The sequence below is a fragment of the Platalea leucorodia genome, assembly GCF_965183815.1.
Source record: "Platalea leucorodia genome assembly, chromosome: 5".
Lineage (NCBI taxonomy): Eukaryota > Metazoa > Chordata > Aves > Pelecaniformes > Threskiornithidae > Platalea > Platalea leucorodia.
The window spans coordinates 89,440,715-89,562,610 of NC_138827.1; the positions used below are offsets into that span (position 1 = coordinate 89,440,715).

A 121,896-nucleotide genomic window follows, 5' to 3' on the forward strand; every position below is an offset into this window, starting at 1 on the left:
GCTTGAGCACGTGTGCGGGGCTGAGCGGGTGCTGGAGTATCCGGATGATCTGCCCCTGTTCAAGGTGTCTGAGGCCCCAAAACACTGAAAGCCAAGCAGAAACTGCTTTTGAGGACTCACATCTGAGCTCCCTGCCCACTTGGGTGTTTCATCTTCAGGTTTTTCCGCTTGCCCGGGGCTCCCCCACCACGCGCCTCTGGGCACACCACCAAGCAACGGGCCATTAATTAGGGGAATCGATTTGTCACCCGGGCAAGGTGCCAGCACCAGCGGCGCCGCTCAGAAGCGAAGTGTTTATTTAGGGAAAAGCCATCGCTGGGCGTTTGCATCCCCCTTCCCTGTTCAGCTGTTAAAGTCAGATATTGGCAAGCACTCGCCCCGGGAGGCACAGCAGTGGTGTGGGGGCTTGGGACGCGGTCCTGGGAGTCCTTCCCTGCTGCTCCCCTGGTGATCCCCCCATAAGCTCTGCGACAGGGCCAAGGCTGGTTTGGGGGTGCCCCACTTGTCCCCCATAAGGAGAGAGCCATTTTCACCGCTCAGATGAAGCCCCAAATAGAGCTAAAACCCCACCAAAGCCAAGCCTGAGGCTATGGGCTGTTCTGGCCAGTGCAACAGTCTGAAGCACCTTGTGTGTGCCTGGGGCAAAGGGAAAGCTGCAGCTTTTCTCACTGCAACCTGAGAAAAACAACTTCTTTTGTTTCCATTATCCATTCTGAACTGTGTTTAACACAGGCTGCTCATCCCCTGCAGCTCCCATCTCCTCACGCTTCCTCCCAGCACCAGCTCCGTCTGCAGGCAGCTGGCCAAAGCTGGGAGCGACTCCCCAGAGATGCTGCACGTCTATGCATTTCAAACCCGTATTTACCTTGCAGGGAGACCCCGGCCAAGATCAGGGAGGGCATCTGCAATCACTTCGACAGCTTCTGAGGGAGGTACATGCTCCCACCCAGCTTTTGAGCAGCAAGTTATGGATAACATAACCTATAGGTCAGCTCTCGTAAACAAAAACTCCCTGCTTGTTCAATGCTGAGTAAAGACTGTATAATCATTTCTCCATGAGAAGAGTCTGCAGAGGGTCATGCTAGGATTGGTAACATATTCTTTGGATGCACACTAAGGAATAACTCCCCTCCCTGCTGAATATCATGTTTTAACAACAGGCTGCTTTTTTTTTTTTTTCTTTTAATGTTGTATGATTTTAAACTGCTGCATTCGAGCAGATGTACATTTGGTGCCTGGATAGACGATGCAACATAAAGTAACGACCATCTAATTCCTATCCATCTGGATTCACCATATAAATAATTAGAGCAAAACACCTTTAGAAAGGAGGCTGAGGGGGGCTGAGCCTGGCAGCAACAACGTGCGATAATCGGCAAAAGAAAACGTCAGAGTTTGCACGACGTGTCCGTCTTAATCCCGTGCTGCAATTCAAGAACGCTAAAAATAACCCCCCTTTGAGTTTTGGCTGTTTACACAGCTGTAGCATAAATATTTAGATTTGCAAGAGAAATGCTTGCTCAGCCAAAATCCTTCCCAGATCTCTGGAGTCAGCAGCGGGGGGTTTAGAGGCCCAACATTTCCTTGGAAAAATGAAAATTGATAATAATTAAGGCAGGGAGCAATGTTTCCGCAGCAGAGCTCAGCACTTATGTAAAATTAACTCGTCTTGTGTTCTTCAGGGGGTGCGTGAAAAACTCCCCGCGAGGGCTGGTAAACACCATTACAAGCTGCAGAACAAGCGCCGTGAACTGGGACCTTATTTACGCAGCTGGTTTGGACGTGGGGTGGGCGGTGGGGAGGGCGCAGCTCTCGCTCCGAGGGCTGGGGGTCCCGGGGACCTGCAGTCACCTCAGCAGAGCGTGCCCGGCCGCTGGGACAGCGAGGGGTCGGTCCGGTGCGTTCGCTGGCCGTCGGGTTCTCCATGGGGGACGTGTCTGGCATTGCCCCGGCCAGGAACCACCGTATTTCCATACGTTGTGTTTTCCTCCCTGCATTTTGTGACCATAAAGTTGGCTGTGGACCCCAGATTATCTTTTGACCACCTCTTGCCAGGGGAAAGGAAGGCTTTTACCGCTCTGGAGTATTACTCAGACAGGTATGGCATCCCCTACCCCAGGGAGGGGATGGAGAACGAAGCTGGCTCCTTCCCACTAAACGACTGCCGCCTCCTTTCTAGATAAAAATCTTTAAGTGGATTTTCCATCTGGTAAACCGTCGCTTTAGGAAAACCATAAGGTATAGCAGTTATTAAAAAGAGGATTTTTACTAATGCACCTACTGTGTCTTCATTATGTCAGAGCACCTCTATGAAGAGATTTGCAGAAGAATCCATCCATTCATTTCCATGCATAATTCCTCAATAGCCCATTTGCTTCAAAGATTTTTATCGACTTTTACTACTACACGAATCCTCAGATATTTGTTTTTTAGGCCCCGGGGAACCCACTGAAAAAGAAATTCGTTTTCTGAAGTTTTATGACAAAGGTTTTGCTCTGGATAAAAGCTGCCCATTATTTCCAAACTTCTGTTCTCCACAAAGACGACTTTGGCAGGTTTGTTCCTACAGCTGCCACGGGGCGTGAGGCAAGGGTAAAATTTTAGCTCCCAGAAAAAAATAAGAATATAGTTCTGTTGGAAAGGGCTCCTTCTGTACCACCACTGCTTTCGGTAGTGCGGACATCTCTCTGCGGGTATCCAAATGCACACAAATGCCTGGGAGTGGGAACTCTGCGTGTTCTCATGTTGTTCCCATCAGCATCATCTGCCTCCATGCCTGACCCATCTCCTCGCAGGCCAGCCCCACCATGAATGGCCATAAATGCCCTTAAAAATCCCCTTCGTGCCCCCCGAGCCCTGCCTGTGCGATGGTGCTGGGGAAACAGCAGTGGGGCAACTGGTGGGTGGAAACCCTTTGAAATCAGCCCCGACGGGGCCTCGATGGAGGCCAGCTCTCTCCTGGTGAAAGGTTTTGCTGCGCATGAATATCCCTTATCCCAAGCGCTGCTTTCCATGCCGATTTGGGTTCTGCTGGAGAAGCCTGGAGGGTACCTGGGATGTTAACCCCTCTCCGGCAGGATCCCACCTGGCCAGAGAGGCCATGGAGATGGCAAAGCTTAAAGAGAAACAACCAGGCAAAACTAGTAATAATAAAAGCCTTTCTCCCCATTTCCATGAGCCTCATGCAGTATTTAAGCTGTACAAGGGCAAGGCAAACTCACAGCACTCAGGGAACATTTTATATATCAACTGTGCTTTTTTTGAGGAAGGAGCCAAGTCTCTTCTCGTTTTGCTTTCCTGAGGATTGGGAGTTTCCAAAAGCAAATCAGATGCCTTGAAAAATAAGCTAATGTGAGTGTGGGGATGTCACGCACATCCATTAGCAAAACAGGCATTCAAGGCAGTGCAGGAACCCAGGTGCTCCTGGTTTGTGTAGCTCCAGGATGATGGTGACCTGTGTAAGTTGGAGAAGTAGATGTGCCTTGTTGCTTAATAAAAATATAAGCTGTCTGGGTGCAATCCTGCTCCTACTGAGGTCTGCCAAGATGAGATTTCACTGCCTCGGTCTTCAGTGAGATCCTGAGTGAAGCAGGGTGAGGCCAACAGAAAGGATGGGAGAGGAGGATGAGAGGAGAGCAAACGTGGCCACATCCATCCACAGCTCTCAGACAGACACAGGAGGGAAAGCCAGACAGTTACACTGCAACGGTGTTGACACAGCTGAAGGAAATATTTAACTGAACTCATTTGCCACGAGGTGTCATTGGAATTAAGAGCCAACATATCCATGAAAGGGTGAGGTGCTATGCAGATGATAAGCATAGCCAGCGCTGTGTTTAATGAGGGACATAAACCGCCACACTTCAGGGATCGAGCCAGCCACGTCGCGGGGAGAGGAGAAGGAAGGATGCTGTGGGCAGACAGGTGCTTTCTCGTTTTCCCCATGGGGAAACGCGCTGGCAAAAAACACGGCTGGGTTTGCTGTTTGTCTGCCCACGTGGTGGCATGGCAGCGCACCGAGGATCACAGCTAGCAACTGTCTCCATAGGGCACTGCTCCAGCAAACCCAGCTTCTTCCTCCATCGCTCGCATCCCGCTGCTGCGGCTGGATCTGTCGGGATCTTTGCTTGCCCTGCCCCATGCGTGCTGGCAGGGCTCCATGAGCAGTGGTGGGATGACAGTGAGCCCTGCGGGCAACTGGGCAGCCTGCACCAGGTGGCCCACCCCACCATCACCACGAGCACCTGAGGGACATCTCCAGACCTTCACAGCCCAATAGTTGTGCCTCGGAAATGGCAACTGGCAGTAAAACAGGGCAATTAGCCCTAATCATCCTGAATTATCACTAGTCTCCTCCATCCCTGCTCTTCTGCCTCTCCTTCCCCCAGAACTTTGCTCTCTCATTAATCGAAACAGAAACTTTCTGTCACCACTGATTGCATTGTCCAATGTCAGCTGCCTGGAAGGATAAAAATAAAAGGTGTAAAGTGTGTGCCTTTGGTACAAACAAATAGGTGCCAGAGAAGGTAATCTAATTATGCAGTGATTGAATTAAATGGGAGAAACTGCATTATACCCACAAAATATCTGCCCTGACGATCAATTTGAGGCATGGTCCCTGTTTGGCCAAGTGATGGGGTTTGGCTGGGAGGGCTGGGGAGCAGCTCCTGCCCAGTGCCATCGGGATTGTTGTGGATACCTGGGCTCATCCTTATCTTGGTGAGTTTGGCTGCTGGCACAGAGAGGCCAGCATTAAAACGCTCTCGTTGTCTGCTACAAATTTTCCGTGCAAGAAAAAATTACTTTAGAGCAGATGAGCTTTATGGCTGGGCTGTGTCCTTCCACTACCGTCCCTCCTGCGGGATTAAATGGGACAAAGTGGAGCAGGTAAGGGACAAAAAGGAAAAGCTCCCTGTGGATGTGTGTTACTCCAGAGTAAAAGCCATGAGGAGTTTATACGGGAGGGAAGAAAACATGGATTTACAGCTGATAAAGGGTTTCAGGCAGGTCCCAGAGCCGAGCGCCCTGACAAACGCGCTGCAGTCCGAGCACACCTCTAATTAGGATGAATTTCCCCGCTGCTGGAGTTAATGCATTATATATTGAAACCATTTGTGTTCATTTGTAGCAAATAATTACTTTAAAATGTTGTCATTCATTTGGGTTATTTGACTTCTCTATTAATTCTATAAATAATTGTTTAAAAGATTGTGTTGAGGTCAGTGAAAATCATCAATATTATTCCATTATTGGTTGATAAATGCGGCGGAGCAGCTCCCTGTGGTCGGGACAGCGGAGGGGTGGTGGCTGACCGGTCGGCATCACCGCAGACCCAGCCTGGGCCCCCCGTCCCCAGCAGCGTCCCACCACACCCCTCGGTGACATGGGGCACATGGTGCATCTATGCCGAAAATCACCGTGTGCCTCAAACTTCATGTCTCCCTCTTAATTGTTAGGAAACGCTCCAATTTCGATGTAAAACTGCACCCACGTCCTTTCCTGCTTCCCCTTGCTGTAAATTTTCTGTCCTGCGACACTTAAAAGAAAAAGCAATCATCTTCTTAATCACACTATTTGATAATACAAACAGAGGTACAAGGTAAAAGGCAGCTCCTCCGTTGTGTGCCCTTCAGTCTGGCTTGATAAATGGAGATTTTGCTGGAAAATTTTTCATGCATTAGCATTAAGAGGGGAGCAAGGCTATTTTCTTTCCTTGCGAGGCAAGACAAAAGAGCTGTGCTTTCGGATTCGGCAACATTAGTCTTTATTTCAAGGGGGGAAATTAAATAAATGAATCTGAAAGCAGGAAGGAGGGAAAAGCCTTCAGTACAGAATTTTAAAAAATCATTTCTGTGGCTCTCAACATCTTCTCTATGTTCAGCCAAGTCCGTAAAGAATTAGGGTAACACATGGACCCCGTAAGCATCCCACCCGTCATCCCCGGCCAGGCACCGGGGTAGCAGCTCCCTCTTGCTGATGCTCCAACCCCGAAGGCTGCCAAAATTTTTTAAAAGTAACCCGTCAATTAACTGATTCTCTCAGAAGAATTTATTCTGGGTAAATCCAAATTATTATTAAAAGCTCTCTATGTTTAATTTGATCAAGGCTTTAATAACATCTGGCTGGATTACTATGCGGGTGCCGCTGCGCTCCCAGGAGTGGGGCTGGAAATGGCCTCCTGGCGTGCTATGTTTGCCACGCTTGAGTGATTTCCCCACCGAGTTTGTGCCGTTTGCCGGTAAAAAGGATGCCGTGGGGTTTTGGTGGCACAGGGCTGCTCCTGCAGGCACCCTCTGGGAGGTGGCGGTCCCAGCGGCACCGATCCCCCCCCGCCCCCATCCATGGAGCAGCGGAGGAGCTGACCCTGGCACAGCCACCATCGTGAATTGGGGGAGAAGATGCTGTGCGGGGTGGCTGGGGGGCGGGAGGGCGACAGGCAGGGGATGAGGGCTCGGCCCCTCTTGCACCTCGTCCTGTCATGTCCCCTTTCTGAGGTGGGGCTTCTCCTGGGAAGGTGTCACAGCAGCTGGCACCAGAGAGGGATTTTGCCTCCCCTTAAATCATGGGAAGATGATTTAAGGGACCGAAAGCTTCAAGCCAGGACTTTTAACCGAAAAGACGCATTGATTTTCTGTAGCTGATGGAATAAAAGAATTACTGTAGTGCAAAAAAAAAAAAAAGAAAGAAAACTTTGTTCAAAAAGCCACCTTGGCACGTGCTGTGCAGTGGTGGGGCCGGTGCTCTCAGGCGCTGGAGACAATCATCCTGCAGCCCCAACCTGCACCACCATGCAGGCATGTTTTTGGGTGCTCTGTGGTGGGAGCAGGCAGAGCCCAACATCTGGAAGGACACAGGGTGATGGTTCCCCCCCGTGCCGCTGGGAGACCCCCGGGCAGGCGGGGGGAGTTTGGGCATCGCACCTGGCTGCAGCCCAGCGAGGAGGGAGGCATTATCTCTGCTGGCCAGGAGGGACCAGATTTCCTTGCTGGCTTTTCTACAATGCCTCAGATATTTTAATCCCCCACCCCACACACCTCCCACCAGGGTTGTTATCTCCATCTTGCAGATGAGGGATGGAGGGGACCACATGAGACCAGCGCTGGGGCTCCCTCCATCCGAGTCTCTCCTTTAGGGCATGCAGTCTCAGCCCCACTCTGGGGCTTGGGGACCGAATTGCGTCCCTTGCAGTGGGGGGACAAACACCGATGGGATGAGGACGGGGAAGCAGCGAGCGGGGGTATCTCTTTCCCCCGGGGGGTTTCCAGCCACCGGCAGCAGGGTGCTGGAAGGTTTTGCTCTCCCTGCTATTGAAGCCGCTCTGCTGGGTATGAATGATTGAGCTCCCCCTCGCCTGTGCCCTAATCGCCCAGCCACGGAGTCAATCACTCGCTTTCTCGCTCGCTTTTCCCGATGAATATTTCATACCTCCCTGGGGCAGCAGTGCAGCCTGGGCAGCCTGCGCGGCCGGGGCTTGCTGGGATTTAGAGGAGCGCCCACCATCTATGGGGATAGGATGGGAAAGGGCAGCACATTGCGCAGAAAATGCCTTGAAATATGTCACCAAGTTGTCCCTGGTGCTCGCAGCCAGTCCAGTTTGGTGGCCTCGTGTCTCAGAGAAGGGGCGAAAGGCAGGAGGGCTGTGGGGAAAAGCAAATGGGCGTTGCTTTTGGGATCAGTGGGCATCCTGACTGTTCCCAGCGCAGGGTGCAGGCGATCCCCGGTGGGAGCAGCCGCCCATGCTGGTGGCAGCCTCTCACTGCAACACCCCCTCCCTGGCGCTTTGCTTTCCCACTAGTGCCTGGGAAACCCCCCAGAAACCACCTGCTCAGTGGCCATGAGGAGCTGGCAGCGTTTCCCCGGCCCTCCGTGAAGGCACTTGTTAATTCTCTGTTTCTTCCTTAATTACGCGAAAGCAATGACCATTCTATCATCGCTTTACAACGCCGCAGCTTAAATCCACTATTAAGGGAGGAGTGTTGCGGCTCAGACATTTTAATTAACATGAATGATCTCACCTTTGTCCATAGCATCTTTTTACATGTTATTATATCAGGTAATTGTTAAACTACTCACTGGTTTCAAGAGGTCTGCACTTTCATTAAAATGCCCTGCTTTTTCTGACCCGACAGATTACCCACATTTTTAAGCCTAGTATTTTCAGGTGATTTGAGTTATATCAATCTGCAAGAAACCAGATGAATTATTTAAAGCATTGGTGGTCTCAAGATAGGAAATGGGGTTTGGTCAACGTTTCTCCAAATTCTAGAGCTTCAAGGTGCTCCCAGAGCTGGCTGGGAAATCAACTCCCTATTGACCAAAGCTATCAAAAGAAAGAACTGAACAGTTTAAATTCATTTGGAAACTTTCCACACTTGTGGAAAAAAACCCCAGCATTCATTAATTTTTAACATCCCCTTTCTTGTTTCCTCTCTCACCAGAAAAAAGGCTAGGAGAGAAATCAGGGGCTCTTCCCTCAGGAGAGGAAAGCCCTTCCAACATTTTTGAGCTTTTTAGAAGTGCTGCCCATGGTTTTTTTGATGTGAAATTTCATTGAAAATGGGATGGGGGCAGGGAATGAAATAAAACCTAGCCCAGAAACCCAACCCAGAAATCCTTTCAGGGCACACTCAGACATGGGTGAAACTGCTGCTTCTGACCAATTTTGACCACTGGGAAATGTCAGTTCTCTCAAATCAGGGAAAATTGAAATAATTTTATGCAAGCTATTACGACTGGCTAAAGCATCTCACCTGCACCCACCCCTCAGCCCCCAAAGCAGGCAGTGATCCTGCTTTGCCACTAAAACAGGGCCCAGGGGGATGCAAGAGGCTCAGTCCTTCCATTCCCAAGGGCAGCTCCAGCTCCTGGGTTTGGCGAGTGATCAGGTGAGAGCAAGACAGAGGCACAGGCGTGGGATGAGACTTTTGGCTCGGCTCAGCAAGGACCAAGGCACTGGGAAAACACTGAACTTTGAACACCTGAACCTTCATCCTCTTCTTCACCCCAGCTTGCTGCCTGAGAAGCAGGAGCAGGGCTGAATTAGGACAGACCAGGAGGGAAATCCCCCCACCACTGCCCTTCCCCATCAGACTGGGAGCATCACCTGTCCCTAGCCCACAGCAAGCACAGGCTGCAGCACCTAAAGCCTTTAATGGTTGCTCACCCTCTGTTATCACTGGAGGAGAAGCCCAGCCTCACCTGGGACCCACAGCCACTCACAGGCTCTGGAGCCCCATTTCAGCTCAGCCCTGGACCAGGAGCCCTGGCTTGAGCCCTGCTCTCAGAAAGATGGTTAGATCCGTGCTGTCATACCCCTCTAGCCCTGTCTCCTTTTGCTCCCAGCTGCTGGACTCTGGTGGGACCCTGGACCTGGTTCGTGGCTCGCTGCATGTGGAGGTGTCAATGGACCAGGTACCAGCCGCTGCAGGACTGCACCCCATCAGCAAGGGTCACCCTTGGCTCCCAGCTTGTCCTGCTGCTCTCCAACAGTAAGTGTTTGCGCTTTGGATGGTGGTGAAGGCAAAGCTGTGTGCTTACCACATTGTCATGCAGGGCATGAATCTGGAAAAAAGAGCTAGAGGGCCCCCTGGGTTAAGGGATTGTCTTAATTTTTGCCATGGGTTTGACCCACCTGAGTGTGTGCCTTTTCCAGGACTGGGGTGGGTCTGCTGCAGCGTTACCCATCCCGTTGGAGAGATGCATTTGAGTCGTATGAACTGCATGGGGTAAGGGCTGTTGTGTTGCCTTGCTTCTAAGAAGAGCCTTTGCCACTGCTGGGCTGTGAGCCACATTTGTAACTCCCAAAGCCACCCCCAGAGGAGGGGGAGCGGGGAACAGCTCCGACGTGCAGCCCTGCGGATGTGCCACCCCAGCACAGGGCTCAGCGAGGCTCTTCTGTGGGCACAGGCAGCTCGGTGCAGCGGTGATGAGAGCCATGGTTAACTGGGTTAATTATATTCATGTTGCTAGGAACACTGTGAATTATGTTAATAGCAGCATCTGGGGAAATTACATCCTCATTAATTGGTCCTGATTGCTTTTTGGCAGATGCGAGATGTTTTTGACTTTAACGTCCAGGACAAAATTTATTGTAATCAGCGCATGCAGTAAATGCACAAATACCATTACCTTGCCTTGCTAATTAACTCTCCAAAGAGGAAAAGATGGGAAAGACCTGCTTGGCCATCTCTTCCTTTCTTTCTTGCCCCAGCCAGGGCAGGCTTGTTTTCTACCAGTCCATGCTCTAGTGCCTCTTCCAATAGAGTTTTAAAACATTATTTTGAAGTTAAAAATGGTAATAACGAGGCTGGCAGACACAGGAAAGCAGCCATGGGGCTGGGGATGCTTCTGATGGCATGTGTTGTATCCTGGAGTAGGCCTTGATCTGCCCATAAGGCTCCTCCTCATGGCTGTAACTTGGTGGCAATTGGGTCTATTCACATGCTTAGCCAAGTACGTTGGTGATTTGGGGACCTTTGATCCCATCATGTCCCTAGCTGGAAGAGGAGGCTCACCCAGGTTGGGTTGTTCCCAGGGGACCGCCGCTGGGTGGACGTCGGGGCTGTTGGGGTACCAGCAGAAGACAGTCGTGGCTAAAGGGGCAATGATCTATGTGCAGTGTGTGGCATCAGTCTTTGCAATTCTTTCGCTTTCAGCCAAGGTAGCAGCAAACGTGGAATTAAACCACATTGCAATGAACTATTACTATGTGGCAGAAACCTCTGTTTTTAACTGCAGCAGAGATCCTAATCTCTTTGGATAAAAACCCAAAGCTCTGAGCAAAAGCAGAGCGTGGGGTGGAGGTAATGCATTACCTCCCTGGGGAAAAACAGGTTAAAATTCAGGCGAGGCATTGAGCTCCTTGTAACTTATGAGGCTGTTTGTCTGGGGATGGCAATAAGTTGTATTATGGCCCCGCTTGCTCTGCCTTCTATTTACACAACACCATTTTTCACTTTAATGGTGGTTTTTCATCCAGCTTTGTTAGGGCTGCTGCTAATTGGAGTGGATTCATGTGCCCTGCCAGGGCAGGACAAGGCTGGTGCTGGTTAAATGGGAAGGGTGAGTTTTAGTGCCTGGTGCTTTGAACGGGCATCGCCCAGGTGGCGGTGGAGCAGGAGGAGGGGGCATGGCAGGGGTGAGAGAGGAATTTAGGGACAAGTTTAACCCTCTGGCTGCCATGGAAGCTCAGGTGTGCTCTTCCCACAGTAGTGATGAGGCAGAGAGTGGCTCCACATGAGCCAAATAGCCCCCAGGGAGATGAAAAGCCTTTTTGTAAGCTTTTGTGAGAACCCTTTCTGACCTGGAAAGATGCAGGCCCACCTCTTTTGCTGGGAAATTGGGTTTAAAAGTTCTTCGGTGCTTGAAGTGTCAGCTTCAGACCTTCATGAAGTGGTTTTCATGGGTGACCGCAGGGAATCAGACCTCGTTGCTGGGATAAGCTCAACAGAGCTTTGGAAGGAGCAAAGTTTGCACCCCCAAAACCTAGAGCTAGATTTTAGTGAGGAACTGTAACATGTGCTAAGCCAGGAGCTAGCCATGTCTTTTCTGTCCCACTGCCCCTGTAAATAGGTAAGCAATAACACAAGGACCAGGACAGCTGTAACGCACGTGAGATTTGGCTGCAAAACAACGCTTCTGGCTTGTGGGACACTTTTACCCACTGCAGGGCTCCCCAGGTCCCTCAGTGCAGGGGCCCTGGGAGGTCAGAGAGCTCCTGGATTTCTTCTTGTGTTCCCAGGGCCTCTGGGAGACTTTCACAAAAATCCTGCCCATGGCACCTGCCACCCCTGGTCCCCACTGCCCTATGGTCCTCCCAGAGCCCTGGATGCTGTGGTCCTGCTAAGCTGACTGTCCCGAGGTGACCAGAGCTTCTAGCTCCCAGTCACCCCATTAAGAGAGAAAAACCCCATCAATTAGATGGAGAAATAAATGCCTAGTGGAGCATCCACTTGGGATGTCTCCAAAAACACAGCTGAAATGTGTGGTGCTTTAGGCAGACGTGCCATCGTCTCACTGCCCTTTCAGCTGATGTGACAACATCTGCCCCCATCTCGCTATGGGACCAGACCCCTTCTCCTGGAGGACAGAAAAGCATGGTGCAGAAGAGCTAGGCTCCTCTTGCTCACCCATTCAGATGAACCGGGTGGTAAAACCAGGCTGCTCATTTGCAATGGTCTTTTCCCCATCAGTCACTGTTGTAGAAACACCAGAAATGTCAGGAAACTCCCCCAAAGAGGAAGCCTGCCCATGCCGTGCACCCAAACAGTTCATGTTTGTAGCCAAGAAACACAGCAAGGAGCTTACTAATTGGCAAAAGTACTGTTTCGTAGCACTGCCTTTATTTTAAAAGGCAATTAGCGCTGCCGAAGGATTCTCTCTGCCTCTTCATTATGCCACATTTCTTAGTTAAAACTTCAATGTATGGTTAACGCTACATCATAACATATCACGGCTCTGCAGCTGAGTTGCTCTGTGGCATCAAGCAAACAGAGCCAAAGCAGAAGTCCTGAGAGATGTGAACGTGGGGGGAAATAGTGCTGTGAAATAAAATGGTAGCCACTGAAATGTAGTGGGGAGGTTTTCAGTGTAAGACTAAACAAAACTCTGGAAGATGTAACTATTTGGGGTTTTCCCTCCCTGCTCTCTTGAGAGGTGGGACTTTTTGATTTGGGTATGGTTTTTTCTTTGCAGACAAGCAAAGCGCAAATCCCTTTAGGTGAGGGCTGTGCTCGGGGACAGAGTAGCACCATCAAACAGCCTAGGGGAGACAAACCAGGCTGGTCTGGGAACCACTTTGTAAACTCCGTTTTGGGGCAGGGAAGACCCAGGGTTTCCATCAGGCAATGGGCACAGACAGGACATGTGGGGAGATGGACGTGCCGGCCAGCCTGCTGCTTGGACTGGGCCCTGGGCTGGAGCATGGCTTTAACTTCATCACTGAGCCATGCAGCGACAACCACTTATCGTCACTCAGCGAAAGCAGAGCTGATGAGGACATCGCTGCTGTGACCACCCTGGTGATGGCTCCAGGCCACCATCTCGGCTGTTGCCATACCCACTGCTGACAGTGAGCAGGACGTACCGTTTTAGGGAGGAAAGAAAGTTTTCTTTTAGTGGTTGTGGAGGGCTAGGCACTGGGTTCCTGCTCTTTGTCTAGCCAGGCTGTCACCAGAGAGATGGGAAATCATTTATTTTTAATGCTATGAATATGTAGAAACTTGTCTGAGCTTCTCCACCCAGTGGCCATGAATTTAGAAATGGCATTAGAAATCATGGCATTTGGTATCTTGCGAATCGGGTCAGAGCTATAAATTTCTCTTATTGGTGTGTGAGCCATTTGCCATACGTGACATTCTGAATTTGTGGTCATTTCTCTCTCTGCCCCTGTGTGCCGAATGTATGACTGAGATTTTATATTGCGCCTCCGAGACACAAAGTCCTTCTGGTGCTTTTGCCTAGCATCCTAAACAGGCTCGCTCTCCTCCCTGTCCCCTTTGCTAATGGCTTCTGGCCACAGCCTGGCCCTTAAATCACCAGGACGCACCTGGACAGGCGCAAACTGCGACTCTCCCCAGACAGAGGGTATTTGTTTAGAGCGGTGAGCGATGCGCCTCTGAGTGCAGGCGGTTCAGCCTTGCGGGAACGGCCGCTCCTCCGCCGCGTCCGAGACAGGCTCTCCGACGCAGGCACCGGAGCCTCTGCCCACAGGGGCAACTCCCGTGAAGACCTTCGAAAGGTTCAATGAGCCTTTTCAAGGACAGTCATTCTGCATACAAAGGGAGAAAATGTTCAGTGTAGATATTGTGGGGGGTGTTAAAACGACCTGCGCGTTGGGAGGAAAGCTTAAGCGAAGGCAGTTCACGTTGTGGGGACTGGAAGGTGGCGTTGCTGTCCACCTCCTCCGCTTTACTGCCTGTGCTGTCGCTCCCCCACCTATCTCTGTTCTAGATATAAAAGCTTTTTAATTGAAAGACTAGTTTTGCTCAATGAATTAAAATGAAGCATTTGCAACCTCTCCTCCCTATTGCAACTGCTCCCAGCCGCTCTGGGCAGCCTGGGGAAGGGGACGAGCGCAGCGGCAGGACGGCAGCGGGCTGTCACGAAAGCACAGCTCTGCTCAGGTGCCCCCGTGTATTGAAATGGGGCTGCCATATTCTGCAGATCTGCTGCCTCGGAGCCTGGTGTATCACCGAAGGCAGCAGATGTGACTAAGATCTTTACTAATTTTTAATCCTTTTGGCACAGCAGTGCCAACACGCAAACATGAACTGTATCAATGGGACTGTTTATTAAATTCTGGTCTTGTTGCAGTGGTGCAACCCAGTTGAGACCGCTTGGTGTATTAACATAAAACAAGAAAAGTGGATTTTCACAGATGCTGCTGAGAATTGCATCTTGCCTGCAGGTCGCTACTGAAAATGATACATGGGTGTCATCAGGGTCTGAGCCCACTTACGAGGATAGAGCAGGACATTTGAAACTGCACGCTTTTGGGTCAAAGACAGAGCTGATATGGCCCCTGCTACTAACTCACAGCCACTCTCAAGGCCAAGGGCTCCAGCAAACTACGTGTACCACTTTGTTTCGGCTTTCCTTCCCAGTCAGCCAGAGGATGAGAGCTAAATCCTGCCCCATCCAGTAGCTGAAGTAACCGCACCCAAAAGGGCCCATCAGGATGAGGTTTCTGTGCTTGTTAAATGTGAACCTTCAAGCCTTTTCAATTTAATCCAAGTTTATTAGGTTTTTTTTGGGGGGTGTGGGGTTTAAGTGGCAAGTTTTCCTGGATTTCTGACCTGTTGGTGCATATCTAGAGCACTTACCATCATCCTTCATGGCCCTGCCAACCCGCAATCTGGATAAAAGCAGAGACGAAAGCACCTTTGCCATCGTGATTTTTCAACTATAAATTGCTGGAAGGTGGTATTTGTGAAAACAGCACTAGCTTTCATGTATTTAGCAGGGAATAGGCATCAGGCAAAGGAAATATCAAGAAATAGAGGGCTGGTGGTGCTGGGTTATGAATGTGGAAACAGGTTAATGACAGAAACTGGTTTGTAGGTGCTACTAGACATGAGCAAAGATAAGTTTTGAAAGCAAAGGCTGCACAGGAGGTGTCCCAGAAGAACCCCTCAGAAGCTATGGGTAGGACAAACACCATTCTCTGTTGCCACCACAGACGGAAAGCAGAGGAGGTGAGAGCATCCCATGAGATGTCAGCAGTTTTCTTTCCCCTTTTTTTTCAAGCCTCCACGTACAGCTTCAGTGCTAATTCACCTTCTTCCCTATATTTTCAAGTTCCATAACCTTTTAATCAAAGGACCACCCAGCCTTCAAAAACAAACCCAAGGACTACTATACTTTGAAGAAAGGGTGGTCTTGTACAGCAGCCACTTACAACCAAAAGAAAAAAAGTAATTAAATTTTTATTGTTATGGTAAAGAGTACGACAAAGGCTAAAAAGTCGCAACTGCTTTGTTTTGTTCCTTAGAGATAGGGAACTGTGCTCATCTGGCTTTAAATAAATGATAACAGTAACTTCCCGATGGCCTTTTGTCTCCCAGCTTCAAGTGCTTCTGAACCAGCTGAAGGCCACTTTCTGGCTAACGGCTTTTGACTCACTCCCTCCTAGAGCTTTGTGACAAAACTGATGCCATTTTGTGGAAGGAAGTAGATGCATTAGTGAGTGCAGTACCTCTTGGCGGAGGTTAGGTTTATTTGAACTTACGATTTCTAAAGTGGTCAACTGGTTACTTATTTACCATTTTACTTTAAATGTGGTTAAGGGCTGCAGTCCACAGTAAGTCAGTCTACCTTCTCCCACTCTTAGTCCCCCTCTGCTATGTAACCACCTCCTGAGTCTATTGTCAAGCCATGCTTGTTTTGCTTGTGATGCTACTCTGCATCTCCTCAGCCCTGGAAAGTGCAATGTTGAAGGACAGCACAGAAGTGCTTGTTTCAGCCCTCCAGCCACTGACCAGCTTTGGCAGCAGAGGGGTGTGAGCAAATGCAGGGCTCGGTGTCTCTGGTATGCCTCTTAAGGACTTAAGTTGCCCACCCTGAGGCCTAGAGCACTAATCTTTTTGCTGGGATGAGCCTTCCTCTCAGGAAGGTGCGAACTGCAATCCCCATGCCTGTGGGGATGAATCAAGTCTATTACTTGAACGCAGACATGGACCAAATGCATCTAGAATCAAGTCTGCTTTCCAATTCTGACCCCAGCTGTGAAGCACTAAGTGCTGCAGTACCTCTTCAACACAGCTAAGCCGCAGTCATTCCTAGGGACTGCTGCTTGCAGGATTCACTGCTGTGGTGAGGGATGCTTGAGAGCAGTGACCAGAGCTGGTTTGCCTGCTACCTGGGGCAGTGAAGGTGCTCAGACTGAAGCTGTCAGTCAGTACAGTTAGGCTGCTCCAGTTTAAAAGACAGAAAACCAAACCAAAAACAAACAAACAAAAAACCCCAAGAAGCCCCTGCAAGAACATGACACACCCCCTTCTGGCAGTTCAGGTCTAGCAAACTTAATCCAGGAGGAATTTCAGCCCATGCTGTTACCCCCTGAAATGCAGAGCCTGCTTGTTCTACAGCTCTGAGCATCAGCTGGGGACAGCTGTGCAGAAACATTTTAAAGATCCCATCCACACAAGAAGAGGGGATTATAACTGTGTAGGCTCTGTTTTGTTCGTAACGCTGAGGAGCTCTCTGACTAAACACATCATTCTCTTTCCAGCCATCATTAACCAGTTATTCTTCTTTCAGCTCAACTTCAATCTGCTACGTAACCATTAACTGTGTATGTCTGTACCTAAAAATTATTTGAAATGAAACATTCAATTATTACTGAGCTTAAAACACCCAGAACAGGGCTGCTATTTGATTTCTTTATTTCAGAAATGATAAAGCACTCTGGTGCTAAACTCTTGTTCTCTCCAACAGCAGCCGAGCCACTAAGCTGATGACATGTGGATTAACCAAGCAGTCTAGCAAATCATTGGTAGAAAGGGCTGTTTGTGAGGGATTCGGACTGCTGTCCGAATCCATTTGATGTGCAGGTGTTTCACAGTCATTACTCATTACCAATTGCTTCCTGGTGCAGTGTAATTTTCCAAAATGTCCTCCTTCATTTTCATGGAGAAGATCTCTACCGTCACCTTCAACTGCAACCACACCCATCGAGCTTGTTTCTTGAGACTGTGGTAAAACTTGAAGAAGATGAGGTCCAAAAGGTATTTTCTGCAACTTTTCTGCTTTAAATGTTGAAAAGCCAAATTCATGGGTTAGTGATCTGCAACACTCTGGTTCACAGCCAACTTCCCTTTTCTTCCTCTTGCACGAGGCGCTTGTCCTTTGCTCTGCATCAGTGCTGCTGGGATGTGCCTGCTCTGACACACTTGCCTTCTGAAACTTGAAATATGCAGACACTGCTTTATTCAGGTACTGAAGATTGATTTCATGGGATGTTGCCTCAACCTAAGAAAACACCCAGGATACACTCAGTTAAAAGGAGATATGTTTCAATTCAGTGTTGCATGATTATATTCCATTAATTACTTTTGCTACATGAAGGGAAGGAATTTTGAAATTATTTTTCTCAGGCAGCGGAAAGACTCAGGGGGAACTAAGCAAAATGTCAGCAATTCTCTGTTATCGCTGCTATAATGGGAGCAAGCGAGGGCTTACCTCTGTGGGATTTAGCCAGAGATCTCCATCACCAGGATTTTCTGCTGATTTTATGGCACATACCAGCATTCGAGTTATTGCTTCTTCTACACGGGCTTCATGATCTGCATCCTGCCTCAAGGGAACAGAAAGTGTTTGGAAACAGGTTAGTACTTGGGTCTCTGCAGAAACGTGGAAGCTCTGGGAAGAACTAAATGGGTGGCCTTCGTTTGAAAGCTGTACTCGTGTATGTGCAGTCAGTGAAAGGCTTCAGGCTTCTGATGCTCCTACACATGCGTACAGCCCCCACATGAGTAACAGCACAGAAATTATTTAAGGTGTTGCACTCTTGGTATTCATCCTGGTCTGCTGAATAACAGGGTTGTACTGATTGCAAGAGAGAATGTTAGGAAGCAAGGAATACTTTGAGTAGCTCCCATCCAGCTGAAAACAAATTAAACTTCTACTGTAAAGTCTTGCCGATATAGTTAATGGTTTCACTAGGACTATAAATGTTGGCATGTTTCACATCTGTCAATATGAAAGCAGCTGGTAACAGCTGCAAGCAAGAACTGCTTGATCTGGTAATGGCAATGTTCTCAGTATTGTCTTTTAGCATCCATGTCAGAATTTAGTTTTATAGATGGATTGCTCAACACCTAACAGTGCTGCCATCATCAGCTGTAGGGATAATTTCTGTAAGGAACTTTCAGCTGGGTTGCCATAAACAAGTGTAGCTATTGCAGCTTTCGGTATTTGGGGAGGGGGACTGTCTGTGTCATTCATTAGCACAATCCAGCAAACACTCCTCTGCTTGCGATGCCATACACAACTACCCGCTCTCACTGCCACCAAATGGGATCTTGGTGACTTCTGCAAGACCTTTATGACCAGAAAAGCCATGGAGTTTAGCTCCATTGGTTTGTTTTGTTTGTTTTACTTGCAGCACCTAAGAACATCTAGAAATGCTATAGCTAATGCACCACCCAGCCTGGCACAACTGATCCAGTCCTGACCTGCTCCTCCAGAGGGGGACAATTTGTGAGGCACAGCTTAGGGTACAAGTGCGTGTGTGGTGACATCAGGGTATTTCCAAGCACAGGGCACACAGCCAGTTCTTCTGAATTACCTTAAAGGCTGCTCAAATTTAAGGCAGGCTTAAATGGTTGCGCTAGAACGCTATTGGTGCTTTCTCTGGCACTGGATGAAGCCTGACTGTACTTAGGGCTATATAAGAACTCAGCATTGGCTGTTGGCCTGCTGTCCTTTCTAAATACATGGTCTCCTCTGGAAAATTTCTCCATGAGGGAAACACCCAAGTGAGTTCCTCTACTCTGCAAATGCTTGGTTTGATGTTGGTATAAGAAATGCATCGTGTAGTCTTTGAACAGCAGTTGAACATGTGTTCATTACCCTGCAGATTTGCAGTCTAATAAAAGTTTTAAAAAAAAAAAAAAAGGCAATAAGTATTTTAGGTAGCTTTCACAGGCCATTTCAAAGGGTCTTTTCTATATTAAGCGAGGATTAATGATAAAGTAATTTGAATCAGAAAACCGTCTGGAGCATTGAGATGATATCCCTGGAACCACCCCATACATACTGGTTAACATGAGCAAGAAAAATCAAAGCCTGGAGAAAAGAAAATTAATTAAGTACTTGAGAAAATCCAACTCCAGGCAAATGAAAACTATCACAGAGAAATGGAAATTCAAAAATCCTCTGCCACCCCCTTCCTATCACATTAATCTGATTTAAATTCTAATTTAGCTTTGCATGTAAGCATGTGCTTGAGGTGAAGCTCCTGTTTTGTCATCCCCTATTTGGCACAAAGCTAGCTAGTCCATAAGAAATGGGACATGAAAAGTTTAGCTTGTGTTTAATTGTTTGTCTGACTGAGGTAAACTTGCATGTGATTTCTGCTGAACTGGGGCTTCGGATCTGTAACCCTGGAAGGTTCTTCAGGAAAAACTGTATCCATAAGGGCTCTTCCCTCACCAGCCTCTGAATACAGCACACCCAATAGGGCTGGACCTGGCGGGCAAGGGACAAAATACTTCAGCCTCGGTCCTTACAAAAGTTCCTGCTCAATGCAGCTAAGCAGGAAAGGCAGCTTGAGTTCTGAGTGACATCATTTCTCTGCTCAGGTCATATTCTTTTCACTGTTTTCTTGCTAGAGATGCTTCTTTTTTTTCTCCCCCCACTTTCTCTAGCAAAAACCTTGAATTGAATGTTGTGCTACTGGCAAAGCATAGCTGCATTTTAGGGGTGGCTGACAAATGATGCTAGTAGAACATGCAAGTCTGCAAAGTTTTCTGGGATCCTGAGGCTAAAAGATGCTATGTAAATGTAAGCACCACTGAAACTGCTCAAAAGTGTCTCATGAGGTCATCAAACCTGGGACAGGATTATTTGTGTCAGCTTTCCTACTCTTTATAATATATGCAAACATGGAAGTGCTACATCACCATGACATAAAAAGGAAAATACCAGTTCAATCCAAGAGTTTATGCTGACAGTGATGGGGTCAATGGATTCCACATAGTGCCACCAGTGCCTTGGAACGAGCAGGACCTGGAATCACAGACATTGTGTTAGGGTACTAGCAGAGGCTTGAATAAAGATAAGGTGTTTTAATTAAGGTGATGTGGGATGCAGAGGCAGAATGAGGCAAGGAATAGGGGTGGGTGGTGATTTTTCTTTCTTTCTTCTAAAGAGCCTTTTCTCAAGACTTAAATGCCCACTCTCTCCTCCCATTGTATCAATATTATCATATAAGAAGTAGACATGATCCAGAACTACCTCTCATCCAAACTGCTTCTCATGCGAAGCAGGACTGTAACTTTATAGCTGCTCTAGGTAAGCATGGTCTGGCTGTATAACGGCAGTGCAGCTGGTGTAGCACCAGAGCAGGGCTTTAGAGAAAGTCTCAGCCAAGCAAGAATTCTTTTGTTGACTCTCCAACTGAGCAGACTTCCTATGCCTTTAGGACTGCCAGCTGGCTTCCCCAAAAAGCAGGTATCCTAATGCTCATCTAGGTGATTAACAATATGTAGCTTTAATTCTGGTAAATACTCACCAGTATTAAACTTGTCACTTTTAGTAGATAGGCTTTTAAAAGAAGGTGTCCCAGAAATCATGACAATCTAGTTTAAATCAGAGCTTTGCAACTATATCAGGATGATAACTGTGACATAAAATTGATTCTAACCCATGGCTGTTATGGTACAAAGACATTAATGTTGTTTTGATGATATAGTACAAGCTTTACAGATTACTGAACATTAGATTAACATAGAGCTATCAAGAAAAGCATAAAAGATGGTTTTCGACAGGGAATAAAAATGGTCAGAGACAGATAAAAATATACACTTCAGAATGGAGAAAGTGAAGCAATGATCTGTATCTGAATTGCAGACAATTCTTTTTCTTGGTAGACAAAGATTACTTAAAAGAATGTTCTGCTACCTAAACAGCCCTGTGCTTCATTATATCAAAACATGACTAATGAGAAAATGTCTGTGTAGGAAACAATGAGTGAGGCCCCAGTCCTGCAAACACTTACTTACAGGACAGTCAGAGCACAGTCAGTTTTGGGCCACAGGACAAATGTTCTCCACAGGTTTCAATTTAAGTCACACAAAAAAAGCATTGGCTCTCTAAAGGTCAAAAACATTTGGAAATTGTACTTTAATCCAGTACAGCATACAAAACAGAAAGAAGTCAGTCTGTGGAGGGCCATTATTTAAAAAATATCACCAATTAATTATTCCTGACATCTAAAAGTGTACAAAACCCTGCACAGACTGAAGCCAGAACATGTTTTCTACGCAGAACAAGTTTCAGAGTGGTGCTTTTATCATAGAAACCTACACTTTAAATGAAAAGCGCAGATGCATTAGCTGCAATGGGTTTATCTGTTAGCAAGTGTTTGCCCATGTTTCATTGATGGCAGAATCGTACAAAACTCACTCATCTGCTCTACAGGAGATCTTACGTTGCACTCTGTTAAAGAATCTGGGTGCTGTCCAAATGACAGGGTATAATGGTGAAACCTGGAAAATTCTGGTGTACAGCAGAAGGTGGCATCACTTCTGGAGTGAGTAGCTGTTTCCAGCAATGGGGTCCGTCCTTTGAGACTTGCATAGGAAGAGTGAGCTTGCAACATGCTGGAGAAGTGGATGAAGATATTAGGGAATTGGGGTATGGTGCAGAGAGAGTATGTAGCAAGGGAACAAAAGCAAGAGGCATATTAAGGGAAGTGTATAAATGTTTCAGGAAGAGGGGCTGCCTGGAAAAACCAAGGTAGAAATTAGGAATGGAACGTGCTGGCTTGACATGATTCATGTGCAAAGTAGAGATAGAATTGCTTTGGAAAGAGGAGGTATAGCTAGGAGGAAAATACAATCCCCCCAACCAGTCCAGTCTTTTCAAACCAAAGAGGAGGAACTTGGTCTTTGGAGAGACTGATCAGATTTTACTTGCCAGAAGGTTAAGGGTAATAACTGCAAAGTTGCATATTTCCATAGCTGGCACTGTTTGCTGATGCAATTTATAGAGGAGCTACAGAGCTGTGACTCAAAGAGGCAAAACAGGTACCATAAAGATACTTGCTCTCCCTCTTTATTTTTGCACAAGTTTATGCTTGTTAAAACAAGGATTTATGGCAGCAAGAACACTGAAATTATCAAAAAGCAAAAAGACTAAAACTTTAAGGAAGATGAAGAAATGGAAAAAAAGTAATTAAAACAAAAAAATACAGCTGGCAAGGGAGCAGCAGAACTAACAGAAGACCAACAAAATAATCCAGCAAAGAGAGAAGTAGGATTCTTCTACCTTTACAAATTAGTATTCTTCTCAGTTTGCAAACTAGAAGCAAAAAAACCCCACAACAAAACCAAAACATCCCCCCCAACTATCAGTTCCACAATAAAATAATGCAGACTTCCATATGTTTTATGAATATGGGGCACAGATTTAGCTACATTTGAAATGTCATTTCAATAGGAAATGTGAAAGTAAACCACAGTGAAATAACACACACACCAAAATATGCAGCAAACATTTTACAGGGAAAATGTAAAGTGCAAGAGCAAGACAGAACTATTCCAAGCTAACAGATAACTTTGTGTTAGCCTGCTTTCTACAGACTATATCTAGCTTTGTGGGCTGGGAAGATACTGATCTAGACAGCAACCAATCAGATAATTTTAATATTTAGGTTAGTGATAGGCAAATGTAGCAGATGAAGTCAAAGTGGGAAAGAAATCCCAGAAAAGATAAAATTAATTTCTAGTCTGTAACAGGAGGAAAGAAATGAAGAGAACAGTTGGGAGAGCAAGTGGAGCAATGCTGAAGTCTTGTACAGCACAGAGAACAGAACAGGTTTAAATTCTCAATGGACATGACTAACTCAATACAGTGCAAAGGTAGGGCAAAGGTGGAATTGCTTCAAAAAGAGAGCATATCCTGAAGTGAAATATTATACCAAGAAATTCCTGCTCATTAGGAGAAGATATCTGGGTAAATGCTCTAGAAAAGGAGGCACCAAAGAACGCCACTGTGATGGGAAGAAAAAGATGGAGGGCTGTTGTGGGGCCCAAGCAAATCCCAGAGCTGCTTGCAACCCTGGCAATGAAAAATAAAATAAAATAAATAAATGCATAGCCAACTGTGTGGGAGCACCGTGCGAGGACTCCGTGGGAGTGCTGCCACCCCAGCCCATGCCCCATCCCAGCCGGTGCCTGGCTGCCCAGGCTCCAGGCTGCACCTGGGACACAGGGCCAGGAACCAGGAGAGCAGGCAGCAGGGCAGCTGAGCGCTGCCTGTAAGAGCGTGGGTCCTGGTGTCCTCTACCCCTCCTGTCTGGGGCAGCGTGAGAGGGAATGGCATTGCTCACGGGAGCCTGGTGTACGAGGTGCTTGCTCTCCATTAGGAGGTCAGATGTGTGGAGCCTCATATGTCTACATTCAGACAAGCTGAGATGCACTGTCTCGTCTTTTTACCATTGTCTAGCTATATGGATATGGATTAAGAGGAAGATGGATTAAGAACAACTACATTAGCAAGCAGGAAGGAAGCAAGAAGCTGGTGAGAAGTGAGCAGAGGAAAGAACGATCAATGCTTTTGTATTTGTACAGCATCTCAGTTTTTTGTAGCCTTTTGATGTGGGATTCATCTCTTCTATTTTTAATCATCAAAAAAGTTAAGCATTTGTGTGTGTAGGCTTCTTTTATAGCCTGTGCTGAAAGACAAGATGGGCTGAATGTTCCTGCAGGACTGTAACTGTATAAGACAGGGAGGATGAATCACCTTGTAGAGGTGCCAGGTTCTTCCCACTGATGGCAGACAGGACTTCGGTCCTGGACGGGGGTTAAGTTGAGGGTAGAAGATCTTACCCTAACTCTCTTAACACTTGTCCCAGAATGTGGAGTGGAAGATACTAGAACAGATGTGTTTTGCCCCGTCTGCGATCTTTTAAACAGTATTTGTATATTTATGAAAACAATCAAGGTGTTACTAGAAATACTGCAGAATTTATGAACAAATAAGACAAAATACTAATGCTTTGGGTGAAAACTCACTAGTTCAGTGAGCACAAATCCACCAGCAGTCAACCCCCTCCTCCATACTTACCACTCAGCCTTGCAACCATCGCATAGGTGACCAGGTCCAAATATTTATAAGGAGCCCCTACATTTGTGTGATACACCTTGAGCTTGTAACTTTACGGATGTAGTCGTGTACAGCTGCAAACCCTAAAACTACTCAGCTGCCTATTTAAATAAGTTAGATATCTAAATGTTATCATAATTTGTATTGAGAACAGATCACTAATGTAAAACCAGAAGCTGTATTAAGACTTCTGGGGAAATTCAGCCCACAGCCACTGTGCAAGTACAGGATGAAACCTTATAAACCTGAAGCCTTAGCCAACTACCTAAATTCATAACAGATTCACCTCTGAACAATACAGTGAAAGGGCACAAAGGATGCAATTGAAGTACGTATTGTGCATTGGTACAACGTTATAGGAAGGAATTCTGCTTTAAAGCTTTAAATGGGTGTAGAAAAATGGCTTGTAGCAAACAACAACCAGAAGGTGGCATTAGGCACATGAAGTTTTTGATATTCAAAGCTGCACTCCCCCTACATGCAGTTGCTCTCCTGAATACCTAAGAACACCTTTGTCTTTATTTTTCAACCCTTTATTGTTACAATATCTAATCCAAAACGTTCTGCGTACCCTCTGGGAAGAAGTGGAGATGCTATGTGTTATCACAAAATCAAGCTGGCTGCAGTTCTGCAGTAATTGTATTAATTCTACATGAAAACCACTGCTAAGCACGTATCAAGATTGTTATTATTTAGGGATCCCCTCCCTTGTTAACAAAGGAGTTCTTCCAGGTCACTCCTTTCCTTTCCATCAAATGGCAGCAGTCCCCAGCCACCTGCCCCATAAGCTTCTGGATGAGATGCTGGAAAGCACCACCCAAAAAGCTCTGATAAAATGCGTGAAGGCAATACCTCACTGCTCCATCATTGCCTCTACAGTACTTTCTCCCCAGAAATCCAAACAGTATCTCCTTCATGGCAATGCAGACAACTTCTATTACTGAGCTGGCTCAAGATCTTTATTCCTAGCAAGATTAACTTGTAATTGCTTTAAGCCTAATTAAAATTAAGATCATATTAAAGGTTCACTACCATACTTGATCATTCCAAAGGAGATTATAAATTGAAATAGTGTTGGGGATCATGGATAATGCAGTGCTGAATGGATGTGGCCTTCTTATCAATAGTAAAAATTTGTTCTTTGTGCTTTAAAGTGTTGAACACTGCAACCTTACAAAGTGCAGAATGGGAAACTAATCATCTGCTTTAGGAGCATGACTAGGAGCTAACGTAGTGCAAACAATGAAGTTTGATCACAGATTCCTCCTTTGCAACTGTACCAGCAGAAGAACATACTCTTCCCAGTTGACAGACATCATCCTTTTGTTGGAAACTACTGTACTGCTCTGGTCTGCCATCTCACCAGTTCACAGGAGCACTCCTCACTCTGCCTCCTCAAAATTAGCCAGATTAGCAAAAATCCATTCTTACAATTGTTGAAGGCAGCTAGGTTTGCCAGGTAGGGGCAAGGGAGCACTTGCACAAGTCACTGAGCTGGCAGGTGAAAAGAGGTGACAACATCTGGTAGCAGAAGGGTGAAAAGGCACCTCAAGCGGCAACTCCACTGCCTTAAGCGGTTGGAGCAATGAACATTGCAAAATTCTTTTGGAAAGGCCTGACAGTTTGAGATGCGCAGGAGTGCTTTACAAGGACACACACTGCTGAACAAATGAAAAAGGGTAATTCAGACTCCAAATACAGGCCATGTTGATTAAATAAAGAAGGACACTATTTACGGCAGAAGACTAGGAATTAAAGAGTCCTGAGCCCTGCTCTCATACTGCTGCTGACTGCCTGTGTGACTATAAGGCAGGCACTTATAAGTGAACTTTCTCAGTAAAACACAGTTAATAATACCCTCACATCCTTGTAAAGCACCGTGAAACCTCTGGATGGTATGTGCTCTAAATGCAAGTATTATCATTATAATATTCTGCTATTAAAGCAACAAGTTGGGCCAATGTTCCCTGGTGAAGGTTATTCGCTATCAAAATATGAGTTCCTTTGCTGGTTCTACACGCACATTAATCAAACACATTTTATGGAACATACTGGTTTCAGAGAAGACAGGTTAGAGTACCGTTCAAGAAAGTTTTAAAGCAGACAAATTGGAGGTGATTGCAAGAACTGTGATGGAATGGGGCAGCTGATTGAACTAACTCTCCAAATGTTTGCAGTTTTTGTACAAAAAAGGCTAGTAAAATAGCTGTGAGCAAAGAAAGTTCCCATGCTGAGAGAAATGTATCAAGCCTGAGTGTAGACTGTAGGGAGAGGGAAGTTCCACAGTCAATTTGTTAAGATTTCCTAGCCCTTAATTAGACAGTTAAATAATTTACTAGACTCTTTAAAGTAATGTAAAGCTCGTATGTGAATGGTACCTGTCCTGGACTGAGCGTAACCACATGGGCTGTTGTGTTCCTAAACTCAGGAAAGCGTTTCAGATCAGGGTTGGCAACATTGACTTTGCTGAATATGCTGGATTCCTCATAAGGGATCCTGGTGGGATAAAGGAAACTGGTGTCACCAGGTGGGAAGAGGTGCCATCTCTTCCTGAAAATAGACAGAAGATAAAAATGTATTCAGTGTGTGTCAGTTACAGAAAAGAACTAAAGGCAGTAGCAAGGTTTTCAATAAAACATAAATCTGCCTCGCTGTGTGAATCTCCTACGCAGTGAGAACACAAGCAGTGCTTACAGGCTGTCTCCTAAAAGTGTTTTTAAAATATTCCACTTTTTAATTTTTTAACTGAAAAGATTTACAGCTTCTCACAAATTATTTTTAAAAGGCAGATAAAATAAAATTTTAAAAAAAAGCTCTTCCATCTGGTTACTCCTTCCTTCCTTTTACAGAGCTACATTTACAGATGCTCAGAGCATTAAAAATTCCTCTATAAACCAGGGGAAATTGTTTTGTTAGAGACAAGATACTTGCATTCACTGAATGAATAGCTGCCGTACCCATGTTTGTTTTAAAAGGAGGGCATTGTGTGTTGACAATGGTAACATTCAAGGGGTATGGATATTATCTTCTGTCTCCTATCTTCACCTACAGTACTTATTTGGCTGTTACTTGCAAACCCCTTATTCTTAGTAAAACTCACCTTGATGCACCTATGCCACAGATGGCATAAATAAAAACCAGAGACATTCATAGACATAAGCATCCTGAAAAACCTGTATTTTTTTGTGATATCAGTACAACATGATGAAAATGTGGCTTGCGTGGGCCACTGGGGTTAAGAACTCACTGGCGTGACTAAACGCCCAGATGGAGCAGGACAGGGTCGTTCTGCTCATGAGGGCACTCGTGTTCCAGGTTGCTCTCCATGTGCCCAAAGAAGCGGGTCAACACACCGCAGTGCGTGGCCAAGCACTGCTGAGACACGGACCTTGTCCTCAGGAGCTAATGTTTCTATTTCACTTACATGGATCAGATCAAAGACAGAAAAAAGAATATGCCAGAACTGGTGGTGCCAGTTTTATGGGCACTATAAATGAAATATCTTAGCAGGTACATATGTTATTTAGAAATAGGAGTTTTATATGGCAGTACTTTAGGTGATGGAAAAAAACAGAAAGGAATACACAAAGGGAGAATTTATTACATTTAAGAGGTGCCAGACAATCAGTACAACAGTGACCCATGCACTAAGCAATGGAAAAGTAAAGGCAGTGCTTTGCAGCACAGCTGGAGAATTTGAGCAGCTCTCCTCTTTGTTTCAGACTTTAGCGAGATCTTTTCTTTTTGTCCCTTTCCTTGGTACTCACTTCTTGCTTTTTGTCTGCTGCTTCTGGTTGTCAGTTCTAAGTCACAAATCCAAAAATGGGAGAAAAGCAGCCAAATGGCACAAAAACAGAAGACAGAGGAATAGCAGGATAGCCAGAACTGCAGAGATAGGCACAGATGGAAGTGCCATCGGCCGCTGACATTTCTTGGTAATCACCAAAGCTACTGCTGGATGCAAGCACAAAAAATAGTTCTCCTGAAACTCAAGCCCTGTTGCAACTTTATTTTGCCCTCCAAACTAGAACCTCTGAAGGGGCAGAGAATAACTAGGTTAGGAGGCTCATGGGTTAATCCTGCAGGCTTATGACAAAGCAATATCATGAAGCAACAAATTAATAAGCCTGAGGGATGCAAGGAGGAAATTCAAGATAGCAACAAAGGGCTAAGGAGTTGTCCCTTGCTTTCCTGCAAAGGCAAATCTATTTAAGTTTAGCATAAGCTTATATTCTGTTACAAAGCCTATCTTGTCCGTGAGTCTCAAAAGGGACTCTTTCTGCTCTGAAGAAGCACAGGATTCACAAGCTTGTGGAAGTTTGCAATCTATTTATAGGCTTTTCTCTGAAGAGGAAAACAACTTTGCCTTTTCAGGCCATGCAAAGGCTTTAGGCTTCTTCTTTCCCTAAGAGGAACAAGGATTTTGTTCTACCAGAGGGGGAGGAAGTGTCTTGGGAAGGCAGGTAAAATTGCTACGTGATGGTGGACTCTGGCTCGAGTTCAACACCTGAAGGTAGAGATTAAAGAGGCAGGGCAGGTATCAGGTCTGCTAGATTACTGTACTTATCTAGTATACCCAGTATTTAGGTGGATCCTTAGAAGATATTTAGGCATGCAAGTCTCGGTTTTCAATGAGATTTCTGGCTCCTAAATACACTTAAGCATCTGGACTTCAATGCATAATGCTTACTGATGCGATCTGAAGTCTACAGGACTGGCTGCAGCAAAGTGCAGTGCTGAGGGGGGCTTCCAGAGTGTCTCTGCTGCACGTTCACCTGATGATCTCAAGGCTGTTCATAAACATGAATGAAAACCCGCCTGAGAGCTACACAGAGTTACCCTTCTTACAGATAAGATGATGACAAATTCATTTGCCGCAGGCCTTAAAGCCAGTCAACCTGTGGCACTGCCCAGCATAGGAGCCAGCATGCCTGACTCCCAATCCTGCACCTTAATCACAAGACCACCGTGATTTTACTGTTCTATAAGATGTCAGAGTAATTAATCGCATTAAAATCCCACTGGCAAATTATTCCTTCCGCTATATGCTATCAAACCTAAAAAATGCATGCAACTTGTTTTGTTACTCTAGCAATAATAGATAACAAAAAACCCCCTGAGGCCAATATGCAAGGAAAGGAGAAAAAAAAAGAATGGGGAAAAAAAAAGAAGACAGCATGCAAACAGGCAGAAAGATATAGCAACAAAGCCACATGCTCCAAAATTAGCTTGGAGCCTCAAGTGTCCCTTTCAACTTTGTGCACAGCTGGCTGCTCCCAGCCTGATGTTCCCCTTTTAAATTAATTCTAACAGGCTATTAGAGGGTCTTGCACAGAGAATATCATAAAAGTCTAAAGTAGTTTATTTCTATTTTGTATCTGGGCCTTTTATTTTTAACTCTTTATCTCCTAATTCCAAATTCCTGAATTCATAACTACTAGGAAGATTAAAATATTTATTATTGGACCACATAACACACAGATCAGCGAAGATCTTCCTCAAGCAGAAGAAAATATAATTATTACCTCCATGCCCCAGTCAAACTCCAGCCCCTTGAAGTTCTGCCATTTCCTATAGAACGGTTCTGATGCTCTTCAATCATTGAGAGCTCAGAAAACTAAAATTGGGACCTAGAATTAATACTCAAGAGTTCAAAACTAACTTTATAGCACAGTATAACTTTCTTCTGTATTTGTTGTATGTATATGCACTTGTTACCTTCCTTGTACTTGCAACACTAAGTTGCAGCCGTAGGAGTCCAAATGGCAGGGGGTGTTTGCTCCTTCAGAACCAATCCACAGCGTGCTCTCTTTTCCACTTCTTCCAGGAAAACCAAAGTCAGACCACCTTATATCCTACAGCAATGAAAAGGTTTTTTATGTAACCTGTTGAACTGATTCACATCCTACCCTTAGTTCTCCGAGTCTCGTCTCTTCTCCCTCTAACGCTCAGTTGCTCTTTATCCACTGCGGCTGCAGCTCCTTGGTGGGGTTCCCACACGCATGGCCTGTGCCCCTTCCTCCCAAATTGTCCTCTCTAATAGCATGTCTTCTGCTGACTTTCTTCTTTTTCTGTCTGAGTACACAGCCTCCCAGATCTCTGTCTCCCGTTCCCATCCCAGTCTTTCGTATCACTCAAGTTACCCGCTTGCTCTACAGAAGGACTGCTCAACTGCTTGCTAGCCACATGTGGTTTCTTTTCCTTCTTTTCACTCTTTTTTTCCTTTCTCCACTCCTAACCATCCACCCAAGCTCAAGATTGTGTTTAGAAAAATTCTGATATATGGCATTTAAAAGAAGAATGAAAGGAAGGAAGGAAAAATCCCTGTTCCCTTTTCAAACCAATTTGATAATCCATGTGGCGTATTTGCTCTCTCTTTGCTCCTGTCTCAGCTTTCTCCATGTATTCTGGAAATGCAGACTTTACCCCATCTCTGACCCAGTGGTATGCTTGTTTCTTTAAGTTTCTTGTTATTTAATGAACACATTCTTCTCCTGCCTTTGCAACTGCAGAGGTAGTGAACTTAAAACAACTCAATTACATCGCAAGAAATGGCAGAAGAGGTATGCATGTGTTATGAACATGATCCTGGAGCTTTCCAGTCCATTGATCCTCCCACAAGCAATTCCTTGGGGATGACAGCTGGCATGAGGGACAGTGAGGTATTTTTCAGATAGTTCAACGATTTTGCAGCATGGCTCTGTATAGCTTGGATAAAGCTCTCCCATGTTTCTACAGCTCACCCTGCCACCTGCAGGGCCTGATCATTTGTTTACTGGAAAGCACTTGAAGTAGACTGGCCAGAGATACTGGTGCCTTTTGGCTGGAGCTCCAGACTGAGCCTTAGGAAACAGAGATTCAATTCCTGGCTTCCTGATGGTCTCAGGCAAATCACTTCATCTCTGAGCTTTATTTTTCCCATCTTGAAAAGGAAGATAATGGTATTTGTTCCGTTTCAGTAAAGCACTTTGGGGTCATTCACATCACCTAACTTTAGGAACCTAATTTAAGCTTGGCTCCTGCTCTTGTCAAAGGACTCTCAATCACGCCTTGGAAAAGCCTCTCTCTTTCTGCTGTCTCTAAAGAGAAAATAGGATTCTAGCCTCCTAATTTAAGTATGTAAGCTAGCTGCTTGCAAACAGGTGGATGACTATCCTTTTTTAACATCTATGGATGAGGAAACCTACAGCCAGACATTATTATAAGGATGACTTCACCATGACTCTGTATCAGGAAACCCTCAGAATGAGCGATAGCCTTCCCAAAAATTAGGTGTTGCTAAAGATTTTGAATTTCAGAGTTATTGATTTTAAAGATATCGTTTGAAAAAAATGCAGAAGTGTAATATAAACATTTGTCAAAGGCAGCAAAAAATCAAAAAGAAAAAGTTGCTCCTATAGATTTCAGCAGCCATAAAATTTAAAATCCAATACAACTATTTCAGTGATAAAGTTAAGCGTAACACCATCTCTACACTTTAATCTCACACATAAATAGTTTTTGTATTTTTTTACAATTTAAGTGGAAAGAAAGCACACATAATCAATATAAGATTTAAAAGAACTTTTTGAAAATGCTGCAACTGTAGTAAATAGTTGAAGCGATTATGGGTAAAATAGTTTTTAACCAATGAACTGAAAAGGAACTGGTAGGATTACTGAAATCTTGTCACAGTGGGTTCCTTTTCTACAATAAAAAGCCACAGTAAGAAGAAATGCACTAAAAGGTGTTCCAACCATAACAGATGGCACATTACTTGTGAATTATATTTATTTCATTTGCTGCTTATAATGAAGTTAATCTGTACCCGTATGTCACTATAAAAGGTCTCATTTCTATTTAAACTTCATGCATATATCTTGCTTCTGATTTATATCTCAAATTCTGTAATGAAATATCAACTGAACAAAAAATGTAAGATGCTAGATACTGCTCATAGATTAGAATAATGGAATCATTACCTTAGCCCACACAACTGTAAATGATAAACAGTGCAATCTAAATTTCAAACAACTTCTAAATGGCCCTATTAATCACTATAAATAACAGTGCAGTTGGCCTTCTTTTCCCCTTCAAATCACCTTACGTAAATCTAAATAAAATCTAAAAAGAAAAAAGGGGTTATCACCAAATTCACACAAGAATGGAAGAGACTTTCTACAAAGAACTCTTTTGGCTGGTATAAATTGTATAGCAGTGTTTCAAAAGCCATATGAGTCTGGAACCGACGGATGCATTTCATTCCCATGCCTGTGAAACTGGCAGATGACATACACCATATTTGCTTGCATAACACCATCGATTTTTTCCTTCCCAGATTGTGCTTTAAAAAAAATCCACGGCATAACCATTACGTGTGTCTATTCTAAAATTGCAGTACAATCTGTTGCTTGTTATAGGTCAGGTGATGAGGTTGTGGAGTGACACCTGCACAGAAATGCAGTTCCTGGAGCCTCAATTTTGTTCTTGAATGGGGGCAAGGGGAAGAAGGAGGTAGGAAAAGGGTTGTTTCCTTCAGGTGTGTTTTTATTGACCAAATGAAGCAGAAGGCTATTCAGGTCTTCTGAGCTGCTATTACCTTGTGCCATAAAACACAGGAAAATGCTGTCTGTTGAGGCAGAAAGAGAGAAAACCAAGGCAGGACCACAGACGGAGGAAGTCACTCAAAGATCTGGGAAAGACTGAAAATATCCCTGGAGCTCCCAACTTAGTTCAAACAACATGACCCAGTATCAGAGTCGTGCAGCCCAAGTTTATGTGATCCTGGTTGTGTTTCAGTGTGCTTAGGAAGGGAGGGGAGAAAGAAAGGTAAGATGGTCTCTGTGCCCAAAGCTTACCTTCCGACCCACAGAACAACGGGAAAGAAGACAGTCCGAAAAAAGACTGAGCACTGAAACATGCTAATTTTACTGCTATAAAAGAATAAAATACATATAAGGAGCATGGGAAATGGTTTCTGAGGAAATAATTCATTTGAGGGAGCTTATCAATTTGTACTCTCTGTCATCCCAGTGACACAGTGTTTGCAGGGAATTATGATTCCATCTTCACATTTAAAAGTACAGAAATGAATAAGGCTTCATTTACTATTCTTTCTTTGTATCTTCTGAAGAAATACACCTTTTGTATAGCTATCCTTAATTTTGCCCTCTTACAATTTGCAAGGAGAAGTAGCAGGAATGTAGAAGAACCAATACATTGAAACAGCAGACAGACATGGAGAAAGTAAAAGAAAATACCCCAGGTAGGTGTCCTAATACCTGCATTTGGAAATTACCATAGGTTATGTACTTCCATGGACAGGTTACTTCATGTATTTTACTGCCTCCACAGACAATCAAGGTATAATAATCCTGCAGACTCAGAATCTCTCCTCCTCACAAACAGTTAATCTAAACATATTAAGGGAAGGAACTGTGCTACTTGAGAAAATGAGCCACAAGGCAAAACACAGAGCAAAACCATGCTAGAGTCTTGTTGCTACAAGTGAATCCATGCCATCAAATCCTCTCTCCTGAGTGGAGATGTTAATTTGGGTACCATTCGGGTACAAGGGGGATCTGGGGCAGCAGCAGGGTCTCAAGTTTGCAACATGCCAGGCCTGTCGGCTGCCTGTCATCTCCACACCCCATTCCCACCTCACTTTCATACCTGCAGCAGAGGTGCAGGGAAGGTGTTCAGCTGCAGTGGTCACACACATGACTCGGCACTCCCCAAGCCTACCCAGTCACAAAATGATGCTGGGCTAAATGGGGAGTGCTGCCAATGTGGTAGTTGTTTTTGTCACTTGTGGTGTTGTTTTTAAGCATATAAGGAGACCCAGAATTTTAGATGGCTGCCACTTGGTACTAGTTCTCTGTTAGCCTGAGAGCCAACAGCTTTTATTTCAAAATTTTAAAATAAACAGCCAAAGGAGCAGAGAGGGGATAGCAGTAGAGGTTTCAGAAGCTACACTAGATAATTTGCAATGATTAAACTAGGAAGAGATAACATTAATGTTTTACCTGGAAAATTTCTGGCTTGTCTTCAAATATCCTGGCAATGTATTTGTAGTCAGCATAAGCCCAATATTTGGAGTACTCGTAACAACTGAATGGTCCAGAGAGACAAGAAGGCTGCCCACAACTCCAAGCCAAAAACTCTTCAAGTGTAGCCTTCACATAGCTACACTTGGTTTCAAACTGGGGAACTAGAGCAACGAAAGAAAAGTCAAATATTACATGAGCACTGAGCACAGAACCAGTAAAAATAATATGTAGTTTCTCTCTCAGCTCTGTTTAAATGCAACATGAGATACCAAGTGGGACTAGGCAGTTTGACTCTGGTCAACAAAATGGTTCCCATCACCTAACTCATAATTAAAGTCTGAGACTATTGCTTTTTCATTAAGCTTTAAGTGACTGGTTGTTACCTTGAACTTGCTGTGAGGTAAAAGCACACCAATAGTTTACTGTTGTTCACGTGCAAGGCACCCTTCAGCACCGTAACTCAATAATATGCCCAAGTTCCCTAAACAACTGAGAGCCTGTCCTTTGCTTCATCTCCCTTCTTAAGTGTGAGCTGCAAATGTGCACACAAGTATTTCTGTACCCTTTATTTTGTCTCCATGGATTTATGTAGATGGACATGTTCATCTTTCTCTTTCCCTAAAGCAATAACCAAATCAGCACAGTAATGCATAGGAAGCAAATTACGGAGCCACACGCGTGCCAATGATCCATCTAAAATGCCATGCGTCCTTATTTTTCATTTGGGACTGACAAAAGCATACTGCGGTGTTCCTTGGCAGACATAAAAAGTATTTACCAGCAGTGTTTTGCTCCCGTCATGCTTTGGTCAGGCTGACTGATACAGCCTTTCAGCTCAAGGTCAGGTCACTTGGAAGGCCTACAAGATAACCTACATCACAGCACACTTTAATTGTAGTTAATCAGAGATCTTCATTTCCCACAGCCGCTAATTGTGCCAGCTTCAAAGAGACTTATCCAATGTTAAAAAAAAAAATTACTTTACTATATCTACTACTGGGAAAAAATTACTGCAGCCTGCATGAATGACAATGATGGAGCTGCAATGTAACCTGTGTAACTTGCATAGAGCTGCTCAGAAATGGGATCCTTTCACTGTTGTGCAGCAGCAACTCTTAGTTCTTTACCCGTCTCATTTTGTTATTGCAGCAATTCCCATAGAGTCTCATTCATTTGTTCTTATTCCCTTTGGGTGGGAGAACAGCTTTTACAAACCTTTATCACTATCATTTTGCCATTTTCCATTGTAGCAGCCTATGTAGTGGTTTTCCTTCCCCTCACTATCAAATTCATTAACTAAAAATGTCAGATAAGCCCCACTATTCAGCAATCCATAACCTGGGTCTGTGCAGTAGAAGGGCTCTCTACCAAAGAACTGCATACAAGACATGTAAATCACCTGCAAAAACCAAACACCCCTGTATCTGATTCCCTGTCTGTGTTGCAGTCCAATGCCCTCTCCTGATACCCAGTCATTAATGCAGTGCACATGGTTTTACTAAAAGATGGTCTGATGGAAAGATTAGATAAAAGATACAAGCACTACTGAAGGTGGCTCAATATCTGTATTGTTTTGATGAGAAAAAAAGAGTGCTTAGGACACTGCCTATTTTCCAAGATAACTCAGGAGCAAGTGTTTCAAAGGCAAGAATTTTAAAGCCTCTTTCTACCTCACAGTGTATTTCACTCTGAGCTTTATTTTAAAAAATCCAGCTATGAAAGGCAAGACTATCTTCTAGGATACAGTCTCCTCAGGGCAGGGTTCTTGGTTTAATTCATAACTTGTTCAGTACCAAGGTGTGGGTGCTTATGGAAGAATAAATAGTAATAAAAAACGTATTTGGGCAATCTGGGCAGATTGCTTAGATGGATTTGTAGACTGCAATTAAGAGTGAAAATGTTAGCAATGGGCAGCTGAAAGCAAGAACATTATTAACCAGTTTGCTAATACTTAATGACTAAAAGCTGAAGATGTTTTGTAACTGATAAATTGTAGATTAAGCCACCAGTGCTGTCTGATGACATGGTGACTGAAAGCATGACAGTCCTCCTCTCTCCCACCTAATGCCACAGATTGAAACCAAAGGGAGGGAGAGAGGGAAGAAGTGCTTTTTGGAGGAAGCAGCTCCCCTCCTTAGTTAAGGTTTGGTCCTAACAGATGTCAATTCTGTTCTACTCAGAAAGACAGTGTTTGCAATGTATACTAAGGGAAATGTAGAAAAAAAAAAGGATGATAGCCTTAGGAAATAAAGCTAAAGCTCCAGTAAGAATGCAAGTGAAATGTCTCCTCCATTTCTTTAAACTTAAAAGAAAACCAAATGTCTGTTCACAGCTGCTGGGGAATTAAAATTATTTAAACAAATAATCCAAGCAAAGAATACCCATTTAATACTATAACAAAGCACAGGCACACTCACAAACCAAAAAAAGGTCCATCCAGATCCAACTCCAATAACAACCTCAAATCTCAGCTTTATGTGATGTTTATTCAGCGTACGGTGTTTGTATTATATTTTCAGCCTCCTATTCAGCTACTGAGTCTACAGCCACCTTTGCAGTCCCTCTCTATATCAAACCTCAGAGGTCTAAATTCTTTCGCCATCCTTAGCGGTAGAACCTCTCGGGCAGATGTCCAAGTTGCAGCCCTTTTCTATCTAACTGCGTATCTGACAGCATCAGCTCTATCCAGCATCTCTAAGAGACATTTCCTCCAGAGATCTTGTGACTCATAACTGATCAGCATGACAACCTCTTCCTCTCTCCAGCTTCTTCACAGTAAACTCATTGTCTATTCACTTTACTAAAGAACCGGAGAAAATGGTCAAAATAAGAAACGTCTGCATACAGAAGTCAGTTTTGTGTAAGCTTTCTTCTTCCTTTGTAATTGCTGGTGTGCTCCAGATAGCCATCAGATAGATGGGCTGTAATGCTGCATTTTCTCTGCCAGAAACTCAACTTCCGTAGCTGCTCCCCACCCTTTATCTCACCTCAGAAAAATAAATCTTTCAGCATGGCTGGAACTAGATGGATAGCAATTTCCTGATTAATAGCACCTTCATTGTTCTTGTAATGAATGCTGGTACTCTCTCTGGAGGTATCTCTGTCAATGCTTAATCCTCTGATTGTATTTTTCCCCCTTTTATGGACATATACTATTTAACTTGTGTAATCAGACAGAATACTATCAAACACACAACCTTAGGTAGGTACAAATAATTCACACAAATAATACTGCTAGCCCCTATGTTTTCCATGTTTCAAATGTGCCTTCCATATCTATATGCCTCAGGAAGCTCCAAACTAGCAAGAAAAGCAAATATAAAATCCAAGAAACTTCCACCAAGTTGCCCCATTTGCAGTTCTCACTGTTTAAGACTTAAGGAATCTTCAGTTTGGGAATCCCGCCCCTGCCAGGCTGCAGATGTGTCACTAAAGAAAGATGAGAAGTTGTCATAGTAAGAGGTCTCAAATTATTTAGGATCTTCCAGATGAACCTCATGGCTTAAATAATCTCAGAAACTCTGAAGCAGTCATTTCAGAGCAACACCAAAATATATCCGCAAACAGAACAGTTTCTTTCTTGCCTATGTTTCCAACTCAGTAGCAGGAGTTTGGTCCCATCTAGTCTTAAGGCAATGAATCTGTTGTAAACATGGGAGGAACATTCTGAGAGATCAATACAATTTTAGTTGTATTCTCCTGTTGCTTTCTCCAATCACACCACTGCCTCCATTTCATCTGGGAAAGTTAGCAGGAACAATGATAAGAAAGAGAGGCCCTCGTTGAAAAACAATGTTAAGTACACAAGAATGAGATCAACCATCTTCCAAATGACAGTGGTGCACGAAATGTATTACATTATTTCAGACTCTGAGATGGCTTGGCTAATGGCTTCACTAATATATCCTTACAATGCAAATTTTTCATAGCATCACAGGTCTCATTCAGTTACAATATAACCCCTGAAGGGTCTACCCATTTCTAGCTCACATTAGCATATAATGGAGGTTCCTGGAGACAAACCGATTGCTGCCTAGGGATTGATGCCTTTATGAAAAAGCAAAATATAGATAGATGCAACTTCAAGACACAAACTCCAATTTAAATCCACTCTACATCCCTAGTGACTACAAGTTATTGTTAAGTGATGACTCATCTACTTAGTTGGTAGCATCAATCCATCACTTAGCTACATAACACTCCATCAATCCCATCAGAAGATTTCCCAGCTGTAATACCCATTTGGCTCTCAAAAAGTGCCTACTAATTAATGGAGACTAGGACCAAAACCATCCTTTTATCTGGTAAGCCCTCCATATTACAACTGAGATATGTTAACAAGGTATCAAGGAAAATGTCATATATATGCAACTTCTTCCCTATTGGCAATGGGATGCCTTTTACATGTAGTGCAAGAACTGGCTGATACCTCATCGAACTATAGAGACATTACTGCAAAGATGTGTACCAATGTATTAATTCTACACCTCCATTATCCCAACTGTAGAAAGTAAATAAATAACATGTTTTCCCAGGAATGGCGTAGGAATCATTAATCTATGCTGGTAAAATGCTTTGAAATCCTGAAATGCCAAGTAATTTCCTTCTAACACTTCCTTCTGTTTCATCACTTCTCTTTCAAAAATTGAACATGAAATAATATGGTCAGTAACAAGTGTTGTTAAGTAAGATAACGTGATGTAATCCTACCACTTCCATAGGAACGGGCAGACCCTAATATGGAGTCTTTATGCAGACCCTGTATTCCAAGAAAGATGTGGTCCAACTGAAGAAGGTTAGAAGAGCACAGAAAGAATAGCTAGGTAGGGTCTAAAAAAACATGACTTATATTGAACATTTTTTAAGAACTGGGTTTGTCTGGCCTAGGAAAAAAAAGATTGAAGGGAGACAAGATACTTGAGGCAAAAGGGAGAAAGTGCATGGCAAAATGTATGTTGGTACGTAGCTGGGAGGGCAAGGGATGTACAGGGCATGAATAAAGCAATGAATAATCTCTCAAGTGGCTAGCAGATTGCCATCTTGGAGCACGCTTCCTGTATCTTCCCTCCCTGGTAGGAAACTCTGTCCATGGATAGAGGATGACTACTATTGTGTGGCTACAGACCAAAATAGAGTTGTGGTATTTAAAATCAAGTGCAAAAATTGTCTTTCTCCCATGGCGTGTTCGTAGATGTCTGAGTGAATCTTGAGGTTTAGAGGTGAGATTATTGTACCGGTGTCAAGTAATTTTCTCAACGCTTTATATTTGTATAGCATCTTTTATCACAGAACTTTAAAGTATTGAAAACAACCATGGTCCTATAAAAGCTCTGAGAGAAAGGCGAGTATTATCACCATTATCCAGATTAAAAAAAAAACAAGATAGACCTGTTAATTGGTTAATTTTTAATGCACTCAGGTTTGTGGATATGGAAGCTCAGCTCACATGAACATCTGAATCATGTAAAAGACCAGGACCAACCACACATACTACAAAGCAAGGAAAGAAAACGGAGATGCTTGATTCTCATATGGTAGTGTTACTCACCAGACTTCTAAGAATAAACACACAACAAAGAGAAAGGAGAGTGCCACTGTTGGCCAAACCCAATGCCCTAAAAGCAAAGCCTGTGGTGAAAAGTAATACATTAGAGAGTGAACAGTGAGAATGGAGAGGCAGAGGAGTGCAGAACGTAAAAAAACAGAGCTGTAATATGTTACACCAGTCCACCTCAATCTCACCTAAATCCACTGTCTTCAGACCTAGCCTAAACTGGATTGTCTTCCCATCCAACAGCGCAGAAAGGTATTTCACATTCCAGTGCAGGGCTGGCCAGTCACCAACCATGTTACAGAAGACTGCAGGTTGCTGTAGAGACATCACAATTTCCTTAGCTTTCCCAGGAGTAAATGGTTTGACATCTTCACCTATGTAAAGAAAAAAACCAGCTGTAGAGAGATGATTTATGATACATTAAGTGTTACCTATCACCTCCCACAGCATGGGAAACATTAAGAACTAACACCTCCTTTGTTTATGGTTGATTATTATATTTGTAGATTTTTTTTGAAGTCAAATTTCTACTGCAAACACTGAAAAAACATTCCTGCACTAAATTAAAGTTTAAAGCAGTGTATTACCACACAAAATATAAAAAAAAAAAAAAAAAAATAGGCATGTGCTTAGAATTTTCACTTGTGGCTTGGGCAATAAAGCACTGTAGCCAAACTGTTTAGAATTAGTCTAACAATAAAAAAACCTTATGAATAATGTCCAGAGTTTAGAGAACATAAATTTTATGAGTAATAGTCTTTCTGCATGGGATTCTTTCCAAGAAGTGTAGAGCATTGTCAGAGATGACACACCAGGTTCCTACGCATTTGATTTAAACCAAGAAACGGCACCATAACCAAATTAGCAGGTATTTTTAAAGCGTTTTAAAATTCCTTTTCACCTACAAAATTTTAGAAAAAGGGAACTGTGCCAATCCAAGAACTAAAGTAACCCGAGATTTCCACTTACTCCTTTGCTGTTTAGAGATTTATATGCCCCACTGAAACTGTCAAGCTGAAACGCTGGCAACCTTGAATAAACTCAGCACTGTCAGAACAACTTTTCTTTAGGGACATATTGAGAATGAAAACCTGATTTAAAAAACAAAAAAACAAAAAAACAAAAAACCATAACAGCTCCATAGAGCTGAAGCAGTGGACTACAACCCCAGATCATAAAAAAAAAATCTATTCATTATTTTAACCTCCATTGAGGTTAACTCATCCAGAATTTGTATCTGTATAATGCCTAAGATTTAACATACTGAATCAATACATATGGTTCCCCATGACTCCTAGCAGCTCATTTAAACCAAACCAACCAATTCACTCACTCTATTTAGGGGTCAAATTATGGTCTGTCATGCACAATGGGTTAAATAAATACAGGACAACAAAATTCTCTTTACTGCTGGGTGCTATTTTTGCCTCTCACTCTTCCCCATGTGTGGGTGGTGGGACAGGTAGTGGAGAACCAGCCAGTCCCACACAGGGCAGCCCAGCAGTCCCAGCTGGGGGAAACACAGAAGATGACCCACCAGGAACAAGGTCACCAAGGTTCTTCACGATTGTTTCAAACATAACAGCTTAAAATAAATACATGAACGCTGAAGTGCGAATGGCAGGAATAAGAGGAACTCTGTGCATGCTGTATGCCAAATCTGTTTGGAAACTTTTGTGAGTCCCCCTTCTTTTGGCAGGGTTTATACTCCAGCATAGCTGTACTTTTTAATTTTCTAAACTAAACTGCTGTCTTCACACAGATTCAGCGGCAGGTATCAGGGCTGGGGTCTCCTACAATCAAGGGGGTCCCTTCTCCCACAGACCTCCAGGGAAACTGAATCGCTCTCTCCTTCCACTCCTCATGAAAACTCCAGCTTGAAGCTTTAAAACTAAAGACCTCCAATATTTTATCTTCATGGAACATAAAATTTTTAAATGGCTTCCCTTTCTTAAGGCAGATGACAGGAGGGAGTTTGGATTTTGGTTTGTTTTCCACATTTGCTCTCATACGCAGAGCAACACTTGAGAGGATGGTGTTGCTGTGACACAGAGATGTCTACGACACTTGGCCTTCAGTCTCGCGCTCCAGCAACTTGCACAACCAGGACATAAGGAGGCCTCACGGGGACCGTATGTCTTACCATATGGTCTTCACTACCCCCGGAAGGAGGCTCTGGGGGTTTCCGAGCAATAGGTTAGTGTACCTAGAGGGAGCAAGGCCAGAGAAGGCAGAAGGACCATCTGCAGACACAACGGAACGCGCGGGTGCAGCTACCCGGAGCTGGCTGCGAGGCAGGGCAAGAGGCTAAGGCTCAGCATGGTTTTTTTGCAGTGATGCTGCTCAAAGACTAAAGGCAAGGCTCAGTCCAGATCGGAACACTCCCAGAGAGATTTATAAAACTTCTTCCGTCTCTAACAGGTGCAATTATAATATCGCGCAGAAGTGGCTTTCACAATGTGGGAGCTGGCTGGCCTTACATACCTTTCAGATTTTCCAACTCGTAAAAATGAAATTATTCCTGCTTAGGCTAAGTTTATCACCGCATGGCTGTCTTTTTGACCACTCAATTGTTTTTGTTTTAAGGGCAGTGCATTTACTTATTTTAGAGGATATAAATCCAAAGAAATGCAAGAAATTGGTGGCACTTTTTTGGAGGATTTTGTAAAGCTGAGTTTTATTGCAAAAGCTTCAGGTTTATCCTGAAACTTCAGTCAACAGCTGGGATGTGCTACAAAAGCAGAAATTGTACTGGGAGAGACACGAAGGCTCATCAAAGCCAACTGTTGATTCTGTGTGGCTTTCTAATGTGATTTCCACATGCATATTGTGCTTTTGAAAGGTGTGGTTTTAACCACAGTGAATATACAGTAGGAAGTGCAGAGCTCAAGCTACTGGGAGAGTTTGTATCAATGCCAAACCAAAAAACACTATTAGACTAAATAGCCTCTCCTCTACTCAACGTTAGCTGGAGGCTTTTGTCATGTCACCACTCTTTATTCAGCTGTAAACCTATTTCCCTATAAAATTTAGAAACAATGAAAGAGGACAGTCTGTCTTAGTAAAATGCTAATCATTCCTATCTTAAAATCATTGTTAAATAAGTATATATCTTTTCCTGATACAGATAATCACATACAATACAAATGATTTAATCAGTAGTGAAGTTTGAAACGTTTTAAAAAACTTAAAGCATTAGAGAAATGAACATTAAGGTTTTTTGCAAAGGGTATTCTTGCCAATTTTGTGCAAAGAATCTTTAAGTGTTTTGATTCAGTTTTATGTATTCCTTGGTGAGAACAGCAGTCAGCTAAACATAATTCTTTCCCCATAATATTTGTCATGCATATCTAAATGCCTGTTAGAGAAAAGGCACACGATAAAAGGTAAATATCATATACTACATCAAATAGATATGATGATAATTTGGAGAACTCTGCTCACGACCAACAGAGATTTCTGATGGAACTATATGCTGTAGGAGCAGTAAAAAGTAATTAAAAGAGATATCTGAAGATATCTCTTGAAAGAGAGATTAGCAGAAAAATTTGTAATTTAAAATAACAGCAATCTTTTCCTTAGTTATGGTTATCATAGCTTCACAAAGACCTCATACACTGGGCTCTTGCTTCTCAGTATTTCCTAACCTGAAATTGATGGTAATTGATTCCTAGGCAAAACCTGAGGTTGTCTAGCGTATATAAGGGCATATAGTTTGGACACAGATGTGTATAAGCACAAGGTGTATAAATAAAATGTGTTGCAAAGAAACAAAATGTCCATGGCACATCTTGGGCATTAGATACCAAATTCCTAGGGGAGATCAGGTAGCAGGAGAGAATAGAAATGCATATTCCCTTTGAAAAGAAAAGCTCTGTTGGAGTCTTCATTTTCTCAGTTGTACTCTGATCCAAAAGAGAAAAGGACTACTGTTAAATTAGTTCTTTCTATCAGGCTCCACAAATGATGTGGCTTCACGGTACAAAAGGAAGCAGGAATAATTTGTCTCATGTTTTGACTTTACACAAGGCATGTATAGAATCCAACCAGGAACTGAAAAACTGAACCAAGTTTTAGCTCAAGTTTTGTAACTGTGACAGCCTATATAATTGGTGAAAAACGTAGGTGTTCTTTAGAAAGGTAACACATTGCAAAATAGAGATCTTCCAATTAAAAAAACAAAGCTCTCCAGTCGTCTTTACATGAAGTGTTGTCAAATACGAAGACTTATCCAGGCTTCAGCACTGAGGGCAGGTAAAAGAAAAGCGATGAATTGGCTAAGTACTTTGCAGCAGACTTTGTGCTTCTAAGAGAGAAAATAATTTAATGTTTCTGATTAGAATTTTTCTGAATAACTGAGTGGGGTTTGGGAATAAAGAGTTTAGCACAGCAGGCAGTCTGACGAAAAGTGGACTTGATCAAAGTTGTTCAGAAGTAAAATGTACTGTCATTAAAAAGCTAAATGTACTGTCATTCATTTAAAATAATTTAGCAAATTAGAAGAGTTCATTAGTGCGTGGTAGTTGGCTTCTGCCAAAACACCCTGCTGCTTAAATATGAGATTTAATTGAGAGGTATTAAAATTATTTTCTAAAAGAGGGAGTACAAGGAAATCCTGGTAATATATTTGGTATAAGCATCGTCAAATTGTTTTTCTTGCAAATCTGTAATGCTTCATTATCCTTGTTTCTTTAAAAAAATTATAAAAAGTTAAAAGAAAAATTGGGCATTTTGAATACATTAATACAGAGCAGCCACTCAAAAAATCAACTAACCCCCAAAATCTTAACTATCCAACAACCAGGAGTGGGAAAAGATAAGGTATGGGGGAGGATGGGGAAACTCTCCAAACCAAAGAGAAGTGACTTGGTTTGGAGGTCAGACTTAATCACTTCACAGTACATTAACTCTGTAAATTAAAAAACAACTTTAAATAATCTGCATGTGATTACAACGTTATGCACTATAATCAGCCTGCTCTGAGCAAACAGAATGCATTTAAATATACACGAGTACTTTTCAGGATATATACCGCATGAACATCTAGGTATTACTTCCTGACCAGTTATTGCTGATACTATTATTTTTGGCTCTGGGAATGTCAATACTACAGATGCAGCATAGCCAGGGGGGGAATCTAACCTAGATTTGCACAGATATTTTGGCTACTGAAGGATAGTTAGCAGTTGCATGGAGCCTCTCAGGACAGACCGGTCAAACGCATCTCTGCACCGGTAAAACTGGCACCTGAAGCTTACTCTGGTAGCCTGGAGTCTACACGCCCTTCCTTGCCCTCTGTGTCTGCTACTGCAGAAGGAAAAAGAAAAGAAAAGAGGCCAGGAGAGGAATTTGTATTTGCACTCACTTTCCAGTCCTGCTGCAGCAGGGCTGAGCATCTTCCAGTTTTTCTTACAGTAAGTCTGAGTGACTCAAGACAAAGTAAGATAAGAGCGTGGGTTATGCCCTCAAACCTCAAACTGTCCTTCTGATAAAGAAAAGGAAATATCTGCCAGACGTCCTAGGGGTGGGCTAAGAGGTTGAGCCCAGAACACAGCACTGGGAGGGACTTCCCACCCCTGCTCTAAATGACGGCATATCATCTCAAGCATACATTTATGAAATTCCTTCCTAAATCCCCTAGGGCTCTTCCTAGAAAGCTCTTTCTGAACCCCTGGACAGCTTCTGCTTGTTGTCTCTTCTCCTCCCATCCTGTAACGCACTTTTATAAAGCAGTCGTGTCGGTTTTCAGCTAACTAACTCAATGTTGAATGACCTCAGCTCCTCTGGTCTCCTCTAGTAGAAATGCTTTCCTTTCCCTCCTTGTCATTACAGCTCCTGCCTGCATCTTCTGCCATCTGAAATACCCCCTTCCCCTCCCACCCTCCCAAAGCCAGGAAAATTAGGATAGGTACAACTGACAGAAGTCATACTAAATGTATTTCCAATTAAGTTTGTATACTTATTATTGGCAAAATTGCGGAAAGCAAAGTGAAACACAATAAAACTGCAGCACCTGTAGGATAAATGGCATTTCATTTTCTTTTGAAGGAAAAGACTATGGTCTTTGACCAAAACCTTCCATCAGGATACAAAAGAGTTTCTCCGAAGGAGAGATTGTTCTTCTTAAGCTAGGTTGCTACAATTCCACCTTCCTGTCTGTTTGGGGTGTAAATTACACCCACCTGCTGCTGAGGAAATTTAGCAGCAAAGCCGTTTCTTCCCAATATCCCACCGGCACTGATACATATTTCTCACAACATTTCCTAATAGACGGGAAATTTAATACAAAACGTAATAGTAATGTAACATTATGATTGAAAGTAAGGGAACTGGCACATCAGGGAACTAACATCTATATTTTTAAGAAAAAAGAATTTGTTCATGTTGTAAGTAAAGTTTATTTCTATTTTTCTGTTCCTTGTTAGTAGTAAATATGAATGCACTACTCTTAAATTGATGAATGCACTGTATAAAATTCACTGTCAGAAACTGTACCCATTTATGACTTTATTGTTGTCCTATCCTGCAAACTTGACTGACAAGAACTTCAAAATGACAGCTGCAAAAGAATCTAAATCTTCTAAAATACACCGTTTTCCCATAAGCTATTGTAGTAAATAGTCAGTAACAGTCAACAGTATTCTAAAAATATGTTTTTTCCCATAAGCCATTGTAATAAATAGTCAATAATACAACTGAGCCTTTTGAATTTGATCCGCAAAGGAGTTATGATGGAAGTATACAAGACTTTGTTTGTTATTATAATACATAGGATACAAATTATGATTAACGACTGAGTCAATTAGAGGTATAATTGTCAGAATGAAATTATACTTTAAAAGAATAAAAGAAGTATTTTTGAATTACATAAATTATTGACTTGAAAGAAACCAGAGAGACCTACCATGTGAAGCTCAAGAACAGTTTCTGAAGTGCGTAATAACCAATGTGCACAATTAGGGTATTAGATTCAGGAATTGCCATTATTACAGGAATATTAAACAAAGAGCATGGCTATTATTCCATCTGTTTACATCATTCCAGTTCTTTCAGCATGGGTAAAACAAGCAGAATTGAGCTTCACCTTTGTTTCAAGTTGCTATTTCTCTTGATAAAGGTTCTCATGCAGCAACATGAAATTTGTCTGTGAAAAACTGTTAACAGTGTATGTTTTGAATCTTGGGGTTCATATAAAGAATGTAAAATCTTGCTTTGACATAATGCAGAGCTAAGGATACATTTGACCTAATATAGCTCACCAAAATGTGAACTACCAAGCTCTTCTAATTTCATTTTCAACCTTAACATTTCATTAAAGTTAGTTCTTCTTTTTAATATAAATATTAATCATAAAAGAAACTCTGTTTTTACTGAAAAAGCACAGCCTTATTACATAGAAGCTTATCTTTCACAACTTTATAATTCAACAAGCTGCTGCTAGTGGTATCAACATATCTTTACCATCTTCCCTCCAGAGATTTTCTTTCTCTTTTCTTTTTCAAATAACAACTGCCTGCAAAGTTTCTTTATCTGTAAACACCAAGAGCTAAATATCAGAAAAGATCAAGGACCCTGCAGGCCCCAATCTCCACTCAGATGTGCATGAACTCTTGTTCTAATCAGCTGCACCTGCTTTTCTGGAGACTGAAGGTGACCTTTAATTTTAGAAGAAACCATGACAGGGCTGCTGCTTTGAATTTTGGAAGCTTCTTGCGATATGCAAAATTTACCAAAAATCAGAGTCTGTCAACCTTTTAGTATATCTGGAAAAGTCCTTTCAGTAGAGGAGTTTCAATATTTTCAGATTCCTTTTAAACATTAATGTTACTACATCAACCATTGACTAACTCAATATTAGTATTGGAAGCAATAATGTCTTCTGTATCTAGTCGCCAAAATAACATGGTACTTTTAGAAATTTAAGATAACCCCCTGAACATTAGCAAAACAATAAAACTGCAAAAGGTTAAAGTTGCACTCTTAGACCAAGACATCCAAACTGCCTTACCATCGTTCTTGTTGAAATACTCTAATAGAAATCAAAATCCCATGCTACTGTATCTACTCCCAAGAATCTCATTGTGTCTGTGATCACAAAGCGTAGAATAATTTAATCTTAAATCATATATGCCCATGTTCAGAAAAGCACAGAAATAATCAAGTTAGCCTCTTCTTTCTATACAGAATTACACGATAGAGAGCCACATTTCCAAACAAACAACATTTTGTGAGCATTATGTCTTCAACATGGATCTGATCCCAAACACCTACCCAGACAATGAGGTCTTCAGAAGACTCATTTGGAGACCACACAGCATACCTATTGTACGCCAGCCAAGCGTGACCAGCCAGACCAACAGAAACAAACTCCCTAATGCCTACATCGTTAATTATAACAGAGCAATAATTAAGTAAGTTACTCTTTGCTGCTTCAATGTAAGACAATAGGAAAACCAATGACAAAGTCTAATCAAAAATGAAACACATTCACCAGAGACACAATGGATAGACCAGGACCAGAGCAATATGATTACCTCTTCTTGCTGGCATCAGAGGAAAATGAGATCTACACTGAGGCAGTCCTAGCCCAAGGAGACAGGTGGAGATTTTCAGCCTGTGCTCCCAACTGAAGCCTAACATCCTCGTGTGACTCAGTTTATTTCCATCATTCTCAGGTTTTTGGGAAGACAGGAAACCATCAGTCTTTGAAACTGGATTTCCCTAACACAACTTTGGGATGCAAAATACTCTACCGATGTTATTTGCGGTTACTTGCACATGGCGGCCCTGAATAAAATGAAAGAACATAGGGACCATGGTCTGCTGAGGTTGGAGCTTCAACATAATGTCCCTAAAATACCTAAGACACTGAGCCTGAAGGCTGTCTAAGTGAGGTAGGGAAGTAGCCATCAAAATGAGCTTGGATGAAAGACATCATACAGCTTCCACCTCCCCCTCAAAGCAGATAGATACAATTATCATATGCATGTTCATTGTTAAGCAGGTGATGAATCACAGAACAAGAAGAAATGGAGTACAAAATGATTTAAATGTCCTCAAAGCCCAAGTCAGGTGTGACTTTCACATTTTCCTTTTGAGAGCTACAGTAAAGAACCTACAGCGTGGTCTACAGGGAATCTGGTGAGACGTCTTTCATTGGCCAACCACAAAGGTAGCCTCCACAAGAGAAAGGAACTACCCCACATCTCCCTAAAGGACCTTGCAATGGGCCCTGGCTCACCACAAACCTAGAACCATCTCCACTACAGTGGTCACTTTGCAATGTGGCTATCATAGCCTGCAATCCAAAGGTATAAATGAATGCCCACTGGATAACACTGATATTTGAATTTAAGAATAAAACTGTTAAGCTTTCATAAGCTGAAGATGTGTCTTTTTGTTTCTTGTTGATACTAGAAAAAAGAAAAAGGAAGCACTGTAAAACCTTCTTCCTCCTGAAGTACAAGGAAATCATTGTACGATGTTAGAGCTGGAAGTCTATCTACCTCTCAATAAAAAAGAAAGGCGAGAAAAGATGCTGAAAGGTACAGAATGCACAGATTGGAAGTTGCCCAAACCAAGTCCAAAACAGAGCAGATCCCAAACAACCCGTTCCTAAATTGTAACCTAACTAAAAGGAAAGGGATGTCAAAACTTGATGAGGGAAGAACGGGATTTGCTCACACCTCACAGGCTCACCTTCAAAGGTGTTGTTCAAGACAGGGGGTGTAAAGAAGAGAACCGTTATAGCTCCCTGCTACACTAGTGCTGTTTATGGCAGCTCTGAAACGACATTGTCACAACTCCTGCTGAAGTCTAGAAGTGGAGGGATATCACTGGAAAACAGGCCTCTTTGGATGCTGGAAGGAATATTCAGAATTGGCTAAATGCCACTTTTGAATCTTTGAATGAATTTCGGGTCCCACCTATTTTGTGCCAAAATTCTTCTAGCCTTTGTAGGGCACGCAATGAATTGCTACTTGCCAGATTGCAAGATATGAGTTGACACAAGAAAGTACGAGATTGCACACGTGATGTTAGGAGTTGTTGGGAGAGAAGCATTAAGAACAACGAGATGCTGAAGTTCATCAAATCACTCTGAAGAAAGTCACGTGGAGAGCCAATCTGTCAAAAACATGATAACTGGAGAAAGCAAATGGCACTTCCTAATGCTCTAGGAACTGGGGGTTGCACCATGGCGGGCATACTCTCCTGGACTGCTCAGCTCAACCATCACATGATAGATGTGTTTAAGCTGAATTAGACTCTCCAGATGCCTCAAGGTTATAACAAACCTGTCAAAGCCTTCAGTTTATCTTAATAAGATGGGCTTAAATCAGCATAGTCTAGGTGCCAACTCATAAGCGGATCAGCCAGGCCTGCCTCAGGGATGGGATGAGCATTTGGCAGCAGTAACAGCTTCAGCCATGTAATTTTTATCCATCACCACTACTCTATCAGAGCTCCAGGCCACCAACTCCTCCTAAGATGAATTCCAGAAGGTTTTAGGCCAGACACAGGCAGACAGGCATGAATACAGAGACACAACCACCTGGAGAGCTTTTAGGTTTGAAATGGAGGCACCTAACAATGGATATGCTATCGTGGTTGGGCAACTAGTAACTGGATGGGCTTCTGTAGTACAATTTTGGATCTAGGTGCCAAGTCCATGCAAGTCCTGCTATAGGCGTGAAAGTTCTGGGCCAGGAGACAAAATAACGTTTCCACTTGCCTGGATACATGTGCACTTCATCTGATAGTATTCAAATCTCTTTAGCTACATTATAATGAGGTTAAAGCAAGAAAAGATTTCCCCACCCCAAATATTACAAATGTCAGTAATGAGAACAGTAAAAATGTCACCACACGGAGAAAAGAGTGAAATTAGCATATTTAGAGAAGTATTATACCCATGAGTGAAATAATGCAATCAGCTAGCTGCAAGATAAAGCTAATTTGGTTTCCAACAGTTTATCAACAATGCACTGCTCCTTTACATTAACAAATTTAAATGGTACCATATCCTGCAAACAAGAATAATTCACACAGAATATTACACTGTGTTAATTAAATAGCTGGAATAGAAAAGGTCAGGCCATGACTGAAAGATGCGCATATGGGTTGTGAAACTATGAAAAGATGGAGTAATTTCAAATCAAGCAATTAAAATAAATTATTTAAATCATGATTAAGTCAATAGTAAATAACCCTAGATCTTCTGAGCCTATTTTGACAGCTCCTTTCTTTTGTTGATGTTTCTCAGAAATTTCTCTTTCTTGCTGACCCACGCAAGAGTCAAACTATGTTTAAACCCATCATAAGATGAGATGGCTTGGATAAGTTATCAAAGAGTTATCCTGCTTGTATTCAAGTTTCCATTTTACTATGCAGGTAGTACGAGGCAAGTTTTACAGTTAAAGGACACTGCAAAGCCCCACTTGCCTTATTTCTGGATGGGTTTCCTGCCACTAGAACCACCAAGAAACCCCCACAACTACTACAGTTATTTGAAAAATGTTCAGAGAGAGAAACATTTTTTCACTTTGTTTACTTCTGCAAATGACAGCACTTTGTCTTCGGCACAATGCCACCGAATCAATTACATTATAGTAGTAACATAGCGATTGTAAATTGAACGAACATTTTGGCATGGGCTAAACTATGCTGAGGTGGTAATGTACAAAAAAGACCTAGTAAAGCAGGGAATTAATCTTACTTGGATCCCCAAAGCCCTACTGGAATATTCATCGGTCATGATCAAATCTGAATCTCGTCCAATATTTTTACTGTATTTTATTTTTGTCACTACAGTTGTACATGGCAAGCTCAAGTTTTAGTTTACTATCTGCATGTCCCCCCCATTATTTAATTGTGCATGAATTTTATTTTTCCTGGGGAATTTCCTGAACTTTTCTAGACAGAATCTCTTTTTCTTTCTGATCATAGTTCTGCTGCTTTCAGTTGGTATAAACTTCCTTTTTGCACCTTCAGTGCAATTTCTAATTTGAACCTCAGTCTAGCAAACAGAGCTGTGTAGGCTAAACGAAAGGCAACGTCTGTACATTTTGGGAAGAATTTCATGGGAGTGCGTGGTTTTGGCTGCAAAACCGTGGAACGGACACGATGTGTGAAATTCAGACGTATGCTGCCCAGCACATCAGAGTTACGACACTGACAGTGGATCTAAAACCAGCTCGTGTGGATCCCGCTGTTCAGCTCTCCCCAGTTAAGCAGACAGGCATTTATCACGCCAACTTCCAGACTTCGTGACAGAATGCCTAAGCAAGCCAAACTGAAATACCTCATTTTTTTCAGGAAAGATGAAGCATTGTGCAGCACACGAGCCATTAATTTCATGACAAGTGCAGATGGTAGATGTACAGATAAATACTCACGCAACCTAATGGTATGAATATATACTTCAATCTACTTAAACGGTAAGAGTTTTTAATGAGCTTACTGTCGCCCACATGATGGGCGATTTAGATTCATCTAAATTCTTTTAAAATGGATTTAAGTGCAGGCTGTACCTGAATCCTACTGTTTTTCGGACCATAGCTGGTTTGTATCCACCTCAACACAAAACAATTTACTTGTCCCTTTAAAAGGGAGAAGCTCAGCTGCAGTACTTCCCCACACGAAGGCACCCCGGCCCGCTGAAGGGCCAGCCTAGCTCTGCCCTCTGCGGCCGCGGCGGCACCGGGCCCACGCCCGAGAGGGACGTGTGGGAGGCGGAGCTGAGGGAGAGGCATGGAGGCCCCGCTCACGCCCCCGCCTCGCTGCCCCGCGGCCTGCAGACAAGCCGCGCTGCCGGGCCTGGGCCTCGCCGCGCAGCCGGGCCGCGCTAGGCCGCAGCGCGGCGGGCCCGGGTCGGGGCGGCGGCCTCCGCGGCTGGGCGGGCGCGGAGGGGCGAGGGGCACCTACCCGGCGCGGGAGGACGGCGGCTCTCCGCCCCGGCCATGCTCCTCCGGCTCTCCCTCCGGGGCGGCTCCGGCGGGCTCCCCTCGGCACCGCCCTCGCTAGCGGAAGGGGGAGCCCGGCCCGGGCGCCGGCCCGGCCCGCTGCGCCCTGCCCCGCGGGGCGGGGCCGCGGTGGCGGCTGACGGCCGGGGCTGGCGGCGGCCCCCAGGCGGTGGCTCCCCGCGTCCCCTCCGGTGACATCCGAGGGACCCCTCGCTTCCCGCAGGCCGCCCCGCTCCTGCCCCGGGACCCCAGTCCCCTCTCCCCGCGGGGTGACGGCCCAGGGGCTTCCCCGGCGCCGCGGCTGTCCGCCGGCACGGCTCTCTCCCTGCGGGCAGCGGGCCCGGCTCTCCTCCCCGGCGCCGCTTCCCTCCTCCCCTCGCCGGCGGAGGAAGGAGGCGGCCGCCGGCCCTCCCCGACCGCGCATGCGGCTGTGCCGGGCCGGGGCAGCGGCGCCGCGCTCGGGGGTTGAAGTGTGGGTGTCCCTTCCCCGGCCCCGTCCCCTCCTCCCCGGCGGGCCCCCGTCAGCGCCCCCGCAGATGGGCTTAGGCTGGAGCAGCGCGGAGGAGCGGCAGCCCCTCCTGCGGCCGCCGCCCCAGCAGCAGCAGCAACGGCGGCGGCCGCAGCCGCGGGGGCCGGCGGGGGGCCCGGCGGTGCCGGTGCCCGTGCGGCATCTGGCGCCGTTGGCGGGCCGCGTCTACGGGCGGCGGTGGCTGGTGCTGCTGCTCTTCTCGCTGCTGGGCTTCGCGCAGGGCCTGGTGTGGAACAGCTGGGGCCCCATCCAGAACTCGGCCCGCCTGGCCTTCGGCTTCAGCGGCTGGGACATCGCCCTGCTCGTCTTCTGGGGGCCCATCGGCTTCGCGCCCTGCTTCTTCTTCATGTGGCTCATGGACAAGAAGGGTGAGCGGGGCCGGGGGCGGCGGGCCCGGGGGGTCGGGGCTCCCCGCCCCGCTCCTGCGGCTTCCCCCGGGCCGGGCGGGGACGCCGTGGCCGTGGCCGTGTCCCGCCGACGCCGCGGTGAGGGGCGGCGCGGTGGTCGTGAGGCCGGGGGAGGGAGCGCCGCCGGGCCGGGGCTGCCCGCTGCGCTCGGGGCTGGTGGCCTCGGCCTTAAAAGGGGCTGAGTAATGCTTTCAAGGCGTCCTGAGTGCTATTTTCAGTACACTGCTCAAACAAAGGCACATCAAAGGCCGTTCACAAGGAAGGCACTTAAGCTGTTCCTAAAGCGAAGAGGAATTACGGCATCTTAAGTGGTGGCTGAGGTGTGGGACTGGAGATGTGCTTCCTTCTGGCATTGCCATGCGGGTGTTTGGCCTGGAGATGGTCGTGTTTTCTGGTAATTGGCTGCGATCCAAGTGTGTTGATGATTGGATCAAGGAATGTCAGCGCTCAGGGCGGCCACTGCATCTTGAAGGAAATAATTTCATTTTTAAAAGCAGACTGGACATGAAGTCAGTGGTTTGCTTTTAGCTGCGCTAGGGAGATGCAAAGACGGCGAATGTAAACCAGAAGTTGCACTCCAGGGTTTCAGAAGACAAGCACGAGGGAGAGTTTCCTAATTTGCGTCAGGCCGTTGTGTCTCGGTAGCAAACTTCTGAAAATGGTGTTTTTCTTTGGAGAACTTCTCCAGGGCCTGCGCAGTTCATCTGCGGTCACCCTGGGGACCGCGCCGGCGAGGTCAAGTACCTCTGTTTGCAGATTTGAGCTTTTGGGCCTAAATCCACAGAGGCGTTTAGTCTTTTAATTCCTGTTTAAACGGGCCTCTAAACAGGAGATAGGAGCCTACATACCCTTGTGGCTCCTGATGTTAAGTGCTACTCATTCCATTTATTTAGGAATTAATAGCTCATTTGTGGGAAGGAAGGGGGGAAAGTGAAGGCAGGCAAGCAGGGAGAAAGGTTGTAGCTGAGAAGGCCTGTGTCTCAAAATTGGAATTGCTTTTCCTAAAACTGAAGAGGCATTGGGGAAATAAAACCTATTGGGCTGAAAATACATTCTCCAAATGAGTCCATGGTGGCTGTACAGCCAGTCTCAAGCAATTTAAGACTTAAGTCAACAATGTCTGTCTAGACTCCTGTATAATAGTGTTGTTAATTATCTTTAAATTAAACTAAGTTATTTTGTTTTGTACAGTGAAGACAATGACTCTGCTCATGGTATGAAGGAAATAAAGCTAAACTTGAACCTGTGCTTATAGAACCAAGTCTGTATTTTTATGTTTTCATTTTCTACAAAGTTGATTCTGAGCGATGCAAAGAAAAAAAAAATTGGAAAAGTTTTGAAGTAACTCATGGAAGAAGAAACATTAGTGTTTTGTTGTTGCTTTAATGTGATTGGTAATGTAGTTGCTGGATTTCTTGGTTTCATGTGTAGCTTGTCTTAATGAGAATACATATAAAAGTATTTTCCGCGTTACCTTAACTGATTGCTTGGGTGGGGTTTTTTTTGGGGGGTGGGGGTTGTGTTGGTTTTTGTTTTTTTTTTAATTTCCATGTTCATTGGAGATACTGATATGAACTACCCCTTTGCTCTTGCTCTGTTGCTTTCCTTGTTGAGAGAATTTTGGTTGATAGCCTAACTAGAGCATCTCAACTCATTGGCTTTACGCATAAGGAGTACATAAGGGCTCTGGAGCGTGTTCTTTGCACAGCAGCAGATTTTGTGGGAGTCCTGTTGTGTTTCGTACTGTTTTCCAAGTCTGGATGATTCCCACGGAGAATGTGGTGCTGTTGGCTTTAGAAGTGGCAGTGGAGTCCTGCCACTTGGTTTCTCAGGGAGCAAAGAGGAGAGCTGCTGCTGCCCAGCTCTCCCGTGGGGCACGTTTCCACTGGAGGCATGTTCAGGGGAGGTATCTGCTGTTTGGTGTACGCATGTTCTGGGAGGAGCGTGACTCTAATGCTTTGAAGCTGTAAAATTGGATGGGTGTGACCTTGCAAGAGCAGTATTTTACTTCCTTAGGGGTACAAATGCTTGTTGTTACACCAAATTTACTCTCTGTACCAAAAATATAGAGAAATGACACCATTTACTCTCCTGGCTTCAATCATCTGTCATTGGAGTTAGCTAGTAACAGAACTGTCAGGAAAAAAATGTATTTGTGAAGTGTCAACATGTAAAACCTGGCATGTATCAGAAGTATGACACTGTAGATGATGCATGTCAGAATTTGAGAGGAGATTCTGCTTTTAGATAGTCCTATACTTCACAGTCAGAGGTATATCCAACTGATATTGATACGTATCTGCCTGCTGTCAGTTAAGTCTGATTTTGTGTTACGATGCTTCAGACGAAGTCCAAAAGTTTTTGTCTTTTTGGTTTTTAGTTGTTCATTGTAGCATATAGTTTGAAACATAAATCTGTTTCCATTCCAAACGTCTGTTGTATTATTTGTGTGCTGGTTTCTTATTTCAGTACTGCTTATAAGGGTTTGGTAACTTTTTTTTTTACCTTTTAACTAATTAGAAGTGGAAAGGTTAAATATTAAGCAATAGGCATGTTGGAAGAAACATTTCTTGGGCCTCATGATTCAGTTCCATCACAGCTTCTTGGAGAAGTGTAGGGTCTTCTGAGAAGAGAGGACAGCAGTGTTTATTTTTAGTACAAGGTATGCTAAACAAGCTCTGAATTATCTGTTCTTCAGTTCTGTATAGAAGGGATCCAGGATGGAGACATTACACTTTTTTTTGTTTTCTAACCTCAAAGTGTTTCTTGGTCTTTGTGACCTTTTCCCTCCTGGCCTGCCAAGTGTGTCTTCTGGATTTTTTTTTTTTTTTGTAGAGGCCTGTTTGCAGGTGACACAGGTAATGCAGTTGGAGAATGGCAGGAACATGTGAGCTGGGAAAGATGTGTAGATGGTAGCTCTTGGATCTCTGGGGAATTTCTGCCAGAGATACTACAGGCAACTGTACGCCTCCCCCAAGGACTCGCGTGGCCCAGAACGGCTGTTGGTGTCAGAAGCAGTGTGACAAACAGTCTTGGTTGGCCAAGCCCACGTTCCTGTAGACTTATAGGGATTTCCTGTTTTGTTGTTTGTTTTTTTTTTTTTTATGAAATTGAGGGTGCATTTTCATCAGGAGAGTAGTGATGGTCTTAACAAGGCTGTATTTGTGAAAAATCTTACTTGAAGGTCTGAACAGACTCAGTAGGAATACGCAAATTTTTTTGAAGGGTGATAACAGTGTATTTTAAAGTGTGTTTGAGATATTGGAGGAAGCTTGGATTTAGCTGGTGTTTCTGTAAGGCGCGTATATTGGAAGCTAGTTTGTATTTTTTTCCTGAGCTCTTGTTCTCAAAAATACATTAATTTTCAGATGCTTAGATCACAGCTGGAAGTTTTTCTTTGGGGAGCAAGCCCTGTTCCTGCCTCCCTGCTTTCTCTGGCTGAATGGAGACTTCTACCAGCGTGGTCTTCCTTGGGAGCCTGGAGGAGCTTTCGATGCTCCTTGGCTAGGGTGCTGTCATAGGGACAGTGGTGGCACCTGTAACACTTCCTGGTCCTGTTCTGGGATGGGTGCATGTTGAAACTCAGGAATTATGTGTGCGTGCGTCATTTTTGAGTATGTGCCATTTTGAAGCAGGTTTGAAAACCCTTTTCCACAAGTAGAATTACAGGTGCTGTCTTGGTTGGGTGGTTTCTTAGTGAAGAAAGGTTAAAAGTTGGAGTGTGCCATGGAGCTAGATGTGTCTTATCTGGTGCATTTTCTTCAGCAATAGGATTAGAGAGTCCTTGTTTAAATGATAATTACCTTTAGAGATTCAATAAGACTGAAATTAAATGGGAAATTACTTCCGTGTGCCATCGGATGGACCCTTGTTGTTTACATGATTAAAATTAGCTACAATTTGTTACCTGATGCTTGAGTGTTTATGGATGTTTTGTGCCTTGAGTGTTTCATTTCCAGAGAACCATAAATATAAGCATACAGAACTGTTAGGATGTTTATATATCTAATTCCTATTGAAATAGAAAGCTTACATACTTCTATGGATCTGGTTCACTGGTTGTTTTTTTTTTATTAGTCAAGTTCGTTGTTACAAGGTGAGACCTAGAAGCAATATATACTGTCAGTCTTCGTTATGTTCCCATATAATCATGAAGAAGGAATGAAGAATGAAATATTTTATGCTCATTTACATTAAACAAATCGAACAGAATGGTGATATTTTTCATTAATTTTTGGAATACAGTGAACACAGTTTTATATTGAGTTTGAAGAAATGTGACATATTACTTGTAAAAATGAAATGTAATCTGTGTCTTGGTCCTTTTTTATAAAATGCTATATGCTTACATGGGTTACATAGATATTCTTAGTAACTTTATTTTGCTGAAATAAAATTTACATAGCATTGTTATCCTAGTGATTAAATTATGAAGTAGAGAGAAAACTTCAATAATCAGATTTTGTTTTTTAATGGAGATTGGCTTGTCTATTGAAACTGTGAAGGTTTTTACTTGTATGAATAGCTATTCCTTTTCTGAATATCAAACTCGTGATTTCATTGCTGTCTCCTAAATCAGGCTTCTCAGTTTCCTTCTCTGAGACATTTGATAGTTCTTATCTCTTCCACCTGGGAATTTTGAGGTTAAATCCTTTAATACAGTCTGACAAAATAGTTGTGAATATTGAGGACAATACTAAATTGGGCCTTGCTAATATAAAAATGTCTTAATAACCATTCTCTGTACAAAATAAACTACACACGGTGGATAAAGAGATTTCTGCATAGCAGCTTTCAGGTTTGAAGCTCCTGGATCATCACTTTGTGCTGCATGTGTGGAAACCCTGATTTTGCTTTCAGGGGACTTTTGGACTTCTCTAACTCCCATTTAGGGTGCCTGGCACAGAAGGGAGAAGACTTCAAGTGAACTTGTTCTCCCCCTAGATTTTTGTCTAGGCAGTGTTTGTGAAATGCTTTTGGTTTTATTTTGAGAGATGTGAAGGTGGGGACAGAGAGCAAAGAGGAAGCACGTTGTTGTTCCAGAAGTCAGTGAAAACATGAATGGTCAAGTGAAGCCAACAGATGGGGAAGATCTTCTTTCTCCTAGGTGTTTCCATTACGCTTGGCGTCTCAGGGTCCTTGTCTGCCATTCAAGCTCTCAGATGATGTGGTTTTTAAATATAAATTGGAGCCTGTTACTAATAACTTAGAAAAATTGCAGGAGGTCTAGTTGCTGATAGGTATCTCTGTTGACGGACAGTGTGAAGTACTTGCCATGGTGGCAGTCACAAGAACATACTGATTTTTTTTAATGGAAGTATTTATAGTTCTGTCATATCCCAGGCGATCATAAACACATGAGGTTTTGATTAACAGAAGAAGGACAAAAATAGGCGAATCATGAACCTTTAAAGTCTAAGGATCTTCATCTTGTGGCAAAGAAACACATTTTCAGCTCCTTTTTGTCATGATCTCAGAAACAGACTTTTCTTATCTCAGATGCATGACTGCAAGATATGTGGCCAATATTTCAAAATGACCAATCTGATAATTCACGGGTCAAGTTCAAGCGTAAGCCTCAGCTAAAGATGCCTAGGATAAGACTCGGCATAAGGCTGGAAGGCTTTAATATAATTTGGTGAGATCAAGCTAAAAGGATTTACACACTACAACAACAGGAGAGGTTTATACAGACGTTATGGTTTCGGTAGGGTAGTACAGCCTACAGGAAAGAAATACCCATGGGAAAACTTAAGTTTTGAAAATGTGGGTAGAATGGACGGAGCCAGTGAGAAAGGAAAGCGTGATGTTTCTGGCACCTGACTGAAATATGCTGGGATTACAGAGAGTAGTCTTATCATAAGGGACTGATTCTACTCAGTGGCATTTATGTTAATGGCAGAGGTCTTGTTAATGCCAACAAGAGCAGCAGAAGGCTCTCTTGGATTTAATGAAAGCTAAATGTGAACTTTGTGCTTTTTTTTTTTTTTTTTTAAACGGGGGGGAAGACAATGCCTTGACTCATTTAAAGTGAAAGCTGTATATATTTGGTGACTTCAACAAAGTGGAAAAGAAGTTTGAAGGAAAACATCTGTTTTACCCCAGTCTGTTCTCTCTCATCCTGTGGACATCATTACTCCATGCTATGAACAACGTGTATTTCATTGTCTTATAAGTGATACTGATCCACACCTATCAAATTCCGTGAAAGGGATTAATTTTCCTAAGCTACCAGATCTTGGAAGAGATGAGATGAAGTGTTGTTTTTATGTGGAAAGATGAAAGAAGCAATTAGAGAGCTGAATATAAGTAAATCCCACTAGAGCAGGTATTTGATCAGCTTGATTTTACAAAACTGATTTTGATGAGTTGCTAGCGTGTGTGTTTGTATAGACATGCTTTTCCTCTGCACCATCAGAAGAAAAGAAACAGGGAGACTGAAGCAAACTTAGCTTTTGTTGCTTAATTTTATATACTGTGGCTGCATGAAAGTCCACAGAGCACATGTGCAGTGCTTGCAGAAGTGAGGACCCACTAGGGAATTGATTGGCCCACCCTCACTGGAGTCAGGCGTGCTGCAAAAGACCACTTGAGATACACAGAGTGATTAGCAACATAGAGTGGTTTAATTAGGATCTGATGAGTTGTATTAACTTGATGCCACTATGATTCATCATAGCAATACTAGCTTGATTGTTAGCAGCACTTCCCATACCTCCTGATGGGCCAGGTTGAGTTGAAAGCATCAATCATGACTGTACACAGATGTCCTCTTCTGGAGCTCTTTCTGTTAGATGGTATTACCCCCAGTCTCTGCTTTATACTATGTTTCCACAGACCTTTCTCTTTATGCTACTACCCTTTACGCAACTCCCGTGCTCTTTGCACTCTTTGCACACTTCTTTGCAGCTGCGGCAGCGGTGCTAGGACAGCTGTTGGAAACACCACATACTGAAGAATATCAGGAAAATGCATACTGGATTTGAACTAACATTTTCATGATGGAAAGTAAAATGCTAACATGTTTGTCGCTCATGTGGGAATAGTAACGGCCACGTTCTCTGAGGATAATGTTATCATGAGGCTTTGGTGCACTGAACATACAGGCACACTGAGCGTGGGGTATGTAACTTGCTATACCTTGATGCTGACAAATTGATGAATAGGAAAATAATTTACCAGTGTAAAATACAATCCCCTGCTTTTATTATGCAGCTGTTAACACAAGCAATATGAAAGCACTTAGGCATCCCAGAACTGGGTCAGGACACAGTTCCAGCTGGGAAGATATTTTGTCAACAGTAGCTTTCAGAAGTTGACTACAGAGAGTATAATTCTAGGGCAGCCGTGCTCTGATATCTCCCCTGTTATATGCTCACCTATTTTCATTACCCCTCACAGTCTTCTCTTGATGCAAATCCTTCCTAATCTGACTGTTTCCTCTTCTCTATCTCCTCCTCACCTGTGTGTCTCCTTGCTGTCGTGGTGTGCCCATCTCGTCCTCCAACTTCCCTCTGTCCCTGACTCCTCCCGCTTGTTGATGAGTAGAAGAGGTTGGATGTGAGAAGCTTAGGGCTCAAAGGAGTGAGAGCAGATGTGGGAAAAGCCCTTGGATAGGTGGGAAGAGATAGAAAGAAGGGGAGAGTACGGGACAAGGTAGCAAGTGGGTGAAGCATGGGACGCACAGATGCAGAAGCGAGATCTAGAGCCAGAGGGCAGGGAGGAGTGGGGATGGGAAAGGTGGAGGAACAAGCTGAGTAGGAGGCACAGGGAAAAGGACACTGAGCGTCTTCCCCAGCAAGCAAGAGGTGGTAGTAAACATGACTTAAGCAGCCAGCAGCAAATGATGGGGGTGGCGGGTGCCTGCGCCCCTCCTGGGCTGCCTGCACGACACCCCAGCCACGGATCAGCAAACACGGCTTTGGTGAACTGGCTTGAGAAGCACTTCTAAAACCAGGAGCTGGGAAGTCTTTGAACACAATTGGCCTTTTTGCCTTTTCTTATCTCCAGAAGCGTCCCAGTCTTCTACCTCTGCACAACCCAACCTCTGAAGTCTGCCTGGCAGTGCCTCTCGTCAGCGAGAGGATGTGTCGGCCCTCCCTTCACCCTCCTCTTCCCCGAGGCACCCCAGGCCACGGCCGCCTGCTCCCTGCGGGGCTCCCTGGGCGCTGCCGATGCAGAGGAGGGCGGCTGTTCCTTCTTGCGTGGGTTTGGTGGTGACGGATGCCTGGCCTCGTGGTGGAGGCACCAGCAGATGCTGGGGTGGATGTGGCCGCTCTGGCTGCCTCACCCCTTTGGAAGGCCTTGTGGACGGGACAGAAAGCACTAGAATACTGTTGCGTTATCTACTGCTTTGCTGCATTTCAAAAACATTTAAATATGTTGCCAAGCTCCTTTCTTCTAGAAGTTTTTAACAGTGTGGCAGCTGTGCCACTTAAAGATAGCTGGTGCTAGCTTCTGTACCATAAATGACAACAATAATTCCACTGTTATCAAAGTCCCTTGGGCTTTCTCATAGATTTTTATTATGGAAGTAGTAAAGTACTTAGGAAAGTTGTATTGCATTTGTTTTACTAGCTGTATGTTTATACTGTATTTATAATTCCTAGCTATTAGTTTATAATTCCATTAAAGAGGAAAAAGAGTGGATCAGGTTTTGGCCTGTGAAAGCTGAATCTGCTTCCTTTAAGGAAAACTGAGTCCGTTTCCTCTAAAGAATGAATACGATATTGTTTATTTTTTCCTCTCGGAAGAAACTAAGTGTGAACAAAGAAAGACCATTTCCATTTGGTAATGCTGAACTAACTCAGCTTTACTGATTTCTAAATTCCAGTAACAGCATTACCATTGCACAAACAAAACATATTTAATTCATTATTTTTGGTGGATATTGTTTTCAGGAATTAGCTTCATGTTATGTTTTAGGAATGAAAAACAAATCTGAAGCAAGTGCAAAAATGAGGTTCATTACTCTTTATTAAAGTTCAGATATTTTCTGTATTGCCAATTTCTACCCAATTTTTTTTTTCTGGTAAGAAATGCCCTGCTTATGGGAAAGGAGCCATGTAGAACAGGGGTATTTGCTTGCCTTTTCAGAGCTGAAGAAGTAGACAGTGCGTAGCACAGGTCCTGAAATCATGTTCCCTGTTGTGAAATTCTATAGTGTGACATTGCCAAACAAAAATATTTGGTTTAAAAAACACACCAAAACCAAGGTCAGTGCTGAGATGAGCAGAAGTAAATTTAAGAAACATGATGTTTTGGTAATTCTCTGTTAGAATATTTTGCAAGATTTCTTGGAGAACGTTGTTTGAGTTCTCCCAGTGGTAACCCAGTGCAGCCTCAGCTGAGCAGGCCAAAGACCTCACTGGTAGAAGTTTCTTTAAGAATTTTTTTAGTTATAATCCTGGTGCAAGGGAAATAGTGGCTTCCTTTGGCCTTCTCTCAGTGGTGACATTCAGAGCTATTCCATGACTTCCTGCCATAATTTTGGTTTTCTAATGCTTCTCACATGCATGTGCTGTTGTGGCTCTGTAACCAGGCTGTAACTATAATTGTGCTGCAGAAGCTTGTGATCAATGCTCCAACTTCCTCAAAAGCTACAAATTAAGCTTTCTCATGCAGATTTGTCGTAGAGAGGATTTTTAGATTTTTCCTCTTTTTAAAGCTGGAGATCCATATGACTCAGCGGGAGTGATGTGTTTTGAAAGTGAGAGGTCTTCCGCTTTTTGCAAAGTCTGCTGATGTTTTTCTGGAATACAAGATGTCAAATACAACTGCACTTAGAAACTTTTTGTTTTATTTGGTTATTTTTGATGAATGCCATCACTTTTGAATATTTGAGAAAGGCGGCGTTGTTATATTTTAATTGATTAATCACGTGAACCTAAAGAATTGATGAGGAGCCTTAAAAAGTGTAACAGGTTTAGGACCCATTACAGTGCTGCAAAGGGTGTCTTTTAGGATGAGCCATGTACCCTAAATAGTGCCTGATGCATTTTAATGTTAAAGTAGAATCATCGTAGAATCATCATAGAATCACAGAATGCTTTGGGATGGAAGGGACCTTTAAAGGCCATCTAGTCCAACCCCCCTGCAATGGGCAGGGACATCTCCACTTAGATCAGGTTGCTCAGAGCCCCATCCAGCCTGGCCTTGAATGTTTCCAAGGATGGGGCATCTACCACCTCTCTGGGCAACCTGTTCCAGTGTTTCACCACCCGCATCGTGAAAAATTTTTTCCTTACGTTCAGTGTAGATCTGTCCTCCTTTAGTTTAAAACCATTACCCCGTGTCCTGTCGCAGCAGGCCATGCTAAAAAGACTATCCCCATCTTTCTTGTAGTATTGAGTATAATAACTTTATAAGTTAACTTTATTATTATTGAGTATAAGAACTTTATAATACTTATAAATAAGTATAATAGCTTTAAGTATTGAAAGGCTGCAATAAGGTCTCCTTGCAGCCTTCTCCTCTTCAGGCTGAACAACCCCAGCTCTTTCAGCCTTTCCTCATAGGAGAGTTGTTCCAGCCCTCTGATCAAAGTAACATGGAAAATGGTCACAGAGAGGAAAATTGAAAGCTTACTCCAGTGACCTTTCCTACAAGTCACAAGACCCGCATGGATGTTACGTCAATGGGACTCTTAAGGCTTTTTTCCCCAACTCTCAGCAGGGATAGTAAAAAGGAGAAACTTTGCACTTAGTGTCCTGCTTAGCAGATGCACTAGGCAGCATTTAGCGTGGCTGCTAATCCTTGCTGCATGGTTGCTTCTTGATACGCTGTCATGGCAAAGCAAAATGCCTCTGTGTTTCTTAAAACAAAGAATTTTGTGCGCCATTGGGTGGTGTGGGCAAGTACCACTAAGATAATGACAGAATATCTTCCCTGATAGATGCCTACAAGAGAGATTGTTTTTCCTTTGTCGCCACAGGTAAGGCTCTATAGTTAGTTGTGTGGTAATTAAGCCTGCTCTGCAACCGGGAGTCCTTGAAATGAGTGGAAAGAGAAAAGAAAAAGCTTCCTTCCCCCTCTTTCAGTGCTGACAGGGCTTGGGTTGTCGGCGTTTGCCCAGGAATACAACAGCGAGAGCTGGAGCGAAGGCTTGTTGTCTTGCATTCTTTCTCGACTTGTTAATGAGCATCAATAATTTAGCTTCAAAATTAATGAAGAGGTTTAGTCCCCGACTGCACTATTAGCTATTTTTGTCAGTTGCTCTGCACCTCTCTCTGTATGCATACACTAGCACACGTGTACACACATGCATGCCCTGTTACGTAGTTTTTCAGTTTATCAAATGGCAAAGATGGATTAAATGATTCTCCCCAATCTTAATGTTTCAGTAAGTATTGGAGTTGAGAGTAGAAAGCGGGTACCTGAGGTGAAGGAAGAAAGAACAACTCTTACAAGTGTCTGTGTATTAATTTCACATATTTAGTAAGCACTCAAATAGCTAAATTTTTTATTGTATCCCAGCACTGCACTGACTGCAGGTGAAGAGAAGACCTGAATTACTAGTCTTTCTAATACTAACGGTGAGACTGCCTCCTGTTTCAATGTGTTTATAGCATGAATAAACAAGGCGGGGGGGGGGGGGGGGGGAGTGAAGCAGAAGATCAGTGGCCCGCCCGATTTCATAAGGCATGTCAAGAGATGCAGGGTCCGCTGCTCCAGGCCACTGCTCTCTTCTCTCAGAAGTGTTCTGCAAGGATTAAGAGAGGTTCATTGCACTTGGATTAGTTGCAGATAAAATGGATATTCTCTGCAGTAAAATGTATAATATCAATAAACAGCTAAAATAATTGGTCTCCTTTGAAGCCAAGAAAGATGGTATTAAAGAATAGGAGATATTTTAGTAAAGAGACTAAAACTGATTCTAAAATCAGCATTCTGATCTGCAGGCAAATATCATTCAACTCAGCACTTTGTTTATCTGTTCAGGCAAAATGTCAGCCTCTGGGCTGATAAATAGAATTTACAACACTTGTAGAAACTTGCAATGCAGATTGTTAATCTGCATCTTTTCCCATTTGTTTTTCCATTGTTGATGTTAAACTGTTAGGATGCTTCAAAATCCTTAGCTGACATATGGAAGGAAATTCCGATACTTGTAAACTACCTTTTTATATACACAAAAGCTCAGATTAAGCCTGTACAGTTCTTAAAATCTGGACTACTTTATTTACAGTACCAAACTTTTAAACTGCTGCATAAACTCTGAAATAGTTGCTTTGTATTTACAGGTATAGTCTGCCACCAACCGTGGTTAAATCCATGTTAGTGGAGCTAACTGTAAAACACCATGGAAGAACTTGGGTCAGTAAGTTTGTAACAGCTATGCTTAGAGGAGTGGAGAGTTGGAGAATTAAGCTATACTTTCCTTGACGTATTTCTAGAGATTATTTATGTGCTTGCTTAGTATGCTGGGGTAATGTTGAAACAGGATGGGTCCACTGATCATATTATCTTGACCTAATTCATGCAAATGAGACAAAAGCACTCTGCATCCTCTTGACATAGTTGTGATGGCTTGTTCTTCCTTCTAATGGGTGCAGTCAAATTCTTATATCTAGGGTAAACAGAAAAATAATGATACTTATATGTTTTCATGTATGTTAAAATGGAGAGGAAAAAAAAAAAAAAAAAAAAAGAAAAATACCATAAAACAAGAAGAGTATTTACAATACAAACCGGCAGTGAGCGGAGCAGTCTGAGTGTGAATAGGTAAGTATCTTGGTTCCCTTACAATCAGGATGCACACAGAGAAAGATGCAGCAGCTCAGGAATTGCGGAGTGGTTGTGCGATTGTCATAATAATTCTCAATTGCGTTATATTTAGTTTTGCTTCTCACAGTTATGTCCTGGCAGCTTCTATATCTGTTCTAGTTGTTGCACGTATTCAGTCATTTCCCTCAAGATGATTGTCTTGTCTCTGAAACACTTGGCTAGCTAAATTCTGTGCTTTGAGTCTCTTAGTTATATTGAGATTTTTTACATGATTCTTAACTAACCTCATAATTCAGGAGTGATGCTGTTCTTACAAGGACTCAGGTGATTATGTTTCTGCAGAGAATGCATGTTTTTATCTGAGAGTTATACTGAAAAAAGGACCGGTGGGGATGAGTGTCGGACCTCATATTTTCAGTTTTGCATGCAGTCTTGCTGTGTCTGTCTAACAAGTGCTATCAGCAGAAATAGCTTTATCTTTGGGTCGGATCTGGTCTCTGGCACCAGTCTGTCTTCCTGATTTGGCAGGGACTTCCCTGCAGGTTCCCCCGGCTTGCTGGTGACGACATTTCTGGGATACTGGCTCTTCTGAATTTCTGACCCTGATTAGAAAGTCTATATCAAACCACAGGAACTATTTTACTTAAAGCTGCTGTGTTTATACATACAAAGCTTGTTTCTTTGAGTTTAAATTTTGCACATAAATTAATTTATAAGAAATTTCAAACTCCTCCTGATAGCCTGGGTGTTGACTGGGCAGCTATTGCTGACAGATTCTGTTACAACAGCTGTAAGAAATCATGAAGAAAAATTGCCCCTCTGAAGATCATTACCTCCTACCTCTACGTTTCAAGAGGTTTCTAGTACCTATTTTGTCTGGGGATCCCAATCTGCCTACTATTTATGTTGGAGGGAAATTGGAGCACAGGCTCGAGTAGAATCTGCCCTTGCCATGCCGTCCTCCTCTGGAAAGTGGAACTGGGCTGTGTTGTGGGATCCATACAGGCAAAGGTCTAGTTTTTGTATCCGAGACAAGACTGGGGGTCAAAATGTAGCTTTGGGTCTAATTTATTTCAGAAAGCTCCTGTATGATAGAGCTTGGTTCTTACTATTTGATACCAGAAGGATGCTGTCACCTGTCTTGCAGAATGCTTAAATGAGGTCGCTAGGAGTTTGCTTTATTTCCAATCAGAAAAAAAATACTGAAGTTCTAAACCTTTTCAGTTGAAATTTGGATGCCAGTTTGGTAGTGCCAGGTAGAGCCAGGGGATGGATGGAAACAATTGGCTTCAGTTTGTTTTAAAAACAAAGCTTAGTAAGATGGGGCAATAACAGAAGCATCAGCATCATGTAGCCAGCGAGAAAGGGAGATCCAGGTTGTGCTTAATAGCACTCCATGACATCTTGGCCATCAAACTAGGGGTAATTTTTGATAAGCTACATATGACCTGGTAGTTGTTTGCTCCTGCATGCAGTCTTTTTATTTGGATCCCAATTTTTCTTGCTTCCGAGTGTAGTTGATGCTATTGAGAATGTGTTTATTTTCCACTGAGTTTCCAAACACAATTATGCTCCTCTGCAATCAAGTGCTTTTGTGGAATCCGAGGCAGGTCTGATACACTGATTTTTTTCAAGTTTGTTCCATGTGTTCGCAGAAAGATTTCAGGACCACAGCTCAGCTATGAAGTCTTTTTACATCAGTGAAAGGCTTCTTTTCTTTTGAGAATTGTGTTGCTTGATGCAAGGATGCTTCTTCTGAAAGACGATTGCTGCTTATCGTCCTTAATGACAGTAGTCAATTTGGCAAAGTGCAGGCACAACGGAAGTTTAGTAGAAAGGTAGCAATTTTTTTTTTGTGTGTATTTTAATCATGACAAAGATAACATCCTGTGAGAGTAAGTGGCACAGTTATTAGTATAATTTTGCTAGAATTACATTTAAAATACAGAGATTTCTGGAGCAGTAGATAATGATGAAGCAGGGACTCTGTGCACAGCTTTCAGGATTCCCTGATAAAGTGAGCTGTTTAATCAAGCTTGTGTTTTCATATGGCTGAATGTAAAGGCACGCATTAAGGAGGGAGAGAAACAGACCCTTGCTATGAAACAGAGAATTGGTATCCAGCAAAGAAATCCATTTTAAAAAGGATGCTTGAACAATAAGGAGGGTATTTAGACAAGACACAAAAACAATTCCAGGACCAAAGAAAAATAGTGTAAGACTTGGAGTTCAGTGCTTTGCTTACTGAAACCAAAGGTAAAGGTTGCTTATTGTATGTTAACTTCATAGAAGGAAAAATGCAAGATCCTGCGCTTTGTTTTGTCACGAAAGGCCGAGCAAGAATTTGTTTGAAGACTGTATTTGCTTTAAATTGGAGGGAGAAGCACAATTTAACAGTGAATTGTTGGAACAGCTGTTGAAATCACGGAGTTTTTAATTTCCTGATGTGTGTGCAGGATTATTTTTTTTTAAGCTACATATGCTTTAGTCAAAATAATACCAGAGTAGTTAAGTGAATTAAAATGCTCTCAGTTCAGTGTCAGAAGGGATCGTTCTTGCTTCCAGCCTGGTCTTTAAAAACTGTGAAAATGTGCAGCAGGCTGATGTCACTCGTTTCTAATTAGAGCCCTGTTGTATTCCGCATTTGTGGGATTGATGTTGGTATCTGCAGCTGAAGGAAGGAAACCCCTCAAATGTTAATGCATCCGAGAGCGGGGTGTGTGAGCTGTACGAGGGAAATCCACTGCTGGCTGTGCTGGGTGGAGGGCTGAATTAAACTTCCATTAATCTTAGCAGAAAGGTGAAAAGCGTCTGTTCTGCACATCCAACTGGAATTTCCACAGGATGGATGCTTCATTGGGGGGGGAGCCAAACCCAAAGAATACCTGCCATTTGTGTGATGCTCTGAACTGGAGGTGTGTCGCTCTCCGTGGGTCTGTAGCACCAGCTGTGGCCGGGCGGGATGCACAGGGTGTTTGCTGCCACTAGACAGCAGAAGTAGAAACTTCTACTTCTTGACATGCAGACAATTTTGACTTGGATGTGTGTTTTCTGTGAGTAAGGAGTTGGGTTTTTTACAGTCTCAGTCATGTGTTTTATGATGTTTTATCGTAACGGGTGACTGACAGGTGAGAGAAGGAGTAGTCATACTTCTCAAAAAGCTTACAAAGGCAGCGAACAGTTGTTAATCATGTTCTCTTTCTGAATGACAAACTGATAATGTATAAATAGAATAAATTAATTGTGGCTGTACAACATCTTTTAGTAAGCTTATTAAACTGGGCATAATAAATCACTTACTGGGTTACAAGTCAGTAATGCAGTGTTGGGGGGGAAATGCATTTTCTTTTCATGTCCTTTAAAAAGCATCTTGAAAGTAAGGCACACTGGAAGAGTCGTGGGGGATGCAGCACCCACGTACAGGATGCTATCGCTTGATGTTGCTGTGAGGGAGCTGAGGAGCAGCTGGGTGCCACCAGTGGCCACTGCCTCCCGCTCCGGTGCGAGACCACCTTGCGGCGTGTCGAGTTTTGCTTGTTTTCTGTGTTGGGCTGTGGGTGGTGGGGGGCCCTGGGTTCGTCACGCTGTGTGCGTTGCTGCAGCAGCTGCTTCCCCAGCAGAGAGGAAGGGAAACAGTGGGCTAGCTGGAAATGTCCCAGGGGCCAGGTCAGGTCAGCATGTCCTGCCGGCACAGGTAATCATTACTATAATCACTACTAGTTTACTAGTACATGGTCTTGGCTGGATTAAAAGTCTGTGTTTTGCAGGAGAGTTAAGAGGATTGTGGGTTGAGAGTTTGTGTTAAATCTCTAATAGTGGCAGGAGTTTGGGGGTAGTTGTTTTAAAAAGAAATAAAAACCAGCAAATGCAGCGTGGGGTGCTGAAGTTGTAAAGCAGACTGTGTTATTAGCTGCGGGAGAGTTAAACAACAATATCGACTGTTTCACTCGTAAATGATAATTAATATGTCTTTTTATTACTGACTCAATTTCTGCTGCTAACTCGGACTTTTCTATTACTGTCAGTGACGTTTGGCCATTCTGAACGTGGCCACGCTTTGCTCAACAGTCAGTGCAGCCTGTGGGGCCCAGAAACCTCCTCCAAGAGCAGGGCGGGAATGCGCAGCTAATGAGGAAGGCTCCAAAGAACAGAAAACGTCCTCCACTGGCAGAAAACCCCTTTAAAGGAGTTTCTTCCCTTTCCAGCCTTGTGTCAGAAACCTCTGATAGAAGGGGATTGGAAACTGGATGATGGATTTTAAGAAGCTGTAGCCTCCTCCCCCCCATCAATTACCACTTGCATTTACAGGGTAAAATTAATGAAGTTAATTACATCTACTCAAAATCTTGGTTGTGTGAATATCTTAGATCTTTTAAAATAGAGAAGTGATTTCTTGCAGGGTTCACAGGTGCTTTTTTTCAGGGTTTGTTGGTTACTTTGGTTTGTTGTCCCCATGATGCCTCCTGCTATCTGAAACACTCTGGGGGGCACCTTTTAGAGTAATCCAAGATCTCCAATTCAGATTAAGGGCCACTGCAAGGTTCAAAGCAAAAATACTGAAATAATGATAAAAATACTATTAAAGACCAATTTCTAACAAAGATGGAAAGGAGGATGAATTTGGAGAGTTAAAATGTAAAGCAAAATAATAGGGGAAGGTGCTTAGAGGTTAGAAATACATCATGTAATTAGCAAAGAAAATGTCTAATATACTGCTTGTCTGACAGTCTTTTACTTGTTTACTTCGGCGTCATCATTTTCAACATGCAGCTTTAACCAAAGGAATTTTTAAGGGTGTGTTTACATGTTACGGTGGAAAAAAAAAGGCCAAAGAATAATCTGTGTGATCACAACATTTAAAAGTGGTACATTACAGTGTATAGTATTCAAGATGAGGACTTCAAAGAATGTTTGAAGAGATCAAACATACTTGATTGTGAGGCTTTAACTGATAATTTTATTTTAAAATTACTCGACATGTAAGGTTGACATTAAAGATAAGCCTAGGATTAGGGCTGGGGGAAATCTTTGACATCCATTTCAGTTTTCACCGACTTGCATGTTGTTTTTCTTAGGAAACTTTTCTGCAGATTTAAATTAAAATTTCTTCTTGGTTTGTGTTTTTTGGTTTGGGGATTTTTTTAAAAATTAAAAATCAAATAGAAGTTTTTTATTTGGAAACACTCCTCTTGTGTTATGTGGTGATTTAAACTTAAGTTTCTGTATAATACTCCTTTACTACTGTGCCCTGGGCTTGCACCTGGCCTCTGCCTCCTGTGGCACCCCACGAGCAGGACCTTCCAGGCTGGCTGTCTCTGTCCTTGGGCCTTCTGAAAGGCAGAACGTGCCGTGTTTTGTGAAATGTAACTCAAAAAGATTGTGGTTTACGTGGAAAATATGAAGGTGATAGGTACATTACTAGAGCTTTCCTGAAACATTGCAGCAGTGTTTCCAAATGGAAAACTTCAGATTTTTTAGTTAAAAGACTTGTGTTTCGATTTCTCCATCAATAAAATTCTAATTCTCATTGTGTACAAGTCCTCTTTATGCACAAAAGCGAAGCTAACAAAGATTCATTTCCCAGGAGAAAAGGCAAAAGCATCACATATGCGATCCTGATACAAATAATTACCCCCACAACATATGCAGTATGGTAATACGGGGTTAAGCATGCAACATGAAGGCTCATGGGGTGGCCCAGCAAACATGAAGAACAACAGGATTTTGAACAGCCGTATTATCCGGACATTTAGTTGGGGCTGTCTGAACACGCACACTTGAAAAACCAGTTTAACAGCAACATGTACTGGTTGAGCATAGAGTCAGGCAAGTAAGTCTGGGCAGGCATTGGAAATCCTTTAAGGAAACAAATATTCTCGGCTGATGATACTTCTGCAGGGCATCAGGGATGGGAGGCGTCCTTCAGAGTCGTAGGACTGCGGGTTGCATTCCTTTTGTTAATGACTGAGCCATACCAAAGGAAGTCATGCTTCCATTTCAGAAAACCTGTAACATGAACTTCTTTTTGTTTGGGTTGTCTTGGGCTAGGTTATTGAGAGAGGAACCCTCTTTGGTTTGGTTTGGTTTGTGTAGTGTCCAGCACAAGGAGTTGCATACCTGTGAGTGAGGCTCACTAAGAGCTGTTGCAATAAGAACAAAGTGATGTCTCGTCCTCTAAAATTACATTTTAGCAAAATACATGCTCTAAAACCCCCATAAAATTCACATGGAGACAAAATATTTAATGAGACTACTGGTGAACTATACTGATTACAGGAGTCATTAACACAGAGGGAGTGCTTCTCTGAAAATTGGCAGTTTTAATGAATCAAAATCATTTGTTTGTTAGGTGAGTTATCACTGGGACTTGTTCTTTTTCTGTCTGTGTTTTGGGTAGTTGCTAGTTTCACCTAAACGTTAGAGATACTGTGCGTTTGTCATCATTTAATTGTTTTGTCATGTTCTGCTAGGAATATGGAAGCCCTTTATTTTCTGTTTAGTGCTATGAAATTGTTTCAAGTTTTGCAACTTCACAGGTATAGACTGTATCAGCGGTCTTTAATTGTGCATATTTATGATTTTGGTGTGTTACAGGATTCTGGAGGTTAAGCCTCTTGGCTGTCACCGTTCTCTTTCTCTTTGCTGCTGATGGAAACACCTTAGCAGCAGCAAGTAAACTGCTGGCAAAAGGAACTGCAGCACTATGATAAAATTGTTTCTAATCTAACTGCTTCTCAGAAAAACATATTCACGGAATCAGTCAATTGTAGCTTTTTTCCAATGTACTATATTTACAACCTCTTGACAATTTGAGCTGAGCGCAGCGAAAACCTGGCCTAATTGCAAGGACTGCGAAAAAATACTTGTACTTTTTTCCCCTAAATAAATGGTTATTTCTTCAGGATGAAATGCATATCTGCATTACGAAAGAAAACAATAACAGTTCTGTGTCTGCGCTCATTAAGCGGTTGGAAAAGAATGTACAAGTCCAGATTTTTTTTTTTTTTTATCTACCTAGATTTTGGATCACACGCTGGAGCAAGTTCCCTGATGCTTCTAATTCTAAAGGGAATACTGTACATTTTGATGATACTTTTATTATCACCTTTCACTTCCAAGAATGTCTGTGAGATTTTGGGTACAGTCCTGTACGATAGTAAGCTTTTATAGTTCTGGAGTGTAAGTATAGAAAATAACACAGGATTTCATAATGTATCTGTAATTCATATCAGCACCAAAGTGTTTATGATTCAAAAGAGAGATGCGTTATTTCTGTGACACTGCATGTAAATATATATATATTTAGGCAACTTTTTTTTTTTTTTTGCAACATTGCTGACTTAACTTGTAAAATAATGTTGTTTTTTCATCTTAGGTCTGAGGGTAACTGTGTTGCTAACATCATCCCTCATGGTATTGGGAGCTGGCCTGAGATGTGTTCCAGTTTCAGACCTAGAAATTAGGAAGAAGTAAGTGAATTAGTTATTTTTAATATACATATTTTATACTTTCTGTTAATGTAATTTTTGCTGCTACTGCAAAGAAATGTTAGTACAAATTTTCTGTATGAATTTGATATGCCAAATGTTTGTTGTGTGGACGTGGGCTTACATGCTTCTTTGCTTCTTAATTTGATTTTTCTAGTCCTTCTTCTACATAGTATCTGAAGATCAGAAAGCCCTTTGCAAACTTGAGTTAATTAAGCCTCACCTCATCCTGCATAACTAATATTAATCTTCTTTGCAAACAAGGAAGCAGAGATTTAGAGAGGTTCAGAAACTGGCCCAAGATCACACAGGGAACCATGCCACAAAACCCCAAAATAAGTAATTTGTATGCAAATGTTGAATAATTAGTTCGTGGTTCTCATATTGGATGCATGGGATTGTGCAGTGAGAGAGATGAATGTACATAAAATGGCCTTTTTCATGTAGTCTCTTCCAGTCTGCATTCCAAAGTAGTCTTGTGCTTTCTCTGTGGCTGAAATGAATGCCTTCTATACACATGCAATTTAAGAGTTTGTGATAGAGACAGATTCCTTCCTAAAAATCACACAATCCAGACAATTCAATTGTCAACATATCCTGAACCTGGGAATCCTTGGTAAGTACAGGAGTTGCACTCATTTTGTACAGCCAGGTAATATGGATAACTTGTAGTTCACTTAACACTCTTTTGCCTCTCATGCTGAAGGAGGAAGGAGTACAGGCATTACTACATTTTTCTGCTTCTTTAAAAACAGTTCAGTAGTTATGCTTGCATAATATGTAAGCACTAAGAACTTTTTTATAAAAGGTTTTTATGTGTTTTTTTCCCCCTTGAATTTTGGTCAGCTTCCAGACAGTCCTTGTATTATTTCAGAAGCTCTTTTTTTTTTCCTTAGTATTGCTTACTCTGAAAATCAGCTTGGAAACCTTCAAGTTGAGAAAGAAAATGTTTGGTGTGAAGTAGAAGGCAGATGACTGGGTACCACGGATAAAACAAAGGAAGGGATTCAGAGAGAGGACTGAGAACGTAATAAACTCATTGATGGTAAAACTAGCCCCAGTCAGGAGTTAGTAGCTAGTATGTAATGAATGGCTTGGTAAACTAAGTGCAGTGTAGTGAGTAGGGGGGATGTGATTTCAGTTCTTAGGTGCTTAGTGAGTATATAAGGAAACCCAAGGTGCTCCTGATGTTAGTTGCCAGCGTTGCCCATTTCAATGTGGTGTTCAAGGACTTCGTGAGCAGGGAAGGCTGAACTAACCGCATTGTGCTACCATTCACAGTTACCCTTTCAAGGTCAAAATGTACTGTTAAGGTGGCCAGGAAGAGCTGTCCTCATTGTGCCCTTGGTCTACCTTTTCTCAAGATGCTAAGGGGTGCTCAACATCCACTTCATCCATTCTGACCAGCCTTGGATTAAATACATATATCTTTTAAATGGGCCAGATAGCTTAAATGCAATGGAATGTGGTGTTTTGTGTAGCTTTTCATTTATGATTTATGCCAAAAGACTTGTGTCTCACTAGGCTTTACCAAAGCAAGGATGAAGACTGTAAGAACCCGAGAAGAAATTCCCAAATGAGATTTAGGTGTGAGGTATCATTTGGGGAGTGGGAAGGAGAGTTTCTACGTGTTCTGATCACCTTTAAATGAGGTTTTCCAGTGTAACTGCAGCAAGGAGACCTAGGAGAACAATGAAATAAATGCCTAAGGAGAAACATTCAAAGAGCAGCTGCTTAAACTAGGAAAAGAAAGACTGTGGACTGTATAGAGTCTGATGAGATGTATAAAATATGATGATACATTTTATTGAAAACTATATAGGCAAAAAAAAAAAGAGCATGAGCAGAATCCTGATGGATAAGGTTACTAATTTCATTTATTCATGCTGTGAAAATATGCATCTTCTCCATCTGAAATTGAAAGAGAAGGTTCCAGGGAGACCTTAGAGCGGCCTTCCAATACTTAAAGGGGGCTTATATAAAAGAAGGGGAGAGACTTTTTATAAGGGCAGATAGTGATAGGACAAGGGGGAACGGTTTCAAACTGAAAGAGGGGAAATTTAGATTAGGTGTTAGGACAAAAATCTTTACTCAGACGATGGTGAGGCACTGGAACAGGTTGCCCGGAGAGGTTGTGGACGCCCTGTCCCTGGCAGTGTTCAAGGCCAGGTTGGATGGGGCCCTGAGCAACCTGGTCTAGTGGGTGGCATCCCTGCCCATGGCAGGGGGGCTGGAGTTAGGTGATCTTTAAGGTCCCTTCCAGCCCAAGCCATTCTATGATTCTATGAAATTGATAAATTTACTTACTTAGCCTACTCCAAAAAAAAGATAAATTTTCAAGAATTGCAGCTGTACCTGAGGAAGTAGTTTGATCTTTTACACAGTTTGATTAAAAATCTACAGAGAATTAATTATAGCTAACTGTGTGAAGCAAAAGGATGGTTTTCAGTGAAGGTTTCTTGAGACATTGTAATTAATTAATACAGACTGTGCGATGTTACCAGGTAACCTGCATTGTTTTGAGAGCTAAGACTAAAGGCCAATTTTCATCAATTACTTGAAGCATGATACCAAATAAAATAATATTTTTGAGATGAGCATTACTGCTTAATGCATTAGCAACAACTGGCTGAGCACTAAACTATGCACTTATTCTGAATGGGTATGTGCGTTAATATGACAGTTTGAACATTACAGAGCCAATCAGATGGACAAGATCACACACAAGATAATATTGGAGTATTTCAGAAGCCAGCATAACTGGAATTTCTGTAAACACTTTTGCATGTTTTGTAATGTGTTCCTTCAGTCCCTGGGTAATATACTGAAGGATTTCCGTGGGACAATTCTGTTGGAGTTAAGATACATAAAATTATAAGGACGTTCATGAGGTTTGTCAGGTTTAGGTTTTTTTTCCTACTCTGTAGCTGTCTCTGCTCGCTAAGCTCTTGTAATTTAACATTAAGGAGAGCTACTAAAGCCCATTGCCTATCAGAGCAATCACAGATGTGGGGAAATCACTGTTAAGACTGACATTTAATCCTGACTGCTTTATGCTCCTTATCTCACACAGACCTGTAATATCCAAGTGCGTTCGTACGTTCCTTCCTAGTCTGTAATTATTCTTTTGGCTCTAGCATGTAACAGCAGACTAAGACTATCTCCAGTTCTCTGAGTCATGTTTTAAACACAAACCTCAGCCTCTGTTTTCAGTTCATTTGATACCCATGCACGACTTGTATGAGGGAGAGTTCAGGTTGCACATTTGAGTGTGTCTCTTCAAGCAGCTGTTCCTTTTGGTGAATTTTTGTTCTCTGCCAGTGTGTTCCCTAAAACCGTACTGGGAATCCATGCCAGAACCGCATAAATTCAGTGAAGGCTGAAGTGACTGCATAAATTCAGTGAAGGCTGAAGTGGGAGTGCATGGCGAAAATGTGGAAGTATGGACTTGCGTGTGAGATTGAGGAACCAACCTATACGTGGACTAGTAAAGTCCCTCTCGCGTACACGTATGCTCTTACATACCTGCTTTCCTCCCCAGCCCACTAACCTGTGAGGTTAATGTGTGTATCATACAGACAAGGAGGTTAAAAAGAATTTCTTACGTACCACACACTTCTGGGTTTGTCAAATGTGCCAGATATGTGACGGTGAAATTGACTTTTAAAAATAAAACCCTAAACCATTATTCCTTTCTAAATGTTATGAAAACCTCATTTGCCACGCTTATTGTTTTAGTTCATAGTTAAGGTAAATTATATAGAACATAAAGAGATGTTATCAAAATGTGCCATTCCTGAACTTGTACCTTCTTTCTGTCCCTTAAGGTTACAAGAGCATCACTAATGCTTTTTGCCTCCATTTTGTCCAGTCCCTTCCTTTTTGACTACTGCTTGGCACTGAGTGAATATTTTCATTGGACCTTTTAGAATTTCATTATTTTATCCTGAACATTAACATTACTAGGAGGCCATTCTTTTTATAGACAAAATCACAATTGTTTTTTTTTTCCCCCCACATAACACTTCATATTGATCCCATAATCTGTGTTTAGGTATAGATTTACATACAGCTTAGGTCTTCCATATGATTGTAAAATAATAAATCTAGGCAAAAAGCTGTATGAGCTGAAATGTATAAGAAGGAAGGAAATAAATGATGAAATCAGCCCATAGCCATTAATCTGTGGCTTTTAAGACTGACCGTGTGATGTAAGACTTCTTAAAATGTTTTGAAAGACAGGATAATTAAAGGCATGGAAGTAAAGGATGTAACATAATTTGTCATTTGTATTGAATGTATTAATTAAGCAATTTATTAGAACTTAGTATGCTGTGGGCTGGTAGCGTTTGGCCTTCACATTAGATTGCACAACAGAGATGTAGTTATTGAGGACCTTGAGTCATGGCAGTGAGAGGGTGCTCCTTGGCAATAAGTACCATTAAAGCATTTGCTGGGAAGCCAGCAAAACAATAACATGGGGAACAGTAGTGGAAACAGGAGCGGTTATTTACAAAGTCGTTTATGAGGGACACACTGGTAATTGGTAGATCCTGTAAAGGGTTTTTTCTTTAATGATACCACTTCTTAAGATTTTAAATTTTTTTGCCTACTCTTAGATATATTGATGATAACTTTTTCCTTTATTATATTTGAAGATTTGCTCTTACCACATGTTTGGTACATTTTGTTTCTATTAGCTAGTTGCAACCTAGTTTGTATTTTATTCTCATTAGATTCATTCTTTAATAGTTCCATGTTTTCCCATTTTCATCACTGAAAGTGTAAAGAATTACATGGGATCATCTCATTATTTGTCTTTCCTGATCCTAAAATGACCATGAGCCACCATTCTCATGCATGAAAAATGCAAAGGGGCACCTCAGAAGAGGTAATTCCAGTAAAGGCAAAACCTATTAAGATTCTCATATTCCCTGGCAATACTGAACACACTTCTGTGCTCAGAAAACCACCCCAAACTGGAGCAGCTGTGGAGAAGAGGGATTAAAATATTCTGGGGAATGAAAAGAGCCTTTTAGGAGAGAATGGTAAAAGAATCTGCCTGTGAGAAATAAAGACAGAAAGTGATGCATGTTGTGCGCTCCATAACTCACTGGGGAAGAGAAATGAAAAAAGTATTTAATCTAAAGCATGGTTCTGGGAGTAAAAAGATGAATAAACATACCTGGTTGTATGCTGTAGCTCAGCGAGCGTAGGAGGCAGATGTTAAGAGGGAGCGCTTCCCTGGCGCTTATGGCGCTTGCTGGTTTGTGCTTTGGCCGCAGTGCTGTGGGGAGGCTGAGCTGGGTTAACCCATAGTATCAGAAAAAGAGGTAAGTGGGGGGAAAAAGGAAACAGGTCATTCACAGGTAGGTTCTCATGGGGAATACTGAATTTTTAAAGAATTAAATGTAACTTCACAGTTTAGCTTATTAACTCCACCAGCTTCATCTTGTACACAGGTTTTATTTTTTAACCTCTGCTCTAAAGCTGTTGTTTTAGATGAGAGGCCCTGTGAGTTGTTCCTAAGCGGCGACAATTTTTTCCTGCTTTGCTTGTTTGTCGATGGTGGCAGTGGATTCGGCGGGTGATTAAGTGTCCCTTTGGCTGCCCAGCGGTCCCGCCTGCCACTGCCCGAGTTGCACATCCTGGGATGCACCGGCAGCCGCTGATCAGCGCTGCTGCTTAGGTGGCAGCCAATTTGGCTTCTCCTTCAGCTGAAACAGCCTTAGTGGAAAAAGGAGGCGGCTTGACAGTTTTGGTGATAAATACTCTTTCCTCTTGCTCCCGTGCTGGATTTCAGCCGTGGCACTGTGGGTGTCATCCGCCTCCCCCAGCAACGGGGGTGGCTGCTGAATTAGCAATTTACAGACCCTGTGTAAATTCTTGGAGTGGTAAATCCAGTAGATATATTAAAGGAAACTCTGAAATCTCAGAAGGGGCTTGGTATTGCAGCAATATTTAATGGGCAGCATTTCTACAAGGCCTCAGCTAGTATAAGCCTATGCTGGAAGGGAAGAGAATTTATATTCTTTGTGGGATATGTAGCTCCATCTCATATAATGGCAAGTGTTGTCCTCAACCGTAGAAAGCTTTTCATTTTTTTAATCATACTGAGCTCTTTGCCTTAGTCTTGTGACTCATATTCCGTTGGCTAATTTCTGTCCTTAAAGAAGAATTCATATTAATTGAATTTATATCAAAGTTGCTGCATTATAATCAAAACACCTTCTTGCTCTTTCACTAGCCTAAGAAAAATCATTCAGGAATGTTTAAATAGGTCTTGGTTTATCCCATTCCCTAATTTGCTGTATCTCCTGTATGCTCCTACTCTTTTACTAAAAAGTCCTACTCAGGACCTATCTTGTGCTAATAATCTCCATCAGCTGTCTCCCGTGGCAGCCCTGATAACTGCCCGTCCTGGTGCCCTTCCCGGATAACTTGTTTAGTATGTTTTGCCTCATTAGCCCATAATGTAATTGCCTACTTTGTGTTTACTGCAATGCTGTTTATTTTGGGTCTGTTCATATTTGATGAGCCCATCCTCTGTTAGTGTTGCTTTAAAGATGTCTTCTTTTAATAATGGGTTTGTGGAGTGGGTTAGCTTTAAAAGAAAAACAAAAAAAGCCCAACTTCTAATTAAAAAAAAAAATGCTAAAAAGTTTTGATTTCATGTGCCCTCATCCTTCAAACTAGGATAAAGCTTTAAGTGAAGAAACCCTCTTCCCAGCCGTGTGACAGCGGTGGTGGCTGCACAGTAACATGGCGTGAGGATGTGAGTGAATTTGTCATCGTCCTGCCAGTGGTCTCCCTGTACGCCCGCCTCGTCCCTTTCCTCTGGCAGGACATCTGACAGAGACGTCAGGGTCTTGGTCTGAGACTGCTGCTGCTTCTCCTTGCAAATCCTTGTCTCTCTTGGCACGCTCTCAGTAATAATAGTTTTGGAGTAACTCTGTTTTCCCATCCTTTTGCACTGGTTTGGTGGCTGGGATAGGGTTAATTTTCTTCTTAGCCAGTATGGGGCTACATTTTGGATTTGTGCTGGAAACAGTGCTGATAACGCAGGGATGTTTTAGTTACTGCTGAGCAGTGCTCACACAGAGTCAAGGCCTTTTCTGCTCCTCACCCCACCCCACCAGCGAGGGGGCTGGGGGTGCACAAGGAGCTGGGAGGGGGCACAGCTGGGACAGCTGACCCCAGCTGACCCAAGGGACGTTCCGTACCGTATGGTGTCATGCTCAGCAATAAAACTAGGGGGAAGGTTGGCCGGGGGGCCACTGCTTGGAGACTGGCTGGGCATCGGTTGGTTGGTGGTGAGCAATTGTTTTCACTTGCATCACTTGTCTTTTTTGCGTTTTATTTTTCTCTCTTTGTTATTTTCCTTTTCATTACAATTTTTTATCATTATTATTATTATTATTTTATTTTATTTCCATTATTAAACTGTTCTTAACCCACGAGTTTTCTCACTTTTACCCTTCCAATTCTCTTCCCCCCCATCCTGCTGACGGGGAAGTGAGCAAGCAGCTGTGTCGTGCTTACTTGCCAGCTGGGATTAAACTATGACACCTTTTCAATTTAAAACCAAAACTCACTGGTTTTCAGACCATTGCAAATGTGTTTGCTGTTTTCTTTAAGAGTGGGAGAAGAGGCATGAGGCTGGGATGCCTGGGAGATGCTATGGTCCTTTCCAAGTCCACTCCCATAACGATGTGACCGACTGTGCTGAGGCCATGGTTTGTACATGGGGTAAAACATGAGCCCAGTTCCTGATAAAAGTGGTCGAAAGTACATTCTTAAGTTTTTTCTCTTTTCTTTTTCACTCTGTTACTGGAGATAATGTACCACACAGTGACTCAGGCTGTCTGCTTGTAATAATTTTTCTTACTGATGGGGAAGAACAGCTTTAAATTATTCCACGTATCAATGGTCGCATGCATCAAAAACAAGCTAGAAAATGCTAATGGGCTCACTCCATGAATATCCAGAAGGCATAAAGCTTTTGTAGTATAACTATATCACTAATGAAAATATTGAAAGGAAGTGCATTTCCATGAAATTCATCTTTCAGAATGTTATTTTTAATAGATTAATTCATTGCTTTACCCAGAGGTACTTCTCTTTCCAGTCCTTTTCCAGACATAGAGCCTTACTGCACTGTCTTTGGGTTATGAACAGAACAGCATTTGCATCGGGTTATCCCCGTACTGTGTAGCAGTGAATTGCTGTGAAGCTTGAATTTGACCTCCCTAGTTCTATCTTTGCCTTAAAAAGTACCTGAAAAGTTTCCACTCTAATAGAGCGTTCTTTTGTTGTATTTATTTTTGTAAGTCTAAAGGAAGAGCTCCATCTTTTTCAGTAACTTGATTGTGAAAAATCAGAGGTGGTTCTTTAGAAAACTGGTATCAGTTCCCTCCAAGGTATAATAAATCTCCTAAAGTATAATGTGGATACGTCCACGTCTTTTCATATTCCTTTTCCTGGGCATGCAACTTGCATCATACATCAATGTAGATGCTCTAGAATAGGAGGTATTTATTTGCTTTGTTGCCATGTAGTGAGGCTAAATTCAATAGCACTTGAAAAGTGCTCTGAAGTCCTCCAGTGGAAGGGTCTCTTTCATTTGCTTCCAGTAGTTCCCACAATGAGCTAATCGCTATATACACTTATTTGTCTTCCAAATTAGCAGGAGTTGAACAATCCACTTCTTTCAATGAGTGAAAATGTCAGGCATGTGAAAGAAAAATCAGCCATCCATTTCTGTAAAACATTAACTTCTTTATCCAGAATCCCTTTTTACGTTAATTGTTAGGATCAGCAATTAATCTACTAAACTCTTCCAGACTAAGAGGCACGCTACAGTGCTGTCTTTGTGCAGCAGCAGGCTAGCGCTCTCAGCAACTTCATTGCTCCTCACACTTTGCTAAACAGCAGCAAAACTGAATTACCAATTTTTTTTTTTTCATTGCATTTGTATAGAAGCTTGAATAGTGACTAAGCAGTCAATTGTCATGGCAGCTAGTAGGAAAAGCATGGTGAAAGTTTCAGGAAAAAAAACTGCACCGAAATCTCATCTTCACAAGGCTCTTGAGATGAGCTCTGCTCCCCCCTAGGACCCAGAGGAACCTAATTTCCCAGTTGACTGGGGGCTTATCAGAGGCTGGTAGAGAAAATCTGTGTTTAGAGAGTCAGAGCAACACACTGGGGCTGACGGCCTCTCTCTTCCCCTGTGTTGCCTGCTGAAGAAAAGGTGCAAATGCCTTTCCCAGTTTGTTAATCAGTGTTAAAATACTGATAATCAGTGTTAAAATACTGACTTCTTCAGTCCTAGCCTTCCCAAAACAAGTTCAATTAACACGTCTTAGAACTGAGCTTTGGAGACTTATTTTAGTGTTGTGGTTTATATCTGTTGTATTAAAAGTAATTTTTTAAGTCATTTTCCCCTCTAGTGTTGCCTTTGTTTCCACCTCTGAGTATGGCAACTAATGAGATTTTCTTTCATTTAAAATTCTTTTAAGTCCAGGCACGAGACATACTGTGGTAGAAACACTAGATGTCTGGGTTTTTTACACAGAAAAAGTGTTTGTAACACACAGCTTTTAAATAGCTTAACAAATCCAATACCTGATGGGACTTGTGACCATTCATGAAAAGTTTCAACCCATACAGGGAGAAAAAGATAAATAAAGCCAACTGTAAATGGAAGCTCTTTCCCATCTTAACTATATGGTATTGTCATCAATCACTAAAACCTTTTTTCCTGTATGTCGCTTTTTTCCATACCCAGTTTGCTCAGTGATTGTAATTTCAGCATTTGTAGCGTTACATGGGTTTTTTTTGTTGTTGTTGCCTGTTAGGATATTGCAACAGGGACAGCAGGGAGTGAATAAAGCACGTATAACCAGGTTACTACTTAATACTCATATAAAGTCTTCTCTCAGGGAAGTGATGAAAACCATATAACTTAAGTTATTTATAATGTGACCTGACCAGCATTTGGAAAAGGGATGACAATATAGTACAAAAAGAGCTTTTCTTCTCTGATTTCTATTGTTATATTTGAACTATCTCTTGTTCTATCTTTTTGCAGTTCAGAGGCCAGTTTAGGAAAAAATGTGATCTTTATTTTGTGCAAAGGGGTGTGTGTGAGTGTGTGTATATAATCTGTGTATTAATTTTTTTTATATATATATTGATACATATATACATAATGTAAACGTATAAGTTATCCATTACTGTGATGCTATGGCACATGATATTTAGTGCTAGCATTTACTACCAGTCCTCAAATAATTTTTTTTTTTTTTTTTTTTGTAAAGGGCTCATGTGTTCAACTGCAAGTTACAATTTTGGAAGAGCACAAAAATTCATTAGCACAGAGGTCAGGTGTGCAACAGCACTGAAATTTCAAAATGAGTTCCTGACCTGGCTTCTGAAATGGTTAGAAATAAGATATTTTTGGTAGATGTTTCTCTTTCCCATGTTTGCTTTAAGCTAGACAATCATCAATTATTTTGTAAGTCAGGGATGAATTTCTGGTGTCATTTTTTTCCAATTTTCTCTTTCATGATTGTGATTAAAAAGCCTTCCACTCCTGTGTTATTTTCTATTATTTGAACTCAATAACTTTCTACTTTTTGATACATGAAAATAATTAGATGATGATTGGATAAATAATGCATCTGAAAACAGAGCAGAGCTGGATAAATAACAGACGAAAATTACCCTGTTAGTGTAATAAGACTGAAAATTATTTTTCCATCTGGGTAGGGTCCTGAACTAAAGTTATCTTGTTAGCCCTTTTCTCAGGGAAGAGAAATCTTGTTGTGCAGAATGAAACTGAAATAGTGACAGGGAAAAATGCAGTTGCTCTCTGCACCTTTTCGGTAGCAGAAACAAGAAAATCGGGGAGTAACAGAAACGAATGTCTGTTGGTGTTGGAGCAATTTTTAGCACTGATGGTGTACAAGAGGAGACTCCTAGGGGCTGTGAGACCAAAATCTAGTGCGGTGATGATAAGACATTGTAACAAACAGCAAAAAGCCACCAATTCTGTTGTGTTCATATTTCTCTGTCAGATGGAGCAGCTGCTACATATGTCTCTCAGAGTAGCAGCTTAGTAAAGGCACTGAATCGCGTTTTGAATCTCTCGTCCCTGCCTCTCTAGGGAAATGAGTTAAGCATGTGTAGAGGAACAATGCAAATAATATTTTTCTCAGAGAAAAAGTAGCTTAATTCAAGCCAGTATTGAAAAACAGATAAAATAAGGTCTAGGCTGTTATCATATGCAGAGGTATTTGAGGTAGTAGTCTGTATATCAGTGGCAATTTAGTCTGAAAATAGTGTTTATTAACTGCAATATGTTAGATTTGAAAAATTAAGCAATATGAAGATAAGAGAGGCTTTACCTTGGATGATAATGTCAAGCTTGGTAAATGCCAAAAATGCAGATGGGAAGGCAAATCCATGGGAACAGACAGCACACCAGGCGGAGAGCAGGCAGGAGAACACCAACAGAAGAGACCTACAGAGAAATAAAAATTGGCTCTTACTTTGAAGAAAAAAAAAAAAAAAAAAAAACGAAGACAGAAAAGTAATGTAGTATTGAAGTTCTGGATTAAGATACTACTTTCTCCCTTTGGATCTGCAAGGTAAAATTAACACCTGTGTCTTCCTTGAGTATGGAGGTCAGTTAGAGAGCTTTATTCAGTGGAGTTTGATAGACATAATCTAAATCTGAAGTGTAAGTACATTAAAAGAGCATGTGTAATTCTCACAATATACGAATTGAGTTTTTTGTTTGGTGGTTGGTTTGGGTTTTTTTACAAAACTTTTCTTCTTCTATCAGATGAAGCACCTACATTCCCATAGGCACTGCAGAAAAACTATTGTACTTTTTTCTGATTTTAGTGAGTTTTATTTGCCCTTAGGATTTCTACAGAGTAGGCGTATGTGAATTAAAACAATATTATCATAGTGGTGTAAGTGAACATAAGTGTTAGTATGGCACCTATAGCTATAAAGGTTATTTTGTGGTGACACAGGTTTCCTAGCATACAATAACAAAACCACAATTTAAGCATTACCTTCACTTTGGAGCAAGAGGAAATACAAAAATAAAATCTTTATATGTTGCAGTAGTTACCTCACTTGCTACTGAAATGTAGCTGTTTCTGGGGATGTAGCACAGCTCTGCAAATACCCTGGAACGGTTTAGGATAAGTTTGAGAATAACTTATTGTAGTGAGATAAGTAGAATGAAAATACCAAGTGCACAAGGATACCTTGGTTTGTCCAAAGTACACTGGGTTGGAGAGTAACCATAAGGGATTCATGCAAAGTGTCCTCCAGAGAACTGTACCAGAGCATTATTTAGATAGTGCTTTTTATTTACTTAGAACTATTTCATTTTATTTTATTGGGGGGGGGGGGGGGCAGTTTAACAAGCATTAAAAATCACCTGACCATGCCTCGGTGATGTCCATCTGAAGCACATCATGAAGAAATAGGAATGAAATCTATCCCTGTTGCAGTTGCTTAAGAGTGGATATTACTTCTGTCCCAGCTCAGAAAGTGTTTCCTTCAGGTGATATGTAATAGCTTTTTCTTTTTTCTGTGTATTTGTATAAATTTTGTTTAAAAATTTAATTTCTAATCCACTGAGAATCAGTAGCATCTATTCCTTTTTATTGCAATCTAGTTTGTTAATTTGATAAAGAGTCTGACAGCATTTTTTTTGCATATTTTGTTCCCTTGTGTGCTTTAAAAAAACTCCTGCTACACTGTATATTATTCAACCATTTGTGGCTTGAAACATTGCCTAAATGCTAGCTTATGTTTCCCCATTTTCAGGCCTTAGCTTTTTATGTCTGACAACTCAAGTCTTGCAGCAATAACATCGAGTTCCTGCTATGCTTAGAAAAACACCACCCATTTAAAAATATCATCTGCCACCATTTTATTGCACAATGGATAGATCTACTTGGGAGGGTTGCAATACTTTGTTTGACTCACTAGCTGGTTTATAGACATGAGGTTTTTATATAAATTCCGAAATGCTTTTGCCTTTCACGGCTGATCACTTTTTGGAAAAGTCAAAGTGGAAGGTTTCTGGCTGACTTCCATGTGTAGAAGAGTCTTCAAAAAGTCCTTTCTGTATGTGCTCATTGTACTAATATTAAGCCAAAGTTTTTAGAGACTTCACTGCTTGGAAGTACTATCTCTGTTCTGTCACCAGTCTTATCTGTTAAATCCCAATGAGTGTGAAAAACAAGAAAAATCTGGGTTTGCTTGGCTGTTTCAACAGTGTGTTGAGAATGGCCAGATTGCTGGAGAAGACAATTCTCTTGGAAACCTCAACAGCCCGGCCTCCTCATCTGTAGGCACATATAGCTCATCTGAGTGTGTAAATAAAAATAAATAATGCAGCGAAAAAATATGCAGAGTATTTTGCTAAAGTGTTTCAATTTTGGATCTGCCATAACTAATTTAAATTTTCTGTTGGAATTTATGCAGGCAAGGGGTCAGGTTTAAGACGTTTGTAATTTCAGGCTTTCCTGCTACTATGCCTTTTCTACTTTTGTGTCCTATCATGATACCTTTTTTCTGCAAAGTAAGTCCCTTTTATTCCCTCTTCCTTTTCTGCTTCGAAGAGAACATTTGCTTCTCCATTTATGTGAGGTAATGAGACCAGAGTAGCTCTGGATTCTTTAAATCAGTCTAATTGGGCTTCTTTTAGTGCATAGAATATCCTCTTTTTTTTTTTTTTTTTTTTTGCAAAGGACTTTCATTTCTTTGTGCAGTCGCTCCATCTCCAGTACTCAATAGCTTACGTGCTTTTTTAATTAAAAAAAAAAAAAAAAGCGCAAGCAATTGTCATCCAAATGACTGTGGTCTCTATTGTCTATTCCAGGCTGATTCACGGAGGGCAGCTGTTAAATGGCTTGGCGGGGCCAACTGTGATGAACGCGGCACCATTCCTTTCAACGACGTGGTTTTCTCCGGATGAACGTGCCACAGCAACAGCCATCGCATCACTGCTCAATTACCTGGGAGCTGCTGGCGCGTTTCTAGTGGGACCTCTTGTAGTGCCATCTCCTAATGGAACATCTCACCTCCCGCTGGTATCGCAGAGCAACACTGAGCACATCAAGGACCGCATTGAGGCTGTGCTGTATGCAGGTGTGGCTTAAAAATAAAAATTAAAAAAAAAAAGAAAAAATTATAAAAAAATTTACATACTTTCATGTGTGTGTTTGGTACTTGTGAACCACTACCCTCTAGTGGCAGGTCTGCACAGAAAACAGTTACTGACTGATGGAAAATAATGAAGTGGTAAAATGTTGTACCATCAGAAGGGTTAACTTTTTATTTTTTTTTTGCCTTTTGTGTAGGAGAGATTTTAAAATAGCCTTTTGTATAGACTGATTCCAAATGAAGTATTTCAGTTGTTTGTATGGGCTGATCTTAGGAGAAATGTCTTCTAGGAGAGCGTATGCTTTCCCTGAGCTTCCAAACTGGTTTTTGCTTCTTGAATTTTCATTTAAAAAAATGTGTCCATGACAGGTTGTTTTTTTTTTTTGTTTCTGTAAGGGTGGAAATCCAATAGTCTTTCAGCATTAAATTCTTTCCTGCATTAAATCAGCCTTGATTTATGGCTTGCGTATGCCTTTCAAATGTTATTAGATTGTTAGTATTTAAGAATCTAACATTGAAATTAAAACTCAAGTGATTTTGTTTTTAACTAAAACCACATAATTCTTATGTGGTGAGCAATTTCAGTGAAGTGACAACAGTTTAGTGGAAAAAAACCACTGACAGAAAATTCACCTGATACAATTTAGATTTTATGTCCTTGCTCTTTTTCATGCAATGGCTTCTACGGCTCTTTGTGTCACTTAAAAAAATTAGCAGCAAGCGTTAAGGAAAAAGAGTTGCTTGAGTGGCTTAAGAGTCTGCAGTCTGGTTCTTAGTGGATATAAATTGCTATAGCATTAAGAGCAGCTGAACTTTACCATGTCATGCCAGTTGCACATTTGGTTGGGTTTTTCCCCCCTTACAATTGCAGCCTCTGAAATTCAGCCAGGAGTTAGCCCTAAGTGTTCCAGAAGTCTTAAAGTATATATACTCCGTAGTTTATATGCAGGTTTATGGGATTGAGTTAGCTGTTTGTGATCATTTATTCCTGGACGTTATTCTTATGGAAATTTTGTCGAGTTAATACTCGTGTTGGGTGAGGGCCACTTTACTGTTTGTTTTAAAGAAAGCGTAGTAGAAGTTGGATCACTGTTTCAGCAAATATTTTTGAGTAACCTACTTTTTACTGGACTCAAGTGTATTGGAACAAAAAGGAAATTCGGGGATGGTTAGGCCTTTTTCAGAGGTAAATATGATGTTAGACTCGGAAAATCTCATGGCAGATGAAAACAGTCAGTGTGAAAGAAGGAAAAATGAAGGCAAGTCAGCTTTTGTCCTGAGGAGTAGTAGATAAGGGGAGGAGAAATCTAGTGATTCGAGAAGTTCTTTAGCTCTCCCTCTCCAGATTTTCCATGGAGGGAGAGAAGAACTCACCTGCCTAAAGGAGGTACCGTTTTGTGCCTAAAACCACTGTTTTGAGTCTGGTAGCACTAGAAATGTTGCTTTCAGCAGCCCATTAGATTCACTTTCTCTTCTGTTCTCTTCTGGGAGGTTTTCCTAAGCGTTTTCTTCAGAAACTGGGATGGATCTTGTTTGCCACCAAGGTTCAGAGGTGTGTCTTGCCTGCCCCATGTCTCAGCACAGCTCTTTCTGCCTTTCTGAGCCATCAAGGGCTTGGGAACATCCCGCAGACCTGTTTGGGGTCATCCCAGCATAAGATAATCCTACAGCAGCTCTTCAGCTTCCTAGGAAATGTGTGTTATGGGACATCTGTAGTTCTTACTTAGTATTTGAAAGTGCTTTGAACAACTATGGTTTCTTTGTGCAACTGCTCTGGTTGTGTCATACGGGGTGCGTTTTTCCAGGAGCTACAACCCCTTTAGCTGTTCAGGCAATGAAAAAGAGCTGGTTCATGAACATTACTGGCCTTCAGTGAATCACAGTGATGGTGGCAAAACATCCAACTGGTTTAAAATTGATAGGAACTGTCAAAGAGGAGGTTGCTTTGAATCCCTCATGGGATTTGCCCTGTCCCACCTCATCCCTGCTTTCCTGGAGAGCTGAAGGAGCAAGGTCCCAGCTGCCTGCCTCCCCTGTGCTCTGTTACGGCGGGTAGGCTCCAGAGGTGGAGGGAAGGCTGCCTTGTGGTGGGTGACTACCTCGTGGTACAGCTCTGTTAACTTGCAGACCAAAAAATACCTGCTAGGTGTGGTAGGGTACTACTTGTCCCCTTCATCAGCTGGGCAGAAAACCAAGCTCAAGTTGACTTCACGGATTACTAGTGAAGGTGTTACAGAATGTAGCAGAACAAGGAGCTGGACCCAAATGTCCTACCTCTCTGCTTCTTTTGCAAGTATGGTCAGGCTTGGTATGACTTCTCCTTTCAGATACTATAGGAAAGCCAGTTTCAGAGGATAGGCACTCTGCATTCCTAACGGAGTTGTGTTTGTGATGGAGCTTGTTGCTTTTGTGTGAGGTAGCGTTAGATAAGCAGCCTCCAAAAGTTAGGTGATGACTTTTAAAAGACAGTAATGATGTGTATTGTTAACTTGGGATCCGTAGCATGCCAAGAGTGTGCTAATTTTCCAAGGACTTAACCTCAAACGTGATTACGAAGCAATTGCTTATAAACCCATTCTGAAATTGCTCTGTTAACTCCAGTCTCTTCTGTGTTTTAATAAATTGCTGCTCCTTTATCTCAAACGCAGACTAAGAGCTCAGCTGAATTACCACAGCCTCTTTCTGTGTCATCTGTATCGCTGCACATTCTGGTTCACAGCTGAAATAGTACAGAGGTAGCAAATCAGGACTGAATTGTATTACCTGAGTTGCCTAAGGAAGCTTGAATTGTTCTGGACTGCAGCCAGAGCTTTTAGCCATGTGCTTTCCTAAATATCAATGTGAAATCATTATTAGTTGGACAAAAAAAAAAGTGTGTGTGTGTAAAGTGGACTCATTTCCCCCTTTACATTTCAGGACAAGATGGGGATGAGGGTTTCTGGGTTTGGGTAGGTTTTTGTGCTACAAGTAGCCTATCTGAAGGAAAAAGACCTTGTGTTAAGGAGGCTTGTGTCTCTAAACCTCTTTTTTCTGTTTGGGGCTTACACAGGCAGCAGGGTGCCTGCTTCCTAGGCTCAAGATGCAGGCATCTCTCCACTTTGACAGTCACAGGTCACTGTGGCCTGGTACCCAGCCTTTGTGAAGCATTCCAGATTCACTCCTCAACAAGAGATACGCATGGCTGTGTTTCTGCACACTAGTTTATGCTGACTTACCCAGTTCAGAGTGCTTTGCTGCGTCCATGGCGCTTCTGAGAAGCTGATAGCTCCCGTGGAAGAGCTCCTCTTTTGTGATGGCAGCTCCCTTGTTACGACATTGACCTATTTCTTACCTTTTCTCTTTTGCTTACTTTTACTCCCTACTTACATTCCCAGGACAAGTTTTAGATTGTATTTTACTTTATCTAGTCTGGCAGAGTAAATGATGATGGAGATAAAGGTGTGGGTTTCCTAATGAGGAAGGAATGCAACATGTAAGAAATTGGATGTGTTTGGCAGTACCTGGACTTTTGATACAGATGCAAGTGTGATACACAAAGCTAAGATGAAACTACAGACTTTTGTTCTTCAATAGAGGGAGCTGCTTTAGTTTCCGAAGTGAATTCTGCTCTTTTGTGCATGAGGGCAGTGCTTGCGAGGCAAATTTGTTAGCCTGGAAAGTATAACACTGGGAAACATTAAAGAGTTGCAAGAAGGTACTACAAGGACTGCATGCTAAATTTAATAATTAAAAAAAAAAAAAATGAAATGTTACTATACTGGTTCTACTGCAGCAATTTGACTGGCAGGAATCTTGAGGCAACCCGTAGAAGAGGCCCCAGATGGGCACCTGTTATGAAATATTGCTGTGACTTAAAAAAATTATCAACGTGTTTTACATTCTTTAGAAAAAGACCTAGCCTTTCCCCTTACGGCATTGCAGTGTAATGAAGTTAAATAATAAGCACCTTGGACAAAGTTTATGGATTTGTGTGGTCACATTCTTGTTGGCTATACCTGTCTGCAGTCTGAAATTTTCCTTTAATATGTGATTAAAGTGTGCAAATGCATGTATGTATATGTATACTTATAAACCTATACGTAGACCTAGATGCAGGAGAAAAGGGGATAAACAGCTTTTGGCAAGCCTTGCTTCCCTGTCTAGTATCATCCTGTAGTGACAAAGCATCTCATCCTTTTCTTAAATCTGGGGTGATCAGTTATGGCCAGATCTTTATTCACTGCTCATGGTCTCAAAAACAATGTATACAAAGATAGAAATTAATCTATTTTCTGGACAACAGAGGAGATACAGTGCGACGGTGTAGTTAAAGTGCCCCTGACCCTCAAAACATGCAATTAGACCACAGCAGGAAAAGAGACACCACATAATTCAAAATGAATCCTTCAGTATTTGATCGTGAAGAATGGCATTGTCACATTCCCAATATGCCTTCAAAAGAAATTTAGTGTAGATTTTTTTTTTCCATATACTGAATAGAAGTATTCATTTCCCTTCCCCATCTCCAGCTGATCCATTTAGACTCTGAGTGTTATTTACTTTCCAGTTTCCTGAATTTATTTTCTTCTAGTTTAGCAGAAGAGCTGGCAAAGTGCCATGTTCATATTGATTTATTAAAAAAGAGAAGGAAAAAGAAAATGAATGCAATTGAGTATTCAGTTCTGCTGAAATTTATTTGTGGTGTTGGTGAACACTTCTTTGTTATAAGATCACAGGTTCTTTTAAGATAACACACTTCAGCTATACATTTTCCTCTCCAGCAGCAAAGAATCTTGTTTTCAAAGGGGATAGGAGAAATATTGGGATTGAGGACTGTGGAGAACATGATATAGATTGTAAAAGGCCTGTAAAACAAATTAATTAGACTGACAGTGGGTAGAGTTGTTTTTCCTCAGAGTGTCTGATCATGGGGCTTGCTGAGTGTTTTCTGTGAAGTGCTCATCACTTTGGAAGTTCAGGTCCAAATTTCTGCTATGAAATTTTTCAAAGATGTAGATACCTGCTGCTGAACAAGAGGAGCATCTGCAAACAGCTGTATTCTTTCATTTTTCTCCCTATTACCCGTGCTCTTTCTACACCTGAGCTATGGCTACTCCTACGCTTTTTCTCTTTATATTCTGTTGCCATGTAATACTGTTTGTGTCTGATGCTGCCTTGCTTGACCTTTCATTTGCCTTCATCATCCTGTGCGCTGAATAATTGTCATTCCGTGCCCTGGGGCTTCCCCAGTCCCATCTGTTTAAAGTCTCTAGCACGCTGTTACCTGCACTGCGTCGCTTCCATCGCAAGGAAACGTGGCCAGATCTTCGTAATGCAGCTCTCTCTAAAGAGAAAAAGCAAAAGCTTTCCTTTTGCTTCACTGAGTTCCCCCATGTGTGAGCCCAGTTCTCCGTAGCTCCTGTCACTGGAATGAACTGCCGGTATTTCTCCATCTCATTGATTCTCCATCTCAATTTGAAATCTTGCTTGGGGAGGAAAAAAGAAATTCTCCTTCAAGTTATGGAGTTCTGTTGTCGGGAGCAGTAAAGCACTTGTGGTGGAATTTATGTATCAGAGGCTGGCTGATAACAATGCTGTACTGAAATAAGTCTTTTGATGCTAACATCTGTTCTCGGTTTTGTTTTTCTTTGCCTTCTCGTTTAGAATTTGGAATGGTTTCCCTGATATTTTCCGCAGCATTGGCCTACTTCCCCTCGCGCCCTCCATTCCCTCCCAGCGTGGCTGCGGCAAGTCAACGGCTCAGCTACAGGAGAAGTTTTTGTAGACTCTTAAGGTAGGTCCTCCTTGGGTTTCCACTTCAAAGCAGATCAGGACCTAAATAAATAAAAACAAGTGTGCTTTAATCTTCTGATTGAACAAACAAGTTGGTTTGTAGTGCTTTTGAACAAAATCAAATTAAATGTTAATGCTGAGACATAAAAGGATGCTAACTGCTAAAAAGCAGACATTAAATTTTAAATCATTGGGTATATCTCAAGCCTTCATGCCAGAGCCCTTCAGAACCAACGCTGCTGTAGTCATCCTGTTAGCATGGCTTGTCTCATGCAATGCTTCTGTTCCATTGTGTTACACAAGATTGTTAACAGTGTGCGTACTGCTAGGTGTGAGATAACAATTAACAGCACTGGGCATAACTAACTAATAAGCTGCTTTCTTTCATGCTTATTATATTGGAATGAATTTGGGGTTTGCTTGTTCATTCAAAGGAGTATCCAGCTGCTTTCATTCAGCCACGAGAGCAATGAATAAGCTATCTGAAACCATTATATGATCTGTTAAATCTCATTAATTGTATGTTAAAATATGAAGTGGGGATAGGAAAACTGTCTCCAGATGTGTTTCTGGACAGGTTCAAAGGTGAGTTATTTTCCTTTAAATTTTTGGGCTTAAAAAAAAATATTATAAAGAAAGAAACACCTCCATCTTTGCAACTTCTCCCACTTGCGCTCTTTTGGTAAGACACAGTCCCGTCCCCCAGTGTTTGTATGATGTCCTGTGTAATGGGAATCTGATCTCAGAGGAACAGCTAAAGCAACTGTAATATTAATGCTGAATAACTGTGAAGGCCTGTGCCCTGCTATGTGATACTGCACAGATGAACTTCTTGGGGAAAGAAGAACCGCCGCCGTGGTGTGGAGTATGGCTGACTTCACTGGAGAGCTTCAAACTCTTGCTGTAATCGTTTCTTAGGTGATGTAGTGATAGGAGCTGAACCTGCATACAAAGGGCTGCTTGAAACTTGATAATCATGGAGCTTTAGGCATTTAGTTATTACAGAGCTATTGTGGGCTGTACTTTCTAAAGGTGTATTTAGAGCCAGCAAAAACAATTCATCCCTTGTTGTCATTGGGTTTTTTCTTTTCTTTTTGGAGGCCTTTGTTTCAGTTTGGGGGAGTTAATAGTTGACAAGATGCTTAATCCTGTGTGTTCATCCAGAAACAGGCTGGCAGTTGGGAGAAGGTGTGAGTACAGCTGGCTGGTTAGTCTGCAAAGTGACCTGCTCAGGATATTAAAAAATAGCAATTCCCATAAGGACATTTAGCACACACAATAATGCTGTTATGCACCCAAGCTGGTGTGCAGTGAGACCCTGCCTGAGGGCTGTGCTGTAAAAATGTTGCTGTTGAACAGAAATCCAAACAGCAACTGGCTCTGCAATTGAAATATAAAATTTCTGTTGACAGTACTCCATTTGAGAGCTTTATAACCATTAGATTGCTTCTTCAAAGTGTTGTAAACAGTGGACTTGAGATACTGGTAAGGTCAGGAGGTACACAGCAAAGCTGGCTTACTATTCACAATCAATGAAACTTAAGAAAACAATCTGGATGCTTAAATAATGAGCATAGTTTATAGTGTCTCCAAAAACCAAGAGGTTTTTTAAAATGCGGTCAGGTAGATCATTATATCTCACTTCCCTCTGGTCTTTATGCATTCTTCCATGCTACGCCTTATCAAAGGCACTTCTTCATTCCTCTGTACATGAAACAATCAACAGTTCATCATTAAACCCACTTATCTTGGGGAGCCTTTCAGCAACAATCCATCAAGCAAGGGGGTTTTATAAAAGAAAATGGTATCTGCCGTGCTTCAAGAGAAATCCATCATCTGGTTCGTTAGGCTTCTAAGCTCTGTTGCCTGCCTAATGTAGGCTTCATAACTCTTGGCACAGAGAGTCTTTCTTTTGACTTAATGGTGTAGAGTGAAGGTAGTCAGCTGATGAGTACCAGGAAATCATGATTTCCCCTTTATTGTGGACTTACCCTCTGGTGTGAGAACTGTGTGTAAGGCGTTTAGGATGTGTGTGAGCTGGTGGGCTGACCCAACTATGCACCAAAAAACACTCATGAGAATTGAGATGTTCATCATTTCCCTCTTCTCTCCCCCAAGCTGCAGTTTTATTACTTCAAAATAAAGCTGCGTAGCATAACTGTACCACTGAAGTCATTGACCTTTTTCCATGAGCGCCAAAGGGATCTTTCACATCCTTGCAACTCTCGCACTCCTTCATGCCTTCAGGTCCTTGAGCAGTCATCTTCATGAGCTGCTTCTTGAAGAGTTGTATTATAAATATCCTCTCAGGGTCAGCCATCCCTTGCAGGCCATTTTTTGGGACTTGCTTAGGAACTTGGTTCTTCCTCCTGATTCGGAGGATTCCTGCTTCTGGCAGATTATAATGATTAGCTGATCTCTGGTTATCTCCCGATACCAACTTGCTCAGCCTGCAGCGGGAGACGACAGATTAGTCATGGTTTGGGAGCTAAGCCCAAATCTTTTAACAGTCTATCACACACTGTGACAAGTATAGTTTGAATTTCCATTAGAAAAAGCATGGTGCCCTTTCTCAGTTTCTTGGGTGAAGCAAATATGACTTCCTCCCCTCCCCCCATTTCAGAATATGCCACAAGTTTCCATGGAAAAAAAAATCTAATACAAGTAAATCATTGATAAGGTAAAATCTGCATTAAGAAAACATGTCATGATTTTTGCTTTGAAGTAATTAGATGCTTTTAGCCAGTTATGTGCCTTTTATATTTTCAAGGGACTATGTGAGCAATTTTGAAATTTCGTAATAGGGTTTTTGTTCACCATTATTTCTTTCATGAAACTTTCATATGACATCACCATCCAGTGATGGAAGCTGCTCAGAGTGTGCCTGATGTTAATAGGCGCTGTCAAAGTTATTCTGAAAATGGTGACTGACTTTGACAGGGGTCCCCTCTGAACCAGCCTGTCTTATGGATTCTAGTGGCATTAAGTAGGTTTCTGAAAAAACAGAAGAAAAAGCCAATTCGTATTCCAGCAGAATGGTTTAACAGAGGCTAATGCTGATATCCTGTCATAAGGGCTGATACAATGGAAAACAGTGTGGGTTCACCAACTGATGGTGTGACAGACAGCACATTTTTCTATTTTCAGCAGAGCAATTGCAAAATTACAAAAACAAATACAAGTGACTGGAGCCATGAAAAGCAGAGCTGCTACTTAAGATGTATGTTTCAAATAGCTTTAGCACTTAATGTAGCCAGCGCTAGCTATTGCTGGGCAAGGGGACAGAATGACATCTGGTGATCGGTGCCGCTATGTCACGGCCATGCACCCTTGCTCCTGGTTGGCTTCCTTATTCTGGAGACTGGTCAGGGTGGCAGCCTCTGTCACCGGAGGATGTCATGATGCAGAGCTGGTTCTCTAGTGTTGGGACTAGGAGTTGCACGTGGCACAGAGCAGCTACCCCATGTGCCAGTCTGTCTCGTTGCTTGAGTTAGAGAAGACTTGTGGTTTAACCCAGCAGGCAACTAAACAACACAGCCATTTGCTCACCGCCCCCCCACCCCCCACCCCGCCCCACCCCAGTGGGATGGGGGAGAAAATTGGAAAAAAGGTAAAACTCATGGGTTGAGATAAAGACAATTTAATATGTCCCCTCCCAGCTTCTTGTGCATCTCCAGCCTCCTCGCTGGCAGGGCAGTATCAGAAGCTGAAAAGTCCTTGACATAGTGTAATCATTGCTCAGCAACAACTAAAACATCAGTGTGTTATCAACATTATTCTCATCCTAAATCCAAAACACAGCACTATACCAGCTACTAGGAAGAAAATTAACTCTATCCCAGCCAAAACCAGGACAAAGACTTATACGCCATAGGAGATCTCTGTCAAGTAAGTTACAAAGTACTCACCCCCACCAAAAGCAGCTCTTTAATGAAGACGAGGTTCAGATAGCCAAAGATTTTGAATATCAAGCAAGTGTTATTTTGGAAGAGCGCATTCAGACTTGTTCCCTCTTTGCGGTCTACAACATGGCTATATAACATCCATGCAAAATGGGCACTTCCCCTTTTATTTTATTCTGCAGATGTTGAATTAGCTTTTACATGGACAGTGTTAAATCGCATCAGAAAACCTGCCTTAAGAGATGCCAAGATGATACAAGATAGACCAGGATAAGAGCATGGCATTATTAAGAGAGAAAAAAAGTTGTCAGGAAGACAGCAAACACTTAGCGTTCAAAGAAATTTAAGCAGTGTGTGGAAGAGCTGAAAGTTTGAGAGTTGTTTTTCTTTGCATTAAAAAATAAATCTGACATGAATGATACTGAAAGAGGACGATATGTTCATGTGATAGAAATGTGTTATTCAAGAAGAGGATGTGTGAAAAAGAACAGTGCAAAAAATGCTGGCTGGTGTGCTGTGCATGGATCTTCTACGGGAGTAAAACAGCGTAAGCTGCAAACCTTTGAATGTTTTGGAGAGTATTTGAAGCTCTTTCCCTCAGTCTTGGCTGTCGTAACTGTGTGCTATCAAATTGCCGCTGCATGCCAAGGAACTGGTACTGATCAGGATCGATTTTATGTAAATTCTTTGGGAATGGGGGAGACACATTTTGTGGTTACGCAGATATCCCATGGAATAACCTTGGAATCACCGGCAGATCTCTTCACTTTAAAATACCAGTGTTGCAGAGTCCAAAGTATATTTTCTGTTTTTCTTCCCAAATCGAAACATTTTTGAGGAAAAGTTGAATGTCTCTTAGCAAAGACTTTGTGTTTGCTTTCGGTTATGGTGGGTGGGGGAAACTGGTGGTGGTATTTGTCTGCCAACTCCTGTTTAGCTTTGTACGATGAAGATGATTACACAGCTTTGACTGCTTCATCTTCACTGAATACTGAATAAAGGTTGAATAATTTTAATTGGGAGGAAAAAGAAAACACGTTGACTATTTAGAGCAGAATATTATACTTGTCTCTGTTTTTTGACACTTAAAACTGTCAAAATTTTCCACTCTTGCAACAGTACCCATCTCATTCCCAGAGCTCTCCCTGCCTTTCACCACAATAAAGAGAAGTAAAACAGTTTAAAAAAAAGTATAGTTCAAAAAGCATGAATCTCTGATTTTATTCTTGAAATACGCTTTTTGTCATTTAAATTAGCGCTTATTGTTCCTAACATACGCTTAGGCTAAGTAGGTTGCCCATGCAAATGCAGAAGAATTGCTTGTGGAAATGAGAAACACATGAACCCAGCATGTTACAAAAATCTTTGAACTATGTGGAGAGACTGGCCTTTCTTATTATCACAGTGCTAAGGCAGTAACATCTCAGCCACTGGAATTTCAGTGACACGGCTGGATACCTTGTTTTTCCTGGCTCGCTCCTCCTTCAGACCTTTGCTATTTTTCTTGATGGGCAGAATATAGATTCTAGGGTGTCATTTACTCTAGCAGCTAATCTTGGTGTGATTTCTAATATAAGCTGCAGCTAATTACATATGTTTTGTCTTCACAGCAATTTCCGATTCTTGATGATTGCTTTAGCCTATGCTATACCACTGGGTGTTTTCTCTGGCTGGTCTGGTGTTCTGGATTTGATATTAACGCCGGTTCACGTAAGCCAAGTAAGTATCTCCTGACTGATAATTGGCAGCTATTTTGTACGTGGCATGTTTTTATTTTACACTAGCATACAATTTTATCAGGTTTTTACATTTAAGCTGCTATTAATATATACAGGCCGCTTTTCTGCTGAAATTTTAAACAAAATAAACTGTAGCTTTGGCATCCCAAACTGTCATGCTTCTCCCTGCTGACTCTCCACCAGTGGTGGGTATTTTCAGATCTGTATGCACCTTTTGACAAGAGGGAAGAGGCAGGTAAACAAATGAGTGTTGTTGGCTGCTGCACCTTTAGTAAAAGAAAATAATATTTGCCAGGTGGAAAAGATGAAATGGGGAGAAGAGGATTTCTAAGCTTTTGATAGAGTATTATAAAAATCCAGAGGACACTACTCAGATTCTATAAAGAGAGGTCATATGTAGGGCATAGGCTACTTAATCATGCTTTCTTCTAGTGAATTTATTCCCTTTTGAATATCCTAGAAAAAGTCTTGCACTTCAGATTGTTGTTGGGGGCTGTTGCTAGCAGTTTGCAGCTCCTGCACATGATTTGTTTTGAAAGTAACATCTTATCATCTTATTTTCTCAGCTTTAACACATTTCTCTGTTTTGTTTTGGTGGTGTTTTTTTTTTTCTTTTTTTTTCCCCCCCGTCAGGTAGATGCAGGCTGGATTGGATTTTGGTCTATAGTTGGAGGTTGTGTTGTTGGCATCGCAATGGCAAGGTAGGAATAATTACATATTCCTCTCCATTTATTGAACTGTGATTGTCGTTTAGCTTGTCCTTGTAATGATATAACTTGTTTTCTCTCATCTTCTAGATACTTGAAATGGAAAAAGCATAGTTCTGGGGTTATGATGTGTCTTTTGTAGAGCAACGATTTGTATATTCCATGTTAGTGGTCGCTGGGGGTTGAGAACTCCACATGCACGGGCCTCAATTTGGCGAGTCATACTGTTACTCCTGACAAGTGTGTTGTTACTCCTGACAAGTGACTGCTGTATGCTTCTTTTAAACACAGTTCTTGTGAATTCAGCTGCCTGGTATGAGGGAGAACCCATTGTAGCACATTTGGAAAGCATTGAACAAATTAGTGTCTGTCTCCTTCCGTCAATGCTTTTGGGCATATCGATTCCTGAAGGGATATTGGGAATGTAACACAAGCAGCCTACCCACAATAACGTTATGTTCCTCAACACAGAGATTAGTCTGGGCCCATTTTGACCAGGTGCTGGATTCCTGTATGGCCTAACTATTTTTTGTGATACTGCTATGGGTGCTATGGTTATACCTACGGTTTTTAAATATCCAGACACAGTTCTCTCTAGCCATCATGCGTGCTGATGACATGGGGAGTGGAAAAGCAAGGAATGGATTGCCCTTCCAAAAGGCTGCTGATTTGTCTTCATTGAGGGTCCCTTTCTATAGAAACAAAAAAAAGGGGGGGGGGACGACGACGGGACAGGAAGAAAAAGTCTTTCAGGAGGTACTTGAGCAGTGAGTTTATAAAACTGATTAAAAATAATCACATTTTCCCTTTGCGTCTAGTGGATATCAAAGCATTGTCCTGGCTTCTTTATGTCCACTCTTTAGACCAGTTCTGCAATGAGTTTAGCACAAGTGCAGGGATCTGTCGTCATTGCAGTCATTTTGTGGACCCAGAGAGGCATCTTCTTAGGGCAGAGATTGAAGCGCTCTCTCTTTTTCTTGTTTTCTTTTTTTTTTTTTTTCCTTTTTCTCTCTCTTCACTTGATGTGCATCACCAGAGTACACAATGCATAAAGAAATGTGAGGTTTCTCATCCTGGCATTTCACAGGCTGCCTAGCAACTGTGATGGAGGGAGAGGGAAAAACTCCTGACCTAGGGAAAAGAAACAAGCACTTCCCTCCTGTCCACTCCAGATGCAGGCCAAAGGGCTTAACCAAGTGAAACAAAGTTCACACCCTGATTTCCTCTAAAAAGAGTTTTGATTAGCTAAGCTCAGATATGAGGTTTTCTCTCTAAGAGAAGTAGATGTTTAAAACCAGCGGCTGTAAATGACTCAGATGCTGTAGCAGGTTACATGCTGACGCAGGTAGCGTGCTGGTTTAATCCTTTCCATCGTGGGTTAATCTGTTGGGTATTATTTGCGACATTTTGGTAGTAGAGGGGCACCCTTAGCAGCTCACTTAACTTTGTTAGGAGAGACTCTGCAGACTCAATGCCAACATGCAAATCTCAATCTTTATGGTAGATTAATTTATTTAGTATATGGCCTGGGTTAAGTTTCAGGAGATGCTGACAGTCTCTTTAACTGCTTCAAAATTGATTTCAAACCGTGTTGAATACCAGTGTTTTGTAGCATTCAGAGCTTTGCTTTTGAGTAAATTAAAAAAATACCAACAGTCTGCCTCCAAATATGTCTTTCTGACTTGGGCGATACACAGTTCAAATGGGAGGGTTTGCACACAGAAAGGGAGGGAGGTGGTGATTTGTCACTCCTGATGGATGACTCTCCCTCCTAGGCCTATTCAGCGTTTATCTGTGTAGGGTTGAATCAATGACGAGTCTGACTGTAATCTGCTGAAAGTTGTAATTAGGAAAATTAAGTAATGATTCTTGTCAAGGCTGACAAGTTGATGTATTTCAATGTCAGAACTGTGATTTGCCAAGCAAGCAGCTCTCTTCCTTAACCACGTCTCAAGAAGCCTTTGGGTTTTGGCTATTTTTTCTATTTTTTTTTTCCTGCTAATTTACCAAAGAAAAATTGGTGCAGTTTAGGAATTTGCTCCTTCCATTTTTGTTAATGCAGATTCTATCATTTAGAACTGTAACAACCTGAGCCTTGCCCTGGAGCATTTGGTCCTGCCCATCACAGTAGGTGTTAAATCATCTATTTTTAAAGTAATGCCCAGTTTGGAAATGTGTATCTATCTCATTTTCAAAATGGTGCAAGTTTTCCTCAACACAATACATAAATCCTCCCACTCTCCACTCACTGCTGTCCCACTAGCCGTGAACTTAGATATGTTTAGCTAATTTGTGTGATGCATTTTTATAATTGAAAAGCCTGGGCTATTTTGGGCAGCTGGCAGGTGCTGTACCCTTTGCTGGCAGCTTTCAAATGATACTGGTTTGAAGAAAAGCAGTGTCAAAGAGCAACATTCATATCATTGCATGGAAACATAAATCTGTTCCCTTTTCTCAGATTTTTTTTTTTTTTTTTTTTTTTGCCACATTTGGTAATGATCATAGATAATTCTGAGGTTTTGTCCTCCACGGCTCAGTTTTTCTTCCTGCTTTTAACCTGCAGTGTAGTCAAAATGCTGAAACTTTATGACATGGTGATAATTTCCTTAGCAACAGACAGTGTTGTCAGCAATGCAGGTTTGTGATTTTAACTGTAGGACCCAGCCTAGGGCTGGGTTTCCTGGGTTGCAGGACACTGTTACCAGCAGTAGGCTGAGAGGTCTGTGTCTGGGTAAGCATACACCTTCTCTGGTGGCGTGCCTGCTTTTTTAGCAGCTGCAGACATCTCCTTACATGCTAGATGATGAAGAAGGATTTAAACAGAGGGTTTTGAAAGCAGGTACTGGGATCAGGATAAAAGTGATTTCTCTCTTCTTTTGATTGAAACAAGTATTCTGAGGAGTTGACTAGATTTACGGTCATCTTTATTCTCCTGTAACCAGACAAGAAGCAGAAGTCCCTCGATTACCAAATTCAGGCTAGTTTGCTATGTCATTTTTTCCCCCATTATTTCTGCTGCTGGCTGAATTCAGTAGCTGCATAAACCTTGCAGTTTGTATTTGACCCTTCTGGAGCCCTGTGATATGAGAGCTCCTTGGAGCACACTGCTGCTGCCGATACCCAAACCAGGATCTTTGTGTCAAAAGGAGTTGCAACTGCTCAGTAAAGGTAGATGTTTGCTCTGCTTAACTACCTTGAATGGTTTAGATGTGTATCATCCTCCCATCCCCACATATCCCTGGTAGCAGAATAGAGATGGAGGACCCGCTAGAGATCCCTTCTAGACCAGTCGTCTGTGAATGTCCCTCCCTGAAGGCTGATATTTCTCACACAGTTTCATTCGACAGGATATACGTAACTGCTCTTGCCTGTAAGGAGAGGGAATAGTGATGTTTGCTGGCAGGCAAAGCAGGGAGTCTCTGTGGAAGAAGTCTGAAGTTTGCACTTCAAGATGCTTCTGAAAAGCTTTTTAAAATTGCTGATTTTGACCTCAGTGATCCCAAATAATAATTAAAGAAACTGGCAAACCACTAAGAAGAGATGATCCTGATTGCTGGATTTGGATTGTCAGAAAAAAACAACAGTAGCAGCTAACCTCTGACTATTAGAGATTAATGCATAAGCCACTTGAACACTGCAGTCATAAACTTTTAAGATTATATGCAGCATTGATCTTCCCCTACTGCTTATTGAATTACTCGCTGCTAAATTCAATGTGGAATTAAAGCACAGGGAGAATCAAAATAAGAGGAAAGAAGTCGGTTGTTTGTTTTTTTTTTTTTTTAATTGCATTACTTGTACATCTCTTATGGTGCATGTAGAGCTAGGCTTCCTAGTTCTCAAAATGTTGGTAGCATTATCTGTTCTATCAAGTAAGCTATATGGTATCTGCCTGTAAAGTGGTCTTTGCTAGGGGAGGGAAGGCAGTTAGCTGACAGACAGGACAGATTTCATCATGGACCATCTTAGGTGGATGGTGCTGCCGTTAGCCTAATCGAGGTAGGAGGCTATGAGGTCAGAAGACATTCTTCAGACATACATACCTAACTCATCTGGCCCAAAATCACATCTCCTAAGCAGGAGATTATAGAAAATTACTAGTGGATAAATGACATTGCCTTTTCTAATATGTCTTTTTTTAGTAGCTATGTTGAAATCCCTTTTGAAAAGAGCAGTTGCACTGGTTATTATGCCATGTGAGCACTGCTCAAATGCATTATGTCTCCTTGAAAGAAAAAGAAAAAAAAAGATGAAAAAAGCAATGGTACCATCAGGTGGTATAAAGATCATATTTCCCTCTGTATAACAGCCAGACTCCCCAAGGACTTGTGGGGCTGTCCTCCCCTAGACTGTCAGTGGGGCACGTGTAGGAGAGGAGTGGCACCAAGCTGTTGGTTTCTGGAACATTTCAACCCAAAACAGCCACTGGCAGTGACTGCCTGTGTAAAGAGTTCCTCCTTTGACTAAGCCATCGAGAACTTCATCGCCCATGCATCCGAGGGTTCAGAAGCTGTTCCTTGTCATCTTTGATCTAGGGATTCTGGTATTTGGAGTTTTGTCATTTCCCACAGGAATGAATCTTGACACTAACTATGTCTTGAATGAAATGCAGCAGCCTCCTCATATGCTAATTGAGTGGTGTGTCTGCCAAGAGAGACTGGCAAACACTGACAAAACAGCGATGTAAGTAGTGGTGTGATGTTGTGTCCAACAAATGCAGAAGAAAAAAAATCCCTTCCTGTGTACCAAGTGTTTTCAATTGATGCCTTGAGAATTGTTCTGGTTTGGTTGTTATTTTGTGACAGCTAAGAAATCGATGGCTCTTCAGCTTGACAGCTAGAAATATCACTATTCTATAAAAATGCCTTTTTTTTCTATTTCTGAAAAAGAGAAATGATTTTTAAATTGTTTTTATAGTCTTCAAAATGTTTAATGAGAATATACTGAATTAATTGTCAAGCATCACATCTAAATAATACGAAAATCAGTATTTGTACTGCTCTGATATGTGCTTTTATTTTAGATTTGCAGATTTTATTAGGGGCATGCTGAAGTTTATACTGCTGCTGCTTTTATCTGGAGCAACGTTAGCATCAACCTGGTTCACTCTCACCTGTCTAAATAGTGTCACTCATCTGCCTTTAACCACAGGTATCGACAATGATTTTAATTCCTATTATTCATAATTAGTATTGCAGGCAAATATTTGCAGTCTTATATCAACTATATTATAACTTGGTTTGGTATCTTTAGTAATACAGTAGTTTTAGCAAGACACAAAAAAAAAAAAGATTTAGAAAACCTGCTGAATCTGAAATCTCTTACCAGCTTTGAATAGCTTCATAAAAAGATGAAAAACTAACAAAACCCAGTAATAAGAACCCAGAATATACATTTAAAATTGATTTTGGGACTGAGTGTTTTTCTGTTTTGAGTGTTTTGGAATAATAGAGTTGAGAAATTAACCAAGAAGAATCAGATGAATGGGAGTAGTGTTGCCTATAAGAAACGGTGAAATGTCTGGGAATTCAGGGTTTTGAAACTTAAATTAATTATTGGAAACACGTGGTGCAGTTCAATCCAAGGTGACCCATAGTATTTTCAGCCATCTAAATCTATCCCTGCACTGTGCTGTCCTCTTGCACCTGCGTGCAGGTTCAGGGAACTCTTCCAGCCCAAAATTAACTCAGCCTGCACCTCAAAAAGATGAGAAAAAAGCTGTTAGTAGGAGTGGGGGAAAAGCTCAGAGCTTTTCTCAACTCAAGCTGCTAGCGAGCTGTACCCTTAGTTGAAAATTAGCACTGCTTGGTTCTTAAAAATCTGTCCTTCACCTTCCTATCTGCACCAAAGGATTAATCCACCTGTGATTCCAAGACCTTCAACAGAGTAATGAGTTACAGCAAAACAAAGCCATTGAGATTTTAAGAAATATTTATTTATTTAAGAATTCTGTAAATCCACTTTAAATAAAGTGCCATCTTTGTTACAGGCAAGTTCATGCATTATAGAAGAAATGAAAATTGTTTTTTTCCCATTTTTAATAGAGTTTGGTGTGGAGAGTAGTATCTAAAATACTGTTTTACTCAAATTAACTTTGAGTTTCAGTAAGTGTCCTTGGTGCATTGCATATGTCACAACTATAAACTAAAGTGGGTACAGCAAATTGAAATACATGATCAATTCAGGAGAAACACCATCTGGATGGATAGGTCAAATTTGTGATTTATCTTGAAATGTCAACTTTTTAAAAAAAATTTCTGCTTAAATCAAATGTAATTTAATCGATAAACAAATCAAATTTCATGGTGGCTATTGTCATACCAAATGACTACACTTTTCCATCAAATCTAAAATAAATGCAATAAAACCTTATTTCTTGTGCTTGCCTGCTTCATCACTATAAGCCTGCAGTAATGTAAATTTTTACAGTAACTCTGTCCTCTGAATTGATGCAACAAGCCAAACATATAAATGTCCCTTCAAGTCTATGCATAAGAACGAAGCGGAGAGGTTTCAAGAGGTGAAAGTCATTATGTATGCACTCACCAGTGATCCAAAACAAAACTGATGGAGCGCTCTCTCTAATTTTATTTTATTTTTTGTAAAGAACTCGGCATGTAACATAGGTTCCAGAAAAAATTCTTACTTGTTTATAGCATGTAGATGCATTATGGTGGGTTTTTTTGGAAAGGTGATCCACTGTCAGGACATAGAAGTACCTCAGATATGTGTGCTTTGATATAAAGTATCCTAAACTAATATCCTTTGACAAAAATCTAGGGATTGGGTTGTTTTTCTCATGCAGTTATTTCTTTTAAAATGGATGATTCCTTAGATTGAGTTATAAATTACATTTTAGAGTTTTCTGTCTGTGCTGTTCTTCTACATGTCACTGTAAATGTTGAACTCTTTTCTATAAAACACAAGCTTGTTTTGAATAGAAATGTCAGCAATATGGTGCGTTCCTCAAAAAAGGCAATCTAAAGCATCAGGGCCTAATGTGCAGCCACCAAATAAGATTTCTTTTTTCTTCTGTGGCATAATGTTTAAACTTCATAGATAGGTGGAGGGGGGGTTCATATCACCCTTTTCTCATTAAAGTTCATATAAAATGGATGTAATGTGCCTGTTTAGATCCTTGTACACAGAAAAGCAGTGGTAGATCTTTATGAAATACGCTGTTATGGATGAAAACACACAAGCTATTTAAGCTAATTTATAGGACTTCATGCTAGATTATTCCTCAATGTAATGATGCAATATGATGATGACCTCTGCATTCCACAGTAATTGGGAGAAACGGTACATTTGAATTGATTTGGATTAACTTTTTTCTTCTTTTAATTAAAAGTTTGAGATGTAGAGTATATCAGAGTATAAATGTAGGAGGTCAAATGCAGGCCATTGGCTGGCAGCTTTGAGAAGTGATTTGAGATAGCTGGTTAAGGTGGAAGCTACTGTGCATTCTCAGTGGACCAGTGTTGACAGTGGGCTTCCAGGTAGTTATCCTCTGTGTGTTTTTGTAAAGCTGGAAGATGTACAAAACAGGAGCAGCCATCATTGTGGGGGGTTTTTTGTTTTGGGGTCGTTTTTTTGGTGTGTTTTTGGGGTTTTTTTGGTTGGGTTTTTTTTTTTTTTAATTTTTTTTGTAGTAGAGGTCAATGTAATGCTTTGTGTCCCAGAGCTACTTTGCAGGCATCACTGAACACCTGCTGCAAAGCAGGGATTGTTGTGTTATTGAGGGCCACAGGGTTTGATGTTGCCAGAAGGTTAATAGGCTCCTCAACTTCTTCCTGTCCTGTGGCAAAGAGCACAAGTGTTACGCTTGATGGTCCTACAGAGCCAGTGATGGATCTTGGTCCACACTTTCAGCCTTATTCAGATGCTGAGGCAGAGCAAGCAGGGTTCAAAACTGACTGTTATGGGAACTTGTGGGGGTGTACCTTTGATCTTGCAAGGAGATTTTTCTCTTCCAACCACCTAGTTCCCATTTTGTGAGGGGCTTCCCCCTCCTCTGTTGCCATGCCTCCGATGTTGTTCTCTTGAGCAAGTCAGGCTTTGCCCTACAAAACCACAAATGTTGCCATCTTCAGCAATACCTGGAAACTGCCTAAATGGACTGGTGGTACGGTTAAAAAGGAGCTCTTCCATGGGACAGGACAGTCATTTTGATAAGGAAGCAAGACACCTCATGGGAGTCTTTGTCCTGGTCCAGGTGTTAAGGCAGGCTTCACCCTAGAGATGAAGGCTGGTTAGAGAACATCGTCATCCGCTTCATCTCACCTGACAGCTGCTTGATCCATGAATAAAGTTTGCATCCAAAGGTAGACTTTGCCAGTGGTTTCCCCAGGTCCAAAACCAGTCTTTTCCTTTAGCATGTGGATATTGTGTGGCATACATGCTTGTTCCCCTCTTATGAAAACCCTCTGCCTGTCCCTCGCCTGGTCTCCAGAATAAGCACTCAGGTGGGTACATTTGCATGGAAGCAGGCTTTTGAAATGCTAAAAAGATGAGAGAGTTTGGCCAATTTTTCACCCTAAAGGGAAGGGAAGAAAATCTCTAAAGATTTGTTTTTAAAATGCAAACAAACCAACCCCCCTCTTTTAATCAGTATTCTTTGTAGCAGCTGTAGTAACGTCTGGTTTAAGTATTAGGGGAGGAATTATATTTGAAAAAATGGTCACAGCAAAATGTTTTTCCTGCGCTTGTTTGTATAATAGTCTCCTAATTCCTTGTAAATAGGCACAACATCATTTAAAGATATTTCCTACAAAATGTAATTACTTAGAATGGAGACCTTTGATGCAGATATTAAAAATCAATGACTGCTTTGTGTTTTCTTTAAATGATACTGTGTAGCATTGTTTGTATTGTATAATGTCTGCATTGCTCTGCATTATCATAATGTGCTCTGTTTTACCTCCTGCCACAGAGCAAGACAAGTTTTCTGTCATTTGCTGACTTCTTAACGTATCTCCAAAAGATTTTATAAAAAGTCATGTGTCTGAAATATAACTGCCAGTGTGGAGGGGAAAAAAGAAAGCAAGGCAATAATGATATAGTGCCATCATAGCTACTATATCATCTAAAACACCTCTCATCAGCTAATCACAGCTCTTAAAAACCCTTGATTCTGGAATCGGTTTATATTTTAAGCAAGCTTGAATTTTCTTTTAAGAAATTTTAATTTTAATGTATATTATTTGCATTTTTTAGCAAGTTTCAAAGACAATTTTATGTACACATTGAGCATTAAAATCGTTTTCTCCATTGAATTCCCAATGCAGCTGCTGATCTGTGTCTCTGTGCCAAGTCCATTGTTAGTTTGCTTTGTACTGAACTTCATTATGTGAATTTATGTACAATGGGATACTTTGACCCAAAATAATTGTGTAAGGCATTGTAATGCTAGTTTCAGTATCTTGCCACTTTGTATTGCTGGTAGTATCTCTGGATACAAATACTAGCATTTTCCAAAAATTGATATGCAACGCTAGTTGCTCGCAGCTCAGATTGAATGTTTTCAGCATAGCATATCAAGAATATTCTAATATTTATGAGCACATTCAGCAGAATTTTGCTTTACAAAATCTTTTCTAGTGCTGAATGGCAGATACTCTGAATACGGTGGCAACTCCATGAGTTGATGACTATATTTAGGTTAAGCAGCCTACACTTTATTTTCAGGTTCAACAGATTGAACATTATAAACACGTCTGTCTCCCTGTCCTCATCTACAAAGCACAGTATTGAAAGAGAGAAATGTCAATTATTTAATACTGATTGTTTTATTCTTTGAGTTTAATTTCTTTACTATAAACAAGATGGCCTTGGTAAGTGTAAGACAGGGGGACCCAGAGGATAAAACAGTGGCCTGAAAACATTTCTTTTTCCGGCTTCAGCGTTGACCTGCTTATGGCTGTGGGCAAATCATTACCCCCACTTCTGTTGTGCTTTTCCCACTCATAAGATGGGAATAATGACCTTTGTCTTCCTCAAGGCTTCTGTAAATCCACAGATACAAGAGTGCTTAAGGAAGAACTCATTTAAGGATTTTATTTAAAAAACTGTTAAAAATATATTTAACAGTTAAAAATATTTAACAGCGTCAAATAGCGTACAATGCTTGAAATTTGGGGGGCGCATTTCAGGGATGAATATCTATAAATCTGGCCACTTTATATATGCATTGATAGCAAGCCTCAAGTATTGTATGATTTCCAGCCCTCCCTCCTTTTTTGGGGGGGGCGTGGAATGTGCTCACTCAGTAATTTCTTCACTTTTTAGTTCTTCAAAGTGAATGCTTTGCTTTCAAAGTGAGTTCCACTTGCTTTTCTCCTGGGGAGTATATAGAACAAATCCAATTTGATCGCATTTTTGGTTACTTTCATAACTATATCATGAGATAAGAATTTGATCAGCGTGTGCTGGAATGGAAATCCAGGCAATGAAACATATTGATGTTATAAACGCGCACTATAGGGACATCCTTCTTCTATTGTGTTTTTTGTTCCTGTAAGTGAATTACAGTAAAAATTACTGTCTTACCTTGAGGGAGTCACATTTCTCATGGAAAAATTAAGGAGGACTTCTTCCGTGACTATTCTTACCAGGGCCAGTAGCAAGAATTAAATCATATGGAAATTTCATTCCACTTTACCAGACTTCAGAGAGTTTGATAGGAACCAACTTTGAATTGTTCAGATCATTTGTGGGGATGCTAAAGTACTAAAGTCAACGAAGCATCTCTCCACATGAGGCATTATCCTTTCATTTTGGCATTTGGGATGCTGTTTTAATGGGCAATAACGAAATTCCCTAGATCCCTGTAGGTTTCACTTTAAATTGTATGCTGCACCCAAGAGAACATGTTCAGTTGTATTTACTTTCCTGTTTATCCATATGAAATTTGTGTGAGTCTTGGCTCCGTTTGTCTGAGAACAGAACTGTTACAAAATGTACAGAGTTCAAGAGTTTCTGGCAAAGGACTTTGGAAGAAGATACTGTACCACCTGCTTGCACTTGATACTGCTCTAGAGTATCTGCATTTCTTTTGTAAACTTATCTGCAAAATACTTTTTTTTTTTTAAAGAAATGGTAATATTTCATATTCTTTGTTAAAAGTCAGCCAAGATATACATGCCAATAGGTTGATGAGAACTATTTACATCAGTGGAGGCCCTTCCATTAATTTCATTTGAGTTTGGATTGGACTGTGTAGTTACACATTTAGTGATGGTGTAATTTAAGAGTAAATTGCTAAACATGTTGCAGAACATCCTGGGAAGTTCTGGGAACTTGTTTGGATGTCAGAGATACTTGAGACTCCTTCTGCTGTGTTGCAAGCTCATCTGGGGACACCAAGTGCATGACGTCATTTAAATCACATCCCTGTTCAAATTCCTAATTTTTTTCCCAATTCTTTTTTTTTTTTTTTTTCTTTTAATTGGTGTAAAGCTTTTGTGACAGCTTGTGGTTGGGAGAAAAGAAAGTCTGTTTCTGGGATATGGGCATGTATTTGCCATCTGGTAGCTGAAGACCTGCAGGGGATAAGAAGCCAGGAATGAACCTAACTTCTTACCACTTTTTCTCCTTTTTGTGCTAAGCCACTGTATCACCATCAGTCACCAGTCGGTACCTTGCCTCAGCTAACTGATAACATCCCTAGTGCTATTATCAAGGCACGTTTCATTGCTTGCTTGCTTCCTTCCTGGCCAGGAGGAGAGTGAGCGCTGAGGGAGTAGCATGGGTTGCCTCACACCTCAAGCATGACCATTACATGATGAAGCCTGAGCCTCCTGCCACAGCAGCTCCAGGCCAGTTCTCTGAAGCAGCTGTGCTTCGGGTGGGTGTTTTGCTGCTCTTTTTGCAGTGGCCAGCTTGTGAAATAGCTGCTTAATTCGCACAAATGTCTTTAAAACATGACATTAAAGAAACCCAGCCCAGTTCCATTATCTATTGATGTCCACAGCTGCCACTGTCTCAGGTGCACAACTTTGTGCATAGCTTCATAGGCAGTTAATTCCTTTTCCTAACAAAAAGTGATTTTTTTTTTTTTTTTTTTTTTTTTTTTTATTCTAAGCATGACATGCTTCCCCAGTATACGCCTATCCAAGCTAGTTGTTAGTCCTTGTTGGGCTTTAGGACATAATGTTGGCTTCTTGGTAACTCATCTCTTTTTTTTTTTTTTTCTTTTTTTTGTCAGTGCTTTCATATCCTTATATTCATTTCCAATGACTGTCATCAAGATTATCTTAATTGAAAAAATATTTGCTGTAACTTTAGCAGCTGTTCTTCTACGGTATAAAATCATGGTAATTGTTTGTGTTTGTTCAATGCAAGGTTGCTATAATGGAAAGTAAATGGTCTCAATTAATAGGTGGTATTCTCCCTGCTACAGTATCTTGTTGCCCATGAGCTGGAATGTGAGATGTGCTATTTAGTGTATGAAATAAAAGGCAGAAACCACTTTTGAACTCTTATTTGACTTCTTCCCATAACTTATTTTTCCGAAACTGCGTATCTTATCTTTGACTTTCTGTCCAGTTGACCAATTGCCTTTGTGACTTAATTGCCAAGTTAATGGAATAAGCTTATTTGTATAGCACTTAGGAAGACCCTGGATGATTTACAGAAACATGAAATAAAAAATATTTCCCCATCACTACAGTATGTACCCGTTAAGGGAGAACCCTGTAGGCTTTCAGATGTGTGCATCTTCACTTTCAGTGTTGCTTTTTGGGCTTCACCAGTTAAAGCTGTCATTTCCATTAGATCTTAGAATTTAAACTGGCATAAGCTGGATGCTATATTCTGCCTGTCCTTTTGCCTTGACATTTCTTCATATTAGTTTCCAGATACGTGTGTTTATATACATACACCTTGTTTTATAACTATTATCTCTGATCTCAGCCGGGGTTTTGCCATTGATACTCAGCTGGCATTTTTCGGCGTGCACGCATGAGGCAGGTAGCACTTTGGTGAAAACAAAAGGTAATGCTAAAGCTGCTTTGCTCATGGTAGTATGGAAGTGTGAGTTGTGGCCAGTGGGTGTATGTGCTAAACGTATGACTAAAGCAAGCTGTAGTGACAAGGAATTGTGAGGATGTCGTTTCTAAAGTGCAGAGTTATAGTCGTCTTAATACATTTTAGTATGTGATGAGCAATGATGTAATTCAAGTAGCATATTTTAAACTATCAAATTTATTTTGAAGGCTTCTGTTTGTTTTATGGAAACTTTTGCATCTATTGTATTGACTAAAATTGGAAGTCTTGATCTTTCAACTGGCTGCTAATCTTAGATGCATATTTTTGCCTTCACCTCAAGTGAATCTAGGTTTCTGGAAATTATACGTCTAGAGATTGTCTCTGTTCAGAGGCACATGATTCCCCTTTCCTGGCTGTTGCTGTTTATGGAAGAGGTTTCCTTCTTCCTGTAGAGGTGTTGCTTCTGGTGCTCTCTATATGCAGCTCCACTTTTGATGGTGCTCATTATGGCTTATTCAGCATCTTCATGACTATATTCACTGGTTTGAGTTTCTAACACAGAATTACTGCTGGCTATCACCTTCTTTTCTTCAGGGAAAGTTCTGAAAATTTTCGCAAAGTTACAAGTAGTTATCTATAGATGCTTTTAATTGAGTGTAATGAGGGGCAGATGTTCATTTGTCTTAAGATATACTTGTATTTCATTTATGTGTTGGTTTTTCAAGCCAACACAAAAATATCAAATAGCTGAATTCAATGTTTGGATTTGCTGGCTACACCTGATAGCAGTTAGAGACAGTTAGAGCAATATACAGTCGTGTTTGAGGTAAACAGGAATTCAAAGACAGGTTCATGAAATTTTAAATACTGGTGAGAAATTGCAGCAGAAATCTATGGATCTTGTAACTAAGGAGTCAGTTCTTCAGTGTTAGCTGAAAGAGCCCATTAGGAAGAGCATCCTAATACTGGTTTGGTTTTTTTCCTTCCTCTCTGAGAACTCTTGAACATACCTGGCATCCATTTCTTTGACTTTTATTCTGCAGTTTATAATAAGAGAATTTGAGAGTTGAAAAAGTTACCGTGATTTATTTGTTCTTTTTTTTCTTTTTTTCTTAACAACTCAGAACATTCTGGTATATTAAAAAAAGTGGGGGCCAGCTGTCCCTCCTGAAGTCGTGCCATCTGTATCATCCTTCTGGCTGAGTCTTCTGTCCTCTTTTTCCTGTCCAGGCAAATCCTCTGTAGAGAAAGAAATACGTCTTTGTGCCTTGGAAGCAAACCACATCAAATGGAAGGTCTGATAGATAGCCCTTTCTGCTTCTTAATGCCTTTATCTCTTTTCCATGATTCTTCATATTTTAAGAAACAGTGATTTTTTAAATTTTTTTTTTAAGGTGGAAGTTTTCAGCTTCCTAACAGTTTGTCAATTGAAAGATTGAGCAATGCTTAACAGAAGACGAAGCAGAGCTGTTTCAGTTCTCCCCTTTCCAAGACAGAAGAACGTAAATGAAACTGAAGATGCAGTTTCTATTTTATAGGAACATATATATCCATATAAAAAAAAAAATGTCTAAGGATTTTGTACCATACTGCAGTGAAAAGATGCTATAAGTAATTTTCCTGTGACTTGGTAACACTTTTGCATCTGAAAAAATTTTCTTTACATTTTCTTGTCATTTTGGTGGAAACTTCAGAAAATACTCCAGACTTCCCCCCCCCCCCCCCCCCCCCACCTTCTAATCATTTCTTTATACTTTTTACTTGATCAGTAACCTCAGGTTGTTGAGGCTGCAGGTCAGGAAATCTTCTGCTTCCCAAGACAGCACTTAGCAAAGGCTTATTTACCTTTCTAAACAGGTACTAAATTCTTCTGAAGTTTTCTTTTTTTCAGAAATAGATAGAATAGGTTTATTAATAGGTAATATAGGCACATTAACCATCTCTGTTAAGATGTTAAGCACTGTAAAGTATTTGGCAGTGTCAGAAATTGTAGAACAAAATATCTGAGGCTACTGAAGAAATGTCTGTATTTCTCTGTTGATTTGTCCAAGAAAAATAATTTGTTGTACAGCGGTGAATAATCTGCCATTATCAAATATGTCCTGTTCCTGCCAGGCTCTGGGTGCCCTTCATTTCATTTTGAAGCCAAAAGGGATTCAACATGTTGCAGCTCAGGCCGTGATGAATACTAATGTCTTGATATCTGGTAGATCATTAGTATTTATTTGTAAAATGGAAGCAAAATCAGTTTTGACCTTTAGAGCTAAGCCAAAAGGTTAATCTATGTCCATTTCCAATTTGGTGCATTAATTGCTCCCTGTCCTAATTGTGTATAGGACAATAGTTTCTGTTCATTTCAGAGGTAAATCAAACTGTAGGTGATGCTTTGCATTCATAATTTTGTTCTGTTTGGTTTACGTACAAGTGAATTCCAAATCATTAAACGTGTCTTCATGGGTTCTGTTTAAAAAATAAAATAAAATAAAAAAAAAAATCAGTATTTCTGATTTTTTTTTTTTTTTTTTTCCAAATTAGTGCATGCATTCTGCCTAAAACTACTGGGATGTGATATGCTTTATGATACACAGAGGATAAAAATAAGTTTATGCATTTTTCAGCTACTCAAGTATTACTATTCTTGGCAGCTCTGAACAGGGGGAAAAAATGCCAGTGTGAAATTAATAACTGTTTTTGTTTCTTTCATAGCTACACTGTACACATCCTGCATTTTGTTGGGTATATTCCTCAACAGCAGCGTACCAATATTCTTTGAGCTCTTTGTGGAGACAGTCTACCCTGTTCCAGAAGGAATTACCTGCGGAGTTGTCACCTTTTTGAGTAACGTGTTTATGGGAGTGCTTTTGTTTTTCCTCACATTTTACCACACAGGTAAGAAATATAAGCTCCTTTGAAAATATAATTCTCCATGAAGACATACCCTTGTCAGTAAAGGGAGGATTTGCACATAAAATTTCTGTTAATAATCAGATGTTTGAATCCCCTTATGTAGGGGATTTCAGCAAGGGAGAAGAACTTTAATTGTTCTTTTCGGTATGCATGCTAATAAAAATGAAAGGCTTTAATGCAAGATGTATATAGTAATAGTCTACTTAGAATTTGCTGTAGCCAGAAATGATCAAGGTACACACTGTAATCATATCTTTATAAGAGCCTTGGTAATGTGACCATTAATAAGGTTTGTGTCTATGGGTGTTCAAAACCACAGTGAAGCTAATTCAGTCTTGTGCTTCAGGATATAACTGTATTGCCCAGGAGGGGCAGAGCAGAAATGCCCCCTTTATGGTCACCTCTGTTCAGTGGTTTGGACCTACCATTGCAGGGGAGAGAGCGTCTCTTGACCGCTGCTCAAAGACGAAATACTCGTTCCTTTAGATAATCTAGTGGCCTAATGAAGCAGAACAGTGTTTTGCTTGATGCTTTCATCAACTTCTTCAGACTTTCTCATCGCTCGAGTATTATTTGCTTCCTCATCATTCATAAGGGTAACTTTCAACTTGCGATTTAGTAGACTATAATACATATTACTCTAAGCTGTAAAATAAGAACCCGTCTTGCTTTAGAAGCAAAATGTTTTTTATGAATGGTTTTCAAAGATGCAGATTTTTGGTTTGTATTTTGATGTTCTGGTAAACATTTGCTTCATGATACAAGATTTGTGAAGCAATGTTTTGCTTTGGAAGCATTAGAAATTACAAGCTTTTATATATCATCATGAGTGCATGTACTTCTTAAGATGGCGTGGTTTATAACCAAGCTAAGACTGACAAATTTCAGAATGAATTATGCTTGAAATTACGAAGGTTACAGCCTGGGGCAAATTTTCAGCATGGTTTGTTTGTCTTTCTGCCAGGGAATTGCAAGCAGGTTAACAACCCTGTTCCAAGTTGTGGTCTGTGAACACAAACTGAGAGAATTTTTTTTTTTTTTTTTTTTTTTTTTTATACTGACATTGAACTGCATCTCTGTAAAATCTGAATTCCATCCCTGCTAGTCTTGGGTGGCATGATATTTAGTCTTTACATTTTAAAGAATGCTTTTATAATTAATATTAATTGGTGTGAACTCTGTTCACATATACTATTATTTCCAACATTTACACCTGAGCTGAAAAGATTACGCAGTATATTCTGAGAATTTTTTCAGCATTTCTCAGGGTAACAACCCAGTGTTCAGAATTACTTAAGAGTAGAGGATGGGGATACAGTGTCTCACTTCTGACTGAAGAATTATGATAAAGTGAACTCGTTCCCTCATAAATAGGGTATTTGGGGCCATTTTTTGACCCTAGTATTTCTTTCCCTAGCAGGCGTCAGTAAATGCAGGTAAGGATAAACCTGAAATTAGTATATCCATACACTTGGAATATTTTCCCTATTTCTTCAAAGGAAAAAAAAAATTAAAAAATAATTTATGCTTAGGTTGATCCATTCTCCATGATGCAGTATTGCAAATGATGGAAAATACAAGCGCGCATGTGGTCACTGAGGGGGGATCAACACCAGTGGGTGCTATTGGCTCCTTTGATTAAAAAATCCTTCAGGAGGTAGATAACAATCTTAAACATTTGTCTTTCATTTGATTCAAATACATCCTCTTATGGCATTTAAGAAACTTACAGATAAACCAGAACTCAGTCAAATTCATCTTGTTCCCTTGGTCTTGCTTTTTAGGCCAAATAATCTTTAGTAGTTTTAATTCAGATTTCTCATTTTTTCTCCTCATACTCTGGTATTGCAAAGGCTGTGAAAGAGCCAAGCCCTGGAAACTTTCCAGTGCACTGAAGATTTTGGTCCAGCCAGCACGGTGGAGGTGTAAACCTTTCTAAAGCTCAGTCTCCCTGCTAGTGCTGTGCCCCGAGACCCAAAGCCGCGGTCTCTGGATGCGGTTCCTTTGCCTTTTCTTCAGGGACTTGCAGGGGAAAAGCAAAAGCAAATTGACCTTTAGCTTCACGCAATTGATGTGTTAGCATGCGTCGCCAGTGCTGTCACAAATTCTGGATTACAAAGGACGTGAAGGATTCACGAGTTAAGTTTGTTCTTTTAGGATATTTGGGTTCAAGTCTGTTTAATCCAATTAAGCAAGAGTATTATATGGAAAATAATAGCAAAGCATTTGCCTATTGACTTCTGGCATCACATAACATGATCTTCTCCAAGCCTAGGAAAATTTTACTAAGGTTTTAATAAGATTACTGCCTAAACAAATCTGTAAGGGATTTTGGTGGATGAGGGAGGGTGTTGTTGAAGGTTACTGTTTTGGTTGATTTTTTTTAGGCTTTCCGACTTCTGTCCTTTGCGTTATGTAATACAAATTGTGCTTTTTATTTTAGCAATATAAATTACAGATTTAAGAAAGTAGCAGTGCTGAAGTCTTGATTTTGATTAACTCAGACTTTGAGGGAGAGTTTAGATTCTGCAAAAATAAATAATAATAATAATAAAGGAAACTAAAAAAAAAAAAAAAAGGCCCAACCATCTCCAGTAAAATTAATGTTTCTTCAGTAAATTGACAGATTTTAAAAAAAAAAAAAAAGAAATTGTGGTGCATTTTTTAAAAAAAAAAAAGCTGAATAAAACTGCTAATTAGTAGTCAAATATCAGATGACAGGATTTCTTGAATGTGGAACACAGGCTTTTAAGAGCAGTACATTATGTCTAACAGCTAAAAAGATGCTTCTGAGGAGCTGTTTGTGCAGCTAGTTTTAAATTGAATTGATTGTACTACTCACAAGTTTCTTCTGAGGAATCGGTTTTCCTTCCTTATACCGTGTAGCAGGTTTGATTCAAAATCAAATCCTGCTTCTTCTTATGCTTTTAATTTGTTTTAGTTTTCAATCCATAGAAATCAAAGAACTAATGAGTAGAGTCTTCAGAAGTGGTTTGTTCTCCATTAGCAATGATAGATTTCCACCCCTTCCCCCCGCCCCCCCCATTCTCTCCATTGACAGGTTGAGTAAGGAGGATTAACGTTAGCTGGAGGCATTGGTTATGTATGTGTGTATATATATATATAAAAAACTTTATATATACATAAGGTGTCCATGGAGAAGTCTCGTAGACCATGTTAGCCATCTGTTGATTGAGAGCTGTCAGGATTTTGTTCAGAACACAGCAATTTCCTTCAAACCCACCATCAATCAAAGTTTTGGTCGCTTCAAACACAGAACATGTTGGATAACTCTGAGGTTGGGTCTGTTTTCTGCTTTACAGAGTTTTCCTGGTTCAACTGGTGCCTGCCAGGATCGTGTCTGCTCAGCCTGCTCCTCATCCTGTGCTTCCGCGAGTCCTACGACAGACTCTATCTCGACGTCGTCGTCTCTGTGTGATAACGCTGGACTGGTGAGGGGCTGGAAGAAACTGGAAGTCAGCTTTGCAGTCTGCACACCTGCCTGGATTTGCACAGCTGGACAGTGGAAAAACAAAGAAATTACGAGACTTAATCGTGGCTTTATTAGAGAGGGTGAGGGACAGGTTGTTCTTTAGTTCAAGACCACCTTGATTTGTGATAAATGTGGAACTTGAGTGGTGATAATGATGCCGAAATGCACAAAGAGGATATATCTGATGTACAGGTCCTGGTGTCAGAGCTGGGGCTCTCTATTTAAAAGGCTGTTGATGTAGCAGTGAGGTGTACGGTTGTGTGTGCGTGTGTGTGTGTGCGTGCGTGTGTGCAGACTCAAGGTTGTACACACTGGGGTACCAGTAATCTTCGGAGTCTTCTATCAGAATAGAAATAGTGAATAATCTTAACAAAAGGGAAAAAAAAGGTAAAAGGAAAAAAAAAATTCATTTTTTTAAGATCTCTCTTTTAAATCACTAGTCATTTATATAATGAATGTCCATTAAACAGTTAAGCTAAAACGATTTGGTGCTTGTACACTACATTTACATTCTAATAAAGTGATTTCTGATATAAGACACCGGTACCAGGGTTTTTAGCCATACTAAATATCCCAAACAATCCTTGCAGTGTTGTTAGAGGTGTTTGTTGTCACCTTGGAGCACATGTAAACGATAGCTTTAGCTGCCACTGAAACCCAACTTGCACTCACAGTCGCCGCTGAAATACCACCATGGTTCTGTATCTCCTGAACACGGAGCACCTGGGGTATCTCAGAAGTTTACTGGAGAGTCAGTCTTGGTACATGTTGCTGTTTTAAAGGCCACCACTGTGTCACCTTTTCACCCCTCGTCTCCAGTACTGCCTTTTTTACTGTAAAGACCTGTTTGTGCCACTGAATACTGTGGGTGTTGATGTCCGAGTCCCACTAGTTCTCTTCTGATACTCTAAGGCATGCGTGGTTTTTAGGATTAGTTTATGATTGAGGGTGCCTAAACAATAGTTTAACCCTAGTCTTTAAAATCACTGTTTCCTAAAAAAAACGCTTTCTAGTTGATGAGCTGTCCTGATGGCGAAATGACAATGAGTTTGACAATGAGAACTAACTCATGAGTTTTGGCATAATATGGGAAATATAATGCCAGCTCTTTTTATCAGTACTAATCTGTGGGCATTCTGGCCCTTACTTGAACTTAAATATTAAAGACACTTTGAATAGTTTTTTAACTCAATTTTAAACCTGCTAATAATTTCTTAATTATATTCTTAGATTTCAGTTCAGCATCATTTACAGTATTTCCATGTGTGTGTTCTGTGCTTTGTGTTAGGGGCATGTGCCCGTGTGTGTGTGTGCGTGCGTATTTATATCTATGTATACACAAATAAAACTTATATATATATATCTTTTATATATAAGTTATATAAGACTATGTGTTTACATAGGTTTATTTTAAGTAATCATGTCTCTCTGGATGGTGGTATGCCACTGTTTGTAACTAAACCAGTCACTGCCATGAATGGAAAAGTATACATACGCTGTCTGCGACATGAATTTTTTTTCAGGGGGTGAAGGGTTTCCTACCGTAGCGATTTCATCGCAGGGGGTGCGTGCACGTGTTGGAGGAGGCTGGTGTGCTGCCGGGCTCTGCGTCCGTAGAAGCCTGAATCAAGCGTCCTTTGCTCCTGTGCGGGGCTTTTCCCTGCCAGCCTGGGGTGACACCGGTGCTGTAAACTCACTGGAATAAACCCTGAACTGAGCGCTGCCTTTCAGACACGGATCCGTTCGTTCTGTCTGCTCTCCTTTTGCAGAGAGAATACGCCACTAATACCTTCAACTTAGGAGTGTATCTGTGCAGTAAAAATAAAACAAGCGGTTCCCTGCTTTTATGTTTTCAGAGCAATGGATGTATTTACTGTAGTAACAGAAAATTTACTTAGGTCGTTGCCTGTATCAGTTACTAAATGATCTTTTCTGTCTTGAAGCAGGTTCTTTGTAGAAATGGAGCTAACCTACACTGGGATAACTAAATCCATCTCACCAGCGTGTTCAGAACTGCTGGCATCATCCTCTTACCGTTTTTCAGATGAATGCTATTAACTGTCCAACTTCTTTTTACTATGTTTTAGTGCCTGGAATAGTTTCAGTATCCAGTAGCTGCTGCTACCTATTGTCTTCTGAAACCAAGGATCGCTTGCCAAGAGTCTGATTG

The 121,896-nt window shown here is 41.7% G+C and overlaps 2 protein-coding genes across 2 annotated transcripts; one reads left to right on the plus strand and one right to left on the minus strand.

Moving 5' to 3' along the window:
• Positions 1–16,911: 16,911 nt before the first annotated feature.
• On the minus strand, positions 16,912–52,920 carry HSPBAP1 (HSPB1 associated protein 1; the record flags this gene model as incomplete). The annotated part of the gene is made up of 8 exons (XM_082312553.1): positions 52,837–52,920; positions 40,101–40,286; positions 34,335–34,519; positions 30,049–30,185; positions 26,709–26,880; positions 20,146–20,229; positions 17,680–17,790; positions 16,912–17,469 (listed from the first exon to the last, which is right to left on the minus strand). Exons 1-8 carry the CDS (start codon positions 52,871–52,873, stop codon positions 16,912–16,914), a joined length of 1,470 nt encoding a protein of 489 aa, XP_082168679.1. The 5' UTR covers positions 52,874–52,920.
• Positions 52,921–53,208: 288 nt separating this feature from the next.
• On the plus strand, positions 53,209–121,498 carry SLC49A4 (solute carrier family 49 member 4). Its single transcript, XM_082311753.1, has 9 exons — positions 53,209–53,771; positions 73,912–74,005; positions 87,936–88,204; positions 93,863–93,992; positions 99,504–99,612; positions 100,266–100,333; positions 105,363–105,490; positions 116,033–116,215; positions 119,557–121,498. Exons 1-9 carry the CDS (start codon positions 53,297–53,299, stop codon positions 119,670–119,672), a joined length of 1,572 nt encoding a protein of 523 aa, XP_082167879.1. The 5' UTR covers positions 53,209–53,296; the 3' UTR covers positions 119,673–121,498.
• Positions 121,499–121,896: the final 398 nt, after the last annotated feature.

What these genes read in the sequence shown, in the direction of transcription:
- SLC49A4 (XM_082311753.1), top strand. Translation starts at nt 53,297, where the DNA reads ATGCGGCTGTGCCGGGCCGGGGCAGCGGCGCCGCGCTCGGGGGTTGAA. An exon ending in GTGGCTCATGGACAAGAAGG is followed by an intron (nt 53,772 to 73,911) that starts GTGAGCGGGGCC and finishes TTTTCATCTTAG; the next exon opens with GTCTGAGGGTAACTGTGTTG. An exon ending in GTTGGCATCGCAATGGCAAG is followed by an intron (nt 100,334 to 105,362) that starts GTAGGAATAATT and finishes CTTTTATTTTAG; the next exon opens with ATTTGCAGATTTTATTAGGG.